Source organism: Ochotona curzoniae, unplaced genomic scaffold, assembly GCF_017591425.1.
Source record: "Ochotona curzoniae isolate NIBS_2020 unplaced genomic scaffold, NIBS_Ocur_1.0 contig_43, whole genome shotgun sequence".
In the NCBI taxonomy this organism is placed as follows: Eukaryota; Metazoa; Chordata; class Mammalia; order Lagomorpha; family Ochotonidae; genus Ochotona; species Ochotona curzoniae.
The window spans coordinates 19887952-20032130 of record NW_024466218.1 but is presented as its reverse complement, the minus strand read 5'-3'; the positions used below and the strand labels follow the sequence as shown (position 1 = coordinate 20032130).

At 41.0% G+C, this 144179-nt stretch overlaps 1 protein-coding gene across 2 annotated transcripts; it reads left to right on the top strand.

Moving 5' to 3' along the window:
• Positions 1 to 48081: 48081 nt before the first annotated feature.
• SMAD2 (SMAD family member 2) lies at positions 48082 to 126561 on the top strand. Of its 2 annotated transcripts, XM_040984980.1 has the most exons (11): positions 48082 to 48182; positions 69846 to 70134; positions 94095 to 94184; positions 95188 to 95381; positions 96431 to 96565; positions 99862 to 99936; positions 110421 to 110474; positions 115468 to 115680; positions 117950 to 118087; positions 118275 to 118419; positions 121458 to 126561. In XM_040984980.1, the coding sequence occupies exons 2-11, from the start codon at positions 69899 to 69901 to the stop codon at positions 121579 to 121581; spliced, it is 1404 nt and encodes a 467-aa protein (XP_040840914.1). In that variant the 5' UTR covers positions 48082 to 48182; positions 69846 to 69898; the 3' UTR covers positions 121582 to 126561. The 2 variants fall into 2 exon arrangements, with proteins under 2 accessions (XP_040840914.1, XP_040840915.1); XM_040984981.1 differs by lacking the exons at positions 48082 to 48182; positions 94095 to 94184 and having other exon boundaries at positions 69543 to 70134.
• Positions 126562 to 144179: the final 17618 nt, after the last annotated feature.

Here is a 144179-nt window from a genome sequence, read left to right as displayed (position 1 = left end):
ATGGAAACACTCAAATTGCTTGCTTTTTTTTTTAAGGGACAGAGAAACATGTAATATATTATCATCATTTCAGTTACCCTACTGTACAAAAGGACTTCCTTCTGTCTCACTACAACTTTAGAATCTTTTCAATCCTTTGTTACTAACTCTGTGGATGTAGACTCTGTGGCTATGGAAGGCTGAATAGACAGCAAAATTTATAATCTTCACTCCTCAATCCTTGCTCATTTTTAATCTATTTGAATTCTTATATTCTGTTTTACAAAATCTATGCATGCATATGTGCAATGTATTTATATAGTATACATTATTCAGAGCATCTTAAAATATTTAAAAATCTACACTATTATCAGAGCACGCTCTGAATCTTGCTACTTAGCACTAATTATAAACAATCCCGTCTCACAGTTGTCTGTAATGGCTTTATAAATGCTAGGCTTGTCATTCTAATTAGACGATAAACCAGTCTTGTGCGTCTTGAACATCCCTTAGAGCACCTGCCACGGAGTGGGGCAAGCATAGTAAAATTTTAATGATATGTCTGAGCCTACTTGGCTCCAATCTCCTCTTTGCTCCTATTCCTCTCCCTCCCTTGCCGGTCCAGTTCTCCCACATTAAAAACAGGCTTTCTTAACTATCCCTTTTTACCCTATCTATTCCCTGGTGGGCAAGTTCCACTCTGGAGTTAATTGGCACATTACCCAGAATTATGCTGCTTTAGCTGTTAGCGATGACCAGAGTAAACCTCCACTTGTCTCACAGTGGGGGCAGGTGCAATCTCTTGCTGTCTGCCAGAGCAATGGTTAATATACCTTAGGTTTGTTCACCGGTGTCACAGCCTATATACATTGAGTAGCATCCGTTAAAGAAATAATGCAAATGTCTTTCACCTAAATACAAAAACAATGCAAGTCTGAGCAACATAGAAAAGCACAGAGGCAAAAGAAAAAACTCTATTTTTTTTCTCCTGTAATCTTTGCATCTGTATCTTTTCAATAAGCATATAATAGTTTGTATATGTATGTGATATCTTTAAAAAGTTAATGGAAAGACATCTCATGAAAAAAGCCATGTATGCATTTCCAAATGGTTTTGCAACAAAATGACCTTATCTTTTAATTCCATACACATCTACATAAATAGAAACATGTACACATACATCCACAAAAGAAAGAGGAGGTATCATTTTGTCTTCCTTTTCTCATTAAGCAAGATAGAGGAACTCCTTTTCTGTGACCAGCCCTTTATTATCAGACATTTAGGGATGCTCAGTTTTTCTCTGTTGTGTGTAACACAGCCGTAAAGCCCCTACCCACTCCCTCCTACTCCCCTTGGCTGTGTTTCTATAGTGGAAGAGTTCTGACGTGGGAAATAACTGGTGATGCGCTTTTGTATAGCTTGACAGGTGTAGCTGACCCTTCCTCTGAAGAAGTTTTAATCGTCTGGTCACCTCTCAGGAATATTAATGAGAAAAGTGGTTGTTTAGAGATTTCTACCTGCTTTTCAGGTAAGCCCCTTATTGGAAAGGCATAATAACTTTTTTAATGGATTGAAGAGTGCTTCAGTGTTTCTAAGCTACCAAATCCCCTAGCAGCCTTTCTTCCCATGCATTCACTGGTTCATCCAGTAGAAACTTTTCAGAGTGTTTAACTCCAGGCAATGTCCTCAGTGCTGAACAAATCCAAGGCTGAGTGGCAACTTTGTTCCTAATCCAGAGAAAAGCTCTCCAGCATTTCTTAATGGAACTTTCCCTGATCATGGACTAACTGTCCAGCACCAAAATAGGAACTAGGGGAGGGGCACAGAAGGAATAGGGTGTGCTTCTGCCATCACGTTGGACAAGACAAATCCCTAGGCCAAAATGCACGTGTGCGTGCACACACACACACCCCAACTTAAAGCAGAATGCTAGATTCGCCGACCACCAGGGAAAGAATAACTCAGCCGAATACATAAAAAGAACTTAGATGGCCTTTATAAATTTCGAGGAACCACGGTCACGGGCTTCCCTTCCCCATGCAGCAGAAAGACGGACATGAAGGCAGGAACTACAGAGGAAGAAGAGCACAAAGGAAATGTGCAGAGACCTTTTAAACTCTCCTTGACAAGGAAGCTAAAATGGAGGTCGCCTTGGCCCTTATTTGGTGGTGGTGTATGAATTTGTTCCCCTCATTGGTGTAATGGTGGTTTCACAGCCTGAGGGGCCCACCAGAATTCCACCGTCCCTTCTGGGTTTGGTTGGAAGCAAACTCCGTCCTCCTCCGGTTACCGTAGTAACCATTACAGACAACCCCAAAACCCCACAACTGATCTTTTGGGAGATGATGTAATGAGGGCTAAATTATTGTTTGCGAGTGATGTCAGCACTGCAGGAGTTCAAAAGCGGAGCTGTGTTGGTCAGCAACTTTCTGGGCACATCAAGGGGCCTTTGGGCAAGCTCTAGTTCCACCCCTTTGCTGTTTGGCTATAGATGCTAAGGCCACAAGGAGATCATGGTTTGCACTCTGTGTGTGCAATATGGGCATTGTGCTATGGTTCGAATGTTTGACCTCTGAACTCATACAGAATTTAGTTCCCAAAGTGTGAACAATCCAGTGATGGTCTTTAAGGATGGAGGCCTTTTTGAAGCGATTAAACTCTCATTAGGCCATTGGGGTGGAGTCCCTGTGATTGGGTCCTGGTAGCTGGATAAGGAAACAAACATACATGCTCCCTGTCTCTTGCCAGGGGATGCCCGTTGCTGCTTTGGAACTCTGCCAACAAAGACTTTGGGGTTAAAGATAAGACAGAGAGCAAACACTGAAAACATCACAGAGATTTTTAAAGAATAATTTTGAGGTACCAGCCCCCGACTACAGTTCCCTCTAGATTATGCTCCAAATCTGGAGCCAGGAATGTAGCATTTCCCCAGGAGTCCTGCAAGTAAAGTCTTCAGCATTGCCTACAGTCAGGCCTCCAAGGTCTAACATAGATTCAGTGTATGTCCTTGGAAGAAACAAACAAAATGACAGCAAATGGTCACACCAGAGCTGATCCAGGCATTGATGGAGGACAAGGAGCAGTTATTACCAATTTGCTACATTTACAACTTTTTAAAGTTTCTATTTTTATGCATATATTTTTGTCAAACCAAATGCTTTTTTCCCCTAGTTTTATTGTTTAAAAAAATAGTCTAGGAATCTAGGAGCAGACATTTGGCATAGTGATTATGATATAATTTGGGATTCCTATATTCCATATCCGAGTGCTTGGATCCAACACCTGGCTCTGTGCCAGCCTCTAGCTCCCTGCTAATGTGTATTCTGGGAGGCAGTGACAGTGGCTCAGGCAGTTTGGATCCTTGCCACCTACGCAAGAGACCTGGATTGAGTTCTTGGCTTTGACTCCAGCCATTTTGGGTATTTAGGGAGTAAAACAGTGGACGAGATCTACTTTCTGTCTCCCAAATAAATAAAAATAAAACCAAAACAGCTATCACTGTTCACTATTCCCTCCCCCTGCCTAAAGGGCTCATTGCAGAAGCAACTACTGTTTTTTTCTTAGCCAATCACTTTGGAAGCTGCCTTTACATCCCTAGCTAATAGCCCCGTGCTGTTCTGTCTCATTTCAGTCTTTATCTTCTCACTTCCCATATGGCTGAGAGCACTCACCTCTTCCCCCACACCCCTGGCTGTCTCCACCCTACACATACTCCTTCCCCACCCCTCCTTCCCAATCCAGTAACACTTGGGTCAGATGAGTGTTTATTGTGTACATTAACTGCAGCTTTAGCTGAGCCATATGCCAGATTGTGATTGCTCTTACATTGCTGTACTTCTTGTTTTTGCTAGAAAAGCTATCTTGTTTTCTTATTGGTATGGTTGTCTCTTTCACTCACTCACCCCCAAGTTCTTCACCAGTCATCTGTCTTCTCTCAAGAGAACTCTATGAGTCAGTGTTTCCAGGAATTTGACGATCCTGTACAAACCTGGCCCTGGCCTATCGTGGCCTGTTGCAAAGCAGACTGGCTCCATTCCACCCCTAGCACCCAGCATTCCCATGGCATGTCTCTTCTACTCATCTGGCCTACCCCACTATGTCCCATCTTCTGCATTTCTCTCTCTCTGAGTTCCTGCCTCCAAGATCTGTCATTTTGGTGGAATATATCCGCTTGTGTCTCCTAGAAAATGATGCATGGGAAATAGATGCCTCAGATTTGGGCTAAATAGGAATGTTTTGATTGGTTGATTGGGAAAAAAAATCCTGCAGAATTTTGAAGACCTTGTGCCATTGTCTTCACGCTTCCAATGTTGGTGTTGGAAATTTTCCTTTTGTCTTGGTTCTTGGTTGTCTCACACCTGGCTTTCTCCCCTTCTTGGAAATGGCAGAATCCACTTGAACCCAGTATTTTGAGGTTACCTATTGTGTTACCTCTATGTGAGTCCATGTGGACACTAATAGATTCCAGAACACACTTCTGGGAACATTTGTTGAGTGATTTCTCTCCTTTAGTTTTTCCTTTTTTCTCAACTTCTGAAGTTTCTCTATTTGACTGTCAGAACTTTTGGATCAAGTCAATTATCTTCTCTTTTCTCAGGAGGGTGCCTCAATTTTAACTTTCAGGCTCCCATAGTCTCTAAATTCTGTTTGTGAGCCCACCAAAAACACCTACATTTTAGTATTTTATGTACTTCCACCTCAGCATATCTTATAAAGCTATAAATGATGGGTGTTGGGGAGCTGCTGGTTCTTGTTCTAAGTGGCAGAGTCTCTAAGCAGTTCCACCTTTGCATTTGTCTTCGTCTCTGTTGTCCCTGTTCAGGATCTCTTTAAACAGCTGGTCATCCGTGGTCTATCGTTCATCTGTTTACAACAAAACCTCATGTAACTCTGATGTGCTGGGCTCTATTCTGGGCACTTCACAGAGCTCTTGTCCATTATTTGCATTGATGTTCAGAGGACATAGAATCTGATTGGAAATTCTGGGTTACAGGTGAATTTGCCAACAGTAAACTTCACCTTGGTGTGTTTGGTTTTGTCTTGGTACGTGTGGCCAGGTTGACGTGTGGAGCATACAAACAATGACACCTGGAGCATTCAGTCAGTCACCTGTCTTCTTAGCGCATGTCTTTTTTTATGCCCGAGACCCTTAATGTCACCCTCTCCCATCTTTTTTTTAAAGATTCCATTATTTTTATTGAAAAGTCAGATATACAGAGAAGAGGAGAAACAGAGAGGAAGAGCTTATGTCTAATGATTTACTCCCCAAGTGGCCACAACTGCTGGAGCTGAGCCAATCCGAAACCAGGAGCCCGGAGACTCTTCCGGGTCTCCCACACGGGTGCTGTGTCCCAAAGTTTTGGGCCATCTTCAACTGCTTTCCCAAGCCACAAGCAGGGAGCTGGATGGGAAGCAGGGCCACCAGGATACAAACCGGTGCCTGTATGGGATCCTGATACATTCAAGGCGAGGACTTTTTAGCCACTAGGCTACCACGCCAGGCCCACCCTCTCCCATCTTTGTCCAGGATGAATGAGAGACCACCACGAGGCTTCATTACCTCTGAGGAAGAAATAGAGAAATCTGACTGTGGCACAAACCTCAACCAATTTGCATACCAGGCATACCCTTCCCCTGCACTTCCCGAGGGTCCTGGTGCTGCCAGCTCTCAAACTGTGTGGGGATTTGGCTTACAAATCAGGTTAATTGCCCACACTCTGCACTATTGGCTCAGAACTCTATTTTCTTCCCCCAATTTTCTTAAATTTGCTAAGCAAATTACCCTTTATCTGACTGCTTTTCAGTTTCTGAATTTTATTGCTGTTTTCTTCTCTTCCATTTTCCCCATTCAGATGGGTTGATGTCTTAAAAATCCCTTCACTGACATTCTAATTGGATTTCAGCAGGGAATGAAATCAGTGTTTGCATCTTTGTACAAAACTTCCTGCTGTTCAGATTCTCCCTTCCTTTTCCTAGCCACTTATTCTTCCACTTGGAGATGGCAAGAGTGAGAATGGAGCATGGAGGAGGGTGTGCCGGCAGCATTAACCTGTGAAGTACCACATTCAGTGAAGCCAGTAAGGAAAGGGGTGAGAAGGGGTAAGGGAGGACCTGAATTGTGTGGTGTGGATTCAAAAAGCGTAGTGGATATGAAGATCTGATCTTAACGTTGACACTTTCCTAATATAGACTTTAGAAAATGGAGGTGAGTGCTGCCTTGCTTTGTGAGGTTACCCTGCAAATGCATCACTCCTCCTTTGGGGATAACGCCCTACTAAGGAAGCCAGAGATTTGAGGTGTGATCTCAAGGGGCCACGGGTTAACACAAGGAGAGGGTTCGCATTAAATGTAGCACAGCAAATGAAGGCAGCCTCCGTGGCACCCTGGCTCCCTGCTCACACTGAGCTGTGGCTCTCGGGTTGGGAGAACCCTTGAACACATGCCACTGCTTCCTATGCCGATGGCTCAGGAAGTCAAGCTGGGCCTATCTTCCCTTACTACCTTCTAGGAGTTGTCCTTTATATCATCCTTTTTATTTTTGTGTATTATAGATTTAAATCATATCATTTAAAGCAGCAGTTTTCATTTTAAAAAAACCTTAACCTTTTTTTTTTAAACATTGTAATTTTTTATTGGAAAGTAAGATATATGGAGAGGAAGAGAGAAAAAAACCTTCCATTTGCTGGCTCTCACCCGAAATAACTGCAACGGAGCTGAGCCAATTCAAAGCCAGGAGCCAGGAGATTCTTTCAGGTCTCCCATGTGGGTGCAGGGACCCAAGGTTTTTGGGCCATCCTCTACTGCCTTCCCAGGCCACGAGCAGGTAGTTAGGAGGGATATGGAGCAGCCAGGATATGAACAGGTGCCCAAATGGGAGCCCAGTGAATGCAAGGCAAGGACTTTAGCCACTATACTATCACACTGGACCCAAAAGAGCAGTTCTTAATTCCACTCATGCAGCACAGTCACTACATCCATTGGAAAACATTGAGACTTGGGCCTGGTGGAGTGGCCTAGTGGCTTAAGTCCTCACCTTGAATGCACCGGGATCCCATATATGCGCTGGTTCGAATCCTGGCGGCCCCATTTCCCATCCAGCTCCCTGCCTGTGGCCTGGGAAAGCAGTCAAGGACGGCCCATAGCCTTGGGACTCTGCACCTGTGTAGGAGACCTAAAGGAAGAGCTTCTGGCTCCCGGCTTCGGATCAGCGCAGTACTGGCCGTTGTGCTCATTTGGGGAGTGAATCATCAGACAGAAGATCTTCCTCTCTGTCTCTCCTCCTCTCTGTATATCTGACTTTCCAATAAAAATAAATAAATCTTTAAAAAAAAAAAAAAGGAAAGAAAACATAGAGACTCCCAAGATTCCCACCTTTTGAAGCTGGCCTTCTCTGGGCTCAGAAATCAGCATTGTAGGTAGCTCTGCTGATGGGAGAGAATGGGAGGACCTTCTAGAAAGTGGAGATAACACTTAGCATTGACTCTGACTTTTGCTTGTTTCAAGAAAAGGACAACATGGGGTCTATGCAATGGCTCAATTGGCTAATCCTTCACCTACAAGCAGTGGCATCCCTTATGGATATTGGATTGTGTCCTGGCTGCTCTACCTCCCATCCAGTTCTCTGCTTATGGCCTGGGAAAACAGCAAAGGATGGCCCAAAACCCTGGCACCCTACACCTGTGTGGCAGACTCAGAAGAAGATCCTCTCTCCTGGCCACAGGTTGGCTCAATTCCATTGCTGCCATATGGTGAGTGAACCAGCGTGTGGAAGATCTTTCTCTGTTCCTCCTTCTCTCAGTAAATCTGCCTTTCCAATAAAAATAAATGAATCTTTATGTATTTTTTTAAAAAGGACAACAATTGGCATCTTATTATAAGAAAACTTGATAGCAATCATCACTCTCCCATGTTATATATTAAGTCAGAGTATGTAAGGGTTTGTTTTGTTTCTGTTTTACCCACCGTCATGAAGGGGAACAAGAGTCTAATGTCAGCATTCTCAAAAGTAATCCCCTTCCCAGCTTTAAGTAAAGATGAGTTAGTGGATGAAAGAGTGAATGAATAAAATGAATTCATACTCCCCCAAAGGCTGAATCTAATACAGCAGAGTGCAGTAGTGTTCTGGATGGAAATTAGACCTTTATTCCAATTCTGTGGGGGCAGCGCCGGACTGGACACTGGCAGATGAAGGCGGAGTGGGTAGAGAGGCCAGTGGCACCATCTTAACCTTAAATCACTCACCAGTTCTCAGTCTAGATGCTTCATTCGTGGGTTTTTTGTTTAGGTGTGTGTGTGTGTTTTAAACAAAGAAGTGTTCTGCCTAATGGCTTGTGTCCCTAGCTTTCTTCTGAGCTCTTCTGGTCTTATCAGAAAGCAGAGGGGACTCACTATCTTCTAAAACAAACACACGCCTGGTCCCTGGAGCTCCTGACTCCACTACTGGTGAGCAGCTCTCATCAGTAGGAGGCCCTGTGCCTCAGGAAAACTGAACTGGTGTCCTGTCCCATGTCACAGACAGGGCTTTGGAGATGCTTTGGCCAGGTCACACTTCTTTTTAACCTGCAGATTTGCAAGAATGATGTTGGGCAGATGCTACAGGGGTGGGGAGAGGGGAAGGGTGGAGTCAAAGGAATTCCAAGGGAGGGATAGTTTGAGCTTATGGGATCAGAATGCAGTCAGCGCAGAGCATCCATCCGAGGGCAGAGGATCCTGTAGGAGACGCTTGAGAGTGCCTTTGAAAGGGCAACCATGACGTAAACGGCGACATTTCCTCTTTCCTTTTTCCGTAGCCTCCTTGGGACGTTGTCCCAGCTAATGCTTCATTTATTGCTCTAAGTCAGCTCTCAGTGACACTCAAACCTTTGAGTATGCCCAGCCCTGGCAGAGCTGGGTTAAGAAGGCCACAGGACCTGGGATGAAGTCACTTACACTGGAAATGAGACAGTTTAAGGCGTGTGGATCTGTGGTGTGTAAGGGGAGGAAGACAGAGGTTTTCTAAGGTAAGAATGTCAGCGTGGAGCCTGTGTGGGCCCAGCAGTGGTGACTGGCTGGTGGTGAGGCTCACAGGCCGGTGGAGAGGGATTGCTTCTCTGTTCTCACTCGTACCCCCTCTTCCTACCAGACATTGTTTCCACGTTCTCCATATTGTATTAGTCAGCTTTGCATTACTGCCATCAAAACATTCCAGAGGAGCTGATTTACACATGAAACCACTGATTTTCACTTGTGGCTTTGGAGGTGTGCAGTGTCCAATATCTAGGAGCCCAGGGCACTTGCATCAGCTGGGGGTTGGGGCTGGCAATGGTCCAGTGTGAGCAGAGGTAGACACTTAGCACTCTGGAAAGTAGAGAGAGGCTGGGCCTCATGACACTCACTGGTTAAAATCAACCTTCTGGCAAGAACAGCCCTGCAGGGGCAGGCTCCCAGGACCCTAAAGACCTCCCACCAGGCCTATAATTGAGTCAAGCCTCCATCTTTAATCCATAAACCATTAACATTAATTCCATTAGCTATTAATGCAAGTCTCTGGGGACCAAGGCCCTCCACATAGGTCTCTAGGGGCCACCTAAACTATTTTCCAATCCACAACAGATGCTGTCCTTTGTGGTCAGCAGAATCCTAGGATGCCCTCAAGATTCCTGCCTCCAGGGGTATGTGCCGTGGGTCATTTTCTCCCTCTGTGTGGGGGTGGTTAGGTGCATAGCAAAGAGAAGGGGATTTTGTGGATGTAAGTAAGGGCCTTAATTAGTTGAATCCCAAGGGAGATCAGCCTGGTGGGCATGACTTGATCGAGGGAACCCTTTCAGGGACGATTGAAAGTCAGAAGTAGGAGACACCAGATTCATTGGCAAGCACAGTGGGTTAAGTCACTGCCTGTAGCAGCAACATTTCCACATCAGAGCAGCAGTTCAAGTCCTGGTTGCTCTGTTTCTAATCCATCTTCCTGCTAAGGTACTTGGGAAAGCAGCAGAGGATGACCCAAATCCTTGGGGCGCTGCACCCATGTGGGCGACCCAAAAGAAGCACTTGGCTCAGCTTTGGCCTGGCCAGTCCAGTGCAGCCATTTAGGGGTGAACCAATATATGGGAGATCGCTCTCTCTAATTCTTTGAAATAAATAAAACAAATTTTAAAAAGAAGAAAAAAAGAAAGAAATTGGCAGGAGACAATGCAGACAAAGTTTCTTTGAGGGCTTCTGCTTTATCACATGGAGCCAGCGTGGCAGGAAGAGACTGTCAGAGAGCCTCTTACTGGAGTTTTTATCAGGTACAGGAGGCATGGCCGTGCCCTCTTGACCTCTTGCTTGTTCCCTTTTGCTCGCAGCACTTCAATGTTTTCCTGGCCCGATATTCTGTGTCAGTGTGGGTACTTTTGCACATGACACATTCAGAATAGCAGGGTAGCTCACTTGCACCATCTTAGAAAGTCCACATATTGGTTGCCCTGGAGTCCCGAAACAGGACAGGTAGGTGGCACAGGAGGAGGGGCCCTTAAGCCCTTAGTGATCAGACACTTACTTGTGCTTAGTTTGGAGCTGGAGCTGCTATGGCTTTTGGGTCAAGGGGGGCCAGGTATAGTGGGCCCTGCTTCTGTTCTGTCTTAGAAGCAGCCAAGAGGCTCCTCAGCTGGTGTTGAACAGATAGCTACCCCTTCAGGAGGAACACATAGCAGTGTAAGGAAGGCAGTTCTTGGAGTCTCTAGGGCCTCACATCAACAGTCACAAGGAACTGAGTTCTACAAACCATAAGTGATAGAAAGCAACGCTTAAAGTCCATGTTAATGACATTTAACTGGATTTAGCATCATGAGTTTGGGCAATGTAGTTCAGTGCCTGTTTTTGAATCCTAGAGCTGCTCTGCAGTTGGGTGGACATGGAAAAGTTACCTAATCTCTCTGTACTCAGTTTCTCCAGCAGAGACAATGACCATAACAGCCCCTCAGAGGTATTCAATATCTGTAGACGCATTGAACGTTGCCTGGGACAGAGTAAGTGTTGAGTAAATATTTGTTTTGCGTACCATGTTCTCAGAAGTGGGGCAGGAACTCACAGCCATGGGGGATTGCCAGGAGCAGCCTCATATAAGACACATCATGCCAATGCCATTGATCCTGGGCTGCAGGACTTGCTGTTGCTGTCTTTTCATTACTATCTTAAACTCCTGGTCAGATATTTATCAGAAGTGGGGAGTGGAGGAGTAGAGAGTGAGGGGAAGAAAAACAGGAATCTTCAATTTGCTGGTTCATTACCAAATGGTCACAATGATTGGGCTTGGTCAGGCTGAAGCCAGGAGCCAGGAGCTTCAACCATGTCTCCCCCATGGGTAGAGGGGGCTCATGTACCTGGATCATTTCCCACTGTTTTCCTGGGCACGTTAATAGGAAGCCAAATGTGAAGTGAACCAGAGACACTCAAACCAGATCCCATATGGGATGCCAACTTTGGAGGCAGGAGCTTAAAACATGCTGGCCCCCAAATACTACCTTTAACAGATACTTTGAAGGACGGGTGTTGAAAAACAGCTGACTAAGTCACAACTTGGGACATACACATGCCATATTAGAGTGCTTGGTGTCAAGTCTTGCCTCTGCTTCCCACTAATGTACACCCTGGGGGGCACAGGTGATGGCTCAAGTGCTTGGGCCTCTGCCACCCACATGGGAGACCAGATGGAGCTCCTGTCTCTTGGCTGCAGCCTGGCCCAGTTATGGCTGTTGTGGGTTGGCATATTGAGATGAACCAGAAGGTAGGAGATTCTCTCGCTCTGTCTCTATGCCTGTCTGCTTCTTTCTCTCTTCCTCCCTCCCTCCTTTCCCCTCTAGCACCCTTCATGCCTCTCAAATAAATAAAAAATAAATAAACCTTTTTTTTTTTTTAAAAAAAAAAGTACTTTTTAAAGATTTTTTTAAATTGGAAAGTCAGATATACAGAGAGGAGGAGAGACAGAGAGGAAAATCTTCTGTCCATTGATTTACTCCCAAAGTGGCCACAACAGCTGGAGCTGAGCCTATCCAAAGCCAGCAGCCTGGAGCCTCTTCTGGATCTCCCACCTGGAATCCCAAGGATCCCAAGGCCTTGGGCCGCCCTCGAATGCTTTCCCAGGTCACAAGCAAGGAGCTGGATGGGAACCAGAGACCATATGGGATCCCAATGTGTGCAAGGCAAGGACTTTAACCATTAGTCTACTGTGCTAGACCCAAAAGTACCTTTTGAAGAGTATCAAAGCCTCACACATTCCTGAGTAGAAATTTTACTTTGTAAATCATAATGCTGTGGAACATTTGAGGGGTTCAACTAGATAAACAGTGTTGGAAACGAGTCAAGCACAATGAGTTCTAGTCATTCACAAGTGGCATCATTGCCTCGATCCTTTGCAGTCTTCTTGTTGCAGGCTGCAAATGCGATCATGCCAGACAAGTGTAAGATTTATTAAGGAGTCTTTATTATTAACCAAGCTTGGTGATACAGAGCCCACTAAAAATAGCAAATCACAAGTTCATATGGCAATCCAGTCAATCAAAACCCCAAGAGGAACAAATGCTTATTACCCTGAAGTCCATCCGTTAAACTGAAGACCTATGTCCCAGCTTCCCCAGCAATGTAAGTTATCCTGAAACACATGCAATGAATAACCTGGACATACTTACAACCTGTAGACATTTACCTTTCCCTTGGCTCTCTGCCCATATTCCACTACTGCTAGGTCTTACCTTTCCTGGAACTCCTGATAGTACACAAATTAGAGATACAAAGCATCTTAGCATTGCTATCTCCACTGTCCTGCCCAAGCAGCGAACAGAGGGTGAGGAATACAGACACACAGGGGCCATGCTCAGGGGACACCTGTCCTCAGTCTGTCCTTGGGAAGCCAGAGAGCAAGCACGCACTGGGAAGGCCAAGAGTGTCAGAGCAAAGGAGGCACAAGACCAAGAGAGCTAATCCCTCCCTATCATGGGGCCTTTACAGGGGCTTGTGAAGGGAGTGGCTACATAACAATACAATACCGCCCCCTCTGAGATTTCAGGTGATGATAAGTGAACATCACAGGAGGAAACACCTAGGTGGGTGGGGAGTGGCTTCCAAGATCATGACCCTGAACTAGCTGCCTACCCCACCACATTTCTATTCCAGTCCAGAATTAATCAATTTCTGACTCATTAACACCCTCACCCAAGACTGGCTGAGCTATGGCAGGATGTCCCAAATAAAGGAATTTCATGATTTAGTAATGAAGTCGGCAGCAAGGAAGAGTTCACTGTCACTTTTGTCAGGCAAAGTGGAAGTTACCCATTTGGCTGGCACAAGGTCTAACGCTGGGAAACCTGTGTGGTCTAGCCCCATCTTGGTCCCTCCTTGGTGGGCAGGTGACTCAGCCCTTCCGGAGAAACAGAAGGGTCACCATTTTCTCTGAAATCCACCAAAGAGAACAAGAGCCAAACAAAGAAAAAAAATATTAGCTGTGATATTGCTAGAAAATGACCACGACCTCACAGGTTAGTCAACACACACATTGTTGTAGGATGCTTTGATGCAAAATATGGCAGCGAGCTCGTATCTTTGTTTCACACAAAAGAATTTTCATTCAGACAATTCCAGTTTGCAAAGCAGAATTTATTTAGGGGAAAAAAAAGTGGTGAGGGGGAGGGCTCCTGCCATTGTGCAGGAGGGGGCTCCACGCATCTTGAGAAAAAAAAAGCCAGACCTCCTGCCATAGTAACAGGAGGAAGGAAAGAAAAACCTGAGTTAACGGTGGAGACGGTGTTTTTTTATGCCCCATCTCAGGGGAGTTAAGCAAAGGACAAAGGAAAGAATTTGTCCTTAATAGCACCTGGCTCTGAAACAAAAAACCTCAGAAGGGTGGGACTGATTAACTTTCTCCTTCTCTTCTAATGATAAGCTGACCACTAGGCACCAACTGGACGTGACCCAGGGATGAGATTAGGTGGGTCACTTCTAGATGGTGATTTGAAGCAACAGGGGGCCCTTAGAAGAAATGTACTCTGGGGGAGTTAGTACACAGGGCAGACATGCAATTTTATATTTTAGAAAATAACTTCATCAGGAACCAGAAAAACCCTAACTGCCTACTATCCCGTCTGACTCCTCACATAACATCATCATCATCATCTGTGCAGTACATATCCACTGTGTCTTAAAAGCCGGGAGCTAGATACAAAGGAAGCTGAGCCAAAAGAAATAGTCTGGATACCTTTTTCCTCTAACTCAAAGTAGGTGTGAATTTGGAAGTGTAGGGGCTCTGTTGTGGAGAATTTAACCTTGCCCAGAGAGAGGGCTGACATCTGCCCTCCCCTTCTGGGAGCTAATCTCTAAAACCCTCAGAATGTCATGCCCGCTAGGAATGTTTTGTTTGTTAGGAGATTTAGGTCTCCCCAGAGAGTTGAACACCGTGATTCCGGGCAGGCACTTTGGGTGCTCTGACATCTGCTCCACCTCTGAAGGGACTGGAGGCTGAGACAGGTCACATGAGCAGTCAACCATGTCTAGTGAGAGAACCCCAATAGAAACCTCAGACATTGAGATCTGGGGGCGCATCCCTGGCTGGCTGTACTTTGTGTACATTGCCATGCATCAGTGCCTGCAGCAGGAGCAATGTTGCTAACTCCACTGGATAAGCAGTGGTATAAGCATGGGCTCCTTTCTCTCCTTTGCAACTCTGGCTCTCTCTGGCTTTGATCTGCCTTTTGCTGCATTACATGGTTAACTGTGTGATTAAAGCAGAGAGCTCAGTGGGCTCTGTGGGTGCTCCTAGCGAATGACCTCATTTAAAGGTGGTCAGAGGGACCCAGAATTTGCAATTATTGTCAGAAATTGAGGGTGGTCTGCGGACTATGAACTCCTAAAGTTACAGAGTCCCTTCCCATGGGTGTAGAATAAGGGATGCTGAGCAGGGCACAGAAAACAATGCTTGGCAATGCTTGGCTTGGGGTTAATTTTCATGACAAAGACAGTCCACTTACACAGGGTTGTAGAATCACCAAGCTACCATTCCTCACTCTCACTCAGTTTCATAATTGGGAAAACCAGTAAGGGTGACCTACTGCCAGAGGGGGCAGAGGGCTGGAGTCCAAACCAAAATAACTCCTGTCCTGTGGAGTAGGAACTCCAGCAACCATGAGTTCAGGCTCCTTTCTCCTGCTGCTCACCCTGTTTTGGCAGGTGCAGGTTCTGTCAGATGCTGCGGTCAGAGACCTCCTTCCCAGTCACATTCCAAGTGCACCTGAACAGAGGAGGAACCATGCAGGGTAATTCACAAACTAAATCTCAAAGAGAATTCCCCTTCAAAAGCAAACCGAATGTTTCACCCTCACCTCCCCGCCCCCCCACCACACAAACCAAGGGTTCCTATGTGCTGATACTATGAAGAGGAAAGACCCAAAAAACAGAAGGAATAGATATCAAGTACACATTAGATAGTGTTTTAAAAGAATTATTCCGGGAGATCATTTGAAAAGCATTTGTGAGAGGGAGAGCTAAAGGGAGCTCTCATCTGATGGTTTACTTCTCACATGCCTCCAGGGCCTGGGTCAGAGCAAAACAAGGAGCCAAGAACTGAATGCATGTGTCCATGTGGGTGGCAGGAACCCGGCTACTTGAGCCCACCATCAGTTGACTCCTGGGGTATGCATTAACAGGAGTTAGGAGCCAGAGCCAAGTATTAAACCCAGCTGCTCCAATGCGGAATAAGAGTGTCTTAAATGCTAGGCCGAACACCTACCTTTACAATATTACTGTCATTTCCATATTGTTTTTGAAAACAGTAATTTTTCCTGAACTTCCTTGGTCAGTGGTGGAACAGTTCAAACCTCTATGGTTCAGCTCTTAACCTCTGCTACCACTTAAACATTTGGACAATTTTTACCAACTACACCCTTATGAAAACTTGCATAAATTCCAACGAGAAAGGCTGTGTTGGCAAGTATCAAACTGTAAGGAAACAGTGTAAGTCACAACTAATGGAGAATAATTTTTCACTATTTAGTCCTAATAAATGAAAATCTGATTGAAATGGATAGTTTTCTAAGGAAACATAAGTTACTCAAAATTAGATTTTAAAAAGACAAATTCATATGAAGAGCAAGAACAAAAATAATGAGATAAATTGGGAAATGAAATGGACAAAGTATCTGGCTTGGATAGTTTATGGGTGAACACTTCAAGCAATGTATTAATGCTGATGCTCTTCAAACACTCCAGAATAGGCTGAAGTGAGAAACATATTCTGTTAGGCTATTTTCCCTTCACAAACCCATTGTTGTTAGTTATTTTTAAAAGTTAGTTTTAGTTATACATTACTATTTTGTTATTATACATTATTATTACTCACAGCTATTTCCCGCAACCTGGTTCTTTTGCGTGAGCAGGAAACACCTGCAACGAGGTATCTTAGGAGGTTTATTCCAGCGGGGCAGGAACGGGATGGAGGTGGTGGAGATCAGCTAGAGTGGGGGAAGGGAAGATGGAAGAACCTGGGGCCCCTTACGTTCAGGTGAGCCCGCTAGGTGGGGGGTGGGGGGACGGAATTGGGAGGGATTGAGGGCAGACCCCAGGGAATTGGTGCCTACAGGTGAATGCCCATGATTGGTGAGTGGGTGGGGTTGGGAGATTGGGGGTGGGATTCTCAGATGAAATGCCAGATTACTTCTTATTGGTGGACGACCAGATCGATGCAAATTTCGTGAGCTGTGAGGAAGGAGGAATGGCGCCAGACAAGGTATGAGTCTCCCTGGTGACCTTCAAATCGTTCCTCACAATCATGCCAGTGCTACTAATGGCTAATAAATGTGGCAGTGCTCCTGCTTACTAATGCACATGTACAACCTAGGTGCGAGATGAGATACCCTGAGCAGCAAGTAACAGCACTTGCAGCTGTTTGTTCTTTACACAACTGTATTGTATTTGAAAACCAGAGACAGAGGCCAGGAAAAACAAGACAGAGATTAGCTGTTTGTTGTGGATTCAGTTGTATTTGTTCTTTTAAAAAGTTTTCTAAATTAATATGAACAGAGCAGATTTTATATATTCCATATGCATCTAAACCTGAAACTTTAAAGTAAATTGACTTAAATAGCAAGTCATTGATTACCAAATCTGATGAATTTTAAGAGCAGGTATTTTTCATGTCTGAATCAGGCATTTAATGAGGCACGCAGGGACTGTGGTCCCAGGGATCCTGTGTTAGGAGTGATTGGAGAGCAGGAGTAGATACATAATGGATGAGCCAGGACCAAGTCCAGAAGTCATCCTGAGCATTCTAGTTATTACCTCAGTCAGTCAGACCTTGAGCTCTGATTGAGAGCCTGGATTGTTGTCTGTCTTAAAAGAGTTTTAGTATGTCGCAGAACATGCCAAATATTTTTGAAAATATCATATCTTCTAGAATGGACCAGAAGAAAACAGGGATGAATTATCTTTGTAATTTTGCAACATACCTGTCTCAGTATGATATAAGAAGCACAAACAATAAAGAAACATTTAACAAATTTGACAACTTGTGGTGCAATGGGTTAAGCCGCCACTTGAGATGCTTGCTTCTCCTAGCAGAGCATTCATTTGATTCCCAGCTACTCCAGTTTGAATCCAGCTTCATGTTAATGGACCTTGGAGGCAGTAAATGATGGCCTGGGTGAGTGGGTTACTGCCATCCACATGTGGATCCAGTTTGAGTTCCTGGTTCCTGACTTTAACCTGGCCAGTCCCTGGCTGTTGCAGGCATGTAGGGATGAAACGGTGAGTATAGCTCTCATTGTCCCTTTAAAATAACTAAATGATGGGTCCTGCATGGTGGCCCAGTGGCTAAAGTCCTTGCCTTGCACGCGCCAGCCATGCTTTCCAACCAGCTCCCTGCTTGTGCCTGGGAAAGCAGTTGAGGAAAGCTCAAAGCCTTGGGACCCAGCAGCTGCGTGGGAGACCCAGAAGAGCTCCTGGCTCCCGGCTTATGATCGGCTGTTGCACTCACTTGGGGGGCAAATCATCAGGTGGAAGATTTTTCTGTCTCTCCTCCTCTCTATATATCTGACTTTGAAATAAAAATAAATAAATCTTTTTAAAAAACAAAATGACTCTTTCCTAAAAACCATATAAACTTTTATACAAAAATAAGAACATCCAAAAAATAAGATGTAAAATTTAAAAATCAAAACAATGAAATGTCACAAAAAATTTATTTGCAATGCAAATTTAACAGATAAGAGGCTAAATTTCCTATGTGTAAATTTATGAGTTTTCACTAAACACAGTCCAAAAATTAAGGGAAAATTCACACCATTGCTATTACTTCGTACAGACCTCTTAAAATCTCTTCCTTGTTTTATTCATTCCTTACCTACTAGATAACATCCAGAGTTGCCTAGGATATGGGAAAATGAGAGCATTCATGTTAATATAACTTACTAGGAAGAAATTTATCAAATCCATAATACTTAAAATATTTCTACCTACTGATAGAACAATTCCTGGAAACGTCATTTGAAACTTTGTAACAATTCAGATATTTATTGATAAGGGATCAATGAGACAAATTAAAGTGCATTTATTAATTCAATCAAATGTTGATTGTCTGCATCTGATAATGTTTGCTTGCATTCTCACGGGAGGAAGTACAGAACACATTACTCAACAGACAGCCATAGAAGGTCTTGAATAAATGTTTCATAGTAAATCATTGGACTGTGCTTTAGAACAAAGGTTGGCAAAATCTGGCCCCTGGAACAAATCAGGCCCTCCACTTCTCTTTGTACAGCTTGTGACCTAAGAATAATTCCTTCATGTTTAAACATTGGTGGTGGGGGAAACAAAAGAAATCTTATTTTGTAGCAAGTAAAATTTATATGAAATTTCAAATTTCTGTGCTGATAGATCTAATCTTACTGGGACGCAGCATTGTCTGTGTGTTTGCATATTGTCTGTGACTGAATTCACACTACCACAGCAAGGCTGAGTGATTTCTGTAGATATTGTCTACTCAATGGAACCTAAACATTTACCATCTGACCCTTGGCTGGGAAAGCGGAATAACCCCTGCTTTAGAAGGAATTTGTGATGGCGAGCTCGTGAGAATTGAAAACGTGTGTCTACATAGAACTTGTACAGGAATTTCCATGGCAGTGCTGTTCATAAGAGGCCTCAAGAGGCCCAAGGTGTAGTTGGAGTTGGAGACTGCTTGTGGATGGAACTTCAAGAAAGGCCTCTCTGAAAAGACAGTATTTAAACTAAGACTCCAATGAAGAGGGCAAGGGAGAGAATCTTCCATTTACTGCCCAAATGGCCACAACATCCAAGTATGTGCTAGGCTGAAGCCAGCAGCCAGGAACTCCATCTGGGTCTAGTGGTTCAAGTACTTGAAACATCATGTGCTTCCTTCCCAAGCACATTAGCAGGAAGCTGGATCTGACATGGAGCATCCAGTACTAGAACCAGAACTCAGTGATATGGGATGCCAGTATCACAAATTTCACCCAAAGTCTAACCCACTGAACCACAACACCATCCCCTAAAACTGTATTCTGTTGGTTCCATTCAAACCCTAATACAAGAACTTCTAAAAGTGAAAATGATAGATTTGAAACAAATAATCCTTAAGCACGCATAAAACAGACATGTTTTCTGATTTCACTGTTCTAGTCACTTACATATTTGCTTTAGCCATGCTTTCTGTGTCAGCAAATCCTAGTTGTTTACCCAAGATTTATTCTTCCTAGGATAAAATGCTGTCATGCGACCCAGTTTATTCTTCTCCACTTCTTTGGTACAGGATATTGCCTGGGTGTATGTTTGTGTAGATAAAGGTGACTTTTTCCAGCCTCTCTTGCAGCTAAGTTCTCTTCAGTAGAATGTGAGTGGAAGCTATATGCATAACTACCATTTCACTGACATAAGAAAAACCGCTTTTCCTCCTTGTGTGATGTTTCCACTCTCTCCTAAGCTTGAATGAGGCAGTCAATCTATTTATTGGCTAGCCAAATTCGACTGTGTAGATGAGGATATCTGTCTACATCTTGAGGTAATAAAAGGAGCCTGAGTCATTGAGGACTTTGTGGGCCTGAAGCTGCCCACCTTAACATGTCTGTGGACTGTTGGCCCAGAGAGATGGCCTATGAAAACACTCATTCACAGAGTAACCACTGTGTGCCAGTCACTTAGTAGGATTCTGGTGATAGACCATGAAGGTCTCTGTCTTCAAGGTACTTAGTCTGTATTGAGATGCAATCATTTCATTCTCCAGGTCTTCTTTTTTAAAATATTTTATTTTTATTGGAAAGTCAGCTCTACAGAGAGGAAGAGAGACAGAGAAGAACATCTTCTGTCCACTGATTCATTCTCTATGGGGCCACAACGGCTGGAGCTGACCAATCTGAAGCCAGGAGCCAGGAACTTTCTCCAGGTCTCCCAGGCAGGTACAGGGTCCCAAGACTTTGGGCCAATCTCGATTGCTTTCCCAGGCCAAAAGCAGGGACTGAATGGGAAGAGGGCAACTGAGATTAGAACTGGCAGCCATATGGTATCCCGGTTCAAGGCGAGGACTTCAGCTGCTAGGCTACTGTGCTGGGCCCCCAGGTCTTCTTTTTCCCTTCTAGTAACCACAAAGATATCTAGTTCTAGATGGAACAGCTGTTGAATATAGGGGTTTCCACCAACCCCTATGTTCACTTAGTACCTATTAGATCAGAACTCTATCTACCTACCTCAGACATATAGCATACACAGGCATAAATATTCCTGCTGTAAAAATCACTAGGTATTGGATTGATGTGCTGGCATTGTACAACCTATCCTATCCTAACATATCTTGACTGCAAGGTTTGGAATTTCCTAACTTTAATTGTCTTAAACAACAAGTAAGTTATTTCATACTAACTAGAAGTCATGACGTAAATCACATTATGAGTTTGATTGATTTCTCAGAAATAGTCAGAATCCAGGTGCTTTTCATCTCTGCACTCTGCCATCCTTGACACTGTCCTGTGGGAGAAAGACAGCAGCACTTCCTGGAATCCTGATTAAGCATCACCCCAAGGCTGAGTGAGAGTGCCCCAGGCAAGCTCTTCTCACACAGCTTTCCTTAGATCTGAGTGCTGTGTGTCTACTGCTAATCTAATCCCAGTAAAGAGAATAGGATCATCATGATTTGTCCTGACTGAAGGTCAGCAAACTCTTTCTATTAAGGCCAGATAATCTGTGTTTGGAGAGGGAACGGGTGGATAGAACATCTCTTCCTCTATTGTATTTCTGCCTCTCATATAAATAAATTTAAAAATAAGAAAAGTTTGGAAAAAATAAGAAAAGAGAGAAAATATTGGGAAAAATGTTGGGCACAGCAGTTAAGATGCTGCTTGGGATGCATAGCTCACATATCACAGTACTTGAGCTGAGTTCCAGATCCACTTCTTCTTCTTCTTTTTTAAAGATTTATTTATTTTTATTACAAAGTCCGATGATTAAGAAGTCACAGGATGTGGTTAAGAACTTGGCATTTTTTTTTAAACATTTTGGTTGCTCAATACTATGTAATTTAATTCCACAGCATTATAAATTGTTGTTGATGTTATCTTGGGGCTTTTGGTTGATCGGGATGATACTTTGCCAGTCCTACCTTCAGACCAGAGATGGTCTCCCCAAGAAGCTGTTGAACTTATCTGGACAATAAGATGCTGGACTCTATGCTTGGTATATGCTTGCAATGAAAGAATCTCAACTGAACTTGAACTGTGGTTATGCAACAAGGTGGAGGAATCCACCATGGGGGGTGGGTTTGGGGAGGGATGGGGGAATCCCAGTACCTATGGAACTGTGTCACATAATGCAATGTAATAATAATAAAAAAAAGTCCGATGATTCACTCCCCAAGTGAGCGCAATGGCTGGTGCTGTGCCGATCCGAAGCCAGGAGCCCAGAGCTTCCTTTAGGTCTCCCACACGAGTGCAGGGTCCCAAGGCTTTGGGCTGTCCTCAACTGCTTTCCCAGGCTACAAGCAGGGAGCTGGATGGGAAGTGGAACTGCCGGGATTAGAACCAGCACATATATGGGATCTCGATGCATTCAAGGTGAGAGGACTTTAGCCACTAGGCCACCACACCGGGCCCTTCCAGATCCACTTCTAATTTAGGTTCCAGCCCTGGGAGGCAGCTATTCAAGTACTTGCTTTCCTGCTAGCCAGGGAGACTCAAACCGAGTTGTGAACTCCTGAATTTGGCCTGACCCAGCACTGGCTGTTGTAAGTGTTTAGTGGATGAACCAGCAGGTGGAAGATCTCTCTCTGTTTTTCTTTCTTTCTTTCTTTCTCTCTCTCTCCTTGTTTATCAAGTTAAAGGGAAATAAATAAAAAGAAAAAATATATAGGCATCTTGATTATATATGCTAAAATGGAACCATAGGCAAATATTTTACATGAAAACAATGTAAATGGCGACACTAACAGCAGCAGCTCTTCGGGTCCAGCATGATGGCTCAACTTCCTGCTCCTCCACCTCCAGGTGCCAGGATCCAGTGTGGGCACTGATTCATGTCCCAGCTGTTTCACTTCCTATCCAGCTTCCTGCTTGTGGGCTGGGAGGGTGGTGAAGGATGACCCAAGGCCTGTGCCCACATGGGAGTCCCAGAGGAGGGTCCTGGCTCCTGGCTTTTTACAAATAATCTCTACATAGTTGATTAGGGTACAAAGGGTCAAGGGCTATAGGAAAGTGGGGAAGGCCATTGTTTCCACAATAATATCATTTTTTCCCCCTTTATGTGGGGTCAGGGGAGAAACAAAGGGAGAAGCCCCACCAAGCCTCCCTCCCATCCCAGGTCCCCAATGTGAGGCTTGCCCAGAGGGTCCTGCTCAAGCAGTTTTGATAGTTCAACAGTTCTGAATTAACCAATCTCACTGTTCCAAACACGATGAAATCTATTCAGAATCCACTGGCTGACTTAATCTCTTCATGACTGGGGTTCTGAGATCAGCAGTTCAGTCTGGTATGGCTTACCCAACTTTGGCATTCCGTAATGTGCACTGATTTGTGTCGTGACCAGACCTGGCCCAACCCACACTATTCTGGTGCTCAGATTCTCCAGAGGGTGATGCGAACTTGTTCAGCCTCGTCTGCCTCTGACCTATGCCAAATGTATGCCAGTGGGTATCTTTCTCTGGCCTGGTCTGGCTTGCTCCCTATCATGGTACTTGCACTCACCTGTAGGGACTGTGTCCCGACAGAGGAGTTTGCCAAGCTCCTCCATCAGAACCTCTCCCTATGCCAGATCTTGTGTGTACTGGTGGTTCCATGGACCAGCCTTCCTTGCTGGCCTTCAATCCATTCCAGTTCTTACTGTTGGATGTTTTAGCCCAGCCAAGGCTTGTCCATGCCCAGACACTGCTCACACATGGCTCAGTAGGGGCAGAGACCCAGTCTAGTCCATCCTACATCTACCCTGGTCCTCCAGGGCACCAGATGGTACTGGTGTCTAGCCCGGTTAGGTGCGCCCAGCCCCAGCTGACACTTGTGCCAAGGGAAATTGCAGACATATCCAGACCAGAACGCAGTTCCCACTCTGGCCTCCACACTCTCCCATGGGAATCCCAACCCAGCCAGGGTGTACTTTCATGGCTCCCCAACTGAGCCTCTTCCCAGCCCTAGATTACACTCATGCCAGTGGTTGCTCTGACCCAGTTGGCTTAGCCCCTCACCTGTCTCAGCCTTTGCCTTCAATGCTGTGGCCTAATATCCCTGGCTCATGCAGACCAGTCAGTCTAAGAACCTAGTTTGGCATAACCGCTGCTCCATCCTCATTTCTGTTCTTCCTTGTGAGCTGAGGTTTGCTCAGCCCTGCCAATCTGCCTCCTTCCAGTTGCAGCTCAGCCCACCCCACATCCTGTTTTAGGATACACTTTTGGGTGCTGCTGCCTTGACCTGCCCAGGCTCTTATCGGTTCCTTTACCTGTAAGTGATGGCAGGTTCCATTGTCACACCTAGCTCAGCCCATCGCCACTCCAGCTTGCAAGCTAACCTGTGGGACTTGTATTTCCACAGGGTTGGGCCCACACTTCCTCCAGAGAATCTACCCCTGGACCTGGTTCTCTCGCGTGTTAGTGTCTTGACCCTGCCAAGTGTGACCTGTTCACTGTTCCACCACCCAGTCAGATACTGGTACCTAGCCCTGCCAGACAGGCTCCAATCCATTGCTTCCTTGTGGACTGGTGTGTGGCAGTCAGTGATGCTCTATGCTAACAGCCCATCTCAGGATTCCCATTTGGGCTGGTGAATCAGGCTAACCCAAATAAATCTTAAGGACTCTCCCCTCCAAACCACCAAGTCTCAGTCCACACACTTGCCAGAAAGTTCTGGGACCCGATTGCTAAGGATCACCCAGACTTTATCCCTCACCTATCCACTCACACTGGCCTTATCCATGGATGTCCCTAGACAGTAATTACATCTACTAAAAACCTCAGAGCTTGCTGCTGGGTGACCAGCAGGCAGAGCTTCACACCAAATAGGTACACTGGCCACCTAAAGCCTAGGACTCGGTCACTGCCTGTCGGCAGTGACTTTGGCCTGAGTCCTCAGCATTGGGTCTGGCCTGGCTGGGACACCCCCCGACAGTCACTACACTGCAGGAAGCTGTAAGCCACCCCTAACCTCACGGCCTGAACACCTCTCAAGCTCCTCCTGCTGCAAGATGTTAGCAGCAGGGTAAGCTCCCGGGTTTAGATCAACACAGTTCCAGTTATTGTGGTACTTGAAAAATGAAAAGTGACATATACATGAATATAAACATGTAAACTTGTGTGCTCAAGGAATGAGTCTAGAAGGCATCCTCAAATCTAATGTTAGCAGTTTTGTCTGGAGGAGGGAAATGAATGGTGTTATATAAAAAGATTGCTTTCCACTGGTTATTTTGTTGGCACTTGTTGAATTGTGTGACCTGTGTTTGTATTACCTGGCAAAACAACAAAGCTTAGCTGCCTATGGCAAACCCTGTGGATGGCAGGTGCAGGGAGGGTTTGGAAAGGGCAGGCTTTGGAGGAGCCCAAAGAGAAGGATGCCCATATTTACAAATCACCTAATTCTGCCCATGTTTATAAATCATTTGTGCTGTGTTCCACTTGGAACTAAATTATTTGAAACATGTGCTGCCCTCAAAGGGGTCATGGAAATGAGAGGGGGTTTCAGGACTGTTGCTAGGTAACCAACATGATCATTTTCCTCATTGCTCCAGAGATCCTAGATGAGCATTTTGGGTGTCTGGTCCTGTCCTCACTCTGCCACCTGCTGAAGACAGTGTGACTGCGGGCAGGAGATTGTTCTCTGGGGCTGGTGGAGAAGTAATCTCCACAGGTTCATCATCGCCTTCATTCTGTCTCAACTAGGGTGTGTACGGGAGAGCCACGGCAGAGCTGGGCGAGACCTGGAGACAATGATTATATCCTGTTTGTTGCCGGAGCCTCGCCAAACCCTCCACCAGGTTCCGGAGAATCTCTGAGTCACTCTGGGTAGGGTTGGTAGCACAGATGGCACGGGGAGCCGGGGGAGCCTCACCGGGCGGTGGATCTCCTCTCCCGCGTTAATCCCAGTAAGCATATGCTTAATTAGGCAAGGATGTGTTGGACTTCCAGCAGTACCGATAATTGAAAATCAGGGCAGGGGATGGCTCATTTTCATCTAAAATTAAAAAGATGAAAATGTGCACATATGGGTAAGTGATGGAACAAAGGAGCTCCAACTTTGCCAACCTTGGAATTTTGTGCACCTAACTTTCCAGAAAATAATTTTCACTAAGACACCACTCTCTTTTAATCTTGTATAAGAAATATATTTTTAAATGTTTTATTTCAAATGTAGTAGATGCTTTTTATGCCTCAAAAACACTTAGCATAGTAAATGTATGCCTTTAATTCAAATTACCATATACATAGATCATTTTATTTTATATTCTTTTTGTAGGAAATCATGTGACACTGCAGAATTATATAATAGAAAAAAATGAAACATGAAATTAAAGAGAGAGCGGAGGAAGGTAGGTTGCTGATCATTAAGAAAATGCAGTTTCATTTTGCATTAATATTGAATTGATCCTGATCTTATATGCCTTAGGAGTACCTCCCTTACTGGACAGTGGGGAAGCCTCAAGACTCCCCAGTACACAATGTTCTCCTGGACTTAAATGTGCTACTGTCAAGGTACCCGTTCAGACTTCTCATGGGCCAACCCCCATGCCATGGCAGTGGCTGGGGGTGTGGAACTGAGTTTCTGCTCAATAGTACCCGGCTTTTTGGGAGTACCCACTGCTCCCGACTCGCCCTGCCCACCAGTATGCTGCATTCCCTATCATGGCTTTTAGTTCCCTATGGATCCTGAGCTAGCTACAGACAACCCATGGAGAACCAGGAGCCTGCCCTTATCTAACTGCCCGTCTTCTGTCAAAGCTGCCTCAGGTCCTGCACACCTGTGGTAGCCACAGGCTTTGTAGCAGAGTTCTGATTCCGTGTTCAGGAATCAAGCTGCTAGCTGCCATGTCACTGGGCTTCCCCTCAGTGACTTGGATGTTTCTGTGGCTGCCCTGCCTGTGTGGGAGAACAAGGATTCTAGCCTCGGATTTTCTTGCACTACATCACTCTGCTTTGTCTCCTTTGTTTGTCCTAGCTGAGCAGAAGGTCTGTCTTTGGATTCTCCATTGTTTCTGTAGGAGCCATCCCTGTTTCTTTTTTCTTTTTTCTTTTTTTTAAAGATTTGTCTTAATTTTTTATTAGAAAGTCAGATATACAGAGAGGAGAAACAGAGAAAGATCTGTTCAATGATCCCCAAGCGACTGCAACAGCCAGAGCTGAGCCGATCTGAAGCCAGGAGCCCAGAGCTTCTTCTGGGTCTCCCATGCGGGTGCAGGATCCCAAGGCTTTAAGCAGGGCTGCCAGGATTAGAACTGGCACTCATATGGGATCCCGGTGTATGCAAGCCGAGGACTTTAGCTGCTAGGCTACAGCATCAAACCCATCCTCCTTATTTCTAAGTCAGCTGATTTCACAGTTCTGCTCTCATAGGCAGAAGCAGAGGGAACTCCATGCTCTGAGTCTTCTGGGGGCAATTCCTAATAGGATTACAGAGCAGTTGCAGGAATTTAGATATCACATTCTTCCTGGCAAAGGCTTTCACTCAAGACTTTTCTCAGGTTTAATTTCATATTTCGCATATTGAAAGCAAATTATTAAGTTTTTGATACAGTAAAAACCCTACTTGCCTTACCTGTCCTCCTTGTCCCTCCCTACTTTCAACTCAACAATTCCTTAACTTCCCCTTACCCCAGTACAGGTGGATTTTCTAGGCTGATTTAGGGTCATATCAAAATCATAGAACCATTGAGCAAAGAGCCACATTCATATCCTTCAAAATATTGCCCCAGTTACCACAATAAACAAAATTTTATTTGAGATGCAAAGAGAAGGAGAGAGAGAGAGAGAGAGAGAGAGAGAGAGAGAGAGAGATCCTATTCAATCATTTCCTACGTGCCTGGAGTGGTCAGGACTGGGCCAGACCGAAGCCAAGAGCTGGGAACTCAATCCCTGCCTCCTGTGAGGGTAGCAGGAGCTCAGTTCCTTGAGCTGTTAACATGCTGAATCCAGGCATTTGCACGAGCAGGAAGCTGGGACTGGAAGCTGGAACCAGGAATTGAACCCAAGCACGCCTCCAGTTTGAAATGTGGGCATCCTAACTGCTAGATCAAAAACCCATCTCCAGTGAAAACATTTTTAGTAGGCATATTTGTGGGTTAGCAGGAAGATTAAACTTTTAAAAAATACTTCATGTTGCTATATATGTGAAATGTTCATGTATTGCTTTACTACAGCTGTATGTGTGTGTGTGTGTGTGTATTTTATGTGTGTCTATCCATATACCAAGGTTATTTTATGTATATCTATATACCAAGGTTATTAACCTTCCCTTATTTAGCACCATTTGTTCTATATGGTGTTTTGGTCTTGCTAAATGTTTTATTTAGATATTATTCTCATCTTTCCACTTTTTTCATAATTTTATACTTACTTATAAAAGGCATCCCAAGACCGTAAGACATTTGCTTGTATTTCTTCTTACATTTTTTTAATCACTAAAAATTTTATGACTTTATTTTCTCCTTTTGAGAATTTATCATGAAAGATGAAGATCTTCATCATTAAAGATGAAAGTCTAAGTTATTTCTGAATTCATTACTACTAAATTGCCACTTTCCCCACAACCATTTGATGAATATTCTAGAAACATAAATATTTATGTTATATCAAATATAGATGAATGTTCGTGCTTTTCACCCCTTACATTTATGTAGTTTTAGAATACCATTTTATTACTCCAAAAATAACCTTGCACTCAGCAGCAGTCACCCACAGTCCTTCATACTCTATGCCCAGTCCTAGCCAAGAGTGTGTCTGCTTTCTGTCTGTAGACTTATGTACTTCTGTGCACTTCATATAAATGAGATCTTACAGTGTATTCAGTTATGACTGGCTTCCATCACATAACTCTAGTTTTTGTTGTTTGTTCAATTGATACAGTGATTGTACAGGTTCACAGGTACAATGTGACATGTCAGTACATAGCTACATTGTAGAATCATCAGACCGGGGCAGTCAGCATATCTGTCACCTGAGCCAGATGTCACTGCTTTATACCTACTCTAACGGGTAAGCACAAGCAACCTCTGGTCTTTTATTTACATATTTTTTCAATCAAAATGAATGGTTCCCTGTTGAGTACTCTCTATAGAAGATTACCTGATTATTTAAGGATGTTCCCTTTGCTGGAAAGTTCTTTATTGATTGCTAGTGGCTTTTGAGACACTTAGAAAACTAGTCTTCAGGCTTAAGAATCCTTTATTTTTGATACCAAGGTGTTGTTTATTCACCTTATTTATCAGATTCCCAAAGGATTCCATCTGTATCCATGGAGAAAAAACATACTCATTTGAAGAAAACTAGAAGGATGGGTCTCAGTCCCTCTGTATTTGCCATAAACTAACTTCCTGGCTTTAGAGCTATATTTGATCAAATGCATGCCTGCACACTGGCAAATAAGGTCCAGTTTTCTTGCTTTACATATCTGGCTATAACCACAAATTCAAGTGTAACTTGACAGAGAAACACAAACAACAGTTCTGTGCACCAGAGAGGAAGACAGCTTTCTGAAGATATTGGCGTTTATACAAGCTCAGAGGGCAAGAGCAGTTCTTGATCTAGGATGGACAGTCCTTGTTGACTGCACCAACAGGGAGAGAATGATTATGGAACAAATGTGTTCTGAGGTCTGAGGTTATGCCCATGATTCTACTCAGCTTTCTTCCAAGGCCTTCTGTTTCTGACCGTAACACTGACTGAAGGAAAGAAATGCCAAAATTGATATCCCTCTAGATTTTATACATCTCCCAATTTTCTAATTGCTACAGCTACTGCCAACAAAACGCACTGAAAGAATGCCCCATGAGGCGAGGTCTCAGAACACACCACAGGGTAGGACTGCAAATTTCAGTGATTGCAAACAATTAAAGTGGGCGGCCAACATGTAATTTTCTTTTTAGTCATGGACATAGAAAAAGAAACGACTTACTGGGTTGGAAAAGATAGAAGCAGAGCACTTACCCTTTGTGTAAAAGTCATACTTGATCAAGTTGAGATTAATCCGAATGTACTCTTCTCCATTTGCTTTTAAAATTGTGGGATGCAGAAATTAGTGAAATTAACTTCACAGCTGTATTATTTGCAAATAATATATATATATATTTGATCTGCATAAGGAAAAAGTGTGTGTGTGTCTAGAAAAGGAAAGAATTAAGTATCCAAACAATAGCAGAGACAGGTATATCATTGAATCTACAGGAATAGCTGGAATTATATGGCCTCAAATAGGAGTTAAGCCCTCCCCGTCTGCTGCGCATCTGGTCAGTGCACACACTGAGTTCGCTCTGTTATGAAGTAGAGCAGCCTTTGCCAGGTGTCAGCATGGATGTCTATCATAAATCCATGAGTTTTATTTGCCCTATATCTTATTGAAACTATTGTCACATAGGTTTTTTTTTTTAAAGATTTATTTATTTTTGTTAGAAAGGCAGATTTACAGAGAGGAGAGACAGAGAAAGATCATTTATCTGCTGGTTCACTCCCCAAATGACTGCAACAATTGGAGCCGAGCTGAACTAAGCTGATCCAAAGGCAGGAGCCAGGAGCTTCTTCCATGTCTTCAATGTGGGTACAGTGTCCCAAGGGTTTGGGCTGTCCCCAACTGCTTTCCCAGGGCACAAGCAGCGAGCTGAATGGGAAGTAGAGAAGCTAGGGTATGAACAAGTGCCCAGATGGGATGCTGGCACATGCAAGGATAGGACTTCAGCCACTAGGCTACTGTGCTGGGCCCTGTTACATAGTTTTAAGATTAGAATTCAGTATTCCTAATGCTTGAATCGTTGTAAAAAACCAAGTGCCATAAATAATTTAGATTTTGACAATCTCCCGAATGAACACTAAGCATCTTAAAGATTTTTTTTTTTTTTTGGTGGGGACGGGATTTGCACAAATACCACATGGGCTCATGGTGGCCCTGGGCAGCTTTTTGGCACAGATTGGGCCAGGGATCCACCCATGGCCAAGTCACTTCAAGTCAGGTTAGAGGTCATTTAAGAATAGGCAATCCCCATGGGATCCTTGTAAGTGGAGGAAGGGCCATCTCTAAAGAAGGGAGTTGCAGTTCCAAAGTAAGATTTCATATGCTGCCCAGGCCAGGAGAATTACTCTTTGTTAAATGACTAAATCAGTTCATTCATCAGGTTAGTCTGAATCTATTGCATTTTTGTTGCTGTTGAACTGATTGATCTATATTCTTTGTCTTCTCTGCTGTCCATGCAAAACCTTCTGATCCATGTTGTTTCTCTTGAGAAGGACTAAGTTCAGGGAACCTAGGCAGGCAATTAGATTGCAGCCCTAGCTCTCCCACTAATTGGATAGCTATTTTTGGATGAAAAGTGCAACTGTGTATTTGTCTTCTTTTCTGAAAGATGAGAAAAATTGTGTGTAACCAGGGCTATCTCAGAAAGATACTGTGAAGCCTAGAGGGTAAAATTAATGAATGTAAAGGTGTTGGCAACAACGTGAATACAGTAATCTATATTAGAAGAGTAAGATTAATCTTCAGGCTTTGTTTGGTAAGCTGAGTCTCAGCATCAGGAAAAGACAGGTACTTCCTATTGATTTTGCAATCCAAGTAGGAGCCTTAATTATAGACTTTTATGCATTCATCAGTTGGCTGTTGTCAGAGAACTGTGATGTAGCCATTGGCTATGAGGGAATTAAAAAACATGAGTGGTTGAGTTTGATAATCCTACACCACATCAAAGATGTTAGCCTAAGGGGAGAATAATGCTTTCCTAGTACAACATAATAATTGTTCCCACTATAATTCTGGACCTGGGAACATTAAGAAACACTGGCAATCAAACCCTTGGCTTTTTTCCCCATCCTTAACTATCTTAACTGTTTGCATCATTTCCTACTATTTTAATATTACCAATATAATTAATAATAATAATAATTAATGGTCATTAAATCCCACAGATAATATCTGTAATCACTTCCTGAATATTTCTGATTTATCTAACCCTATATCAGAAATATCCTTGTTAGTATTTCTCCTAATATCTCTATTTCATAAAACACAATTATTATTTGAGCGGGGAACAAAGGCACAGAAAGTAGTGGAACTTGGGGTGAAATCACAAGAAAAAATTGTGGGGACTAGGGTTGTACTGTAGCTGATTAAGTCACAGCTTGCAATGCCAGAATCACAGATTGAAGTGCTAGTTTGAGTTCCAAGTGCTCCACTCCTGAAGCAGCGTCCTGCTAAGGCACTTTGGGAAAAAGATCAGTCTCGCCACCCAGATAGGAGACCCTGATGAAATGCCGGGGCCTGGTTTTGGTCTGGTCTAACCCTGACTCTTGTGGCTATGTGGGCAGTAAATTAGCCCAGTGGAAAACCAATCTCTCTCTCTCTCCTCCATCTCTCTCTGTATATCTCTGCTTTTAGAGAAATAAATCTTTTAAAAGAAAAAAGTGATTAATAGAAAATATATTTTCATCAGTATAAATAACATTGGCTATAACAAAGAGAAATACTTGATGCTATACCTTTACAAATGGAAGGTAACTCAATATTCAAAACCATAATAAGCTGGAAGGCATGGTACTCACAAGGTAAAGTGTATACAGATTCTCAGCATTTTTTTCTTCTGTTTTATGCCTTCATTTCTTTCTGTTTCATTCTTTTTTTTCTTTTGCCCTTCAATTCTTATTTTCTTTTTTTTTAAAAAAAAGATTTATTTTATTTTTATTGGAAAGTCAGATATACATAGAGGAGGAGAGACAGAGAGAAAGATCTTTTGTCTGATGATTCACTCCCCAAGTGACTGCAACAGCCGGTGCTGCGCCAATCCAAAGCCAAGAGCCAGGAAATTCCTGTGGGTCTCCCATGCGGGTGCAAGGACCCAAGGTTTTGGCCCGTCCGTGACTGTTTTCCCTGGCCACAGGCAGGGAGCTGGCTGGGAAACAGGGCTGCCGGGATTAGAACCGGTGCCCATATGGGATCCTGGGGGCGTTCAAGGTGAGGACTTTAGCCACTAGGCCATGATGCCAGGCCCCAATTCTTATTTTCTTACAATAAAAGTTTTAGATGTTTATTTTCATGGGAATTTGTGCTTGTCTATATTTTATTGTCTTGAATGATGGTTTAGCAATGTGTAAAATTCTAGCTTGCCAAACATACTTTCTTGCATCTTGATAATGTATTGCCTCTTAGCCCATAACGTATCTAACATTTTTAAGCGATCAACTTTTTTTTTCTCTAGTGGTTCTTAAAAGATTTTAATTTATTTGCACATTCTGAATTTTTACTGTGAAGAATATAACTGCAGATTTTGTTTTACATTTCTTAATTGGTTCTTGAACATACTTCCAAATCAAGGGCTGTGTCTTAGCTTAATTCTGACAAATATGCAATTATTACCTCTTCAATTATTACTTCTCATAATCTCTCAATTATTTTCCTTGTCTCTTAATTAGTCTTTAAAACTCAAAGTATGTTGTGCTGTGCTATGGGTGAATTTGTGGTACTAGATACATTCTTCAACAGCACCTGCTTATGGCCTGTATTTTTATTTCAAAATTAATGCTAATTTTATCACCTTTAGTTTTTATTTATGCCTGCGTGATTGTTTTGTTTCTTTTTTAAGAAAATGATTTATTTATTTTTATTTGGAAAGCGTAGTTACAGATGGACAAGATCTTTCATCCACTGGTTCACTCCCCAAATAGTCGTAACATTTTGTGCTGGGCCAGTCTGAAACCAGGAGCCAGGGGTTTCTTCTGGGTCTTTCACATTAGTATAGGGGTCCGAGGACTTGGATCTTCCCATATTTGTTGTATAGTGGAAGGTCTTGCTTTATAACGATCCGGTGATCAGGTTAGTAAGCAGCTTATGCCAGTTCCTGGTTGTGGGGTTATTTTGTGGCGTTCCCTAGCCTCTCTTCTTGCTTTTTTTTAAAAATGAAAGCTGGGAGCTCACACATAGACAGCATAGCTTTATTCCTCCATTTCCTTTCACGGTCAGGTGCATGTTTCTTACTTTGATAACCCACTGCCATCACATATTGTGTCCATTTGGCTCCCACTCTTCTATGAGAACAGAACTCTTCTTGCCTGCTGCTTGTAGCCCAGAAGCCTGGAGAGCCAAGGATACAGTTCCATATACTTTTTGGTGTTTCTATTTTGTTTCTGGTTCATGGAGATTTTTACCTAGGTTTTGCACCCAGTTATGTCATTTCAGTGGTTTTTTATTTTTAAATTTCATTTTATTTTTAAAGATTTATTTATTTTTATTGAAAGGCAGATTTACAGAGATAAGGAGGTATAGAGAAAGATCTTCCATTTACTGATTCACTCCTCTAAGTGGCCACAACAGCCAAGGCTGAGCTGATCCAAAGCCAGGATCCAGGAGCTTCTTCCAGATCTCCCATATGTGTGCAGGATACAAAGGCTTTGGGCCATCCTTCACTGCTTTCCCAGGCCACCATCAGGGAACTGAATGGGAAGTGGAGCAATTGGGACATGAACCGGTACCCATATGGAATCCTGGCAAGTGTGAGGCAAGCATTTATTCATTGAGTTGGGCTATCTTCTGCTGCTTTCCTTGTATGTTAGTCTCAATCTAACACCCATATGAGACGCCAGCATCACAGGTAGTGCTTCACCGGCTATGCCACAAGGACACTCCAGTGGGAATTTTCACTTCCATTATTTTGTAGTCAGTAATTACCCCAGCTGATAAAGGAATATTCCACAAGTACTCTGAATACTAGAGTACTGACTTACTTGTTTACACTCTGATCTACTCTAAATGACTGGAAAGGATTTTATATAATGCCTATGAAAAACCAGTGACATGTAAATTAGGTACTAGAACTGAGTTTAAGGGAAACATAAACTAGAACACAGAAGAAAGAGAATGAGGCGGACATAGAACCCCATATTCACATTTGAAGATTAAATCACTCGTGGAGAGCTATGCGTTTGCTAGCAGCTTCCAGAAGGCCTAAGTAAATCAGCACAAGTGGTTGCTTAGTTCTCTTTCCACAAAAAAAATCTTTTCTGTCTCTTTGAGAGAAATGAAGTTTTATGACAACAAACCCTAATATAAATTTCTCCTCTGTACATCATGGAGAGACACTAAATCATGTGCATCTCCTCTGTGCATCATGGAGAGATACCACTGAGAAGAAAGGCTGATCCTGCTCGCAAAGGCCCAAGGCACACCACCCACTCAGCTGGCAAATGACAGAGTGGAGGCAAACTCAGGGCTGGGTTGTGGACAGATGTTCTTAAACAGTTTCATGAGTAAAGCTTGTATTAAATCCCTTTGGCCAGCATGAGGCAAGAGAAGCATTCCATTATTACTCATATTACTGTTTTTATTGTTGTTGTAAAAGACAGCACTCAAGCTAACTTAAACGAAACAAAATTAAACCTTGCTAAAGCTTCCTTGATTCTGAAATAAAAGTGAATTATGGGAGAGCACAGGCAGATGAGACTGTAGAGATGATTGACCCCAGGGCATCTCACACCAACAGGGTCCTCTCTCCATCTCATTTCTGCAATGTAAATGGCATCGTGTAGCAAGCATTACCTTATAACCTCATTGCCAAACAGACAGGAACCTGCACCTCAAATGCATCAAGTTTTAATGTCCCTGGGAAGACGGAGAGTGTGATTTAGACCATCTGCCCAACGGGGAACCTCCACGAACTCCTGTTAAGCACTCACTGTGTGCCGACATCTGTGTTAGGGCCTTTGTGTGTATTTAATCGCATAACCCTGTGGGATAGGAGACAAGTCAAAGTAAGTTTTGCTCCTGGTCTTGGTCTCATTTCTTAGGCTCTTCATCTGCCATAATCTTACTCTCAACCTTACCAAGCTCCACATTCCTCTGGTCAGACCCTAAATGTCCTAAACATAAGCAATAACTGTGCAATCTCAGTTTCAAGAGTTCCGCTCTGCAATCATACTCAATTCTGATGTTCTTTTTGTCCTCTTATGCACTGGCTTTGTCACTTTATATTGTCAATCTTTTGCCCCATCCCTGTTGAGTCCTAAGTCTATCCTTACCTGACTTAGAAACTATGGTTCATGGGAGCCAGCTCTGTGGGTGCCAACCCAAGTCCTGGTTGCTCCACTTCTGATCCAGCTCTCTGCTTATGGCAAGGCAAAACAGTGGATGGCTCAAGTGTTTGGGACTTGAGAGGTCTGTAAGAAGTTCCTGGATCCCAGCTTCAAACCAATCCAGCTCTGACTGTGGCCATTTGGGGAGTGAAGCAGCGGATGGAAGACCTCTCTTCCTCTCTTTCTCTCTGCACTCCCTCAGTAATTCTGATTTTCAAGCAAAATAAGCTCACAAAATTAATAAGAATAAAAGGGCCCCTGAGGATCATTTCTGAGAGAATTCAGCCCCACTCCTGCACAGTTGAGCCAGGTGGTTGCTCACCTGTCCACACTTGGAGCCTATGTTCTCCTCACCTCAGTTGGAAACATCTACTGTTGCTTGTTGATCTTGGAGACGTTATTTACCTCTGTGGAGACTTCTGTTTATAAGAAATAGACTTTCCTTATGGGGTTATCAGAAGATTGAAGGAAATAAAACAGGCTGAAAAAACTTGGCCCAATGACAGGAAGCAATCATTGCGGGCTGTCTCCCTCTCTGCCACCTCCTTCCTGTTACTTCTAGATTCCCAGCTGGGCTGGAAATTCGTTTCTTCATATTCTTCATAGCCCACAGGATAGCACTTTGCTTGTAACATTTAAGAACTGCTTCTTTTATTTATTTCTATATTTGGGAGGCAGAAAGAGAGAGAGAGAAAGGAAGAAAACTGTCACCTGTTAGTTTACTCTCCTAATGCCTAAAACAGCAAGGCCTGAGTCAGACCAAAGCCAATAGCAGGGGCTCAGTGCGGGTCTCGCATGTGGATTCTGAGGATACAATTGCTTGAGCTGTCATGCTGTCTATGAGGGTTTGAATTAGCAGGAATCAGCAGTGGAGACGGGACTTGAATTTTGACTCTTCTTTGTGAGATACAGGCACCCAGGCCAAATGTCTGCCTCAATAAATACTTGGTTTTGTATTCCCAATGTTCTGCCTAGATCAAAGGATATAATAATGTGCAGGCAAAAATAATTAAGAGTTCTCTTTAAAAATGGTATTAATTTTGGACAGGCATTTGGCTCAGTTGTTAAGATGCTGTTTAGGACACCCACACCCCATGTTAGAGTGCCTGGGATCAAGTTCTGCTTCTGCTTCTGATTTGGTTTCCTGCCAGTGTGCACCCTGGATACAGCAAGTAATCACTTGACTACTTGGGTTCTTGCCACCAATGTAGGAGACCTGAATGGAATTCTAGGCTTAATGATAATCCTCTTTGATTTTTTTTGCAGGGCCTCTTCTTCTACATAAGTGAATCAATATTATAGTATACAAACTCTTTGAATCTGTAGATACAAAGAATTTTCAAAATGTTCATGTATAATGAATCTTATGCATGGATTTGAAAATTTTGCACCAAAATAAACTCATTTTAATTCCATTTTCCATCCATCCTTTGAAGTACCTCCATAACAATCCATGATTTCCTTTTAATATTGTGTATTTTCAGCTAGCTTTTGTCTTTGTCTTTAGAGGGTCAAACATTCCATGAGTGTTTAATTATGCTGCTACTTTAGTCCCACTCCTTGAAGCAATCTTTCTTTAGCCTAATACTCAGACTCCTTAACCATGTGACACTTCTTTGTTTAATTCACTCTCTTTTCAGACTCTGCATGTTGCTCCCATCTCTCTTTGCTTTCCTTTTGCCTTTCCTCCCATCCTAACATTTTCCTCTCAATCTGGTCCTTTGCTTTCATAGAGTTCTGCCTGACTGATTTCTAGCCATAGTTACCTGGTCTGACCTCCAAGATAGGGTAAGACACCTGTCCTCCAGTGGTCTCTTCTGACAGAATGGAAGATCCTGGAGGGCAAGGGCTACGTCTAAATCCATGTCTTCTAGTACAATGCACTGTTGCTAAGATACAGCAGATTCTACAGGAACACATATTGAATCAATGGGAAATTTGGCTCTTTAGCATTCTTTATTTCTTTACTTTTATGTTTAAAACTTTTAGTTAATTTAACATTTATTTATTTTATTTCTTTGAGAAAGAGTGTACATTCCCATCTGCTAATTCACTCCCCAAAATGTACCTGAAGGCTGTGACTGAGCCAAGGGCTAAAGCTGGGAACTAGAAACAGAAGTCAGGTCTCCCGCCTAGGGTCAGGGACTCGGTTATACAAGCCATTATCACTGCTTTCCAGGGTCTGCACTGGCAGGAGGCTGGAGTCAGGAGCCAGATCCAGGCATCGAAAATAGGTGCTTCGTCCAATATGGTAGGCTAAATACCAAATCTCTACTTGGCATGTTTTAACAGAACTCAAAATATCAGATAAAAACAATCATTTTTTAATCAGTTCATTGAATTATTTTGTATGTTGGTAAGCAGCCACAATAGCTGCAAGACTGTTCCTTTGCCAGGCAAACCTTAAGAGTTCAGGATTCACTAACCAGCTGTTATAAAAAGCCTGGCAAATCTTTCTGTAGAAGACTTATTTATTTTTATTGGAATGGCAGATTTTACAGAGAGAAAGAGAGACAGAAAGATCTTCTGTTCGTTGATTCAATCCCCAAGTGGCCGCAATGGCCTGAGCTGAACCCATTCAAAGCCAAGAGCCAAGAGCCAGGAACCTCTCAGGGTTTCCCAAGCAGGTGCAGGTTGCCAAAGTGTTAGGCCATCCTCCACTGCTTTCCCAGGCCACAAGCAAGGAGCTGAAAGGAGAGTAGAGCAGCTGGAACACGAACTGGTGCCCATATGGGACGCCAGTGCTTGTAGGCAGAGGATTAGTCAACTGAGCCATGATACCAGTCCCCAAACCTGGAGAATATCATGAACTGCTGGGCAGCATACTTAGAGCATCGGAAAGGTGGAGGAAATTACACAACAAAGTCATGATTTGAAAATTAGTAGAGAAACATACATGAATTATTCAATGTTCATAAGAGGAAAAAATGGTAAATGCTTGTCAGCTGATGAATAGGTAAAGAAAATGTGGGACATCCAAGTAATGGAATATTATTCCATACCAAAAAGAGTCAAGACTTACATGCTACAGCTTGGGTGTACCTTGAACATGTTGTGCTAAGTAAAAGTAGATAAAAAAAATAAATTCTATACTATATGATTCCATTTCAATGAAACATTCAGAATATGCAACTTTATAAAGACAAAAATGTAGATCAGTGATTGGCTAGGATTGAGGGGATGGGAGGGAGGAATGGAAAGTGACTTCTCAAATTTGGAATTTATTTGGGGGTGATGAATGTGTTCTGAAATTAGGTTGTGGTGATGGTTGCACAGCTTTGTGAATATTCTAAAAATAATTGAATACTCCGAAAGAAATATATTTATTTGAAAGAGAGATGAGATAAATATTTTATCCCCCGGTTCCATCCCCAGATATCTTCAACAGCTATGACTGGACCAGGCCAAAACCAGGAGTGAGAAACTCATCCTGGGTCATTCTGGGTGTCAGGAACCAAGCACTTGAGCCAACATCATTATCTCCCTTTGTGTGCCTCAGTAGGAAACTGAATTTGGGAGCTGAAACAGGACTCAAAGAAGGGCACTATGATATGGGGATGAAGGTGTCCCAAATCATGTTTCTTTTTTTTTTTTTTTTAAGATTTATTTTATTTTTATTGGAAAGGCAGATATACAGAGAGGAGAGACAGAGACGAAGATCTTCCGTCCGATGATTCACTCCCCAAGTGAGCCGCAACGGCCGATGCTATGCCGATCCGAAGCCAGGAGCCTTTTCCAGGAGGGTGCAGGGTCCCAAAGCCATCCTCGACTGCTTTCCCGGGCCACAGGCAGGGAGCTGGTTGGGAAGCGGGGCTGCTAGGATAGAACTGGTGCCCATATGGGATCCTGGGCGTGCAAGGCAAGGCCCTTAACCACTGCACCATCGTGCCGGGCCCCCAAATCATATTTCAACCGCTGCGCCAGATGCCTGCCCTGACTGTGCAGATTAAATGGTTTAATTTTACAGTTTGTGATTATGTCAGTAAAGCTTTTAACAAAAAGTCATAAAGAACATTTGCTGCAAAGCTCAACCTGGCTAGGCTGCGAAAGAAATAAATTTTCTCCATAATCTTGAGTTGTAACAGACTCTATGCTTCTTGGTAACGTAAACTGGGGCCTTTGGCACCCCATGTACATACGCAGAAAGCCCCAGGTGAGCCAGCAATGGGCGTTTTCAGGATGCTACAGATGGCTGCCAAGTTGCTGCTGAGTCATGAACTCAAGGGAGAGAGCTGTAAATGAGGTGAGTGAAAAGATTATTCGAAGGATATAGCACAATTAGGAAGGAAACAGCAAGATGATGTTTACAGTGTCAATGTAAACACGTACCTGGAAACTGACAGCTTGCAGCCGACACCACTGCTTATAGTGTGAGCTTCCCTCCCGCTCACGATTGGGTTTGAGGAATATTTGTTTCTGGTACCGACAAATATTGTGTAGCTGGAAAAGAATCTGATCTGAGGCGTAGGATACCCAGATTTCAGTATTCACCATTCAACAAACGACTCTCGTAAGCCTATTGTGTGTGAGCACTGCAGCTAACCCAGATGACTCAAGACAGAACCTACCTCAAGGATCTCACTGTTCCAAGAAAGATAGTAAAAGCCATGGTGATGGAGAACAGGGGACCTCTTCGATTCTGAGGAATGAGGACAGGCAGTAGGAGTGAGGGGAAGGTTTAGTAATAATTGCATGTTGTGGAATTTCTTTGTTAACTCTTTCCTGTTCTGCAAGTATGTCACCTCCTTGAGGAAAATGAACCCTTTACTAGAAATCATATTCCATTTTAAAAAAGCTTTATTGAGATGTCATTCACATAGCAAACATTACACTCATTTAGAGTATACAATCCAGGGGTTTTTAGTATGTTCACAGAGCTGAACATTCATCATCTAATTTTAGAATATTTTCATTGCCTCAGAAGGAAACCTTGTACCCATTAATGCTCACTCCCCATCCACCCACTTCCACTCCCAGACCTAGTCAAACACTAACCTACTTTCTGCCTTGGTAGATTTGCCTATCCTGGACTTCTCCTATCAATGGAATCATACAGTTGTGTGGCTTTTGTGACTGGCTTCTTTCATTTAGTATAATGTTTCACCCGGGTGGAAGCATGTCTCATTACTTTATTCTTTCTCACAGTTGAGTAATATTCTGTGCTTGTTTATTCATTCATCAGTTAGTGGACCCTTGGGTTGTTTCTACTTTTTGCCTCCTATGAATAATGCTGCCATGGACCTTTGTTTAAGAATCTTCTCACATAAGTTGGTTTCCATTTCTCTAGGGCATCTATCTAATAGAATTGCTGATGCAGACAGTGTGTTGCTTAATCTTTTGAGAAACTTCACGTTGGTTTTTAAAGTAAGTGCACCTTTTTATGTTCCTACCAACAATATCTGAGGGTTCCCATTTCTCCACTAGCTAGACTAGTGGGAATCATATCCCTAATGACTTAAAGATAATCAGGCCTGGGTAGATTTACCTGTTAATTTGTTAAGAATGGGGTAAGCATTTCTCATTCATGGCTTCCAAAGCATTGACTCCTTGTCATTTGTTTTAAGAACTTTGTAATGATTACCAGAGGGTGATAAATGCCATTTAGAATCCAGAAGCCAAGTAAAGCTCCTTATCTACCTTTGAATAGAATGTGGAGCCTGCGTTGATCTTGGTCCTCATGAATCTGCCCCAAGCTTCACAGAAGGAACTGTAGAAATGCGAAGTTGATTTTATGGAGAATGCATTCAGGTGTAATACCAGGTACTGTGGGGTCATTTGGTTTCCAGGAGAAACAGTGTTGGTAGTACAAGTAGTTAGTTCCACCAGTATCCAGTACCACTGAATTGGCAGGGGAAGCTTAAGTCTCCTTTGTGGCATGGTGGTAGCAGTGTTGGTGGCTTCCCCCTCTTGACATGCTGTTTTGTGTCTTGGCTGTGTTCCTGGCTGCTGCCCTGCCTTTCTTGTTCTTGTTTCACTGTCTGAGCATGTTCTTGTAGCCTTCCTAGCCACCATGCCAACCACCCGTATCCCTTTTCCCTTATGTCAGCCAACATCAGTTTCTTCTGCTGTTTGCAATTAAAAACCCTTCATAATGCTGTTTGCATTATGAAGTGCTCTCTCTCTCTCTCTCAGGGTGTGTGTATATGTGTAGGAAGCTACAGGTGAACAGGCCTATGTGGAACAGAATTTTGGAGGATGGCTGAAGTTGACCCGACACCAAAGGTGTGAGTGCATCCTTTCAGAAATGAACATAACACAGGCCCTGAGAAATGAGAGAACAAGTTATACTGGGAAAGCAGTGAGGAGTTCAGTCTAATTGAGCACTGAGATGTGAAGCGACAGACTGGTTTAGGATAGATCCCAAAGGATTTCTAAGCCTATGTTAAAGAATGTTTATTTTATCCTGAGGCAAAAAGGGCAAACTGTTAAATTAATCATGGGAATAATACCAGATTTGCATTTAAAAAATGCTAGTTTACAAAAGAGAAAATATTGGGAGGAGAACCAATTGGAAGAGAGAAAGACTAGACAGGAAGACCAGTTACAGAGCAATAGCAATAATTCCAATGAAAGAGATGATGAATGTCTACAATGAGGTAGTGACAAAATACATGCATGTGAATGTTCCAGATAGCATTGAAGAGTTTTGAGGAAAATATTTAAAAGGTGATATGATGATTATAATGGTTATGAAGCATCTGTGTATGTGTAAGTGTGAATATGTATCAGTGATCAAGGGGGCACAAACCAAACAGAGGAAGAAAACTTCTCCACAGGAAGGAGCAAGTGTTTTATTGGAAGTCTGGAAGTGTGGATCTGAAGGCAGATTAATTTGTCTTGTCATTGGGGGTTTTGAGGCAGTTAACGAATTGGTTTCCATATTCACACTGTGGAATAGTTTGTAAGGCCATATGCAGAGAGAGTCCTGAGAACTGGGGGACTGGAGAGTGCTGAAGCTTCAGGATGGTGGTTTGCCAGCATGGGGGCAGGGCTGCAGCCTGGGGATTAGAAGAAGAGTTAATGGGCAGAATCAGTGCAGAAAAGGCAAGTACAATGCACACATTCCCTGGTAATCAGCAGAGGATTCTAGAGAGGTGGACTCAGTTTCCTTACCTGAAAAATAACAGTATTGAATCAGACTGGATAATATGAAGGTAAGAAAGAAGTCTAAGAAACCTCCATATAGCTGTATATGTTAACCCTTGGAACCCACAAGCAAATTCTCTTGGGCCCAATGAGAATCAGCTCTCTCCCACCATTAATTACATTTTGGCTACCCATCAGCTAGTACCATTGTTGGACTGCTTCAGCAAAATGTCTTTTCCATAGTTAAGGACTGTTTACAGTAAGGACAAACAATTGGGGCTCATTAATTCAATCATTAGGACAATGATTATGCATCTATTGTCTGCTCTAGTCAGCTATGTTAAATAAGCTCTTCAGTCTTCATCAGAGCAATTATGCTAATACGCTTGAAAATTTCCCAGAGTATTATACCTTCATACACTTATCCTGCCCAGCAGCAGCCTGGCTCAGTCAATATTGTCACCCACAGACAATTACAGTCAAGGCACAAGGCCCTATTGTTGACATATGACTACCACATAATCTTCCCTCACAATAGAGCTTTGAACAATTTGTATATTGTTTTTCAGGGTTTAGATACTGGCCTCTATTTAATCTTCCTTTCAAATATGTAGATCTCAGATAATACATATCTTTATGATTTTCTAAGCAATATTTGAGTGGTACTGGACTAGATTACCCAGTGGCCAATTAATTCAATGATCATTTCTCTCTTTGAATACAGATAGGAAAAAAAAATATTTATAATAAATATCTGAAATAATGAAAAATATAGCTTGCTCGGTCATTTATTTCTGTCAACCAGAGCCAGAACCAAACTCTTTTTCAATCTGTTTCTGTCTTTAATTCTAAAAATGAAGAATTAGAACTTTCCATTATGATCAACCAACATTTTTTTAAAGATTTATTTATTTTTATTGGAAAGTCAGATATCTGGAGAGGAAGATCTTCCGTTTGGTGGTTCACTCCCCAAGTGGCCGCAACGGCTGGAGCTAAGCCAATCCGAAGCCAGGAGCCAGGAACTTCTTCCAGGTCTCCCATGTGGGAATAGGGTCCCAAGGCTTTGGGCTGTCCTTGACTGCTTTCCCAGGCCACAAGCAGGGAGCTGGATGGGAAGCAGGGCTGCTAGGATTAAAAGCAGCACCCATTTGGGATCCTGGCGTTCAAGTCGAAGACTTTAGCTGCTAGGCCACCGAGCCGGGCCTAATCAACATTTTTAAGGTAGACACATACCAGATACCTGAATAATACCTGTTGAATTTAATATTTTCTTCTTGTACACACGTGTCTGATTGTCTCTACCATTTCCCATTAAATGTTATGCGTATTTTTTAGCAAAACCGAATATGTAAAAGACTGTGTCATGTATGATTTATGTATACCCATTGTTGGTATGCATCCATTTAAAATACAAATTTCATTGCATCAATATAAGAAGTCAGCTAGTGTTAGGCTTCTCATTAACATTTATGATGAAAGTAAATTACACATTTACAATTTTTGTGAAGACTATCTCATTCAACGTGATGGACTTTTCAGTACCAAGTTACTGGATATCTCCTTACAATGTGATAATGCTCACTGTATCTTAGACCCAACAGGATGAGAAAATGCAGAGGCTGGCTACTGAGAAGAGATCCAACAGTTACACTGAAGGTAACTGTGAGCTCTAAGGATAGGGCAAAGTTGTAGCACACTTACCATTTTTTCTGTGGCACAGATGCTGTATTTTAGCTTTAATTACGCAACTTTTTGGTAGGGATGTGGGAGGACACCTGAGAATGAACTGTCCTTGCACCTCAGGGACTTAAAATGCCAACGGGGAGACTAAGTATGCACACATGAGATGTCAGGAAACTGGTGAAAACTATATCAACGGACCGAGACGTCCATCAAAGAGAAGTCATGGTCTGCATATCATCTGGACTGGAAGGGGGGAATGCACTGGTGAGGAACCCAGTTTTGGGCTGGAGTAGCCAGGAAGGACTTTGTGCAGATTGGTCAGAGGAGGTGGAAGATGAGTTCTGTCTTTTGGAAAAATCAACACAATGATATATTAAAAAAAAAAAAAACTGAATCACAGAAGAATGAGTGATGAAATTCAGTTTTTCCATTCATGACCCTCAGGCTCTTTGCACGAATTACCACTGTTATCATTTTTCCTATATGTCTATCACATTGGCCTGCTTTATCTTTCTCCCTGAAATGATACAATGTCTTGTGTAATGAGGAGTTAAAACTTAGTGTTATCCATATAAAAATAAGACTCACTCAATATAATTTATACTATAGGGACCTACTGATAGATCTTGAGGAACCCTAGTGGATTTCCAAGTTGATTGTTGCCATGGCAATCTCTGCTCTATCTGCCTTCAGTTTCTGTGTTGACCCACTTTGGTTTAGATGCATTTCTAACAGGGTAAATTAGACATGCTCTCATTTCTAAGTTACTTGGGGTCTGCATGGATAGTCCCTCCTTTCCTCAACCTTACAGATCCTGGATGGCTTTCCAGATAGACAAATTAGGAACCCAGAGTCTGACACTTTGGAGAGATAGTCTAAGTTAGTCCTCAGCCAAAGTACCTATTGAATAAATCTAACCCCAAAACAAAATCTCATCTCAGGGTGGGCATTTAGCTAGCAGTGTGAATATACCTGCATGCATAATGGATTTGACTCCTGACTTCAGTGTCCTTGCCACTGCAGCAGGCAGTAGCTCAAGTCAGCTGGGTTCTGTCAGCCACGTGGAAACTTTAAGTTTCTGGTTGCCAGCTTTAGCTTAGCCTAGTCTGGTTAGAAGGGCTGTTTCTGCACGGAGAGTGTAATAACTCTGAAAGAAAACTCTTTTTTTTTAAAGGTAACTACTTTTTTTTTAAGATTTATTTTTATTACTATTATTTTTTTATTGGAAAGGCGGATATACAGAGAGGAGAGACAGAGAGGAAGATCTTCCTTCCGTCCGATTATTCACTCCCCAAGTGAGCGCAACGGCCGATGCCATGCCGGTCCGAAGCCAGGAGCCTCTTCTGGTCTCCCACGCAGGTGCAGGGTCCCAAAGCTTTGGGCTGTCCTCAACTGCTTTCCCGGGCCACAGGCAGGGAGCTGGAAGGGAAGCAGGGCTGCCGGAATAGAACCGGCGCCCATATGGGATCCTGGGCGTGCAAGGCGAGGACCTTAACCACTTGCGCCACCGCGCTGGGCCCGAAAGAAAACTTTTTAAGGAAGAATTTCTGCTGAATAGGTTCTTCTTAGCCTAAATGTGTGCAAACAACTGCCTTTCCTTTTAACTTCAAAGCCGTGTGCTACTTGCTTTCATAATTAATCATTGCACAAGTGTATGCATGCAGGCATGCTTGCAGGTGAGTCCCATTTGCCAGATGATCAGATAGGGGACCCACCGCTGAACTAAAAAGTACACGTTGCCTGGCTCCAGGGTTCATGCTCTTCATTCCTGCTTCCTGAGGGTGGGGAATTCCATGTCTGAGGGGACAGATGGTGGAAAAAGGAAGGACAGTTTGCAAGGAGGGCATCTGGAGAGGCTCTAAGATTGAAGGATGGCCAGTAACCTCGCAGGGTACACATGAAAACACCTCCTCTGGGATGCTCTCATTTTTGAGAAAAAGAGAGTAAACTTCTAAAAGTCTTGTTTCAAATGCTTTCTGATGATTGCCCTATATTGCTAGAGTCACTTTCCTGCTAATTTTTCCAGGCTCCAGTTACATTTGGAAAGTAAGGAATGCTAGAGCATGAGGGCTGACCAGCCAGTCAGGAAAACTGCCTCCATTCCTGCCAGCAGTTCTGGCTGTGAACCTGGGTCTCCACTAGCCTCCTACTTATGCTCTAACAAGAAGGCTTTTTTTTTTTTTCCGAACGATTTATTTACTTGAAAGTTACAGAAAGAGGGGGGACAGATTTCTTCCATCTGCTGGTTCACTCCCCACGTGGCAAGGAAGCTTCACACAGGGGCTTCACACAGGTCTCCCACATGAGTGGCAGGGGACCAAGCACTTCAGCTGCTTTTCCCAGGCGCATTAGCAGGGAGCTGGATTGTAAATACAGCAGCAGGGATTTTCCAGCTCGTTACCCATATAGGCTATCTGTCTAGTGGCTTTATTCACTGCGTCGGGCCCACTAGTGGAGTCCAGATAAATCCTTCATGGGTTTAGTTGAGCTCTTTTTGCAGGGGCTTCGATGCCCTTAGGGTGAAACGAGGGGTAGGGCCAAGGAACATCGCTAGAAAAGTGGAGCAAAGAGCAAGGGGAAGATAAGCTAGCAACTAAAGGGCATAGTGCCAAGTACTCATCTTCTACACTCCACGAGGTCCAATCGTCACATGCATTACTAAATGCCATTTTTATCGAAGGTGAAACTAAGATCCAGGTTAAAGAGAACCCGGGATCTCCTGGCCAGACTCCACAGGCACAGAACCGGTGGATCGCGGCTCAGGGGTTCTTCCCACCTCGGACCCGCCCGGGTTCACCAGCACGGAGGTCCCGCCCACAGCCCGCTCATTTGCATATGGGCGCGGCCAGCTGCCGGCCTGGTACCCGGGCTTCTCCGCCAGCCTCTTCCTGGCCGCGGCGGGGCCCTCCCATCCTCCGGGCAGGCTGGCGGCCTCCCGGCACTCGAGCACGTGTAAACTCCCGGTTCGGGACGGAGGGTGAACTGGCCGGCGGGACTCCCACCGCCCTGCCAGCCACAGAACCCTACCCAGTGGCGCTGGCGACGGGCCACGGAAGGGCCTGGGCCAAGTGGTCGCCGGGGCTCGTCGGCCCACGCGGTGGGGTACGGGCTCTCCCCCTTTCCCTTCCCGCCCGTGAACCCTTGTAGGAGCGCGCCGACCACTAACTCGAACGAAACCCCAGGCCGTCCCACCCCTCCCGGCCGAGCCTCGCCTCGCCTCGCCTCACGCTCGACGGGGGAGGCGGGACCAATCAGCGAGCGACGTCTCCCTTCCGATTCGAGGCCCCCGACGCGCGGCTCACACCCCGAGCTCCCCGCGCGCTGATTGGCCGCGCGCGCCGCCGGTCTGGCCGGGAAGGCGGGGCGGGCCGAAGGCGAGGGGAGGTGGGAGGCGGCGGCCGGAGCGACTCCCCGAGTCCCGCGCGCGCCCCCCGGCCCTTCCCGCGGGGCGCTCGGCCTCCTTCCTTCCCTCCTCCGCTCCCTCCGTCTTCCGTGCGCGCCCTGCGCGGCGCTCGGCCGGCGTGCCTCGCGCCCTAACGAGCGGCTGGGGGCGCCAATCAGCGGGAGGCAGGGTGCCAGCCCCGGCGAATCGGCGGGGCTCGCGGCCCGGGGTAGGAGGCGGGTCTACCCGCGCGGCCGCGGCGGCGGCGGAGGAGCAGCTCGCCAGCCTGCAGCCCGCGAGCGCCGAGCGAGCCGCCCGGAGGTGGGTGCGCGGCGGCCGAGGGCGGAAGCGGAGGTGGGCCGGTGGCGGCGGGCACGGCCGTGCGGGCGCCGGAGGAGGGGAGGAGGGGCAGCGGCGGGGCGCGCGCGTCCCCACCCCCTCCTGCCCGCGGGCGGCGGTGGCGGCGGCGGTGGCGGCGGCCGGGCCCCCACCCTGCACGGGAGCCGGAGCGGCCGGCCGGGCACGGGCCTGGGGGCGGGGCGCGGGGACGGCGTCCGGAGTGTTTTCAGTTCCGCCTCCCTCGTCCCGTTTCCCCCTTCCAGCCCCCCTCCATCCCTTCGGGAAGAGGAAGGGAACAAAAGGTCCCGGGCCCCCTGGCTCGGACGGGGCGGGACCTGGTGCTTCGGCGCAGGTGAAGCCCGGGCGCCGCGGGCCTCGGGCGAGGGGTGTGCTTGTGTATGGCGGCGGCTGGCGGGGGGTCACATGGTCCCCGAGGCCGGGTGGGGGGCTGGGGTGGGGCGAGGTCGGGGTCGTGGGCGCGCCTGCCGCGGGTGGGCCGCGAGGGAAGGGGCTGCGTGTGGCGAGCCGCCCGGAGGGTGGGCAGGCGGCGGTGCTCTGCGCCCGGAGGCAGCCGCGCTGGGTAGTTTGTAGCTCTGATTGCCACAGCCCGCGGCCGGAGCTCTAGTTGCAGGAGTTGGGAGCGTGCGGGCAGCGGGTGGTACTTGGCTTCCACTTTTTGTTTTCTGGTGCTGCAACCTTTGTTAAACGTCGTAGTTCTGGGCTGTGGAGGGGGCGGTGAGTGTGAGTGTGCTCTCGTCCCGCTCGCCTGGCAGAGTTGCTCTCGGAGCTAGCCCGCTCGTCTCGGTCGCCACGCTAATCGAATCTGTGGATCGCAAACTTGGTGTTCGTAATCGTAGCGAGAATCCTTGTCTTCAGTGGAACCGTCTACTCGTGGGTTGGCACTTTTTGTCTTTTTCATAAACTTTCGTTCGCTGCAGAGGAAGAGCAAAACATTATTTAGGTTTTTTGTTTTATTTTGTTTTCTGCTGCTTTTGGACCTTACCAGTTTGTCGTTTACAAACCGCCCCCTCCCCTTTTTGTTTTGTTTTAACCTCTAGATGGAATGAATTGGGAAGCAGCATTTCCAAGTCACTTCTTGTTCGTTACTGTTGGGATACCTAAACTTGATATTTTGAAATGTCATATGTAAAGTATTAACCGAACCGGTAAACTTCCTGGGAGTAATTCTTTTTCAAGAACGGTTCCTGATACGTGAATGAATCTCCAAATGAAGTTTTCTTTGGTCATGTTCTTTTGTCTAATTCCATGTGAATTGTACCTGTACTGCTACTAAGGATGCTTTTCTTGAGCATGGTGGAATAAATATGCTGTTACCTGTGCAGGAAATACACTGGTTGTTTTACTTTCAGCCTCAGTTTTGAAAGTTTCCCTGTGAGGGAGAAGTGTAAGAAAGTTAATGAGCGGTGAACTGCTTCCTACATGAGGTAGGCAAATGTAACACAGATGGAAGGAATCATGTGAAATGTGCTTTATCAGAGTATGGTAGTGGAGGGTTTCTTCATTTGCCTTAAAACCCCTACAGGATGTTTAGAGAATTTCCTTCACTAGAAGGTCATTTGGCAAACGTTTATATTAAATTCTGAAAAGGAACAGAAGGTTTTGTTTTCCAGGTTTCTCAGTTTTTGACATAAACTTAGCTGTAGTGGTAAATACAAATAGTCAATGGCCTTGAACATTGCTCAACAGAGTGTCCACTTGCCCTGTTACTATTGAAATCTGTTGTGTTTAACCAAGTGTGTTGGTTGCGTTTAGTTAATGTAATGAGGATGGGGCATCCATTCCTAGGAGTGCTTTAGTAAGAAATCATTGTTAGTGTGGTAGGTTGATTCTTATACATTAACCTTGCAGTGTGATTTTGAATTTTAGGTGTCCAAAATTTTGGGTTTTTTTTAAGGTTGTACTGGCCAGTATTTAGCCGTAAAAGGTTAATTCTGTACACTATCTGTAATTAAATAATGGTGATACAAGAAATTGAGCAGGGTGATTTCCTGTTTGTGGTTGGTCAGGCCTAGTATGCATCTGTTTTAACTCCAAAGTGGGAATATTGGGAAAGGCAGATGGGGATTTTGTGTTTAAGCAGAAATTCTGTTTAGTAGAAAGAGATCCATTTCTACTTCAGCAGGGCAAGAGGCCCCCTTTGCGTGGTTTGCATTTTCATGTTTTAAGTACTAGAAGCATGTTAGAATCTCACTGGTTCACATTGGGGGAAATGCGGGAAAGACAATTTGAAACACTGTTTGGCTTCAGATACTGCGGGTCAGAGACCTGTTGAATTTCTGTTTTGCACGTATTGTCAGTTTTTACTTTTAGGTTTCTAAAAAATTTTTCCTGTGTTTGTTTATACTTGATTGTGTTCAGGATGCCCAAAACTTCATTTTGTGGTATTTTTTTTTTTAAAGATTTATTTTTATTATTTTTTCATTGGAAAGGCGGATATACAGAGAGGAGAGACAGAGAGGAAGATCTTCCGTCCGATGATTCACTCCCCAAGTGAGCGCCTCGGGCCGATACTATGCCGATCCGAAGCCAGGAGCCTCTTCCGGGTCTTCAGCGCGGGTGCAGGTTCCCAAAGCTTTGGGCCGTCCTCGACTGCTTTCCCAGGCCACAGGCAGGGAGCTGGAAGGGAAGCGGGGCTGCCGGGATTAGAACCGGCGCCCATATGGGATCCCAGGCGTGCAAGGTGAGGACCTTTAACCACTTGCGCCACCGCGCCGGGCCCAGGTATTTTTTTTTTTAAATAGGGCTTTCTTGTGGTGTAAATAAAAGTTGCGTTTAGTGCATTCTGGCAGATGGAGAGGCTCATTCATATTTTGGAGAGGAGGTGTTTTTAGAGCCTGAGAGGGACATGACTTTTAGATTCTTTGTCTTGTGGGAGTAGAGGAGCCAGTTTTAGACCCTCAATTTCTGTAAGAGTAAGCTTGTTTACACATTACAAGGGTTGTCAGAAAATGCAAAATATAGTGGCCATCCTATATTAAAGTGCCAGTTCGAGTCCTAGCTGCTTTGCTTCCAACCCAACTCCTTGGTCTTGCTCATGGGAAGGCAGCAGATGATGGTGGAAGTGCTCCGGTCCCTGCTGCCCTCGTGGGAGACTCAGGTGGAGGTCCAAGCTCCTGGCTTTGGCCTGGCTCAGCCATGGCCAGTTGGGGAATGAACTCTACGTGTGTGTGTGTGTGTGTGTGTGTGTGTGTGTCTTTCTGCCTTTCAAATTGATATTTTAAAATGTAAATTGTAAGGAGCTCAAAACTGGATCAGAAGAGGTTATACATTACTTAGACAATTCACATTTATCGGACAAATAGTGTGTATTAACTAGTTTTGTTGTTTTTCAGTGTCTCAGGCCCTGGTCTAGGCAGTAAAGTGTCTTGACAGCCAGTAAGCCTACTCCTGCTCCTTAGTGAAGTTAGGGAAGTGGAAACCTTTCATATCGCCTGCTCCATTTCCCGTCTTTAGAGTAAGGTATCGTTAGTTAGCATACTAAGTGTGGGAACACTTGCAGTACGTAGGTTAGTGAGCTGGCTTCTAAAGTATGCTCACCACGCTTGCTGTTTGGACAGGATGTAAAGTGTCACTGGAACAATCACTGTGTGTGCGCCGTGCGCGCGAGTGCAGGGAGGGATCCAGTTAATGTTTTTGCAGTCTGAAAAGTGAAGGATGGCTGATTTTTGACAATTAGGTTTCTTGTTGAATGGAGATAGCCATGTAGAGCAGTTTGATTGACCTTTTGTCTTATAGTTGCAGAAACTTAATCAGGGGGAAAAAAAAAGACCTGAGTCAGGGTTTGTTGAAAGAATTAGGGCTGAAGTGTAAAACTGAGAATCAAGGTTGGGTAGCAGTCTTGTAAAGGAAAGGCCTTGGGTTTTGGACTCAGAGCTCCAGGTTGACGCTTGGTTTTTCAGTTACATTATTAGGTAAATTGCTTCACTCTGGAGCCTTATTTTTTGATTGAAAATGGGTGCAGTAAGTTCTGCCTGTTAGAATTCTTGTAGGAATTAAATGATTTCCACTGGCGAGACGTGAAGGTACTTTTCTCTCTCCTGGTTGTGAGTTTAACTCTTCTGGGCTCTTTCTAATCCACAAGATTTGCCTATACTGTTATCCTGAAGAAACAGCCATTAAAGAACAAAGACCTGGGGTAGCCACATTGTTCAAGTCCCTATCTCAGAGCAAAGGAAAGCTTTTGAGAACCTTAATCAGAACCTGTTGGCATGTATTTAAAATGTTTCTAACAAGCCAAGTTATCAGGCTTCTAAACCCGTAGGAGATTAGAAACAAGCAGATTATGGGTAGTGGAGGGGGGCAGAGGAAGGTGGGAAGGAGTACCGGGACTGTTAGCCAACTGTCTGTTGTAAGGAGAAACAGATCCCAGCCTTGTGAGGATAAGAGAGGTGATCTGCAGAGCCTGACCGGAATGTCCGGGGCCCTGAGTGCAGGATCAGACTTGAAAACCTAGTCATGAATATTAATCAGTTAGCAAATTCTTAGATCCTCCCAAACATGACTTAAGCTATTCTATGTAATATACTTTAGATTGCCTTTCAAGATGATTGACAGATGTTCCTAAAGGGACTTGGTGAAAGACCCACATACCTGTCTTGACCTAGATAACTTTGATTTGTTTGCCATTTAGAGAGCCACAATTCCTGGTTGAACAGCCTTTGCATTAGCCAGAAGTGATGAAGGGCTGGGGTCTTAGTGGTATAGCGCCTTATGTTACACCTTCTCTGTAGTGTCAGTTTTTTTGCTGTTGTGCAGGAATGTCATGTAAAACTTCACTTAGGCCTTTGAGATAAGAATATGTTAGATTTTTAGGATTGAGCAAGTATAGACAGTTAGCCAATTTCATTTTTGAAGGCAGCTTGCTTTTTGCATATGATATCTATCTATTATTAGCTTTGATAATTTGTTAAGATCCTCCTTCCTAGGGACCTACACAGTGACTCAGCGGGCTGATTCTCTGCCTTCCAGTGCCAGTGTTCACTGTGGGTGCCAGTTCATGTCTTAATTAATTGCTTCACTTCCGATCCATCTCCCTGCTTGTGGCCTGGGAAAGCAGTCAAGGATGGCCCAAAGCCTTGGGACCCTTCACTGGCGTGCGAGACCCGGAAGTCTTATCTGCCTTTCCAATAAAAATGAATCTTTTTAAAAATGCAGAGGGTTACTTTTTATTAATTCACTTGGATCATTTTTCAGATTGGTGTAATTGTTTTCAGTACTGATTTTGAATTTACATCTCTAAGATAGCTCCCAGCTTTGATTCAGCAGTTTTAATTATGGAGAATATAATTTTGGTGCAGCAGGTGGATTTAGACACCGGCTCTGACTTAAACAGGTAGCTGGAACCATTTAGGTGATTCTGTGATGTGACTTCATAGAGCATGAGTGACTCGTCTTTCCTTACCTGCATTTTTAACCGCCAGACCACTTTGGTAGGATAGATGGTTGGTAATCAGGTGGCCTAAAGTGATTCATTCTCATTAACATTTGAATTTGCTTTGAAATTGTCATTAATTCTCCAGATAGTGCTGGGATTTTTTACAATCTGGGATTACCTTGACCTTAGAACTGGAGAACTGAGGGTGGAAATTGAGTGTGGACTGTGGTTTTGGTCTGTTAAGTTTACATGTGAAAACCTGCAGTTCCCTGCGTATTCCACAGTATCCTGCCTCCCTCCCTCTTGTGGGGAAATAGGGTCATTTTGGATTTAATATTTGATTAGTAGGGAAGAGTACAGCCTATCTATTCCTGACCTTATGTCTTTTGTAAGACTGAATCTGAGGAAGTATCCCAGGAAGTGTATGATCTCCTGTGTTGTGTTAAAAAGTAAACTGCATTTCCTATGTTGTCTCAGCCAGTCTGTGAAAAGATAATGTCAAAGGTCTTTTAAGTACTCACATTGTTGTTCTTAATCACATCTTTCATTTCAAAATGGTGGGCAGTGGATCCAGAGGACGCAGCATAAACTCGTTAGAAATGGTCTGGTGAAGGTGGACCAGAGCCTTCTGCCTTGATTTGAAGGAGCTATTGAAACTTTGTTGACTAGAGGTGGTTTATTTGCGTCAATGAATGCAAATTTTCTATGTTTACATCAACTTTTTAGATATAGTCAGCTGGTTAGGTTGTAGTTAATATTAGCTGGTTAATGAAGCTTTGCTTTAAAAGTGTTTGAAGTACTGGGAGGGCTGAGCACTGGCTGAGGTCTTTGTGTGGCCATTTCTGTTCTAAACTAGGAATTTTCATGCTTCAAGCATGCACACCTGTGTTCTCAGCAGCAGCCAGAGAAAAGCCTAAAGAACATTAAGCAGAATCTCAAATGTAGAGCAGATGAAAGAAGAGCCTCCTTTGTGGGAGCATTGCTGAAGCCTCTGCTGCAGTGTTCTTCTCACTGTCCCCCTGGGAACAATGGGATCTTAAAGAAATCATGTTCCTGGAGGTAGCTGCAGCCACGCCCAGCTATTTGACTCTGGAAATGTGGCCACTGTGATTGATTTTAGTCTAACTTTGGGCAGACGTGTGTAGCTGGTGGCAGTGTGGGCAGCAGAGACCGAGGGCCTTTTACTGTCGTTGGAAGTTCTCCTGGGCAGTGCTGCCCCAGAGTTTGCTGTGATGAAACTGCTCCCGCCTGAGGCCCTACCCATGTGAGTAGATGTGGGTAGTAGGTGCCGCTCTCTGGCGCTCTGAAGGAAAAGGGAGTACTTGGTATTGCTCCTGCCTTGAGTCCGGGCTGTGCAGTCCCCTGATGGGTACTTTCTTGCAATCTGAGAATAATAGATTGGTGTGTAAGCAGCACGCTTACAAGCTGTTTATGGAGCTGTGGGTTCCAGCCCTACTCATTCAGAGGGAGAGGAGTATGTGCAGCAGACCCTAGGTGATGGAACTTTCACTGACCTAATGATTGCCTTTAGGGTTAAAATCAAACTCTCACATCAGGTTTTGACAGCTCATACAATGGAACTCATGAATGTTTTCTATTTGCCTTTGTTTAAAAGGCATAGCACACTCCACGGGGCCAACTTAACGTTTCCACTTGGCAGGGTCCCTCCTTTTTAGCTTACTACTTTGGATAGAATATGGCTCAGAGAGGATTGAGAAATCTGTTTTTGAAAAATTGATTTTTATGTATTTTAATGCTTTCTATTGTCTTGGCTAAGATTTCTTTGACCCAGACAGTTGTGAAATTCCAAGATATTAGCGATGCTGCCTTTTTTCTCTTGATGTGATATTTGTATGTAGATTGTCAAAAATCTTTTCAATTTTAGTGTATGTGCTGCCGAAGTTAGAGTGCCAAAAATCTAACAAAATGATTTTATATTGTTGCAGTAGAATTTGAGGTATCCTAGATGAGATAGCATTATTGTTTTCATGTATTTTTCATTTAAATATTAATTTTTTATTAACATTTATATAGGTATATTGGAAAAATTTTGCATTTTTCTGTACTTTTAAGATACTTGAAATTTCTATAACCTCCATATATATTTATTGGGAAGTCGAATAGAGAGGTGGAAAGAGAGCAAGATCTTCTATTAATGATTCACTCCTCAAGTGGCCCCAGCAGCTGGAGCTGAGCTGATCTGACGCCAGGAGCCTGTTCCAGGTCTCCCACATGGGAGCAGGGTCCCAAGGCATTGGGCTGTACTCAGCTGCTTTCCCAGGCCACAAGCAGGGAGCTGGATGGGAAGCAGGGCTGCTGGGATTAGAATTGGCACCCATATGGGATTCCCTGTGTGTGCGAGGCAAGGACTTCAGCCACTAGGCTACTGTGCTGGACCCTATTACCTCCATACTTTTAAAAAAGAAGAGTCTGCATTTGTTTTTTAGTTTCCATTTCTCTGTCTTTGGCTTCAGCTTTCTGTTTTTTGCCTTTTCTCCTATTTTTCTTCCCACTGCCTTCCTAAACAACTGCCAGATTTAGCAGTCTTTTCTTAATATACTACCTTCTTCAGTGTTTGTCATTATTGACTACATAAAGTTTCTTAAATTGATAAAAACAGATCTATTCTTCCTATTGCAAACACAAGGAAATGTTACATGAAATGAAGGCTGAGTTTTCTTTTGTGTGTACACTTGATTTTAAGAGAAAGTTCCCAGATACTGGAAGAAAATCACCCAGTACTAAGAAAAGTTTGGTTGTGGGGGGTTTGCTAGAATCGGATCTAAAAGCTAAGGATGAAGTTGTATTGTCATTTGAGGGTTGGGGAAAGAACCTTGGAAAATGTAGGCTTAAAAATAGCCAAACTTTTCAAGCGTGAAAAGTTTGAGGAAAAGAAGTTTCCTAACTACGGGGGAACTGGGAAAACCCTGTGTAGTAGATGGACTTAAATATTGATGGGGTTAAAACATGTGCAGCACAAGGTGGAGGAATCCACCATGGGGGGAGGGTGTGGGGAGGGGTTGGGGGAATTCCAGAGCCTATGAGACAGTGTCACATAATGCAATGTAATCGATTAAAAAAAAATCTGCAGCAAGGTCTGGGAAGGTGAATTTTAAGAGACAATACATTTTTGTAATTAGAAATTAAGGAATACACAGTGAAAAATCTCTACCAGAGTGTTTCCTGCTTCCCAGTGGCCTTTCCAAAGACCTGTACTATTAAGGTTTTTGTGTATTGTTCCAAAATTTTATGTTTATGTGAACGTTTTTTGTATAAATTACCCTTTAACACAGTGGTTCTTCTATTTCACTTAATAGCATGTTTTGTAAATTATGTGAGTACATAGTGAGTGCCCCTTTTCTTTGGCTGCATAATACTTTTCTGTATGAATAACTCATTCCTTATTGAACATTAAAGTTGTTTCCAGTTTTGTGATGTTATGAGCAATATTTTAACAAATACTTCCTTTATATGTCATTTTGCACTCTGGAAAATAGATGTATAGTAGTAAGCTTGAGCTTACTTTTATAATCTGTTTTGGGGAATATATCTTTTTGAATATGTGATACTTGCACGTGGTGCAGAATTTGAAAGGAACAAAATATAGTAAGTGATGAGAAGTTTGCCGTACATCTTCTTCCTGCTGCTAGGGTCCACTTTCCAGGAGTGCAGCTGCTCTTACTAGCTTTTTGTGGAGCCTTCTTAGAACTGGTTCTGTCTAGCAGCATAGCCATTAACCACATGTACCTGTGAACTCTTGATATCCCTCAATTCAGATGGGCTGCAAGTGTAAAATACACACTAGACATCATTTAGAAAAATATTTACTACTTTATTGAAAGGCAGAGCAATGAAGAGTGAGAATAGGCTTATCTTTTATTCACTGGTTGACTCTCCCAGATGACTGCATCATCCTGGTTTAGACCATGCCTAAACCAGGAGCCAGAAATCCTATACTGGTTTCCCAAATGGGGGAAAGTACTTGGACCATCATCTGCTGTCTTCCCAGATGCATCAGTAACAAACTGAATTGGAGTTGGAGTAGTTGGAATTCAAACCTGCATTTCAGTGTGGGATGCAAGCAGCTTAATCCACTGTGCCAAAATGCCAGCCCCCACACTAGGCTTCTAATTGTAAAAAAATAGAATATGAGCTATCTCAGTTTTTAATATTGTTTGAAAAATAAAAGAATACTTTGTTTATTGGAACAGATGAATAAATTATTAAAATTATTAATTTCATCTTATGGGCTGAATTTGTTTTCCCAGAATTTATGTTGTAATTGTAACTTTATATGTTGTATTTGGGACTTTGGGGGAAGAATTAGGTCGTGAGGCTGGCACCCTCCTGAATGGGATTTTTACACTTGTGTAAGTGACTTCAGGAGGCTTTCTCAGTCTCCACCCCCAACCTGAGGATGCATCAGAAATGCCACCTGGGGGAGGACCTTCGTAAATCCTGTCTGTGCCAGCACCTGATCTTGGGCTTCCAACCTTCAGAACTATGAGAACGTTCTTATGAGTCAGCCAGTCTGTGGTACTTTGCTATAGCATTCTGAGCCAAGGTATACTTATTTTTTTTACCTTTTTAATATGGTTAATAGAAAATTTGGATTTTCATATGTGATTTGTATAACATGTCTGATAGCACTGTTCAGAAGAAATTCCATGTGTCAACAAACATGTATATATAAATACATTCCACTAATTTTTTTCCTTTGGCATTATAATCTGTGCTATTAGAAATTGCTGGCTAAGTTAGTGATAACCCTCTTAGCAGTCAGCTCTTTATGACTTTAAAATACCAGGTGGAAACTTCTGGAGGAAAGAAGTTATGTTTCAGCTTGGCGGTTTAGGGGTTCACTGTCCATCAAGTGGCCCTATTGGGTCAGGCATGTGATAAGGCTGGAGGATGGCAGAGGGTCAATTATAATGTGAACAGTAAAGCAGACACACACAAGAATCATGCTTGGCTTATATATGCTCAACTCTTATGGCTGCTACCTTCCAGGGCAAGCCCCCATTGACTTACAGATTTCCCGTAAGGCCTACTTTCCAGACACCACTATTAGATCAAGTTTCCACCTTTAATGCAGTAACTGTTTATATAAGATTTTAAGACCTTGGGGATTAGGTGTCTGTGTGTTCTGTTCCAGCCATAACAGCCTGCATCCCCTTACCATTTCCCTTCCATTTCCCATGATTATCAGGGGACTCATCAGTGAAGATGGTGTTTCGTTGACTTCATGGCTCACCTTGGAGGAAGGCTTGGCTGCACATTTTTCAGGCTGTTCTACTTTGTGCTGGTTGTCTCTGCCTGCCACACAGCAGTCATTTTGGGATTCCCTTTCACTGTCATATTATGAATTTCTTTTTTTCTCTTGCTTTACTCTTGATGAAATCAGTCTTATGGAACCTTTTATGAGAGTGTTGGTTAGGTAAATATTGGGAGATGTTAATGTGTCTGCAAATGCCTTTATTTCAACCTGGCTATATAATGGGTATCTAGGTTGGAAGCGATGCTTTAAGGCCTATGAAGATATAATGCTCTGTTCATTCTAACACTTAAGAGTAGTTGAGAAAACCAAAACCGTTAAGTTTTTCTGTATGGCCTCCCTTTTTTCCCTGGAGACTTCAGGCTCTTGCCTTGTCTGCAGTGAGGTGATGTTTCACTGTTGTGGGCCTGGACAGAAGTGCTTTTTCATGCCTTCTGCTGGGCTTGTGAGGGTCTCTTGCCATCTGAAAATTCTCCATCTTTCAGTTAAGGGGGTTTTATTTATTAATTTGGCTCCCTGTTCTCCATTACCTCTGAGGTCTTTCTAGTATTTTTTGTTTATTGATTTTTCTGTTTAGGAAATTACTTTGGCTTTGCTTTTGACCCTACTCCCGTACTGCTGCTGTCATGAGCTACCAGCCTACCTGATAGTTTCTGTATTTTTTGAATGCTCCATTTCAGAGCATGTGGCTCTTGTATCTGGTTTGCGCAATCTTATTTTTTTTGGTTGATTTTTGAAATGTTTCTTTTTCTTGGTATAGTCTCAGTATTGTTGGAACTGCCTTTTACTGTTTGTCATTTTTTCTACAGAGAAATGGTAATTTTTGGTAAGTAGAGGTCTCAAAAATGAATCAAACTGCAGGCTGAGGAGGCTTGTCTTTTTCCAGTTTCACCGTGGAGGGAGTTCAGTGGGCTGCTGAACTCTCAGTGTGTCTGCATGCTTTTTGTCCTGGGTTGGCCAGGTACCTTAGGAAAGAATTTCTTGATCTCACTTTAGGGTAGGGGTGTCTTGCTGCTAGTATTTGGGAACTAACACCTGTGGAGGAATTGACTTGGGAATCTGCATTCAGCATTTACTTTCAGTAAAGTCAGCTGTGTTCTCATTCAGGAAGACTGCCCCACTGTAGGGGACAAACATTGTGGCAGAGGGGCCGTTCCCAGTGACATGGAGTCTTTCCCAAGGAATTCTCACCTAGTCCCAACCATTTCCTTTCTTTCCCCTCCTGATTGCTCTGTTGCTGTCAGTTGCTTAGCTGTTAGGGTTCTCTGTAGCTAGCCTAGAGTTAACAGTCTTGATCTGTTCACAGCTTCTATCAGAATTTTGCTTGTTTTCTTCTTATCTCTTATTCTTGTGTTCATGAGTTCTGTTCTTGTTTTTAAGACTTATTGACTTTTTATTAGAAAGGTAGATCAAATTTACAGAGAAAGACCTTCCATCTGCTTGTTAACTCCTCAAATGACTGCAGTGGCTGGAGCTGAGCTGATCTGAAACCAGGAGCTTCCTCCGGGTCTCCAATGCAGGTGCAGGGTCCCAGTGCTTTGGGCCATCCTTGACTGCTTTCCCTAACCACAAGCAGGGAGCTGAATGGGAAGTGGAGCTGCCGGGATTAGAACCAGCATTCATATGGGATCCTGGTGCATTCAAGGCGAGGACTTTAGCTGCTAGGCCACCTTGCCGGGCAAAGAAGTGGAAAAAATTTTACTTAACCTATAAGATAAAATTGGAATTGTGTTACACATATATGTAAACATGAAATATTAATACACCTGTCAGTAATTTAAGAAAACTAAAAAGTTAACAAGGTTATAAAGGATCAAAAGACTATGGTTAGTGAACATCCGGTGGTCACACATATTTCAAGTATCTATGGGCTTAAAAAAAAATTGGTTATGTGCTGGACTTCAAAGCAAGTGTTGAATTTCAAAGAATTTATAGTTTTCAAATAAGATCCTTGGTCCCCAGTGCAATTAAATTAATAATGTAGCAGGAAAATAGCACCATAAGTTCCTAACTCCATGATAATATGGTAAAAAGCATGTTTATAAATAAAAACCTCCATGAAAATTAAAAAATAGAATGAAAGTTCCTGTCAGCTATAGCCTACAATAAAAGTACATTTACTTAAATGGGAAATGAACCATCACTGTTCATTAGTAAATAAAAGTTAATGAGCTAACTGTATAATGTAATGAGAAAAACAGTTTGGAATGTACTGAGTTTAAGAAAGGAAATAGTCAAGAGTAGAAATTAATAAAAATAGAGCAGTTACAGCTAGATAAACTAAGCCAAAGATGCTAGATTGAATAGACTTAAGTTGCCATGATTGATAGAGGAGAAAAAGATACTGCTGTATTAGACATGAAAGGTAGTAGCTGTAGACAGATTGAGATTTTAAGCTACAAATGTGCTGTCACTAGCTTTGTTATATTATTATTATTTTTTTTAAGATTTATTTATTTATTGGAAAGTCAGATATGCAGAGAGGAGAGACAGAGAGGAAGATCTTCCGTCTGATGATTCACTCCCTAAGTGAGCGCAATGGCCAATGCTATGCCAATCCGAAGCCAGGAGCCAGGAACTTCTTTCGGTATCCCACACCGGTGCAGGGTCCCAGTGCTTTGGCCCGTCTTCAATTGCTTTCCCAGACCACAAGCAAGGAGCTGGGTGGGAAGTGGAGCTGCCGGGATTAGAACTGGCGCCCATATGGGATCCCGGGGCGTTCAAGGCGAGGACTTTAGCCACTAGGCCATGCTCCGGGCCCAGCTTTGTTATATTAAATTTGAAAATAGACTAAGTGGACAATTTCCAGCAAAGTATATTACCAAAATTGGCTTAATAATTAGAAACCTATGATTTAAAAGCTTTAGTTAGTAGTTAACAATCTAAAGAAATATAGTTTAAAATTCCTCAATAAATTTTTGAGTGTTAAATGGAAATCCTAGAAGGGCAGGTATTTTAAAACAGGTTAAGAATCCGCTGATACTCAGTTTGTACAAAATGTTATTTAAGAATTAAAAAGAAAAATCATTTTGTAAACATTATAATCTTGATACTCAAGCTAGGTGTTATGAAGAGGGGGGCCCTACAGGCAGTGTCTCCCTGATGAATACAACAAAAATCCTAGATAAAATACTAGTGTTTACACAAAACAAAACAGCCATGACTAATTGGGGATTATCTCAGCCATATAAGAATAATGAACCTTAGGAAACCTGGAAATGAAGTAAATCGTGTTAACACGTTAAAGGAGAAAAGCCATATGAAAATCTTGATGGATTAGGGAAGAGAGATAAGGGAAGGCATGAAAAAAGCTCAGTAGTTGCTTATGAGAAGAAAATCCGAGAAAACTAGCAGAATAGACAACTTAAGTTTGTTAAAAGCATACACAGAGTACATAAAGTATGATTCCATCTGTACACAGTTGTAGGATACATAAAGATAATATTTGGTAATAGAAATCAAATTGTGGGTGTTTGGTGCTGCAGTGGAGATGCTGCTTGGGATGGCCACATCCCAGGTCAGAGGGCCTGCTGAGTCCTAGTTTCTCTGATTCAGCTTCCTGTTATCAGTTCAGTGTTGTTTGAGTAAAACTTGCAGCATGTGAAAGAGAATTCACGATATCAGGCAACAGGATGTACATTATATAGTTCAATGATTAAGACATGATAGGGGCTGGCACCCTTGGGCAGCATCCCATATGGGCACCCTTGAGTCCTGGTTGCTTCACTTTGATCCATCTTCCTATTGATGTATTGAGAAAAGCAGCCAAAGATGGCCCAAGTGCTTGGCACCCTGTACTTATATAGAAGACCCTGAAGAAGCTCTTGATTCCTGTCTTATGGTGGTTGTGGCCCTATTTGCTTTGTGTGTGTGTGTTGTTTTAAAGCTTTATTTTATTTGAAAGGGAGGGTTAGAAGAGACATGGAGAGAGATACTTCTAATGTCCACAATAGCCACAGCTTAGCCCATCTGAAGCCAGGAATCTGGAGCATTGTGCTGCTTCTGGATTTGCTACCTAGATACAGGGGCCCAAGGACTTAGGGTATTTTTTTTGTTTGTTTTCTGCTTTCCCAAGCTGTTAGCAGGGAGCTGGATCGGAAGTAGAGCAGCCAGGATGTGAACCAGTGCCTGTGTGGGAATCTGACTCTGTACTGAGAGGCTTAACTTACTATCCTGTGGTACCAATCCCATGGTTGTGGCCATTTGAGGTGTAAGCTAGAGGGTGAAAGATTGATCTCTAACACTGCCTTTCAAGTAAGCTAAATTTTTTTAGCCTTAGATACAGGCTAAGAGGAGAAAAAAAATCTAGAAGCACAGTAGCATCATGAATGCACAGTATGGGCATATTTGCTTATGTGTGCTGAAGAGGGGAATGATATCTCCTCTTGCCCTACAAAAAAAAGTTCCAAGCAGACTGGATAACTAAAAATGAAGCAAAGCAGTATTAGAATTAACCGTTTTTGGAAAATCATAGTGCATGGAAAGATTTTTATTAAGAAAAAAATTTTTTTGAAAGGCAGAATGATGCAGAGACAGACTGATTTCCATGTATTGATTCACTCTGAAGCAGCTTTTACAAAACAGGTAGGACTGAGCCGGACTGAAACCAGTGGATTTCATCAGGGTCTCCTGTGGTATGGCATGGGCCCAAGCACCTGGGAATTCTGCTGTTCTGTTAGCTGGAGGCTGGATCCATTGGGACTTTATTATGCTGGTTTTGGTACACATGTAGTGGGATGTATATTTTTTTTAACGTGTGACATAAGGCCATTTTCAGGAAATGCCGATGCTTTTGAAAGATGATCTCTTTCAGTGTACTGCAGTGATTGCATGCTCACTAATGGTTCATGGCCCTCACTTTGTAGGAATAGAATACAGCCTATGGTGAACTGCCCTTAAATGTATGTGTATGTTAAGTTACAGTGTAGAGAGAGAGGGAAATTGGAAACCTAAGTAGTCAAGAGGAAAATGGGCTACAAACTGTACGTTGAATGGTAGCTAAGATAAACTAGGGTTTAGCATTATATACATACTGGCTTGGATGGTAATGGTGAAAATAAATGTGAATGATATTGAACTTGCATATACATTTATGCAAAATTATGGATATAATGTCAATCAGGAAAGTAATTTTCTATAATAAGGAAATGGGATCAGATAGATATACACAGCTGTATCTAACATGTCTATGTCTAATGAAATATGGCAAAATTGAGTCAGGTGTTTAACTTAGTCAGGCCACCAGTTAGGATGCCCGAGTTTGAGTTCCTGCTTGGCTTGTGATTCTGCTTCATGCCTGATCCAGCCCTGGGAGGTTGTGCTGATGGCTCTAGTAGTGGGATCCCTGCCACTCGTGTGGAAGAGAGACCTGGATTGAGTTCTGTGTAGGCATTAGGGAGCAAACCAGCAGGTGGTAGCTGTCCTATTCTTTCTCAGTTTTTTAAAAAATCCTAAGATTTGACAGCTGGAAGGAAGGTACTGGAATTTACTATATTGTTTTTTTTGACAGTTCATTGTTCTGTTGAAGTCCTTAGGGATTTTGTGGATCTTAACATTCTAAACTTGAAATAACCAACAATAACTTAACATAAGTTTGAAAAATGAAGGGAGGTTCATCCTGGCAAGTTTCAGGACTACAGTAGAAAGCAGTGGTACTTAAAATCCTGCCATGGTGTTGTTAAGTGAATAAGTATATCAATGAACAAAATACCCCCATCAAATTTTTACTGCATAGGGATTTAATATTTACAGGAATGGCATTATTAAAACATAGTTTATTATAGAAGGCTGATTAAGGAGGCCATTCTGGAGGAAGATGATTTCAGATTTCTGACATTAGAAACCTAAATATGAAAAGTAAAGCTAAAATGCTTGTGTGACTATCTAATGGGTATTATCTCTGTAACTTCAGGAACTTGTGCCCTAGACTTCTCATTTGCGCTCACAGTATCTGCCCACTTCACAAGGGGTCTTGCTAGGTTAGTTCATGCTTGCTGATGTGGACTTAAATACTCAACAAATACCTCCTCTATGGGGGGCGGGCAGAATTAGATTTCTGTTGTAAAGAAGCAAAGTTATCATAAAAGATTTTAGACTAAGATATGAATTTGTATATTCCGTAAGATGAAATCATTCTAAGAATTTTGGAGGCTTTTTCCTAGTGCAAAATCAGTGAAATCAATGATAAGACTTACATTAGAATAAGAACTTTAATAATAGTAGAACAACTGAAGGTCTGCAGAGAATGTGGTCTGTAGTTGAATAAACATGCAGATAGTGTTAATTACAAAGCTGTTGCAGAGTTGTAAGTAACTTTAAAGCTTTACTTAGTAGATCTTCAGGATAATCAGATCTTTTACTTACTTGAAACTTTCCAATGAGTAAGCTTAGAGTCCTAATTTTACTAAGCTATCATTTTATAAGCTTTCTTATTTAGCTGTAAAATCATCAGTTCTCTTAAACCATACATGATGTAAATATCATTTACAATGGGAATTACAAAGTTATCATCTGAAGTTTTCAGTTCTTACAGAGGCTGAAAAGTTTTGAGCAGAGAGCTTGGTGACATGGAAGAAAATCTGATTATAGTCTGCAAATTATTTGCATTTTGATATTTTTCATTGGCCTGGTTTTCTTTTTTATTTCAGCTGTTCAACTTGGAGGTCATTATTTCTTGTTAGCCTGAGTTCAGTTTTTAGATTTCAGAAATACTGACTAAATACATACTTTAGTTATTTGAAATAAGAAACTCAACTAGTTAAAATATGTTAATGATATTCCTAACAAACAGTATTTTGTTAACAATTTTCCAGAGTAATGGCCGTATTAGCCTCTAGGGTTACTGAGACATGGAAAGTTAAAACTGGCAACTGTAAGTGTTTGCTTAGTTCCAGGGTGTTTTTAACTGCTTGATCTGGGGGACTGAAATCAGGAGGGTAGTCTCAAATCATGTTCATTTGGATGACCCCAGAGTAGACTTAAATACAAGATATTTTGATTGCCGTGAAGAACAGAAATTTAAAAGATTTCATAGGAAACTTTGAAGAATACATCTCACCTAATAAACATTCCTATGGCAGGCATTTGGCTGAGCAGTTAGGTTGCTGCTTGGGATGTGTATGTCATGTATTGGAAATCCCAGCTCCACTTCCAATCCAGTTTCTTGCCGATGCACATTTTGAGAGGCAGCAGGTTCCATGCAACCACATGGGAGATCTGCATTGAATTCTGGGCCTCTGATTTCAGCCAGGTCCAGCCCTTTAAAAAAAAAAAAAAAGAGCAATCTTCCATCTACTGATTCGTTTCATGATGACTGACAGCCAAGACTGGCTCTCCAACATGGGAACCCAAGTACTTGGGCTATCTTCTGTCACCTTCCCAGGCACATTAGCAGATCAGAAATGGGACAAAAAGAACTTGAACCAGAGGGCAGCTTAAACCATTGCTGCTGGTGATATTTGAGCCAAAAGTATGGGCACTTTTACTAAGATTCTGTGTTTTGCTTTTCTAGCAGTGTTTCATAAGGAGCACACTTAAGCTCTGAGACTAATTTTAAGAATATGGTTGGTGTGGAGCTGCAGCAAGTGTGGACTTGTCCTCAGGAACCAAGCCTTCTTGAAGTTTTTGAAAGATAGGCTCCTCTCTGTCTAGCGGGGCATACTGATTATTGTACTAACTTGCCTCTGTCCTGAGTCTAGTGGTTCCTGACTTAACTATAGGCCTAGATGAAACTGACCATGTAACGTTAGCCATCAGATTTGTTCCTCTCTCCAAACTTCCAGTAGTGATGAATATACCATGGCTTGGTGCTCAGTTACAGTTGAGTTTATACTCTTGACATTAGCACCGAGTTCTGTTTTAGTTCTTAAATCTGGGCTGGCCTTGTTTTCCCTTCATCTCCTACCACAGCGCTTCCTGTACTCACATTCTAGTGATAACCTAATTTTTTTTTGTAGCTCCTAAAGTATTTCCTGTCTTCAGAAAACATGCTGAGCGCTTTCTGCCTGGTGTCCTTTCCAGATTTCTGCTCTAGTGTCACTCTGTGATAGCCTGTCAGAGACTGAATTAATGGTGTTCTCTGTGTTAAGCTGACTATTGTATAAGATTAAGGTTTATATAGTTGGTTCCCCTACAATGCACTCTGAGGCATAGTGTAGGAATTCAGCAGGGGCCACAGTTAGCCAGGTGCAGCTTTTGCTGCATTGTGGTCCCAGGCTTATCCCATGTGTTAGATGGAACTTTGCTTTATTTTGGTGAGTTGTAATTTTATATCCTGTATCCTTCAGTGCATTATTGATGTGTATTATTGTAGAATCCACTCCTGTAGACTCCTGTGTTTAATGCGGTGCTTGTCAAGTTTTTGTTGATGATCTTTTACTTATAATTTCCTCACTCTGAGCAAACCTCATATCCACCATTTCTATTGTATTGTGAAGGAAAAACATACAATTACTGGCAGGCATGTGATACAGCAGGTTAAGTTGCTGCATGAAACCCTGGCATCCCTCACCAGCACAAACTGAGTCCTGGCTACTCCGCTTCTAATCCAACTATCCCCTCATACACCCACAAAGTGTTAGAAGATGTTCTGAGTACTTTGTCCTGCCACGCATATGGGGACAGATGGAATTCTTGGATCCTGGTTTTGCTCAGCCCAGCCCTACTGTTATGACCACTAGGGAAGATCTCTTAATCTGTTTCTCTCCCTCCCTCCCTCTGCCTTTCAAATAAATTAATTAATAATGACAATAAAGACAGACAAAATCATACTATTGACTGCCTCCAGGTTTTTAACGTCTAATCCACAGCTCATTTCAGTATTGCTAGTGTAGCAATGTGTCAAGTCTCTGTGTCCCTACCATAGGATGCTTGGCTAAATTGATGAGACTGGATGTACCATGTTGCCTCTCTTGGGAGGCCTACGAGGATAGTCTCCTGATTTGAGCTTGAGGACCCGTTAATTATTTTTCCCTTTTGAGGTGAGTGAATCTGGTTACTAATTAGGTTGTGACCATTATTTGCTAATGAACTATGTCAAGGTCTGAGTATCTTAAGCTAGAAGAATGTATTTTAGAATCATGTTAAGTTTCAGCTCTTTTTTTGAGATTGTATATAACTTTTTTTTTAAGTTAATATATATCTTATAGCAATCTTACTGTCAGTGCTTAAGCATTGTGATTTGATGGGGTCTCTCAGGTTTTTGTCCCCCCCTGAAAAACTTAACAACCAGTTTCCCATCCTCCCAGACCAGTCCCATTTCCCAGCATGTCCTAGATGTAGTCCCAGGGCTATGTTCAAGTTACTGGCTGAAGCCTTTGGGCTCACATATTCTGATCAGTTGCAGCCTTCTTCCTTCTGAAGTTTGCAGTTTATCCTGGCATTTTGAAGTTTTTGAGAAGTTTTGTTAAAGTGAAAATATTTAGGAGCTTTTTTTTCTTTGAGAATTATTTTTAATTCAAAGGTAGATTTTTTACATAGAGGGGAAAGCAGAGATTTTCCACCCAATTATTTACTACCCAAATGGTTGCAGTGTCTGGAGCTGAGCTGATCTGAAGCCGGAAACCAGGAACTAGGAGCTTCCTCTAGGGTTCCCACTTGGCTGCAGGGAACCAAGGACTTGAGCCATCCTGTTTCTTTCCTAGAGCCTAAACGGAGTTGGATTGGAAGTGAAGCAGCTAGGACATGAACTGGTGCTGATATGGATGTTGGTGCAGCAGGAGAATTCATGTGTTGTGCTGCGGCACCGTCCCCTAGCAGCTTCTTAATATATTTTTTCAGACATATTTAAAAAACATTTTTTTAAAAAACTGAGCTCCTCTATGTGGGCTCAGCAGGCTAATCCTCTATGTGCAAGTGCATAGGGGATCTATAGGGTTTCCATGTGTCCCAGCTGCTCTACTTCCCATCCAGCTCCCTGCTTGTGGCCTAGGAAAGCAGTAGAGGATGGCCCAAAGCCTTGGGACCTTGCACCTGTGTGGGAGACCTGGAAGAAGCTCCTGGCTCTTGGCTTTGGATGGCTCAGCTCTGGCCATTGCAGCCATCAAGTGAAAATAGTTTTAAAATGTTTTTTTAAAGATTTATTTACATCCTTAAACTGATGGGATGGAATGTGTGAAGAATTTATTGTAGGTTCATAGAAAGCAAATGAATTTTAAAATTCTGGAAAAGCAAAAATATGTAAGAAACATGTTTATATAGTTTACCGAATCTTATTAACAGTGTTACGCATAGTTACAGTTGGGAGATAGGGGATATAAGGAAGTCAGTCTTAATTTTTACATATGAAATCGAAGATAATACAAGAGGTTGATTGTTGCAGGAGTTATTATATGCCTGTAACTTTGGTATAAATATAAAAAAAAAACTAGTGTGTAAGTTCTGCTTTGGTGTTGGAAGAAAGACTGTAATTGACTTGTGTTGTTAGATAAAAATTAATGTTGGGGAGAAAGGAGTAAATTAAAGGTCCTCTCTAAGGGCGGGTGACAGTGAACCTGACTTTTTCCTCTATTGGCTTTCCTTGCCTTGGAATATGGCTTTGGACAACCCTGGACCCTGTCAAGGCCTGGATGTAGCTCCTGGCTTTGGCCTGGCCAACCTGTTGCCATTATGGCCATTTAGGGAGTAAACCATTGAATGGGAAGATGGATGATCTCTGCCTCCTTCTTTCTCTCCCCTCACCATGACTCTGCCCTTGAAATAAACAAAATCATTATAAAAATGAAGAGATTTTACTTGCATAATTACCATGTATTTGTAAGACTTTGGTACTTATAGTAACTTTTTTTTTTAGATGAGTTTGTTTCTGCAATCCATTTAAATTGGTAACGATAACATATTCAGTTTTAGGATGTAACTTCAGAAAGTTGTGGAATTAATACTTTGAGATATTTATCCTATATTTTAGTTTTCATTTGATAGTCTGTTGATATTATTTGAATTTAAAATTAGTCTTGTGTCCTTTTCATGTCTTTCTTAGGATAGCTACAACCATCTCTTCTCGCAGTGTGGACTGTGGCCTTTGGTAAGAGCATGTCGTCCATCTTGCCATTCACTCCACCAGTGGTGAAGAGACTGCTTGGATGGAAGAAGTCTGCTGGTGGCTCTGGAGGAGCTGGAGGAGGAGAGCAGAACGGACAGGAAGAGAAGTGGTGCGAGAAGGCCGTGAAAAGTCTGGTGAAGAAGCTGAAGAAAACAGGACGATTAGATGAGCTTGAGAAAGCCATCACCACTCAGAATTGTAATACTAAATGTGTTACCATACCAAGGTGAGTGTTGTTAGAGCTGGAGGTGGGATGACCTTACAGGAATTGAAGGGAAGTTACTGAATATGACTTTTAACCTGTCTTTAGTTTTGTTTTACCAGTTAAGATTTGTGCCTTTTTCAAATGATTTTCTTGAACCGTGAGGAGATATAATCAAACAAAGTAAGGAGGTTAGACCTATGGAGTTGCAGCATCACTTCCGACAAAGCACAATGGTGGGACAGCTGCTTAGACGTTGCAGGCCATAGTCAGAACCTAGTCCTGAGGAGGCTCTTGGTCTGTGTTGATGAACCATGTATACATAAGTACCACTCTTAGAAGTGTTGCTGTTGAAACAGTGGTGGGTGGTTTTTAAATATGCTTCATTACTTCTTGTATATGTCATGGGTCTTTTTGAAAGTGTCAGAAATACGAAATTCTCTACAGTGTTTGAAATATACATTTGGGCTAGTGTCTTTATAGTGCATGAAGCTGTTCTGCTTGATATGGTTGTAGTGAACTTTGAGAAACACACTGCTGATGGTTGTGGACTGAAGATCCTGGTGGCATGAGCCTCTGGGAATAGCAACAGTGTGGGGTATTTCCTGTCTCAGTATGTAGGCTGTAAGCTATTTCTCACCATGGGTTCATATGTCTTGTCACTTTAATCTTGTGTTGTCCAAATGCTTAAGTGCTGCCTGTATGTAAGACGCTGTTTTTAGACACAGGAAGAAAACACCAAGTGGCTGCCCTCCTAATGGGGTTGATGCACAATCAACAAGGAAACCATCTGATTGGCCATGGTGTGAGTGCAGAGGAGACAGGTGTGGTGATGCGCTGGGGAATGACTGCAGCCTAAGAAACAGCTTTGCTTGGGATGTGATGCTTGAGCTGGGCTGCGTAGGAGCAGCGAGTGAGCTGAGGATAGAGGCCACCAGGCAGGAAGAGAGCAGGTGGGAGAAGGAGCCCATTGGTGGTAGCATCTCACATGTGGAAAAAACTTGGTGTATGAATGTTGTAGAGCACCATGTGTGTTTGGATACTGTGCCTGAATGTAATGGGAAACAAAAAGCAGACTTTTTTGAAAATTCATTTTTTAAAGGATTTAAAAATTTTACAAGCTGTGCTGATTGCTGAGAGAAAAGCTGGGGGAATAGAGAGAGAGTGAGTGTGTGTGTGTGTGTGTGAGAGAGAGAGAGAGAGAGAGATATGGGGGAGCAGAGTTAAGTAGGCAAAAGCAGGGTAGTTAGGAGACTGTAAGAGTAGTCTTAATTTTGAGATAATGAAAGCTGGGTGGGTGTGGCTGTGGACTGGTCTGGGAAGCAAATGGATTGGACATATGTTGTGGAAGCTCCTAGCTGACAGGGCTTGCTTGCTAGGAGCAGATCACATATATTTGTTAATTTTTCCTAAGGTAGTGGGTGACATTTTAATTCAGGAAATATTAAATGTACCTGGCATACTCAATAAGCTCTTTCTCACTCATATTCAGATAGTCTTTGCTTTTGAGTTATTTCTGGTGAAGGAAATCAAGTGAGAAGATAATTTCCTACGGTGTGGTATGTGTTAGGGAAGAGGTATGCTAAGGGGGTTGTGTCCACAAGACTTCTTCTAGAGGAATAGTAGTGAAGGTAGTCTTGACATTGCAAGACACGGAGATAGCGGTGATGCGAAGCTTGGTGAAGGGTCCTAAACAGGCTGATGTCCTTCCAGGGTATAGTGAGTCGTGGCAGTTGGTGGGAGTGAATCTATATAGGCAACATAGAGGCAGAGGTGTGTGCTACTGGGTTCACAGCCTAAGGGAGATCCCTGAGGGTACAATCTTGAAGGCAGTGTATCGCACCTGGCAGTAGTGAGGAAACTGGTTGTGAGGCTGTCAGGCATAGAGGCTGGGAGACTAGACAGTAGGTTTTCACCTCATCACAGCTGCTCTGTGCTGCAGAGATGGAGGGAGTTGTGTTTTTGCAGAGCTGCATTGAGGGCATGGCTTGCGACTGCAGGGTGATTTTCCAGAGCAGAATCTGGGGGTAGTCTTTGAAAAGTCAGCCTTTACAGGCATTCAAATCACAGAACTCACCATTGCCTTTCTTCTTTTCCTCATTTTCCATTAATTTGGCAATCTCAGGTAGAGCTTCTCTTCATATTCTAAAGCTCCTTCAATTGGAGGATTTTTTTTTTTTAAATTTTACAAACTTAGGTAATTTATTTGAACTTTTTCTGTTGTAAAATGTACATTTCTGGGGCTGGCTTTAGATTGAGGCTGGTTAAGCTGTTACTTTGTAATACTAGCATCCCATTTTGGAGTGCTGATTGGAGTATGGCTGTTCAGCTTTGGCCCCAGTTCCCAGCCAATGTACCTGAGCAATTAACAGGTGATGGCCAAGCCAGTTGGGCCCTTGTCAACCCTGTGGAAGACCTAGAAGGAATTCCTGGTCTCTAGACTTAGGCCTGGCCAAGTCCTGACTGTTGGAACCATTTGAAGAGTAAACAAGTGGATCTCTTTGTCACTGCCATTCAGTGAATTAAGTAAGCCGGTCTTTATAAATGTGAATGCATAAACTGTAGATCTTAGTAAGTATTGATTATCAGAACATTTAATTCCTTATATTTTAGTTTGGTGCCATGTATTTTATGGTTTGCTTTGTCTTTAGTAGTATTAGAATTACATTATGTTAGCTTGTTAGTCATTTCTTAACTTGCAAATAACTTTATGAAACCTTAGTTGGCTTTCAGTTAACTTTTTTATGTGGAGTGTAAAAGGTGTTAAGTGAAGCTGGAAATCAGTTATTTAAACTGTGATAGAAGATTGTTTATTTGCTTAAAATTGCAATTAAAATGTTAAAATATGTTATCATTTTGTTAGCCTAAAATACATGTAAGTTTCGATGATTTAAAAAAAACCCCAAATAAATTTCCTAATTTTATTTATTATTTTTAAAAATATTTATTTATTGGAAAGGCAGATGTATAGAGAGGAGGAGAGACAGAGAGGAAGATCTTCCATCTGATGGTTCACTCCCCAAGTGACTGCAATGGCTAGACCTGAGCCAATCTGAAGCCAGGAACTTGTATCTTCTTCCGGGTGCAGGGTCTCAAAGCTTTGGTCCGTCCTCGACTGCTTTCCCCGGCCACAAGCAGGGAGCTGGATTGGAAATGGGGCCTCTGGGATTAGAACTGGTGCCCATATGGGATCTCGGTGGGTGCAATGCGAGAACTTTAGCTGCTAGTCTATCGCACCAGCGCAAAAAATGACTTGGGTCAGCAGTGGGTTGAAGTGCCACCTGTGATGATGCATCTTTTATGAGCACTAGTTTGAGTCCCAGCTGCTGCACTTCTGATTCAACTTCCTGCTAATGCACCTGGGAAGATAGGGAAAGTCACCCAAGTCCTTGGGCATCTGCACTCATGTGGAACCCCAAGGTGGATTTCTGGGCTCCTGGGCTTTGGAATCCTAGCCCTGAGCCCTGGCTGGAGAGTGAAGCAGTGGGTGAAAGATGTCCTCCTTCCCTTCAGCTTCCATCTTTCCCTCCACTTTTCCTCCCTCTTTCTTCTGTATCCCTTCCCCCACCTCCTTCCTTCTTCTTCTTTCATTCTGCCTTTCATATATTTAAAAAGTTTATTTTACTTGAAAATCAGAGTTCGAGATCTTCCATCTGCTGGTTCACTTCCCACATGATAACAAGGGCCAGAGCTGGCCAACCTGAAGCTGAGAGGAAGGAGCTTCCTCTGGAGCTCCCACATAGGTGCAGGGGCCCAAGGACTCAGACCATTTTCCATTGCCCTCCCAGCCATCAGCAGGGAGCTGAATCAGAAGAGGAGCAGCTGGGACATGTAACAGGTGCCCATATGGGGTGCTGATGTCACGGGTAGAGGATTAACCTGTTAAGCCATTGTGCCAGTCCCATTAAATATTTTTTTTAAATGGCTAATATATCTCTTAAAATGCCTATATTTTTGATTCTTAATCAATGTCCTCCTATACTCTGCACTCCCCTGTTTTAGAGCAGAAGTGAAATTAGGGCAGAAGCATATTCCTGGCTTGATGAAGGCTTAAAAAGCTGTAGTCAGATGCTTGACATTGTTGATTCCTTTTACCATTGTATGTAGTAAGACAAAATAGTATGAAATTCATGAAGTTTTTCCATCTTGAACATTTTTTTAAAAGATTTATTTATTTTTTATTACAAAGTCAGATATTCAGAGAGGAGGAGAGACAGAGAGGAAGATCTTCCGTCTGATGATTCACTCCCCAAGTGAGCGTAATGGCCGGTGCTGTGCCGGCCGAAGCCAGGAGCCAGGAACTTCCTCCAGGTTTCCAACATGGGTGCAGGATCCCAAAGCATTGGGCTGTCTTGGACTGCTTTCCCAGGCCACAAGCAGGGAGCTGGATGGGAAGTGGAGCTGCCGGGATTAGAACCAATGCCCATATGGGATCTGGATGCGTTCAAGGCGAGGACTTAAGCCTCTTGGCCACGCTGCCGGGCCCTATTTTTTTTCTTAAGATTTATTTATTTTTTTATTACAAAGATATACAGAGAAGAGAGACAGAGAGGAAGATGATTTCGAACATTTTTGAGGCTGAGGAATGTTTGAAAATTTAGTTGAAAGATCAGAATCACAGTTGCTTGTTTAGGAGAGTCAGATTGAGCATAAGGGGGAAAATTGACTCTGACCATGTAGTCTGTAGTAAAACAGAATTGAAACTCAGTGGGGATGGAATTGTGTAAAGTTAAAAGCAAGGCAGTGTGTGTCCCCAGATGGCGATGTTATATATGTTACACAGTAATGTAGAAATGAAGAATTATTTTTATATTCATAAATTATGAAAGTTTTCCAAAAGTGGTGCTTTGATCATGTAATAAAATTTTTCATCTTCCATCCTTAACAGACAATCAGGAGTATGGTAATCTCAGATGTTTACTTTAGTATTACGGTTTAAAAAACTAGAAACAGGCAATTCTAAACCTTTACCTCCCTAATTCTAATGATAATTAGAAAATTTACCCAGTGCGTTTTTGTATCTCAAATAAGGCTGCTAAAATAAAGGTTTATGGCAATCTCATGGATTGGAAAGTTATAAATACTAGGACAAGCATTTGGCACAGTGGCTACGATGCCTCTTGAGACACTTACAGCGCTACAGAGAGCACAGGTTCAAGTTCCAGCTGCTCCTGATTCTGGCTTTCTGCTCACCCTGGGTGGCAGGAGATGATGGCTGTTGAACTTGTGTCTCAAGAGTTCTCTGGGGAGTCTAGGGTGGAGTCCCCAGTTCCTGGTTCTTGATTTTGGCCTGTCCCTGCCCTAGTTGTTGGGTATATTTGGAGATTGAAAAAGCATATGGGAGATCTCTGTCAAGCCCTTTCACATAAGTTTGTTTTGAAGTTATGAGTATCATAAATAAAAACAAGGGCTTATTAAACAAAATCACAAAAATGTAACTAGGTAAAATTCATGTCAGGCATTCATGGTTGAATAAACTATAAGAAGGCTTATTAATGTAAGATACCACATATATTTAAGAACTTTATAGTAATTTTGATGGCTCCTAAAAGTTTTCAGGTTCAGTTTGTGATTTGTCTGTTTCACTTTTTATCTGGTGCTCTACTCATAGCCTGGGAAAAGCAATGGAAGATGGTACAAATGTTTAGACCCCTGCTACCTATATGGCAGACACCGAAGAAGCTCCTGGCTTCAACCCGGCCTGGTGCTAACTATTGAGGCCATTTGGGGATTGAACCAGCAGATATAATACCTGTTTCTTTGTGTAACCTTGACTTGCAAAAGAAATAAACTTTTAAAAAAAGAAAGTTTCTTGGGCCTGGGATAGTAGCTTAGTGGCTGAAGTCCTCCGTTACACGTGCTAGAATCTCATATCATATGGGCATTGGTTTGTGTCCCAGCTGCTCCACTTCCCATTCAGCTTCCTGCTTGTGGCCTGGGAAAGCAGTTGAGGATGGTCCAAAGTGTTGCAACCCTGCACACGTGTGTGGGAGACCTGGAAGAGGCTCCTGGGTCCGGATTGACTAATCTCTGGCTGTTGGGGCCACTTGGGGAGTGAATCAGTGGATGGAAGATCGATCTCTCCTCAGCTTTCTGTGATAATAACCGTTCTTGGAAACAAAAATAGGTATTTTCTTAATTTTTAAAGTGTACATCTGAAAACATACTGAAGTATGTCCTTCAACATTAGGAATCGGATCATTACTCTGGATACTTATTGATGACCTGAAAAAGCACTGTCATATATAGTTTTTTCCTAATACTTGCATTCATGCATGCAAATATGTTATGTATTTAAGCAGAATTTGCATACAGGTTAATTTTCATCTTATTACAGACATTAATATTTTTGTTTCTCTGAAGTTCATATTTCTGTTAAAGGAATTTCTATTTTCATTTTTTTTTTTTTTTTAGCATTCTTTTTTATGACTTGAAAAAGTATGTTACTTAGAAGTAAAAGTTAGGTACACCCTGCTCAGCTGGTAGAGCGGAGGGCTGTAGAATGGACAAGTAGTAAAAATTTGTATGTGTGCATGTATCCTTAGACAAACAACTTTTTAAATTAAAGTTATATTTTTGTTTTACTGCTAATGGTTTACTTTGGTGTTTGCCTTTCCCATCATGTTTGAGAGGGCCTAGCTAATCAGAGGCTTTGTGTACAGGTGATACATTCTTTTGTGGGGCTTATCTGTTATATACTTCATTGGGGAAAATACCTGCTTGTCCTAGGACCTTTGTATCTTAACGAAACTGATAATTATACCCAGATTAAACAGTGTCTGGCACTTTAGCACCTGATGCCATAGATAGCACTCCCACTTTTCTTGTCCCATTGATATGTTGGTTTCAGAGACAGGAGCTAACCCTGCTAAAATAATAGGCATTAAAGTGATTCCTTGTGTTTTTCCAATCTTCTTGCTCTGTTTACAACTTCATGTAGATCTGTTCTGTCATACTTTACCCTTTCATATGTGGGCTCATTCTGGAAAGATTTTAATTATTTGAGAAGTCATTGAAGTGTACTGTTTACTTCTTCCTGTCTTGTGGAGTATTTCCTGTGGGATCCTCACTGGCAATACAAGTAAATATATTACATTGCCTATTCTTTCTCCAAAGAATATTCAACCCTACCTAAGTCACCTAATTGTCACCTAATTGTGGGGAGCTTTTTATTTTTTTGCCAAGGGCCATTTGGACATTTATAACATTATTCATAGACTATGTAGCACTGTCAACTTAAAAGATGTGCTGTGTTTTGAGTCCTAGCTGTAGTTGCCTTGGCAGGGCTAGACCAAATGATTTTGCAGGCCATATATGACCTTTGGATGTTTCCCACCACTGGATCCCTCAAGCACAAACAGATTCCTGTTTGCCATTTTATAATTTGAGTCTTTAGCCCTCAAATTTCTTTAAAAAGGATTTATTTATTTTTTTATTGCAAAGTCAGATATACAGAGAAGAGAGACAGAGAGGAAGATCGTCCATTCGGTGGTTCACTCTTCAAGTGAGCGCATGAACCGGAGCTGATCCTATCTGAAGCCAAGAGCCAGGAGCTTCTTTTAGGTCTCCCATGTGGGTGTAGGGTCCCAAGACTTTTGGGCCATCATTGACTGCTTTCCCAGGCCACAAGCTTGATGGGAAGCTGAGCTGCCAGGACATGAACCGATGCCCATATGGGAACCCAGTGCATGTAAGACTTTAGCCCCTAGGCTACTGTGCCAGGCCCTGTAGCCCTCAACTTTTAAGTGCAATATATATCTTAAGGGGAGAGGCTCTGATGATTGCCTAAAGTTCTGTGTACTCAGTAAAGTTTCTTTTCCCAGATTGAACACAGTTGCCAGCCGTACCTGAAATCTGTGAGTGACCTTTGGAGAGGAAATGAAAAGACAGTTGTCATTTCACCTGACAAGTGTTCTTTGTTTTGCATTTTAGTTACTCTGAATGTTGCTGCTTTGTTATCATGTTATCTCTGTTGTCTCGGAGCAAGTGTTCTGTCTCATCCTCTCCGCCCAGTAGCTGCAACAGGAGTGTTGCCTTACTATGGCCTGCTGGTATCTTACCTGGAAAGAAAATGGTTTGAAAGTTGCATTGGAAACGTATTTATTCACAGATCCCAAATGAGTAGATTGAAAGTTTAGGAGCTGTTATTCTTGCAGGAATTGCAGAAAGAATTTCTTCCCATAGAGAGGTGTAACTTCCTGTAAGAGGGTACCAATGTTTTCTCTTTCATGCAATTGAAACTGCTCAGTTTAACATGTGAGCACTGAAGTTTGAGCAATAAATAACAGATTTCTTTCCAGAAAAGCCTGGAAAGGGAAAGACCAGCTGGAGCTGCCTCTATATTAGTAAGAATGAAAAAAGATAGGAATGGCCTGCAGTTTCAACTTGGTAGGTCAAAAATGCATGCATTATTCCATGGATTGTATTGCACTGACCTGAGTAAGATAGTGGAGTTTGTTTTTGTTGAAAGGATCAAGAGGCTAAACTTTGGAGGTTCACAGCAATCTTAAAAGGACCAGGCTGAGAAGTTCCTGCTTGAGGAGGTAGCTGCTGTAAGGGGTCTGTGCTTGGGGCCTTTGATTTCTAGGGAACTCACCCCCAAAGTTCTGACAACCAATTGTTGTCCTGTCAGCCCTCAAGATTGCGCTCTCTTTTCTAAAATTCCTCTGCCTGCTGTTCAGAACCTGCAGGGACAATAAAGTAAGCAGCTGGAATGTCATGGAGGAAGTGAAGGAAGTAGAATTTTTTTTCTTAAAATTTGTATTTGGGCCTGATAACTTGTATGTGGAAAACTTTAAGATTTTGTTGATTCAAAGCAGAAAGCAAGCAAGCAGGTTGAGAAGAGCAGTGATCTGAAATGTAGGGAAGGAAGCCTAACAAGTCCAGCTTGTTTCATAAACTTGTCTGCTTCCTTCTTGTGAAAGGTTCCAAATTTAGTGGTTGCTGGGGACAGGAAGAACATATGGGGAGAGTGACTGATGTTACCTGCCTCTGCATGAAGTGTGTGCATTCCAACAAAACAAAACTTCTTTTCTAAACAGAATATTTGACCATGAAACCTTGTAAGTTATCCAACAATGCTTTATATGGAGGTTGTTTTATTTTAAAACTTACATGAGGATTTTCTTCTATTGACATAATTATTTTTTCCTTCAAGTATTTAGTCTTTTGTTTAAGATTTATTTATTTTTAATGCAAAGTCAGATATACAGAGAGGAGGAGAGACAGAACAGAGAGGAAGATCTGTCCGATGATTCACTCCCCAACCGGTCACAATGGCTGGAGTTGAGCCAGTCTGAAGCCAGGAGCCAGGAACTCCTTCTAGGTCTCCCACACATGTGTGCAGGGTCCCAAGGCTTTGAGCCATCCTTGACTGCTTTCCCAGGCCACAAGCAGGGAGCTGGATGGGAAGCGGGGCTGCTGGAATTAGAACTGGCACCCATATGGGATCTTGGCATGTTTAAGGCAAGAACTGCTAGGCCATGGTGCAAGGCCCTTAAGTTAGTCTTTACACTCAAATTCCAGCATTACTTTCAGTTGCACCTTTGGATTATTATGGGAAGCAGTATGAAATTGTCATCCTGAGTCTTTTGTAAAACTATAAATGGTTCAATTAGCGAAGTATGTAGGAAGAGTTATGATTGGCTGTCTCATCCCAGGGTTTTCTTTTTTAAAACATTATACATTTGAATATATATAAGGAGATATAATTTTTTCCAAATTGCCGAGCCAGTTGTGGGTTGGGAGCAATGAAGGAAGATTATTTTTGTGTTGGAAATGATATGAAAGTGCATAGTTGATTCTGAACAAAAATTCATGCAAATTAATTTCTATAACTCAGATGGGCTTTCCTCGTAGTTATTGTATGATGGTTTGTGTACTTTGCATTAACAGCTATAAATAATGCAGAAACACTTACATATTACCTACATGTTTTAACCTTTGTATGTGACAGCACTTGGTGAATTTCCAAGTACTATACAGGCTGACTTCTGTTTTTGTAAATTACTGGTTTCTCAGAACCAGTTTAAAATGCTTTTAAAATGCAATAAAGTATTACAAAAATATATTAAAACTTGAGATCCACAGTCTGATTTTGTATTGTAACTTTTTATTAGAATATTTCATTTTTCATGCATTTCATTTGAAAGAATGGGATGATGTGCTTTTTGTTCCATCACTTAGGAAATCTTATTTAAAAAGTAAAAATAATGTATGTGAAAATGAAACCTGGAAATCTCATCGACTGTATTATTAAAGGAACTGTCTTTGATCCTTGTAATTAGCTATTTTTGTTTTCGTTAAGTTCTTGAAATTTTCCAAGCAACCAATTTTAGGATTGATATTTAAACCCTTTCAGTGGTAAGGAATGTTTGTGGAGGGGGGATAGTCACTTTTTCAGGCTGGTAGTAACCTAGTAGGATCTCATCTTTAAAGGTAGAGGTAAAAAATATTTTTAGTTGCCTGGTTTTTATTTCTGGGTTAAGACGGACTATATTGAAATAGAAAAATATGAGTATCAATTTTATATTTACAGTGAAAATCTGTTTCCTCTATTTTAATTTTGAAGGGCGCTGTCAGTTGATGTACTTGTCCAGAGGGATTGTCTGTCCTATCTATTGTTGTGAAATGTATAGCTTTTCTAATTTTGTACATGGTGTGTGTTTACATATTTTGAGAATTTTGACATGCTATTTTTATAACTTGCCTTTTCAGTACCCTTGTAAGAAGCAGATGCTAGTCTGTAAATGCAGACTTGGTCCCTGCCACTACTTTCTGTGTGTGACTTCAGGCATGTCACTTACCTCGTTGGTCTGATGGGGGTTAGCAGTGCCTAATTTATGACAGTATTGGAGAAGTAAGAGTTAGTTCATGTGTGAGAGCTTAGTACTGTGCCTGGTACATAATATTACTAGATGTGAGTCTGTTGGTGGGTGCGTTGAAAAGTAACGTTGAAGTCTATTATGGAAAAAAACTATGCATAAGTTATAAGATCTTTTGGTACAAAAAGAGACATCTTAAACTGTGTATCTGATGTTTTTGGTTATCTTTGTGTGCAGGATGGACTCTCTACCTTGTGCTTGGTGTTACTTCCACATACACCAGGAGGACAGGGAAATGTTTATTACTCATGATGAGATTTTCTGGGGAGAGCAGTGTAGGCTCTCAAGTTAGTCCACAAATGGTTGAGTTAGTGATGGTGGACTGGCTTGCATTTTGTGGTGCGTAGGGATAGAGGTTGGGGTAACAGCTCATGTATTGGTGCTTGTTACTGATGTGTACCAGGTTTGGAATCCTCCTAGCAGCAGAGCAGGCAGGTCTGGGCATTCTCTTCTGCTTGTGCAGATTTGAGACAGGACAGAGAATAAATGTGAAACTTGAAATCTACCAGCAGTTAAATTAGTTACTCTTCAGCTATTAAACTCAAATGGAATATATAAAATTATACTTATGTGCATCAAATTGATGAAATAGAAATTATCATGATTAAGATGTATCCCGACTAGGTAATATTGGTTTATATGTTTCAAAAATCAGTCATTGTAAGTCATTGAATTAACAAGAGGAAAGCCAGAAGACCATTTCACTTCATCAGAAGCATTGGGAAAAATCCTTCATGTGTTCATGTTAAACACTTTTAGCAAAGAAGAAAGATAGTAAAAATGTAGGAGAATTCCTTGGGCTGATCAAGGACTGTTTAAGAAAAGCTGACAACTAAGTATAGTTTTGATCTTGAGATGTTGTATTTTAATAGTAGGAGCATGTGTGTGGCATTCTAGGCCACTGAATTTGTAGATGAAGATCAGATCAATGATCACCCATGGGAAAGCAGCGGGGTGGACTGAGAAAGGTTCATGAGTGATGATCTCATTAGTGTTGAAAATTACTCAAATTAACATATCTGATGACACTCAAGATGATAGATACCTTTAAGATTTGTGTTTCACTCTGTAAATTTTACCTTTTAAAAAATGAACCCCATGACCTGGAGCAGTGTGGCCCAACAGCTAAAGTTCTCACCTTAAACGTGCCAGGATCTCATTTAGGTGCCAGTTCTAATTCCAGCAGCCCCGCTTCCCATCCAGCTCCCTGCTTGTGGCCTGGGAAAGCAGTCAAGGATGGCTCAAAGCCTTGGGACCCTGCACACATGTGTGGGAGACCTAGAAGGAGTTCCTGGCTCCTGGCTTCAGACTGGCTCAACTCCAGCCATTGTGACCGGTTGGGGAGTGAATCATTGGACAGATCTTCCTCTCTGTTCTGTCTCTCCTCCTCTCTGTATAACTGACTTTGCAATAAGAATAAATAAATCTTAAACATGCATGCTAGTGTTTTTTTTTTTTAAGTGTCTAGATTTAATATGTCTGCAACTTAATTTTTAAAAATTTGTTTATTGGAAAGGCGGGCTTACAGAGAGGAGGGGGGAGATGGGAAGTTCTTTCATTTGCTGGTTCACTCCCCAAATGCCGCAACAGGTAAAACTGCTCCTGTGCATAGCCAGGAGCTTGGAGCCTCTTCCAATTCTTCCACATGGGTGCTGGATCCCAAGTCTTTGGGTTAACCTCAGGTTGTAAGCACTGAGCTGGATGGGAAAAGAAGCAGCCTGGACACAAACTGGCACGCGTTTGGGTTGCTAGTCCTTGTGGGTGAAGGATTAGTTAGTTGAGCCATAGCACCCACTTCCTGCAACTTTATTTATTTTTAATTCTTTTTTTTTTGAAAGGTAGATATACAGTGAGATGGAGATACAGCCAGAAAGATCTTCCATCTGCTGGTTAACTCCCCAGGTAGCCACAACACAATGATCAGAATGAGCCAGTTCAAAGGCAGGAGCTTCTTCTGGATCACTCTCACAGGTGCAGGGTCCCAAGGCCTTGGAGCATCCTCTACTGCTTTTTTCAGGCCACTAGAAGTGGAGTACCCAGGATGCCAAACTGGTGCCCATTTGGAGAGCTGGTAGACTCAAGGCAAGGATTTAGGCATGATGCTATTGTATGGGGCCTGCAACTTTATTTTAAAGTAACTCAAAACAGATAGTTTAATACTGGAAGCTTAGATGGATAAATACAGACTATAGAGGAAACATGTTAATTATAGAATCTATCTTAATATATGTGGGTGCTTGTTCTATCATTTTTTTAGTTCAATGGATGGCTTAAATGTTTCATAATACAAAATAGAGTATGGAATACATATTTATTAAGGTGTCAAAGAAGTTGGAATACATACTGCCGCAGTCCAGCTCCTGCTGAGTTCGGAACTCGTGAAGGGTGTGTGGATGAGGTGCAAAGAGGAAAGAAAGACCACTAGGATTTCATGATCATAAGGACAATGCTTGAAAGCTGTCCGCTTTATTTATACAAAATCAGTCAAACTCTGGCTCAAACTTTTTACGTCATGGTCAAGTGGGTATTTCTAAGGATAATTCTGCCATTTGTTTTACCTAAAAACAATAGAAGTTCCTGCTACAATTCTTATTCTACAACTCAGTCTTGTATCAGAAAAGGGGAACCTAAAGACTGAGGAAAGAATGAAACCCTAAATACAGGTCCTTTGATTAGTATAAGGGGAGAAATGTATCACAAACAAAAGGAGAACCTAAAGATCAAGGAACGAATGAAACCCTAAATATAGGTCCCTTGATTAGCATAATGTCAATGGGGACAGCCAAGACAGTAGGAATAATAGAAGGCCCTTTTGCAAGACGTTATTATTGACATTAACCTTCAAGCTCACATTGAGTAAAAAAGCCAACTCCACAGTAGCAAACAGTGTCTTAATGGATTAGAGTTCTTCCGCAGGGTAGTCCAGTGTCCATGCAAAGGAAGGTGGAGCTGCAGGTGGCTGGGCCCTGCCATACAGCGGGAAATTCCTTGCGGCCTTGCCTGCAGTGGAACAATACTCTTCACACCTTTGCGTCCCCCCATATCCACTGCATGGACCCTAACAACATACTTGAAAGTGATTAGATGCTTCTGAGGTTGTTCCTCAAAATGTTTAGTTCCTGTAAAAGAATAAGCATCAGCTGTATTAAGTGTTCCTCAAACTTTCATAATATGTTGTTAAGAGTTCTTTCATAGGAATATTTAATATTCATTGAAAAAAGTTACTCCTGCATCTCTGGATATATTTGAATATATTTTCATTGTGTGGTTGATTAGGAGAAATCAGTGTTAAAATATGAGGGCACCTCAAAATGTTCATGGAGAATCTTTTTGTGGAAAAAAAATTTGAAAAAAATGAAAACCAATCTTAAAAAACTGTACAGAAGATGCACACTATTAAAAAACTGTGAATTTCCAGTCGTTTTTGCACTAAATAGTTACCTTTTAATTCCAGTTTTTTGTGTGTACTTTTTGAAACACTTTCATATTTTTAAGAATCCTTTTTATGTCTTATATAAAATTAGGTAAACTAAGAAGCGTACCAGCAGTGAGTTCCAGTGATTGGGGTCCAGGGATGCTCTGTTCACTTTTGTATCTTGGAATGAAAGCTGACATCTAAGATGCATATTTGATGACTAAGTTTGCTTTTGAATGACTTTGGTTAATATTTCATTGCAACAGAGTGAAGACTTTAGTAAGTGAAAGACTCTATTCTTTAGATTTAATTATGCAGAAACCCATACTTGGAATTTTAAAATTTTCTATGAACTTAATTTTTTTAAAATTATTTTTTAAATTGTTTGAAATGTGGAGACATAGAGACACAGATTTTCTTTCTGCTTGTTTATTCCTTGAATGGTTTGCAGTAGCCTGGAGTGGCTGGACATTACCAAAGGGATATATGATTATCTTATGTGGTTTCAGGGATGCAAGCACTTGAGCCATCATCTATTTCATCCCACAATTCATTGAAACAGGAAGCTGAAATCAGAAGCAGAACCCAAGCTTGAACCCAGGGCCAGGCGCCATGGTTCACTGGCTAAATCCTCAACTTGCACTTGCTGGGATCCCATATGGGCACTGGCTTGTGTCTCTGTTGTTTCCTGCTTGTGTCCTGTGAAAGCAGCAGAGGATGGCCCAAAGTCTTGGGACCCTGAACCCACATGGGAGACCCATAAGAAACTCCTGGCTCCTGGCTTTGCTCTGGCCATTGAGGCCACTGGGGAGTGAGCTGGGACAGAAAATCCTTCTGTATCTTTCTCTGTAAATCTGCTTTTTCAATAAAACTAAATGAGTCTTTTGTTAAAAAAGAAAAAAATTTATTAAAAAAGACCTATAATCAATCATCTAGTAAATATTTGTAATTAATAGATACAGTTGATACAAGTGAGTCACAAAGTACCTTGATTGTTGGTCACAGTATATCAGGTTAGTGGAAGCAGACTGGTGGCAGAGCCTCCATTAATTAGAAAATTTTATCAGAAGAATGAACAGGCCTCAGGCTTGCCACTTACTGATTTTCTTCCATAGCAACGCCCAACATGAACCTCAAGGAATGTAGAGTGGGAAGCACAAAACTGTGCTTGTAAGGCAAGATTGACCTGCATTTAATTCTGTGGCACTATTTTTTGTGTGTGTGTTTTTAATTTAGGTAAACAATACATTAAGAAATTGTGATTTTGTGTCTTGCATGTTCATACATTCTTGGAAAAGCTGTCTTCCCAGTCCCCCTCCCTATCTGAGGTCACTGCATGCGGATGGAAGCAGATGTTTGTGCTTGTCCTTTTCGAGTGGAGTACAGTATCTGTGTACTGCTGTGCACTTGCCTTTTCACTTATGTGATACTTTAGGATCTTTGCATATCAGTTCACATACAGGGCAGCTGCTGCTTCATGTTTAAATTACCATATGAATATTATTTCCAAGGACTACTTAAAAGGCAGAGTTGCAGAGAGAGCTCACTCCCTAAAAGACCACAGTGGCCACTTCTGAGCCCTGCCAAAGCCAGAAGCCTTGAACTCCATCCACGTTTCCCACATGGGTTACAGGAGCCTGGGACAACTGTCCATCTTCTGTTGCTTTCCCTGGAGTATCAGCCGAAAGCTGTGTGTTGTAAGTGGGGCAGTGAGGACTCCTTTAACCTTTTTGACACCAATCCTGTGAATTTTTGTTAGTATTCTTACTCTGGTTTTCCTTCTTTGTTTGGATGTTCCTCTATTTTTTATTCCCTCTTTGTTTAAAATTTTCATGTGTATAAACTGTGTACAATCTGATCTCAATTGGACAAATGTATATAAGGGTACTTTAAAAGCTTGCGAAAAATGGATTAAAAGCTAAGTTTATTTTGATGCAAAATTTTTGAAATCCATACTTTTAAGTGAACTGTTCAGGTTCATAGAAAATGCATATTATGAAAAACGTGTGAATTTCAGATTTTTACAGAAAGATAAACTTGCTTTTAATTTTTTACTTTTAAAAGTTGCCCTTATCTAAGTTGGTCAAGCTATACAACTTTGCAATTTTCATAATCTGTCCCAGGAGTAACTACTCTGAAATTATTTTTTCTGTCTTGCCTGTTATAGAAATCCTTGTATAATAGATTCATTCAGTATCTAGTCTGTTGTGTTCAGTTGCATTTGATCAACAAAATATTTCTGAGATTTGTCCAAATATCTGTCAATGATTTTAGCTGAAATCTTTCGCATTTCCACACACATTGGAGCAGTTTGTTAAATGCTACAAAAAATACTTCATTGAAATCCTAAGTATAGTAAACGTGGCGACAAAAAGACCATATTTATTAAGGATTTACAGAAAATATTTTGATGTTAGTGATCTAGTCTTTGAATGTCACGTATCCTTATATACTTAAATTTTAAAAATATTTCAGCGAGGTTTTTGGTAGTTAATGTATGTTTCTTACACATTGAATTTTTTTCTTGTCTGATGTTTTATCACAAATAATATTTGAACTTTCAATTTTCATAATGTTTGCCAGTTACAGTTTCTGCAGTAACAACTCCCATTGTTTCTGATAATTGTTATTCATTTGTTTATACTAACATCTGTAACAGAAATAACTGGATTTTTACAAATCCTTATAGTCTATAACATTGTGAAACTTACTAATGAGTTCCAGGATTTGCTTCATAGATTTCATGGAAACTGTTTTGACTTTTTTGTTTGTTTGTTTCATTTAACTAGAATCACTATTTCATTTTAAGAGTCAGGTCGGATCCGTATATTATTTTGTCGGTATATTTTTGTTACAATACTTTGTGATTTTCTTCTTAAACATTTATTTTTATTACAAAGTCAGATACACAGAGAGGAGGAGAGACAGAGAGGAAGATCTTCTGTCTGATGATTCACTTCCCAAGTGAGTGCAACGGCTGGTGCTATGCCAATCCAAAGCCAGGAGCCAAGAACCACCTCCAGGTCTCCCATACAGGTGCAGGGTCCCAAAGCATTGGGTAGTGCTCAACTGTCCTCCCAGGCCACAAGCAGGGAGCTGGATGGGAAGTGGAACTGCCAGGATTAGAACTGATGCCCATATGGGATCCCAGCGCATTCAAAGCGAGGACTTTAGCCGCTAGGCCATGCCGCTGGGCCCAGCTGTTTTGACTTTGACCCATAAGGAGCAGTTGGACTTTTCTGCCTGCCTCAACATTTTATCTATTTTTCTTGCTGTGTTTTATTGGCAGTCACCTTCAATATAATGTTGATTAGAATTTTTGTGGTTGTTTATTCACATTAAATTATTAGGCATTTCCTTTTTTTTGTGGAAACATTTCACTTGAAAAATTGATTTGTTTCATTCTGTTACTTGGTGATTATTATTTTAAATATCTTATGATTCTTTTTTTTTTAAGATTTATTTATTTATTGGAAAGTCAGGTACACAGAGAGGAAGAGAGAGGAAGATCTTCCTTCCGATGATTCACTCCCCAAGTGAGCGCAACAGCCAATGCTATGCCAATCCAAAGCCAGGATCCAGGAACTTCTTCCGGGTATCCCACAAGGGTGCAGGGTCCCAAGGCTTTGGGACATCCTGGACTGCTTTCCCAGGCCACAAGCAGGGAGCTGGATGGGAAGTGGAGCTGCTGGGATTAGAACCGGCGCCCATATGGGATCCCGGGGCTTGTTCAAGGCGAGGACTTTAGCTGCAAGGCCACGCCGCCGGGCCCATATTTTATGATTTATTACGTGATTTCTTCTTTGACACAAAGGTTTAGAATTGTGTTGTTTATTCTCGTCTTGAGACTTCTGGCTTCATTCCTTTTTGACTGGAAAATATAATTACAGGAACGTTTTTACAAACCATTGACTATTTGTCCCAAGCATGTGGTTTAATTTTTAATGTTCTGTTTCTACTTTTGAGAAGAATCTGGTGTGTTAGGTCATGGTGATTGATATACTGTCCACCTCTTCTGTGATAACAGTGTAGATTTGTGGGTGTGTTTGTGGCCTGGCCCAAGAACTACTGAGGTTATGATGTGCATTGGAGATTGTTCATTTCTTACTTTAAATCTCTTATGTTTTGCATCGTCTATTTTGAAGATGTATTGCTAGATGGTGACAGGATTTATAATACCTTTTGAGGAGTCAGTCTTGTGAAGGTAGTCTTGAAGTGTTACTTCTGTATCAGCTGATTTATTTAATGCTTGCATGGACTCTTTCCATTCTCAACGTTTTTATCTTATTTTTATTTATTTGAAAAATATGTATTTTGCGTTTATTCTGACAAATCTTTTCATTGTACTAGATGGAGTATGTGTTGTGTTGTGCTGTATTTAAAACTAGTATTTTAATAATTGTATTTAGGTCTATCATTTCATTTTTTCTATCACCATCTGATTTTTTTTCTTGGCATTAACTATTTTAATTAATTCTAAATATTCATTTTAAAATTATAATCTTGTATGCATTTTATTCACCATCCTTAACTTTGTATGGTTGTTTGTTAAATGCCTTTTTGTTTATACTATTGTACTACTGTTTTAATACTACTATTTTATGTTTTTCCTATATTCTGTCATTTTCCTTTTACAGAAATTGAGAGAGGAAAATAATATTGTATTTTACACTTAACTGTATTTTAGAAGTTTTATCTGTTTTATTCTGAAAAACTTGCTTTTTTTCTGTGCAGAGTCTACTAGGAACATAGTCTTTTAGTTTGGCTTACTTGAATGTGGTCAGCTGTTCCATTCAGCTTCTTTTAAGAAGGTTATTTTTGTTGGTGTAGACATCTGGGTTGAGAGATTTCTCTTGCAGCACTTTGATTTCTTTAAAGATGCTGTTCCATTGTTCCTTGAATTCCACTGTTTTTGATGAGAAATTGTTGTTTACATATGGTGGGTTGTCCTGTTGTGGCTGCTGGTCAAGATTATCTGCACAGGCAGAGGTTCAAGTCAGTAAAAACAGTTTTTTTCAGTGACTACTGCTTTGGGACAAAGGGCTGGGATCAGTTCTGACTCAAGCAGAGGCACAAAGTTGAAAATGGTGGATCACTGAGTGGGAATAGCAGTTACTCAGATAGTCAAACCTGGGGAGTGGGACTCGGCACGGTCACTGAAGTTTGCTGAAGTAAGACTTCTGTTCCCACAGACTGGGAGATGGAGCCCCTTTTTTTCCTGTGGTGGTTGAATTGCAGAGGAATGACTTTCAGGTTTCTGTGATAAAGATTCCTTTGGTTTTAGGAGATGCATATGAGAGAATACATCAAGAAGCTTGTGGAATTTTGTAGACCCCTTTTAATCTCAGAAGATAACATTGTAAGCTTTTTAAATAACTGGAAAGAGAGGTCAGTGTCCTCTTCAGATGTTGGATGGAACAGATGGTATGTTGTGTTTTGGCAGCCGTAAGCTTTTTGAGATAGGAACTGCTAGGGAACCAAGACATCCCTGAGATGCTGCTGTTGGCTGCCAGAAGTCATGCTGAAGTTTGTCAGGTCTCTGAGTGGAGGTGTTTGGAAGGAGTTCAATCCAGGAGGTTTGGCATTTCTCAATATTTAAACAGTTTTCTTGTATTTATTAGTTTGATGGTGATATCTAAATGAGAGTTTCTGTAATTGTGGTATTTAAACTCGACTTATTGCATCTGTAGGTTTAGTTTGTTGCTGAAGTTGAAAGTGTTTCAGCTATTATTTCTTTTTTTTTTTTTTCTTTTTTGCTTTCTGCCTTCTGCTTCTGTTTCTGAAGCTGCACATGTTGGTGTGACTGTTCATTTGGCTGCTCGCTCTTTAATTTCAGTTCTTCTGATGAGATAATTTCTTTTAACCCATCTTCAAATCTGTCCTCTCTATCGTCAGGTTGTGTGTATGTGTGTATGTGTGTTTAATTGAATTTTGTAATTTTAGTTCTAGGATTTGTTTAATTTGCTTTTATAGTTTCTGTTACTGAGCTAAAATTTTCCATCTGTTCATTAAGTCCATGAGCATATTCATAATAGTTACTTTGAAATCCCTGTCTCTGTTTTCTTTGGGATCTGTTTTATTTTGTTTGTTTCATTTTGGCTAGGGGTAATGTTCTGCCCCCCTTTTTAAAAACATTTTTAGTAAGTGGATTGTATACTAAATATTTGAAATTAGACATAGCAGAGACTCTAAGTGCTGTTGTCTTTCTTACCAGACTGTTGATTTTTTTCTAGTAGATAGTTTTGAGTGGCCTCAGTCCAGACTTTCCCTTCATAGGCGATAGCAAAATTGCAATTCTTTCAACTTTTGAAATGCTTTCAACTTTTAGCATGCCCGCAACGGTCTGCACATGTGTAATTTAGGTCTTAGGAAGGTGGGTTGGCCATGTGGGAGAACAGGAAGAAGTTCTTGGCTCCTGGTTTCACCCTGACCCATCCCTGGCTGTTGTGGCCATCTGGGGAATAAGCTAGTCCATACAGGCTCAGTCTCGTGCTCTCTGGCTTTGTGTATGTGTATGAGTAAATAAATCTTTAAAAATAAAAAAGGTGGCAGATGGTATTCAGATTTGTATTTTGATACCCCCCACCTCTTGTGGATTCCTTCTTTAAAGAATGTCTCTTCCATTTCCAACCTCTCAGCAGCCCCAACTCTGTCCTGTTGTCACCTGTTGCCTAGCTCACTAGAACTGTAGTCTTGGTCCTGAGACAAAACACACAGACTCCTCTGGTGCAGTTCTCTCTTCCACACAGATCCGTGTCCCTTCAGCTATTTTAATCCACTTTTGATCTGTTTACAGATAGGTAATGAATATGCCTTGTTAAGGGGTCATTGTTATCTGAAAGAAAATAAGCTTTGATTGATACTACTTTTTGAGGTTACTGGAAGCAGGAGCTCATTTTGTATGTGCATTCTTTTGCTGACTGCATACTATTTTTTTAAAAATTTGTTTAGTTTGTTAACTTGTTTTCCACAATACATTTTTGTAGGTATAGGAATTCATCCCTCCCCATTTGTCCCTCCTGTTAGTTTCTTCTGTGTTATCACAATAGTATATAGTTCCTTAGTAAAAGTTGGAAGTTGAATTTTCTGACATTTAAATGTATCGTGGCATGATACGTACAGGCAAAAGTAGTAAGCCTAGTATCATATTTTAGAGCTATAGTTAAAAGTTTCATTGGGAGTCTTTCTCTTACTTGGCAATAGATATACATACTACATAGTACCTTTACTTCCCAGTATGCTAATTTCTGTTGTGCGGTGTATGTATGTTAATATGTGTAAGTTTTTTGTTTGCATATATATGTTTACTTTGTGTATTGGTTGGTGGTTATATCAGAGAGAACACTTGATGTTTGCTCTTTTGGGACTAGCTTACTTTACTGAGTGTAATGGTTTCCAGCTGGGACCATTTTGTTGTAGATGGCAAGATTTTATTCCTCTTTGTGGCTTAGTAGTAGTCCATTGAGTAGATGTAGTACTGTTCTTTATTCATTCCTCAGTTGGCAGGCATCTAGGTTGACTCTGTTTTCACTATTGTGAATTGTGCTGCTGCAAAAATGGGATTTCAGGTCATTCTCTACAATGCAGATTGTATTTCCTTTGGATATATTCCCAAGAATGGGATGGCTGGGTCATATGGTAGGCCAATATGTAATTTTCTGAGTACTCACCATACTAACTTCCAAAATGGTCATACTAGTTTACATTCTCATCAACAATGGAACTGGATGCTTTCCCCCCCCATATTGTCGCTGCAATTACTGTTGCTGGTTTCCATATGTAGACCATTTTCATCTCTGGAGTTAAGTGGAAGTGCATTGTAATTTTAATATGCATTTCTCTATCAGCTCCAGAACATTTTTTTGTACTGCTTTAATTATTGAAAATGTATAATTGTTTCAGTATCTGGTATGGCTGGCTAGTCTCTCTTGGTCAGGCTTTCCCTGATCATACTATTTTGGTTGTTATATGTTGAATAGTCTTCTCTGGATCTTCTAACAATTTTGTTATTTTTTATTGTGACTGCATGAAATGTATAAATTTGGTGGAACAAATATCTGATATTGCCGTGGAGTTTTTTTCTTTGATCATTGTATTTACTTTATAATTTAAAAATGTGTTTTTTGTTTTGACTCATTTTAAATTCTGTTGTAGATACTTTGTGTTCTCAAGAATATTTTTAGCATAAACAAAGATTTTTCTAGCTAGAAGCAACTTTGTATTTCTAAATAAACCTTCCAGTGTTGGGAGGAGGTATTTATAACATATGGAGAACCTGTATCGGAATTTGGCTCAGTCAGGAAGGAGTCCAGGCCGGCCTGCCACTGCATTGATCCCATGTTCCTGACAACAACTGTTCTGAGTTCTGGCAAAGCTCATACAGCAAAGCACTGAAACTCTAAATGTCTGTTTTTGTTTCTGGATTTTGTGTAACTTGAAGGAAAAGTTCTTTCTAATATTTTAAAACAGTGTATTGATTTATACTTCTGTCAAATGTCCCTTCATAAGATTAGAATTTAGTTAATTCTGTTATACCTTAAAATTTACCATGCAATATCCAGTGTTTTTATTTAAATAGAAAAAACTATTTATGTCAGGGATTTTTAATCAGCTTTTTTATTTTTTAAAGAAAGTTGAAAATATATTTTGGGCCTTTCTCGGACTCTTGTAGACTGCTAACAAGGCAAGAGAGTTGTAAAATGTTTTGAGATCTGAGGAAATGTATGGACATGCTGTTTGCTTTTTCTCTTTAATTCCCAGTTACTGTGGCTCCAGCGCAGGCCTAGCATTTCCGTGCAGCTCAGTGGCTGCGTGAGAAGCCTCGCCAGCGGACTCCAAGATTGTGCTGGCTCTTCGGGTTAGCCATCAGCCCACCAGCCTTGTATATATTTGGAATTGGATCAGTTTATTTTCAGAAGGTGTTTTTTGAAATATACTTTCCTCCATGCATGAAATTTTGATGGTTTATAGTATGAAAAGTGGAATGAAGTTTTGGGAATTTTCTTTGGACTGATTTAAAAAGCACAACTTTAAGAGAGATACTAGTCAGAAGTTTCATTCGCTGACAGCACTATAATCCCTTTCATATCCCACAATTGAGAAGTGACTTTAAAATTAAGCAGTGGCAGGGAAGAAGGGAGAATAACATCTAGGTTGTTCATGTTTTGGAAAGAGTGTGGGAGAAAAACTTCTAAGTTTTAGTAGAATGACTTAAAAATCTTTATGGTTATTGTTTTTTTCAGTGAGACTGAATATGTAAGTGTCAGCCAAATGGAGAATCCTCATTGTGGAGGTGTGTCCATTTCAGTTAGAATTTTCCTGTATTAAAGATACCAGTAGACAAAAATCTGGATTAAAAAATGAGGAGTTATTAATGAAGCTAATGCCATCTGTGTCGAAAAGTAGAAGATATTGGGAAGGGCTTAATAGTTATGATTTCATTAAGCTAGAGAGCATTGATGTTCACATTTTAAAAACATAATCATAACTTATCTGGAGTCATGTTCATTTTATTGGCTTCCTTCATATAGAAAATATAATGAACACTGAATGTGAAAAGTGAAGCAGTGTATATTTTCTGGGTGAAGGAAGTATTCTGTACATTCTCCATGTTTTACATCATGGTATTTTGAATAACCATGCTTCCATGTTCACATCAATTTTTTGTTTTTTCAATTTATGCACAGCACTTGCTCTGAAATTTGGGGACTGAGTACACCAAATACGATAGATCAGTGGGATACAACAGGCCTTTACAGCTTCTCTGAACAAACCAGGTGAATATTCTGCCCTCTGTGGAATCTAGACCTTTTGTGGGAGGGGGGTGTTTTGGAAGACCTATACTGGGTGGCTTAGTGTAATTTTGCATAGGATGTTTCCTTAATGTAAAATAAGGCATAGCATTTAAAATATCTGCTTGCCAGTATTACAAATATAATGTTTCAGCTGATGTTTTGATCAATGCAGTTCTGGTTTTTAATCTTCTTTAACTTAGTTAATCCCATAAATAATAAGAATTTTGATAACTATATACTCATTTTAGGTTGAGATTAGATTATAATCTGTTGGCACAATTTTAAAGCAGATGACAGATTTTTGCTAAATACCTTGTTATCGTCTAAATCTCATCTTTATACTACTAATACATAGTTATTTACTGAACCCCTTATGTCACAGTTAACAGGCTTACTCATTTCATGTTCTTTTAAAGTCGCTTCATTCTCTTTTGAGTATATTGGTATATGTTCATTTCATCTCATTCATCACCATCTGCATTTATTTGTGAACTATGAATATATATGCCTGAGTTATCTGAATAATCCCAAGTGGGTACTTTAGTCTGAGTGAATTATTAGCACATCATTGTTGATATTTATCATTCTTCACACCTGTTTTTTTGACTGTTCAGTCACTTAAAGAATGAATGCCCTTAGAAATATCTCTAAATTCAATTCTGAATTACTAGATACAGAGGTTGACAAAGTTTTTCAAGTACAACCATATGATACTTTTTCAATACTCAGTTTTCCCCAAGTAGTTAGCCTTTCATTGGCATTTGAGTCATTTATGTAGCTTATTTGTAAGAAACATCTTGTTAGTGCTGCTGTTTACTTTTTTTTTATAAGAGATTAAAGAGTAAATTTTTTCCTCCCGATTGTCACTAAAACTAAATGGCTGTCATATCTTTCTTTATGCTCTCATTGTACTAATTGAGCTCATTTGACTATATCCATTTCTTCTGTTAAAGTTCCCTGGTTTTTTCCCTTTGCTTTCCATTAGGTCTCTTGATGGTCGTCTTCAGGTGTCTCATCGAAAAGGATTGCCACATGTTATATATTGCCGGTTGTGGCGCTGGCCTGACCTTCACAGTCATCATGAACTCAAGGCAATTGAAAACTGCGAATATGCTTTTAATCTTAAAAAGGATGAAGTATGTGTAAACCCTTACCACTATCAGAGAGTTGAGACACCAGGTAGGACAATGGCAGGGATTTTTCTTGCTTTGAAATTAAGTACCTAAGTTTAAGATATTCAGGTACTCTTATGACCCAAGGAAATTTAGTGTAAGATTCCAATGAATTACTTTATTCAGCATATTTTTTGGCAGTAGTTAAGGATGCTTTTTTTTTTTTTTTAAGATCTGTTTTTTAAATCAGAAAGGCAGATTTATAGAACAAGGTCTTCCATCCACTGTCTCACTCCCTAAATGTCTCACTCCACATTGGCTGGAGGTGAGCCAATTTGAAGCTATGAGCCAAAACTGCTTCTCCCACATGGGTACAGGGTCCAAGGCTTTGGGCCATTCCCTGCTGCTCTCCCAGACCATAAGCGTGCAGCTGGATGGGAAATGGAGCAGCTGGGACACAAACTGGTGCCCACATGGTATGTTGGTGCATGCAGACAAAGGGTTAGCTAACTGAGCCATTGGCATGGGCCCAGGATGCTTTTTTTTCCCCAAAAGTTTTTACATGTAAAAACATACTGTGTAGGGAATGGTCCATCAGTTTCACAGGATAATGTGGAATATGACATCAGAGTCATGTCCAGGAGCAGGTACCAGCTCTCTTGGAAAGTGATCTGATGCAGCTCTATTGTGCTCTAAGCAGTTTACTGTTCTCTCTGCTTTCAGAAGTATTCAGTGACATTGTAGTAAAACTCATAGCATTACTGTTTAGTTAGCTTTTTGCTTGCAACTTTGAAACATGGCTGCCTTTTTAGAAAATTTCCTGATTTCATAAATAAGGACACATCTCTCCTTAGTTTTCCCAGTGGGGATTTATGAACTTCTGTTGTATTTTTACACTACCAGTCATTTTGACTATAAACCCATGAGTTAAATTTAAAGTTGGAAAGTTATATGGTGAACTACAAGCTAATACAGAAAAACCTTCATCAGATTTGTCAGTTTCTTGGTTGCTGGTATAATGTCAGATAGATGGATGCTAACTTTGAAAACTAGGTTGAATAAAGTTCCCTATGCCTTTGCTCTTTGCATTGACTTAGATTTGTTTAACCCTTTCAGTTCTGCCTCCCGTATTAGTTCCACGGCACACGGAGATCCTGACAGAACTTCCTCCTCTGGATGACTATACCCACTCCATTCCAGAAAATACTAACTTCCCTGCAGGAATTGAGCCACAGAGTAATTACATCCCAGGTATTGTTGCCATCTTACTTTTCTGAAACTTGGATTAACACACATTTTACTTGTACATGTTCAAGTATTAGTAAATTGTGAGTTTGTTTTCTAAAAATTGTCAAGATTTTACATAGAAAATTTGATTTTTTTGGGTAATCATATATATATGGGTATATATGTGTATATATATTCACACACACGTTTAATCAGTTTATTGGGAGAAAATATTTATATTTTATTTTCTTTTGCAGTGACTTTAATCAAAATAGTGTAAGGCACAGAGAAGAAAAGCTGTTAGTAAGCTTTTGGTTGTTGGAGCTGGGAGATGCAGAGTGTGAGGAAAATCAGTGGAAAAGGAAAAAATCTGGCATGCTTTACCTTAAGTCATTTGGTAATGTTTGAGAAAAATGTAGTATGTTTTGTAGGAGATATGGTGTTTGATTCTGTAGATGCAGCAACACTCAGAAGAAAAACAGAAAAGCACTCTGTTTCAGTTAGGTTCATCTGGACCTCTGACTCAGTGACAAATGGAATTTCAAAGACATGGTTTTCCAGTTGCACCAGTGATATTCCACCATGTGGTACATGTTTAGATTTTAATATTGTTTAGGAGAGCAGTGAATATTTTGTTACTTTCTGTGAGTGTTTCTCTTTTTTTCTTTATCACCGTTAAAATCAGGATACCTGGATGAGGGGGAAGCTATTATGATGAAACTTCAGGGTTTTCTGTCTGTTCTGTTCCATTCTTTTTTTATTATTATTATTTCTTGCAAGTAAAAACTTAAGAATTTAAATTTAAAAACTTTTAAATTTAAAGAGTTTCATATATACAGAAAATTTACTTCAATGTATCCTTAACTGAAAACCCTGATTGTGCATTAGAAAAATGTTAAATGCAAGGGAAAGCTGTATGTTTTGTTAGTTTCAAATAGCTAGTTTTACAGATGGGAAATGGCTTCTTCTATGTTTCTTTGATTACTGTTTTAAGAGAATTTAAAGGCTGCTTCTTTTGATTGCTAGCAGATAGAGACTTTAGGAGGACTTGGAAGGAAAGAGGCAAGAATGAGGGATGCAGTTAGATGGGCTGGAATGAGGGGGAAGCTGGGCTGTGAAGTAGGACATTGAGTGGCAGCATCTAGCCTTTGCTTAATAAACTTGCTTTGAAATGTACTTGGAGGATGGGGGATCAGTGCGGGAGGTATTCGTAGGTCTTTGCTGTGAAATTTTTACTAAACAAACCTGGGGTCTGCGCCATGGCATAGCGGGCAAAGCCTCTGTCTGAGGCACCAGCATGCCATGTGGGCACCAGATCCTGTTCTGGCTGCTCTGCTACACAGATCCAGCATTCTGCTGATGGCCTCGAAATCAGTGGAGCAAGGCTTAGTTCGTTGGGACTCTGTACCCACTTGAAGACATGGAAGAAGCTCCTGGGTCCTGGCTTTGGATTGGCGCACTAGTCACTAGTGGCCATTTGAGAAGTAAACCAGAGATGGAAGATCTCTGTCTCTGTCTTCTCTCTGTAACTCTGCCTTTCAAATAGAAAAATAAATATTTTAAAAATATTTAACTTAGGTCTTAAACTTAGGTGTTACAAATACCCAGTGATTATTTGGAAGGATGTTAGTAAGAATATTGAGTGACTTTCACTTGTAAAGATATTTTAATTCATGTTCTCTTTTTAGTTTCTATATTTAATTTGGGTATTTTGTAAAGTAGAAAGTTCGAAGTAGCTTACACTAGTTTGCTTTTCTTGATAATAGTGCTTTATCTAGCTCCAAGTGACAGAAAAACCAGAAGATTCTTGTTTAGTCTACCTGAAAAAGAATTTAGTATTTTTTCTAATGTGCTAAATCATCTTAATAATAATGCAAATAAACATAGAAATTCAATGAAAAAGATATTTTAAAGTTCAGTATTTTCCTATTTAGACCTTCTGAAACATTGGTGGTTAAACTGGTGAAACTTAGGTATGCTTAGTTTATCTAGTTTTCCCTTTAAGGTGTAATAAGTATTATTCTTACTTTTATGTTCAGTATTGTTAGGGTATATGAAAATATTTTATTCTTAGAATTTTAGTGTTAAAAATTTGATCATACCAACAATTAGATGAAAAAAGTTTGACAGTTGGCCCAGCGCCATGGTTTAGTAGGCTGAGCCTCGGGCTGCAGAGCTAATAGCTCATGTGGACCGTGAGTTTGGATTCCAGCAGCTCCGTCTGATCCTGTGGCCAAGTGTGTGGAGACTTCTTTCCCTTTGTATATCCTTCTCATTAATTCTGCTTTTCAAATAAAATAAACAAAAAACAAAGTTGATAATTAAAAGTATTTATATGATATTTGAGACACTGTAAAGAATTAATGAAGGAGAGCCTTAGCCCATATTTTCCTTTTCCCGTTACAGAATATTATAAAGTTTACGTTAGGAATGTGTTTCCATCATCTTCTAATGCTTAAAATAGCTTAGCAATGTCAATGTGAAACTGCTCAAAATTTTGAATTTACTTTTCCTCATTGAAAATAACAGTGAAATTGTGTAAATGTTATTATTTTCTATGAATCATGATACCTCTTTAGATATAAACATTTTATTCAAAAATATGTTGGTTATGGGTTATTTGAATTTTACTTTTTATTTTCAGAGGCTGTTAACCTCTGTTTCATGATGGCTCTTGTCTATTTGGGTTCAATTTTTCTGCCTTAGCCTCTTAGAATCTACTTGTTAAAAATTCCTGGAGAAATGCAATTTGTGATTAGGGTTAAGGCTGGATCAGTCCTAAACCATATATTGTATGTTGCCCTACTGAGCATAGTACATATTGTAAGTGTTGCTACTTTTGTAATCCTGAGTCATATGTGTATTTGTCCTTTATCTTCTCAGATATGGTTCATGATGTTGATTAGTTTAAACAAATACGCAAAATGACATTATCTGGTCTTTGAGGCCTACTGATTCAGAACTGAAACATCTTTGCAATTATTTTTATGGCTCTTTGCAAGCATGACAGACATAGAGAGGGAGAGCTGTGTGTGTGTTCATGATACACATATATGTGTATATATTTATAGATATGTATATGAGCCAGCTATGTAAATAGTTCTAAGGAAATAAGCTGAGAAGTTTGCGCAATTGTATTTCAGTAGGTTTTAAGGACTCACCTACAGGATTTAGATCAGAACCTGCACTATAAGCTCTCAGTACATAGCACTGATTTTCTTTTTAAAATTTACTTGGAGTGATTCATTGGTTGCCTTTGGTATCTGGGAGAAAGAACAGAATACGTTGTAACTAAACCTAACTTATTCTAAACTTTGTAGAAACACCACCCCCTGGATATATCAGTGAAGATGGAGAAACAAGTGATCAACAGTTGAACCAAAGTATGGACACAGGTAAAAAATGTCTTTGAAAAGGCCTCAGATGTTAGATGAATAGCCAGGCATCTCTGTCCACAGGTTACATGTCCTCAGAGCCCACCAACTGCAATTAGAGATCGGGGGGACAAAAAAGCAAACCAAACCAAACAGAAAGTTATATCTGTTGAATATATAGACTTTTCTCATCCTTATTTCTTGAACAGTACAGGGTAGCAGCTGTTAACATAGCATTTACGTTGTACTAGGTATTGTTATGTACAAGTGATTTAAAGTTTATAGGATATGAATAAATTGTTTGCAAATAGTGCAAAATTTTATATAGGGAGCTTAAGTATAGCAGATTTTGCTGTCTTCTACGAGTCCTGGAACCAATCCCCTGTGAAGTCTATACATTGCTTTTATTGCCTGAGATGCTCAAGAAATGTTTCTCTTAAGTTTAGTGAAGCTGAGAAATTACAGAAAAATCTTAAGTCTTGCTGTCACATTTTTAAACTGACAAATGGAGCTGCTTTGCTGAATAATTACTAGAATAAGTGAAAATCTGAAAATACATGCTCTATTTGTTTTTAAAAGTATTCCCACGCTTATGTTTATCAAGTTTTGGTTCCTCTGTGGATATTCTTTCTGATCCATGACCAGAATCAGCCTGACTCGAGTTTGTTGAGAGACTTGAGTAGGGAGAGATGGTGTTTAGCTTTCAGTGCTCCTCTCATTGAATGCTGAGTTATGAATTCTAGCATGTTGTTCATTCACAGCGTAGCTTGGATCTAACCTATTTTGAATAGTTTTTGATAGTTAACTATCTGCTCCAGATAATTGTGGAAAAAAGCTTTATGAACAGTACATGTCACACACATCAAAGCTTTAAGTTAGTTGTTATGTAATAAAATGTTTAACCTAGCTGAACTAATAGATTACTAGTGAAATTGCTTTGATCCTGTAATTGTCCAGTCTGATTCAATGCCATCTGTCTTAAGGGTCACATACTTAAATATTTCATAACCTGATATATTAGATCATCAGTTTTTCTGTACATTTTATATTAAGCCGTTCCACAGTTAGCATCATCAAAATTATTTTAAATAGTTACCATTAGAAGGAAAGCTTGCACAGTATTTTTTTTTTTTTTTTAGTTTTTACTTTTTTAGATTTCAGGTTAAAGAAACCCTACTTAAAACAGCTGTTAGGAGTAGCAAATAACTAAGAAATTAGATAATCTCATGATCATGGGAACTACGTGGTATACAGTCTGAATACAAAATGGTTGAATTTCCAGATGTAGCTTAACATGCCTGGATGATAAAGAACTTTGTTCTCAGATGGACAGAAATGTTCTTTTTTTTTTTTTTTTTTTTTTAAGATTTATTTTATTTTTATTGGAAAGGCAGATATACAGAGAGGAAGAGACAGAGAGGAAGATCTTCTGTCCGATGATTCACTTCCCAAGTGAGCGCAACGGCCGATGCTCTGCCGGTCCGAAGCCAGGAGCCTCTTCCAGGTCTCCCACGCGGGTGCAGGGTCCCAAAGCTTTGGGCCGTCCTCGACTGCTTTCCCGGGCCACAGGCAGGGAGCTGGATTAGAACCAGCGCCCACATGGGATCCTGGGTGGACATTCAAGGCAAAGACTTTAGCTGCAAGGCCACGCCGCCGCCTGGCCGGAAAGTGGAAGTCTTCTTATGTTGCCAGTAGGATGTAACATGATTTCCTTGCTGTGGAAAGCATTGAGTTAACATAAGGTTCAACAGCCTTACTCTTAGGTATATTATATATACCATAGAAAATGAAAAGTAGGTCTATAAAAACTTGTACAAAATTGCTTGTGCAGGTGTTATAATATTCCCAAACCATAAAATAATGAATGAATGAATAAAATGAAGTGTAGCCCCCCTCTCCAGCAGATATACTAAGCTCCATAAAAGAATATGAAGAGCTATGACATGAGTGAAGCTTGAAACTAAAAAAGCATTTATGTTAATTGAAAAAAACCAGACACAAAAGATCACAGCACTTCTAGTTGGTTTGCAGACACCTGTTCAGTAATGGTTCTAGTTCTATTTTAGAAAGGTGATAATTGATAACTTCTAGAATGACACATTTCAAAATAGTACTTGTAGTAATTCTGAATTCTGCTTTATGTGATGCTAAAGGTTGATTTGATACCAGTTTCTTCATTGTCATTAATTTTTCTCTTAGTGCAATGGCAAGAACTGACGTTGTTTCTAATTGCTTCATACCTTCCATGGGGCAGGACAGTTAAGTTCATCTTTATTTCCTGCTGGGGCTGAATGAATTAAGATTTTTTAAAAGAAAAACAAATTAAGGAGTTTGCATTCTAAGAGATGTTGAGAAATAGAAATAATTTCTTCTATTCGTTTTTCTTCATCTACTCTATTGTAAGCAAATAGTGGGAAGTAACAGAATAGAAAACCATGTGTTTACCATTAAATATTTTTATTTAGACAAACAAAAAAAAACCTGGAAAAATTGGAGTAAGGACTTAGGTGAACTACCAATTGTTACTATATATTTTTTTTTAATTATTTAAAAAAGCTTCTGTTAAGTCTTTAAAACGGTATGGACGTTAATGATCAGGCTGAATAGCACATGGAATTTAGAAGTTGGCCTATTTTTTTAAAAAGTAGTATAAAGAGTGGGAAGGATTAAGGGTTAAGAAAAAGTCGGTGCATTCGTTGTTCCCAGGTTTCTATATATTTTTTCCCTATATCTGGGAGAAGGTGGGAATCAAGGGGAGGAGTTAGACTCAGCTTCTCATTTGCCCCACCACCTGGGGGATGGGGAACGGCCACCTAGTATCAACCCAGAGTGCTGATGTGGCGCATGCTCTGAGGGTTCTGCCCAAGTGGTTTCGATAGTTCTGAAATGTTGCCCATCTTGTTGATCCAAGGATGACAGTCCACCTTGGAGTCTTCTTTCCCCCAGATATTTGCCATCATCTTTGGGCTGGGATAGGTATCTAATTTGTTCAGTTGTTCTTTCCTCTGCTATGGTAACAGATGTCTTGTGTAGGGCCCAGTGGACTGCCATATCGTCTACATGGATCTGGGCTTAACTGTTGTGTTTTGTAATCAGTCCGTTTTCAAATCATGAGTTTTATGAACGTACATGTCCATATAGTTGAATTAAAAAATAGAATCAGGGCCCGGCGCGGTGGCGCAAGTGGTTAAGTCCTCGCCTTGCACGCCCGGGATCCCATATGGGTGCCGGTTCTAATCCCGGCAGCCCCGCTTCCCTTCCACCTCCCTGCCTGTGGCCTGGGAAAGCAGTCAAGGACAGCCCAAAGCTTTGGGACCCTGCACCCGCGTGGGAGACCTGGAAGAGGCTCCTGGCTTCGGATCGGCATAGTATCGGCCGTTGCGGCTCACTTGGGGAGTGAATCATCGGACGGAAGATCTTCCTCTCTGTATCTCCTCTCTGTATATCCGCCTTTCCAATAAAAAATAATAAAAATAAATCTTTAAAAAAAAATAGAATCAAGAGTATGGATATGGATTCCATACCCCCATTTCAGTCGTTCATCTTCTAAATGTAGTCTTGTCTAAGACTGTATTTGAGTAGATTGGGCCCCTGACCTTAGGTGATTAGGAACAGTATCCTTGGGAGAAGAGATGACAGCTGTTGGAATTAGCAGGTAGTAGCAAGCAACATCAGAGATTCTTGGAGAAACTACAAATTATAGAGGAAGACTTGAAATAAGTTCTTCACTAGAGCTTTTGTGAGACCGTTGTCCAGCTGATTGATTGGGGATTCTGTCCTGCAGAATTTCAAAAGAACAAATTTTTATGGTTTGAGGCAGTGAATGTGTGGTACTTGGTGACAGCAGCTCTAGGCAGCTAGCGTAGTAAGGTGATTTTGAGAGAGTACTGATATTAAATACGCATTTAGTAATTTGAAAATTGCATACAAATGCTTATTGGACATTTCAAAGTATGTGCAAAAGTTAGAAATTAATAGGAAATTACTTATTGGCAAGTGTTCACATGTTCCCTTGGAAGACTGTTTCTGTGGCCAGAGGCATATACTTGGATAGCGTCATAAAACTCTGAGCTGGACCTCTGAGTTTGAGTTGTCTTGTTATTAGCTTATTTGTAAAATAAGAGTTGTACCTAATTCACAAGAATCAACAGTTACTTTTTATAAAGCAATTGAAAGTTTTCCAAGCTCAAATTAAGTATGATACGAATATATGTGAAAAAAAATATTGACTATCAAATAAAATGAAGAAAGTGCATTGCACAGAGGTTTGAAGGAAAACAACAAACAAATCCAGACAGGTGTAGTTCACCTTCATGGTCCTTGTCTCTATACGATAGGAATATGGGTTGTCAATAATATGGGGTCAGATTTGAGAACATCAGGATAGGGCTCATCTCACTGCCTTGTTACCTGGTTTTGGTGAAAAGGTGCAGTATATATTTACTATGAGATATTTGTATAGCGTTATCTGTCATTAGATAGGTTCCCCAGCATTTTATGCTTTTTAGTGCTATTACAAATGTTGCCATTTTTAAATTTTATTTTCTAGCTATTTTCAAGGATATAGAAAAAAATTTTCACGTGGTTCTTCTTTCCTGCATTTCTACTAAATTCATTTTTTGGTTTTAGTATTCTATAGGCTTTCAAGATTTTCTGCGTACACAGCTGTGTCATCTGTTGCATAAGAACATTTCCAGTCTTATTTCTAGTCTATATACCTTTTTCTTTTCCTGTCCCAGCTAAGATCACCATAAAAAATTGAAGTGGTAATAATCAATATTTTTGCATTGCTCTCTGTTCTAATGGAATTCTGTAGTACTAAATAAAATAAGATGTTAATTGGGAATTGTTTCTTTTCTGATCCTGATATTCTGGATTTTTTTTTAAATAAATGGTTGTTGAATTTTGCCCAGTTTTTTTTTTTTTTTTTTTTTTTTTTGGTATCTGAGGAAAATCATTTCTGTGTATACAAAGATTTCAAAAAATGTTTTATACCAAAATAAGCTTAATCTTTTAATTCCATTTCCTGTGAGCATTAATCTTTATGTGGTAAACTTCACTAAGTGATGTTGTAATAACACCAACTTAGGGTCTATTGGATTATGGTGAAATCAACCTGTTGATATCATTCTCTCAATTTTTTTTCGGAAAGAGTATGTGTATGTTTGTTGTTATCTTTACTTAAAGTTTATGCCAGAGAAACTGTCTCTTGCAGGAAATTTTTTAAATTGAGGATTAAGATTTTCAGGCTTTTTTTGTGATTTATTTTAACATTTATTTATTTGAAAAGAAGAGTTTTGTATAGAGATAGAAAGAGATAGTAATAGAGATCTTCCATCCCTTTGTTTATTCACCAAATGGCCTTAATGGACAGGAATGGGCCAGGTGTAAGCCAGAAATCTGGAACTCCATCCAAGTCTTCTGGATGCGTAGCAAGGGCCCAAGCACTGGAGTCATTTGCTGCTGCTTTCTTGGGCATGTTGACAGGGAACTGAAAAGGAAGTGGAACACTTGGGGCTTGAACTTGCCCGATTATTAGATTCTTGGCACTGGAGGCTGTGGCTTAACCTGCTCCACTATACTGTTGGCCTCAATTTTCAGTGTATGTATGGTGCTTGTATTTTGTAAGACATTTATTCATTTTTTCTAAACAATACAATTTGTTGCAATAAAATTATTTCTAATGTCATTCCTTTCAGATTTGTAATGTCTTATATTTAAATTTATCACATTGATAATCTGTTCTCTTTTATCCTTGATAAATGTCATAGGGAAATCGTTACCTCTTGGGGGATCAAGTTTTGTCCTTTTTTTCTGTTCTTTGTCTATTTTCTATTTTATTTCTATTCTTTGTTATCTTCCAGCTGCTAGGTTTGTTAATCTGCTTTTCTTTTGTTGCATGCATTTAGATTAGTTAATTCTTTTTTCGTTTTTAAGTTTTATTTATTTGAATGACAGAGTGGTAGAGAACTAGAGGCAGAGAGAAACAGACCTCGTTTTCTCAATGACTCCCCAAATGGCCACAGCAATGAAGACCAAGTCCCACCTAAGCTGAGAGCCTGGAACTCCATCTAGGGTATTCCACATGGCTGTGAATGGTCCATATACTTGAGCTATCATTAGCTGCTTTTCTGAGTGTATTAGTAGGGAGCTGTAAGGGAAGCAAAGCAGCCAGGGCTGGAACCAGCACACCCAGAAGGCACAAGACATCACAACAGTGGCTTAACTGCTGCATTGCAGTGCTGGCCCTTGGTTCTATTTTAAAGATTCATTAATTTAGTTGAAAGCAGAGTGATGGAGGAGGACAGGAAGATACCATTTTTCCCCCTAATATAGCCATTTAGAACAATACATTAGATAATTCCATTATCTGGTTAATAGATCTGTTTGTATTGGCTGTTTTTATCTGCTGGTTACATTTCTGGTTTTACTATGATTCTCGTATGCCTCATGCTTTATTTTGAGTTCTGTGTACAAAATGATAATGGGGTCAGGTAGCCTCGTGGCTAAAGTCCTCACCTTTCATGCACCAGGATCTCATATGGGCTCAGATTCATGTCTCGGTGGACCTGCTTCCCATCCAGCTTCCTGTTTGTGGCCTGGGAAAGCAAAAGTGGAATCCCTAAGCCTTGGGACCCTGTACCCACCTGGGAGACCCAGAATAAGCTCCTAGTTCCTGGCTTCAGATTGGCTGAGCTCCAGTTGTCGTGGCCATTTTGGGAGTGAATAAGCAGACAGATTTTTCTTTCTGTTGCTCCTTCTCTCTGTATAGCTGACTTTCCAATAAAAATAAGTAAATCTTTACAAAACAAATACTAGAGAATGCACCATGTATTTTTTCTTAGAAATACAATCACTGTTGTTGATATAAAAAGGAGCTTGTCTGTTTCCTATAATTTATAGGAGTTGTGGATGGGTGATGATTGGGTGGTTAGGTGAATTATCAGATCATCTAAGATCAGTCCCTTGTTTTATTGTGGCATCCAAGTATGGTAAGACTACAGTATACCTCATTGCTTTCCAGCCTGACCCAAGGCTTTCTGTGCTGCCATGTATACTAAACTAAAGGTGTGCATTAGAATTGACTGATGAAGAGGACAAGCTCAGGGCTTTGAAGATCCTCACATTCCCCTTCCTAGTTCATGACCAATAAAATCTGAGTTGGCTTTTGCATTAGTCTGTTTCCTGTTTCAGTAGTAAAGTACCCAAAGACTAGGTAACTTAGTAAGGAAAAGAGGTTTGTGGTCCCTACAGTTCTGGGAGCTGAAATGGTGCTGGGTCTGGTGTGGACACCATGGCTGCATTGTCCCATGGCATAAGCCATCATAGCAGGAGTGAGAGCACTTCATGAAAGTCAGACAGTAGGAAGAACTTGTGACATCCTCCCATTTTCATCCCCCTTGCCCCCCTTTGGATTTTTTTATTGGGAAGGCAAGTTAAATTTACAGAAAGATCTTTCTGGTTCACTCCTTCAATGGTTGCAATGGCTAGAGCTGAGCTAATCTGAAGCAAGGAGCCAGGAACTTCTGGGTCTCCCATATGGGTTCAGGGTCCCAAGGCTTTGGACAATCCTCTTCTGGTTTTCCAGGCCACAAGCAGGGAGCTGAATGGGAAGTAGAGCAGTCAGGACATGGACTGTTAACCATATGGGATCTTGGCATGTGCAAGGAAAGGATTGAGCCATTGAGCCATTGCACTGGGCTTGCATTTTCATATCTTAAAAGCCCTGCTACCCCTTAACATTGCTGCACTTGGAGCCCGGCTAACACATAAGGTCTTTAGAGGAAAAACCGTAAGTATTTCTGCTTTAGCAGTTTCTCCTAGCTGTGAAAGTGTTACCATACATCACTTTACCTAAGATGAGTTCATGTTTCTATTAATTTAGATATATTTCTACTTATAGCTCTATTGAGCCAGCATTGTGTTGTAGTAGGGTAAGCCACCAATTGTGATGCTGACATTCTTTATGGGCCCTGGAGTCTAGCTCCCTCCTAATGTGCGTAGGAAAGCAGCGGAAAGTGGCCCGTGTGGCAGGGCCCCTGGCTTTCACTTGCCTTGATCCTGGTCGTTTTGGCTATTTAGGGAGCAGATCAGCTGATGGGAGAGATCTCTCTGTATCTCCCTCTCTTCAACTCTGCCATCCAAATGAATACATTTTAAAGAGAGAAAATAGGGTGGTGTTCAGGCATATGGGAACTATTTTATTTTGCCTTGAACCTAAAACAAAAGTCCATTTAAAAAAAATGTTTTAATGAGATCAGTGTCACTCTGAAAGCTGTGTCAGAACAGATTTAAAATCTGGTGGAAATATTTACAAATGGCTGACCAATAGAAGAACTTATTTCTAAAGTTAAAATTTTATAATATATGTAATAAAAACACACACACAAAAAGCCAAATGATTTCTTCATTTAAGCCTATGAGATTGGGATATGTTAGCAAATTCTGGCCAAGACTGAACGTTTTGGTAGGACCTTTTGGTATTTGGTAAAATATCCTTTTTTAAAATTAAGTACTTCATTTTTGAAACATATATCCTATAAATAGAAATGAACTCATATGTAAAAATATGTGTGCATGGCAGTAACAGACACTGCTAACTGGAACAAACCAGGATGTTTATTACTGATGTTTATTACATCATTCAGTAGCTCATAGGTTAGTCATAACTATTTGTTTTCTCGAAGTTGATATTAACAAGCTTAATTCAGATTTTTAGTTTTTAATGAGCCTTTCTTTTTGTGATATGTAAATAATTTTGGACGCTCTTGGCTGGACTTCTAGTCTAAATTAGAGATTCTGCTGTTCACTTTGGTAACTAGAAGCCCTAGAGAAGTAAACTTTTAGTAGGTGTGAATAATTAGGAATTTTTCTTTCTAGTATTTGCTTTGTTTAGTTTACAGCTGCTTTGGGAAGTAGTACATTTTGCTTCATTGTTCTAAACATATTTTGACCTTTCATAGCTGTACCTGTTGAGATTTGCCAGAAAATTTTTCTAAGTGAGGGACCCCCAAAAAAGAAAAAAGCCTGCCTCAGTTGTGTTAAGGAAGACTTCTTCTGTCTTACAAAAATAAAAATTGTCTGTTCTCTTTCTTGAATATATCTGCTTATACAGCATCTGCCATATCACCTTTTTGCCTACTAATTTTATCCCCTGGTTGTCATGGTGTATGGTGAGGAAGGAAGCACAACTTGGCCTGACTTTTTTTAAACTTAGTGTTTATGTATATTTCAAGCTTTTGAGCCCTGGGTCATCATCTTTCAGATAATTTTGTCTGAACAGCAAATGAAAACCACATAACTTTTTATAAGGAAAAATTTAGCAAACAAATTTCAGATAACAGGACTTTTCTCAGAACTCACTTGTGTAGATGAAACTGTCTCGGAGTAAACTCAGAATTCTACCAACTGTGCAAAGTTTGTGCTGTTACAGTACTCTTCATACTGTTACAAAGCACAGATAGACAGAAACTGCAAGATTGTTATGACCTTGACTCTCAAGTGTTATAAACAGTACTCCTGTTAATCTACAGACTTAATGTTGCTTGAGACTATCTATACACAGAAATCTTAAATAAGTAATTGTTTTCTCTCTTAGCCTCAAAGCCGATATCAAGTTTATTGAGAAAATACTTGAAATGTTATGTTTAAGCCCAAAATACCCAGTCATCACTTTCAACATGTGACACAAACCCCAAAATGATTCACAAATTTAATCATGTAGCACTGAGTTTTAATGAATTGAGTTGCAAAAGCAATGAGCAAATGCAAACATTGGTCTCTGAAAGGACTAATATTCATAATCCATAAAGAGCCTTTCATAAGTAATTAAGGAAGTGGTCCGTGGCACAATACAAAACTAAGTGAAAGAAATAAAATTGATCATAAGAGAAATGCAGATTCCGTGGTGTTGCTTGGACTGCAAATTGAGTAATAACTTCTCCAAATATCTAACAAAATGACGAGATGGAGAAACCTTCTGATTTGACAGTTTCTCTGGTCTATCCTTCAGATGTGATTTGGAGGTTTGCAAAAAAAGTACGGGGTGAGTTGCTCCCATCCTGTTTTTTTTTAACCACAACAGATTGAAATATCCTGTGTGTCTATCAGTGTGGGGTCATAAGATAATGCTAAACAGCTGATTGATAGATGTGGATGGTAAGGTACATACAGGTGAAAAATTAAACACATATTTCCGTTATCTCTAACAGAGGTACAGAAGAGAAATAAGTTTGCTTATGGCATTTCTGGAACATATGGTCAGAACTCTCACCATTAGATGCCTTTGGGAAGAGGAGCGGAGTAGCTAGAAGTCAGGTCTATACTATAATCTTCTGTAGTATATATATATACACTCCTCTAAAGCAGCAGTGTATTTTGAAATCTTGGAGTTTAAAGTTTAAATTATCTGTGTCTTACTGGTGATAATTATCACCAGCATAACCGTTTTTATTATGTGATCTAGAAACACTTTAACATTTTAAAATTGGATCCTTTTGTTTCAGGATCTCCAGCAGAACTGTCTCCTACTACTCTTTCCCCAGTTAATCACAGCTTGGGTAAGTGGCAAATTGCTTTTTACTCTATCATTCTTATACCATATCACACACAAAATTATTTCCTATCTAAATAAGAAAAGAGTACCAGGGAATAGTCAAGTAATTATGCAAATGATGTAAATTAGTGCTTTTAATTAGAAACGCAGTTTATTTGAGAGACAGAGAAAGAGAGCTCCAGTCCTCTGGTTCATTCCCTTGGTGCCTGTAATGGCTGTGGCTGGGCCAAACCAAAACAGGGAGCTGGAAACTTTTTTTTTTTAAAGATTTATTTATTTTTATTGGAAAGGCAGATATATAGAGAGGAGGTGCAGAGAGAAAGATCTTCCATCCGCTGGTTCACTCCACAAGTGACTGCCAACAGCCAGAGCCAAGCTGATCCAAAGTCAGGAGCTTATTCCAGGTCTCCCACGCAGGTGCAGGGTCCCAAGGTGCCACCACTGCTGCCTCCCAGAGTTCAAGTAAGTAGGAATCCAGAATCAGGAGCCCCAGGTGTGTTATTCCCAGACACTGATATGAGATATAGATATCTAAACATGTGGCTTAACTGCTAGGTCCAGCACCCACCCCTAAATTAGTGCTCTTTTAAAACAGATATTCTCATTCTTTCGTTTCTCTCTCTCTCTCTCTCCTCTCTCTCTCTCTCTCTCTCTCTCTCTCAGGTTGTTGTTTACATAGTCTATCAGGGTGTGAAGGATCTAAGGTTAGGGTGGTTATGATTGTTTTCAACTTTCTATTTCTTCTTCCCATTTTTGGGGGGAAGTGGGGGGGGCAGGGGAGAGGCCACACCCAGCCTCCCAACCATTCCAGTACCCAAGGATGGGAAAGGGCCACCTGATATCAACCCAGAGTCACAGTGGCACATATTCTGAAGGTTCTGCCCAGGTGGATGCGATAGTTTCGCAATGCTGTTGATCTTGCCAGTCTATGGATGAGGAATCCTTTCCAGTGTCCATTGTCTGACACCATCGACCTTATGGTCTTCAATTGCCCTGATATTTGCTGTCATTGTTTGGGGTAGTAGCCCATATGTTCTGTTCTCCATTTTCTGCTATGGTAACAGATGTCCTCTGCAGGCCCAAATGAGTTACCATGTTCTCCATGTGCACCATGGTCTGTCATCTAGTACTCCATCCTCTACACTAAGAAAGACCAGTTCTCCTAGGTTGGCTCATGGATCTGAGCTATGCAACCCAGGACCTGCCAGATCCCCCACCATTCAGGCAAGCTTGGTGACCTGGACCTGGAGACCCAGGCCCCTGCAGGCTCCCTACTCCTGGGGCTCATGGATCTTAACACCTACCACACAGGTGGATCCAAGGACCTGGGCCAGGAAACCCAGACTCTGTTGAACCCCTCAGCCTCGGGACTCATGGACCCAAAACCCATATGTAGGTAGGCCCTGGGACCTGGGCCAGGAGACCCAGGACCAAGCCAGACCTTCTACCCACAGGGCTCATGGATCCGACACCAACCATGTGGGTGGGCCCTAGAACCTGGACCAGGTCCTCTTGGTCCCCCACCCCTGGGGCTCACCAACTTGCCACCCACCACCTCAGACTGACATGGCTTGTCTTTCCTTGGCATTTACCAGTGGGTACTTCAGCTTCAGAGTCAGCCCCCAGACCTGGCTTGAGTATGAACTGGCTGGTGCTATGGCCCTACTCGGCCCCTCCTATATTGCATCCTAGTTCTCGGATTTGCCAGTGGATGTTATGAACTGGCCCAGCCTGGCCCACCCCCTGGCCTAACCCACATGTATGGCGGAGTATGATGTAACCTGGTCTGGGTTGGGCTGCTCCTTGCCTTGGTTCTTGCAAGGGACAAAGAGGTTCATCAAACTCCTCTATCTGGTCTCCTCCCAGGGGCACATCTTACACATACTGGTGGGTCTCTGGCCCAGGATGACTTTGTCCACATGTTGTCCTGGCAGTGACAGTGTCCTTGCCCAATTGGCCCATACCCTTTCAGATTCCTTTAATATGGTTCAGTGGGATCTGAGAGCTAGCCAAGCCCATTCTACACCAACCCTGACTCTCACTAGTACCAGTGGTCCTGGAGTTTAGCCCAGCCTGGCCTTCCCTAGACCCAGGCGGCAGCCATGCTAAGGGAGATTGAAGCCATATTCAGCCCAGGACAATGCACCAATTCTGACACTCGCATTCACTGATGCGAATTCCAGCCCAGCTGGGGCATCCCCTTAGCTCCTCAGCCAGGCCTGTTCCCAGCCACAGTACTGCTGTGTGCCAGTGGATATTGCTGTTCTGTTGTGCTGGATTTTGAAATCCCCAGAAAATCATCAAGTCTGAAGTCGGTGCTAAGGTATAAAGGTGGTTCATTCAGGTTAACCTAGCAGCCTCAGCAGGGAGAGCAAAAGAGGAGAGAGAGCGAGCCCGAGCCCCTGGTTGAACAGCCCAACGGTTCTTATACATTTTAGGCTATTAATTATACAGTCATGATTTAGCAGGCTTCTATTGGTGGGTTTGAAGCAAGCAACTTTCAAAAAGTACAGATTGATGAGCTATAGGGCGGTGAATCTTATCAAACACCAGGTACCTCCTTCCTGAGGAGTGGTCTGCCTACATGACCTGCCAGGTGTCCTGCTGGGTGTCATGTAGACTATCAGGTCTGGAGTTCACACAGCCTCCAGCCAAGCCATAAAGGCAGGAATTACAAAAGGCAGAAAACATCTAGGTTCATCAGTTCCACATGGGTGAGCTCACATATTGCCCTGCAGTTTCTACCCCCAGAATGATTCACTCACATATTTGCCGACTTTATGGCCCAGCCTCATAGAACCTGTTCTGTTTTCTGGCACTGTTTGGTAGGTTCCGTGTTGTAGCCCTTCAGGTAGAGTGGCCTTGTCCATGGAAGTTCCAGAGAAGTCATTCCTCACCTGGACCTGAACCCTAAGTTCCTTCCTGATTCTTACCTGTGCCACATCTCAGACTCGTGTTAGCCCCACATCCCCCGGATCGTAGAGTACATTGCCAGGCAGACCGTGGGCTTCACCTGGGCACTGTTGGTGCGCAGGATGCACAGCTCAGGTCCTCCCAGCAGCCGCCAGCTTCAGACTCATGTGGGCTGCTACCTAAAGCAGATCTTCTTAAGGGCTGCTGGTGAGTCATGATGGGTAAAGTTACAGTCTGTCATGCCAGTATCTAGTATGCGATCAGATTCATGCCGTGGCTGTTCCACTTCCAATATAGCTCCCTGCTGATAGCCTAGGGAAAGGAGCAAAAGGTGACCCAAGTGTTTGGGCCCTTGCCAAACAAAGAGAGAAACAGCTGAAGTGCCTGGCTATTACGGCCACTTGGGAAATGAACTGGCTGATGGTGGATCCCTATCTAATACTTCCTTTAAAAAAAAAAAAATAAGGCAGTCTTTTGCCAGAGTCCAACTCCAGCCGAGTTCGGAACTTGAGAAGGGTGTGAGGAGTAGGCATAGAGAGAAAACAATTGGATTACTATGGTTTTGTGGTCATAATGGACAATGCAAGAAAGCTGTCCCCTTCATTTATACAGAACCAGTCACACACTCTGGCACAGACTTTGACATCATGGTCAAGTGGGTGTTTCCAAGGATAATTCTGTCATTTGTTTCACCTTAAAGCTCTCAATAGAAGTTCTCAATAGACAGTGCATATCAATCAGTAACACGTTCCTACTACTATTCTCATTCTGCAATTTTACCTTGAATCAGTTAAGGGAAGAAATGCATAACAAAAAAAGGTGGGAGCCTAAAGATCAAGGAAAAAGTGAAAGAAACCCTAAACATAGATCCCTTGTTAGCATAAGGTCGATGGGGGCAGCAGAGACAGACAGCAGGAATTGTAGAAGGTCCTTTTGCAAAATCAATTTCCAAGCTCACATTGATAGTAAACACCAACTTTGCAACAGCAAACAATGCCTGAGTGATCTGGTGTCAATGCAAAGGGAGGTGGAACTGCCTTCGGGTGGTTGCAGATACATCCACTGGGCCCTCCCATGCAGCGCAAATCCTTGTGGCCCTTCGTGTCCTCCCCATCGACTGCCCGGACCCCAGCAGTCTTTAAAAAAGTGAATGAATAAATAGATGCTATTTTGAGTCTGTATTAACAAACTCTTTATTGGTACTATGACTGCAAAAAATAATCCTTTTAGTTGTTGAAATTATATTTTCTTCATGAAAAAATGTATGACTTTTATATATGGGTTTGCATTATACTACACATTTATCAGTTACTACTGTAAGGTTTGTGTAAAAATCTCCACACATGTATAATGTGTATGTGGTTTAGAGCTATGGATAAACACACATATATGAGAGAATGTGTGTATGCATTCCTGTGGTTTATGTTTGGCTTCATGTAACCTGCTATTTTACAGTTTTTCTTCAGTTTATAGCAGTTTACTTTCAGTTATAAGGTTCTTTTTTTGTCATAATATTTGTGATAAATTTAAACTTGTGTGATCTTACTTTCTGAGAAAATAGTCTCATGATTGCTGTTCTGTTTAACCTATACACTTTTTGTGTTTTATTACTTTTTGGTTACTCTGTATAAATGGGTTTTCTAGTGTTGCACTTCACTGGGAATCTCATGAAAATACTCAAATATCAAAAATACTTTGTTTTTTTATTCCTTATTAACAGTTTATTTCTTGTGTAGTTTCAACTCAGTAATCTTCACTCCAGTTTTATTTTACTGTATTCTGTAAAAATTACCTTTACTGTGCTTTTTTAGAAATACACCAAGTAAAGTGAGTTCATGACTTGACCTATGTTAGTTTTCTGTTTAAACAAGAACTAAACTGAGGTTACTGGTGAAACAAATAATTCAACACAAAGTGACCTTATCAGATAAGAGAGATTGGGAAATTTGGAAATCTGGTATGGTCTGTCAAAATTGGTAAAATTTTACCTCTGTGCCAATGTGGACTGGCATAGTGAGTTGATGATATTTGTATCTTTTGGCTGGAATTGTTCACATCTGTTTCTTTTGTCTCCTTTTCCCTAGATTTACAGCCAGTTACTTATTCAGAACCTGCCTTTTGGTGTTCAATAGCATATTATGAATTAAACCAGAGGGTTGGAGAGACCTTCCATGCATCACAGCCTTCTCTTACGGTAGATGGCTTTACAGATCCATCCAACTCGGAGAGGTTCTGCTTAGGATTACTCTCTAATGTGAACCGAAATGCCACAGTAGAAATGACAAGAAGGCATATAGGTATGCTTATTTTCCTCCTGCAAAGAACTGACGTATAAAATCCCAGTCTTGTCTACCATTCCAGGTGCTGTCATGTCTAAGCTCCTAGGGTTTTTCTAGATCCTGGTGGTTCTTCAGTCTGCACTCTCTAACTTATATATGATCATTATTTGCCTCCCTTGATATTGAGGTCTTTAATGTGTAACAATAACCTTAGTTTTCTCTGTTTTTGCCTTTTAAAGTGGGTATGTTAAGATATTAGGGTCAGTCTTTACAGATCAAGGATTTCATGCCTCCAGCTTTCCTCTCTTTGTGAGTTCATAAATGTGCTGACATTTGATATTTAAAACTGAATAGCTAGAGCAAAAACTAGCATTTAATATTCCTGAAAGTATGATTCAAAGGGGTCTGAAAATGGAGTCTGGGAACATCTGGTAGTCCGAGAAACTCCTGCAAGCTTCTGAGGTCAAAACTGTCTTAATAAGGGTTCTAAAAGGATGTTTGTAATTTTGACTCTCATGCTTTAATAAGTACTGTAGATTATTTCAAAGGCAACATGGTGTATGGTTTTACAAGAGATGAAATGTAAATTTTATAGGAGATTCCAGCTCTCTCATGCTCCAACAGACACTAAAGAGATGAGCAAAAATGTGAAGCTTTATGACTTGCCTCCCTTTTTTTTACTTTGGAAATATGGTTGTTTTTCATAAACATTTGGGAATATATGTAATTATGTTATTACTTTTAAATGGATTGATACTTTAAAAAATACAGTTTTAATATGTAATGTGGGTTGTGTGAATTTCTGTAAATGTAACCCATATAAACAAGTGTTTTGGAGTCTCCATTTTTTTTTTAACAGTGAAGTAAGTTTGAGAGCCTCTAATGATGGAACCATCATTCTTATCCTTAAAATAACATGACAAAAGTTTATTTTCTTTGAGTTAATTATTTTACTCTTATTAAAGAATCAGTGAAAATGGAAAACATCTTTTTAGAACCCTTATTAGTTCTAATCTGATGCTAAAAAATAAGTGGTTGATACTCAAAGTGATAGAGATTAGGAGGTGTGTCACTGTTCCCCCTGTGTTGTATAAATGTGAATTATTTTGTCAAGGTACCTGAATGTCATTGTAGCTGAGAAAGTCCTCTGGGTACCTGTCTGCTCCTACGTTTACTGAACTGTGTTTTGAACACTTTCTGTACCCTATTCACTTCTTTCTATAAAATTTTGGATTGCTATTATTATCAGATCATTGTTTCAGTTTGTATTTTTAGTGTATTACGTAGTGTTGATCAGGGCATACAGCCTAAAAGAAAAATCTTGTTAGCCTTAATGTTTTTCTGATGGACAAGAACCTGATTGTTTACAAATGTTGCCAGTTTATGCATTTATTAAATTTGGATTGTTGGTTGTGTTACTGGTTTTCTTTTGCTACATAGAAAAGATTGTCCCACCTCCTCCACTTGCAGATTTGCTTCCTTAATGCCATCTGGACACTCCCTTACCAGCTGCACCTGGTGTCTGAGTAACAGGATGTGCAATGTGTGCTGGGCTGACTCTTAGAGGGCACTTTAGAGCCTGCGTCCTACAGAACTCCTTTTGCAAATTCTTACTTCTGATTTGTGTGTGTATATCTTTGAAATCTCAAATGCTGAACAAGGCAATCTCCTAGGATAATTTTTCCTACCTAATTCTGCTTATATGAGAGATTTGATTGCTGCCATAATGCAGAGTTCAAATAGGGTAAATGATACAGAAACTCTTCAAATCTTTTATTATCTTTTCTTCTTAATAGGGTCCTTAAGGAAAAACCATTTTAATGATATATGTGTCAAAGCATCAGCTAACCCCCTCAATTTCTTTGACTTACTTAAAAATAACATATAGTTAGTGTATGAAACTATTTTCCTATCCCTGTCCTTTTCTTGTTTAAATGGTTTCAGTGAGCATATAGCCAGGATTTTCAAGAAGTTCGTGGAAAATGTGTATTATAAAAGGTACATATGGATTTTAAGGTTTTATTTCACCAAAGGCAAATTTATCTTTTAATGAGTTTCCAGGAACTTTTTGAAGTACCTTCATATTGCTTTTACAAGTCAGTAAAATTGTTAGAAAATACCAGCGCAAATATACAGTGGTATGTTTCAAGATTAGTTGTCAGAACAACATAGCTGTGAAAAAAGATCATAGAAACAACTCATACTATTTTAAAATGTTGCCACAAAGACTTGCAAAGTCACAACGAAATGGTGTTATAAAACTAACCCTGTATGTATTTTGTTTTAGGAAGAGGAGTGCGCTTATATTACATAGGTGGGGAGGTTTTTGCTGAGTGCCTAAGTGATAGTGCAATCTTTGTGCAGAGCCCCAATTGTAATCAGAGATACGGCTGGCACCCTGCAACAGTGTGTAAAATTCCACCAGGTATGATTCAACCCCGTCAATAAACCTGTCACGTCAACTTGCCTTGTTTTTCTAGTTGTTAATGTTAGGAATCAGGAGATGATTTGCATGCTGATATTCTAAAATGTGTAGTTGTTTTAAAATTATTTTCTAGTAGAGATACTCTGTTTTCTTACTCAAAGTTTCTTATGTTTTTTCCCAATCATAGGCTGTAATCTGAAGATCTTCAATAACCAGGAGTTTGCTGCTCTTCTGGCACAGTCTGTTAATCAGGGTTTTGAAGCCGTGTATCAGCTAACTAGGATGTGCACCATAAGAATGAGTTTTGTGAAAGGGTGGGGAGCAGAATACAGGTATGAAACATATATTCAGATTTTAAGTTTCCATTCTTTGAATTTTTGGAGTTCTCATCTGTTTTCACCTAGGTAATGGAGTCAGCAGATTTTTGTAAAATAATGAAAGTAAATTAGCAGTCTTCAGAATCACAAGTATTGTAAATTACTCTTCTGACATTGTAGAAAATTTGGTTAACACAAATACACATGTTAACATCGTATGGATTATTGAGTGCCATGAAGGGAATGTATTAGATGTCAGTTCATGGGGAAAGAGGCATTGGTAGTTCCACTTCAGAGATGGCTTGCTGGTAGAGATAGCGCATTATCTCAGTCCAGATTCTGCAAGAAAAGTGAAAGATTTCTAGTAGTCACAGATCGGGTAGGAGGGACAGGAAATTATAACTCTGGCAATTCCAAAGCAGTTAGGTTTGGAGGATAGAAAGGAGAAAAATACAAGACTGGATAAATAAGCTGAGAACAGTTAAGTATTATAATTTGTCTTATCTAGAGTTTTAGTTCCCTATGCTAACGCAAGTTCTGAAAACAATAGATGAATTCCTGAAATTAAAATTATTAATGTGTTAATTGTTCTGTTTTACTATATTTTGAATTTTACTGCACCTAATTCATAAATTATATAGCCTAGGTGTGTTTGCACAAGAAGATCCTGGTGTGTATATTGTGTTCCATGTTATCCATGCCTTTGGGCATCTTTTAGATAAAGCATAATGGAATTGCTGTTTAAAGTTGAGCAGAGGAATGATTCAGGCGTAGAAGTGTACCTGGTACTGGGCCAAACACTGTGTTGAATATCGAGCTAAGAATGTCTCTGCTGTTAATCTTTGTTGAAAAGTTTAAAATAGATGCAGTTGCAGTTTTTGTGATTCACAAATTGTTTGGCTTATACGTATTTCGAAATTTGTCTAGAAATTTTTGATAATTTTGCCAAGGACAAATTGTAGGTTGTTGAGATGGCACTGGAAGGCAGTTTGATTCTTCATTTCTTCTCTAAGTATAGGATTAACAGTTACATTATTGGATTTTATAGAACTTAGTTTCATTTGTCATCAGCATATAAGATATTGCTGAATTAGATAATAAATTCCACGTCAGAGAGTGGGAAGAGTTCTTAGCATATTACAGGATAGAATTTAGGCCAGACACAAGTCTTTCTGTAGCTCATGCAAGTATTACTCTGTATGTCAGCTTAAGAAATACTCATATAATCGAGTCATTGCTTCCTGTTTTGTTACTTCAAAATTTGTTTGATTTGATTTGGACTTGGTTGCTTATTTTGAGTAAGTGTGAGGCATCTGATTTTCCCAAAGATTTATTTATTTATTTGAAAGTCAGTTAGTGGCTATTTTCTGATTCACTCCCTAAGTGGCCACAAGTGCCAGGTCTGAGCCAAACCTAGGAATTGGCATTTCATCCTAGTTTTCCATGTGGGTGGCAGAGACCCAAGTGCTTGAGCCATCCTCTGCTGCTCTTCCCAGACCTTAGCTTGGAACTGGATCAGGAGTGGAGCAGCTGGGAGTTGAACCAGTGCTCATATGGAATGCCAACAGCATAGGCAGCAGCTTTACTCGCCATGCCACGAAGATTGTCTCTAAGGCATTTGACTTTTGATGGTAAAATTTGAATTCTGCTGGTTGGATGTTTCTATAAATACAATGTATGTTACATATTTATATCCAAAAGTGAAGGCTTGTCACTTTTGCCTAAGTTATATTGGAGACTAATTAATTTTGTTGCTTTGCTGTAGTTTTTTTTTTTAATTATCATTTTGAGATGGATGTCTGAATGCCTTTTTAATTTGAACTTGAATTGACTTAAATCGACAAAAACTAGATCAGATGGTATTATCTGATAATTGTTTTAAGTCAGACTTCTTGAAAACATCAGCACCATGCAGAGTATAGTTGGAATTTAGTGGAATTGGGAAGAATTCCATGTATATCTATAGGTGGTCTGCAAGGAAAAGTTTTAATTGATGGAGAGAAAAGCTGTTATCCTTCCTTCAGTTTCTTCAATTCAGATAAATTGAAATCTCTTATAGAAGCAGCAATATATAGCATGTTATGGATATTTGGAGTCAGATACATGTGATTGTGATACTCAGCTTTCTGTTACATTTACAAATCAAACCCATGTGTCTGAGTTGTCAGGTAGGTACCAGGAACTTTTCTCTTTATAATGATGATAGAACAGAGTTGCACACAGACCTACAATGATTTTTTTGGTTTCTTTAATGCCAACTTATTTATTAGTGTATTTAAGAAATTTAGTGAATCGGGGATTTAGATGCCTTGAACAATTCATATCTCTCTCTCTCTTTTTTTTTTTTAAATTTGAAAGGCATACGGAAAGGCTTTCTATCTGCTGATTAACTCTCCAAACGTGCACAGCAACTACGACTGGGCCAGGCAAACACCAGGAGTAAGGTCTCCATCCTGATCTCCTATGTAGATCACAGGAACCCAAGTATTTAGACCAGCATTTGTTGCCTCTCAGGTGTATTGGGAAGAAGGTGAATGGAAAGCATGGAGCCAGAATCTTGTGGTGCAGGCATCCCAAGAGGCTGTTAAGCCACTGTACCACAAAGCTCGCCCCAAAATTCATTAAAAGTAGTTTGTTTGACTTTGAGGATCACCAGTTTATTTAAAATGAGATCTCCAAAGTTATTTATTAATTACTCCCATATTGATGTTCCTTAATTTAATCTTTCACACTTGCTTCTAACTTCAGCTCCTGCTGTTGCATGCTCCTGGGAGGCAGTAGTGATGAAGGCTCAGGTAACTGGGTTCCCACCTGGGAAACCTGATTTTTATTCCCAGCTCATGATGTCAGCCCTGGCATTAGCCCAGCTCCAGCTGTTGTGCACAGATGGAAGTATTCACTCTTTTTCTTTGTCTTGAGTAAAAATGAAAGAGAAAGAAACTAAATTTTAGTATATACAACCTTTTAATTTCTGTGACTTCTTACAGTAATACCAAAACCTAGTCAGGTCATTTTTTAAATTTGTAATTATTTTCTTCTACTCATTTAAACAGAAGACAGACAGTCACAAGTACTCCTTGCTGGATTGAGCTTCATCTGAATGGACCCCTGCAGTGGTTGGACAAAGTATTAACTCAGATGGGATCCCCATCGGTGCGCTGCTCCAGCATGTCCTAAAGCTTCCTCATCAATCAAGTCCCATGGAAAGAAGGACTCAGTGTAACACCTCTTCTATCATAGTATTTGTATATGGTCCCCGTGGACTGTTTTACTATCCAAAAGTTCAAGAGAGAAAACAGCACTTGAGGTCTCATCAGTTAAAAGCACCTTGTGGAATCTGTTTCCTATATTTGAATATTAGATGGGAAAATTAGTGTCTAGAAATACCTTCCCATAAAGGAGGAAGAGAAGATTTTAAAGACTTAATGCTGTCTTGTTGGGCATAAAACTGTGTGTCCCAAAGGTTTTATCAATAACAGTAGTTGTAATGTGTACAGGTAATGTATCATGACCCAGTATCACAGTATTGTGCTGTTTATACACATTTTTAATTTGCATAAATGAGGTGTGTGTGTGCTGCTTCTTGATCTAGGCAAGCCTTTATAAAGTTATAGTACCTGGTCTGTTATTCTCACTTATCCGTTATTTTTGTGTGTCTTTTTTAATATATAATATATATCAAGATTTTCAAATTATCATTTAGAAGCAGATTTTCCTTGTAGAAAAACTAATTTTTCTGCCTTTTACCAAAAATAAACTCTTGGGGGAAGAAAAGTGGATTAATTTTTGGAATCCTTGACCATAATGTGTTCAGTGGGGCTTAAATACTGACTCACTGTGTGTTTATTTACTGCTAAGGTTCATTAATAAGGAAACCATACTGAAAACATTTCCACACCTCTTATCTCTGTCCCCACTTTTGTTCTGATACCAAAACAGTGTAGCATGACGTCATTGCCAGTAATACTGCACTGGCAGAACAAGGTAATTCTGGAGTGCAGTGTGAAGTTTCTGTGGATTAACTCCCTTTGCCTTAAAGCCAAATTGCACCAGATAGCAATTGACTTGTATAATCTAGTAATTTCGGGAATTATCTTTTCACCTCATTGAAAAATGTACAATTAGCTGTAAAATTATTTTCAGGGATATAGAATTGCTTCATTATATTTATCCTTGTTTAAAAATCTGATCTATAAACATAAGTACTCCTTTTGCAAAGATATTATGAAGTAGTTCAACAGCAGACCTTGTGGTCTGAGTAGTTTCATTGGATTTAGTTACCAGATTGTATTCTAAATCTTTGTAAATGTGACTGCGTCTGTGAAATACCTAGAGAAGCAGTGCTAAGCAGATGAGGACCAGCAAGTAGGTGGGATTCAGTTTATAAATTAAATGTCATTTTACATCATTGTGAATTCAGGGTTTTAGAAATTGGAGAACTTGTTTGGCAACTTTTTTAGCTTAAAATTGTGTGTAGTGTGAGCTGTTCTTGGACATGTGGTTGGCCACCATGATGCTGCCTGGAGGAGAGAGACCAGCTGTGGCGGTGGCCCCTTCTGCAGCGAACTGTGCCCCTCTCTCCTGTTGACTCATCGCAATGTAAACATTTCTTTCTCATCTCAATGAAAATGGAAAATAACCACTCCTGGTCCCCTTTTCATAAATTTTCATATTTTTAAACGTATTTTTGGTACTTGTTCTTTAAAACCATATTCATTATCTGTGTAGATAATGTCATTTTTTATACCTTCCGCATTTGGTGGTTTTCTATTGGATACTCTCCATTTTTCTATATTTGTGTATATATGTAAGTGTTCTTGTAAATTTGGTATGGTAATTTTAGTTCATTCCACAAATATTTATTGTTTGCCTATTATATGTCAGAGGCTTTCTTAGATCTTTTATATATTGGGTAAGTAAGTGTGAGCAAGGCGGTTAAGGTCTCTGCCTTTACTGAGATAGCAGTTATTCTAACCCTTGTGAAGCAGATAAACAGGGTGCTGTGCTGGAGAATAACAGATGGTTTGCTTTGGGTCAAACATCTGGGGAAACCTTTGGATGGAAGTGATACTTGAATAACACTAAGAAGCGAGCAAGCCTGGTGAAGAGCCAGGGGGAATAGGCATTCCTGGTGAAGAGTACAGCATCTCATCCAAAGACTCACTCTGAGTAAAACTCACTATTAGATGTTAATGCTCTGCATTAACCCACATTTGAAGATCAGAATAGTTTTGCAGTTTCTATATTCTATTGATGGTTGCCTTACTTTGTGATTGACTGCTTTGTGTCGTTTCTATGAATATATCTTCCTCAAACCTTTGGTGTTAAATTTTTTTCTTTATGCTAGGTCAGCACCACTTAATTTAGCAGCCCTTTCTTGTGCACATTTCCCACTGTTGTACTGTTTGCTTGCCTCTATTGGCCCATCTTGTGTTTGGAGTCGGTGTCAGTTACTACTGTCAGGCCTGCTGGGGATAATCAGTGGTGTTTCCCCTCTTTGAAAGTTTTTATTAGGAACTTTGAGTGATGTTGGTAATCATGGCTGGATAGAAAACAGTTTTGAAAGTGGCAGAAGGTTCTGGCAGTTACTCTGACATTGACATATTAAGGAAAGCAGTGCCAGCAGTGGCACTGGGTAATGTAACACCTCCATAACTCCGGTAGGTTTTTTCTGTACAATAGGAAACAGACTTAACTCTGAAAATTGAACAGATATACCTGTTAAGCACCTGACTTCATCATATGGATTATATTTATGTGAATCTGTTTCGTGATCATATTTGCTTTTTAATGAGGTACTTTCTTTCCGGTTATGGTTTTTGCCTACTGTGATCTAATTCGGTATTTTTCCTTTCTAGGGGTGCTGTTTAAATTTGAATGGATAGATTCCTCTGTTGAATTTTGTCATTGTTTTAAATTAGCAGCATTAAGCATTTATCTTATTAATATGGCTCTCAGTTTTATGACTTGAGAATAGAGCAGCCAGACTTCCCACCACGGTTCTAAAATGAATATTTATCTTTCCAATAGGTTTCTTGGAGAAAGTGTGGGGCTGGCTTAGGGGCTTGGAGCATGAGGAAGTTCCCCACTGACTTTGGTTTGACTGGTAACAGCCTGAGTTTTATACTACATTGGGATTCTACACAAGACTTCTTTTGGAAGGGGAATGCTTCATACCTTTTTATGAATACTAGTTGAGATAAGAATAAATGAATTTGGGACACGCTTTGGAATACCACTGGCTGTGACATGTTCCTGACTGTTGGAATTGCTTCATCATCCTGATTACACATGGTGCTCTCATTTAGCCAGTGGACATGCATCAATGCCTGTTTGCCTAGCCACTGTGATAAATGTTGAATAATAGAAGATGACCACAGCTGTGGTCCTCAGGCTGTACCTGATTTTATGGGGCTTATTTCTCTCAGGAGCTGTGCCTGTTCCAGGAAGACTTCAGTTTGGTTTTTCTTGAAGACCAAGTATTCTGAATCGGCACTCTTCTACATTCTTAGGTATACATTTGTAAGTTGTTCAACATCTCAGTTTGTATTTTCTACATTAAATTGCATCCAGATGTGCTAGATACATTTGTCTTAATACATTGTCATATTCTCCTGTTTTGTTAAAATTGTTTCAATTTTACTTTGCTTTTGTGCATTTTTGTTAGTTTCCCCGAGACTGACTTTGATGGTAAAAACAGTTTGGTTTCTTCTGGCTGATCAAGTGTCAGAGTACATGCCCAGTTAGTTTCTCTGCCTCCTCCAGAAGCTGCTTATGTGTACCTCTGAGAAATCTTTGTTTTCATTACTAATACTTTGAACATTGATTCAAATTCAGGCATCCTCTTGGTTTCAAGATTGAGGAAGTTGATGTTGGGATATAAAGTAACACACGACAGTGTTGAAATCTGTCTTATGTGTGCTCTTTGTTTTGAAAGCTGAACATTAAGTAATCTGTGTACATGACCAGTGAATGATTTTTTTTTTTCTTCCCCTGGTCTAAAGCAGTGATGTTTTGACACCAAATTATTGTTAGGTTTTTTCTTCTCAGTGTGTTTTATTAAATCTTGAATATTCATCAGCTGCATTTTGTTCTTCCTGTTTTCTAGTTACTGATAGCCAAGTGGTCCTTACTGTTGCTCCTGTGTACGTCAGCCATGTTTTATGTGCATATGTCAGAGTGTTTTCTGGCCTTGGAATTTTAGTGTGAACCAAAAGGGGAGGTGCTCTTCATAGCCATTGTTCTGGGATCTTCACTATGAAGGTTGATAGTATTCAAGTTGGTCAGTCTCTTACACGTGGCTTAGTTTTGTCTAGTTGGATGTCTTTATGACTGGTTGATTGCATAAACGAATAGATTCTATTTTAAGATTATCAAAAATCTCTGGTAGTTATTGCCAGTGTTCTCACTGTAATACCAGCCCAAACTTAGTGTTTATTGTGTTTTGAACAGTCAGTAGAAATAATGTCAGTGTGGTCTCCAGAGACAAAAGATTTCTGCTCTTTTATGTCTTCATTTTTAAGTTTTTGTGACTATTTTGTCTCTTCAGACTGTATGTTAGGATTGAGGGGCAAATTATCTCCTGGAGTAGAATCCCTGTGTTGAGCCTTACCACTAAAAAGCAGGAGCTGCAGTCTCCTGATAGCCTTTATGGTAAGAACTTGTGTCATGGGTTCTTGTAATCAGTTTAGTTTGGGATATTATAGCTGATTGTAAATATAACAGAAATGCTCCTACTTTTACAATATATAGTATACTGTGTGTGTGTGTAAATATTTATATGCACATACATACATAAAGTGTTAGATACGTCTGTTGTTTAAATCTCGGATGTCTGTAAAAAGCCCTTAATTTGCTTGCAGACATTGTCCTGTCATTGAAAGACCATCAGAGTGATTTTCTTTATTCTGTCAGAGTCCTGATTTGGCAGTTGAGTTAGCACTGCATTTTTAGGCAGTGTGACAACTAAGAATCATAATTGAAATTTATAACATCAAGCAGAGCTCTGCCATAGACTCCTTCCTGAATTATCATACATGCATGGTTGTCTGGACTGTGCTTAGGGTTCATACTTTTTCCTTTTTATTTATTTTATAATATTAGGTGGTTTTCTTTGTACCCCTCTTCCCTGCCAGTGTAGTACTGCTGCTTAATACTGGGAAGTACCTCTTTAAGTTGTTGTATCTAAAGATAGCCTTACAGTGGTCCAGACCTGATTTTCATAACTGTGCTCAATGGAAATGGGTTTTCCAAGACCCATGGGCTGCCTGTGACCCACAGAGTATCTGGCCAGAGTTGAATGACCTGAGCTAACCTCATTGTCAGTTGATTTGTTGCCATGAAGGCTGTAATGAACCACCTTCACCCCCAATCTCTCTTTTTTTTCTTAAAGATTTATTTTTATTATTTTTCATTGGAAAGGCGGATATACAGAGAGGAGAGACAGAGAGGAAGGTCTTCCGTCTGATGATTCACTCCCCAAGTGAGCGCAACGGCCGATGCTATGCGATCCGAAGCTAGGAGACTCTTCCGGGTCTCCCATGCGGGTGCAGGGTCCCAAAGCTTTGGGCTGTCCTCGACTGCTCTCCCAGGCCACAGGCAGGAAGCTGGAAGGGAAGCAGGGCTGCCGGGATAGAACCGGCGCTCATATGGGTTCCCGGGCGTGCAAGGTGAGGACCTTAACCACTTGCACCACCGCGCTGGGCCCCCCAATCTCTCTTAAGATGCAAGGACCCCTTAGAAGTACATCAGTAGTTGCTGGTTTTGGAGAAGAGAAGGAATCATTGCTTCTACTAAGAAAACTTTTTTGATCAGAACATTTTAAGAAAAATGAACAAAGAGCTTTTTAGTTTCTTCAGAATTTACCGTTTGCTCCTTTGGACAAGGGGATAGGGACTTAACTGCAATTTATAGTTAAAAGATAAGTTATTGAACAATGAAATTGATTACATAGAGATTTAAGAACAAAGGTGAACTTTTAAAAATCACATGTGTTTTCTCTCAATTGAGTGTTTTTTCTTCCTTTTTAAAGTTTTTGGCTATTTTACAATGTTAGTCACTAGGTAATTTGCCATATTTTTAGTTCTATATTAAGTTCTGCCCTTTACAATACTGGAGCATAAAGTTAGTTTTCAACATTTGTCTATAGAAAAGAAGTGTCGTTAAAGTGTCCATTTTCCCAGTGAGATTTTACTTTTTCTCTAATAAAATTTTTTTTATTAGAGGAAAAATTATTTCCGTAAGAAAATGTCTGTACCACTCATTGTTTACGTTCTTGGATAGTTCAAACAGAATTAACATTCTTAGATTGCTCAAACAAAAAAAAATTGGTGAGAAATAATTAAAATCCTTTTCTGGTGAACATATATCCCTGCTTTGAGACTATAATCTTTTGCCTGTTTATATAACCAATACACAGCATATGTGTTTAATTTTAGTCGGGGAGAAATGATTGCCATGTGCAACAGTTGGTAGCCTATATAAATTACATCTTCTGGTTTTTTTAAAAAAAATTATTTGGTGCCACAATGCAAAGCCCAAGTTGATCATTTCTTTTTTTTTTTTCCTTCCTAACACTTAAAATAACACTTTATTTAAACACATTTGAAATTAAATAGAAAATTCCAGTATAAAATGCTGAGATCTAAAGATATGATATGATTTGGTAAATGTGGTACTAAATTAAATATACTGTGATCCTTAAGATTGAATTCTCTATGATCTTTTTAAAAACTGTTTAAATATATTTTTTCTTTAATTTTAATAATCTTTACATGTTGATTAGGGCACCAAGGGTGAAGGGTTACAGGAAAGTGGGTAAAACCATTGTTTCCACATATTTTTTTGTGTGTATCTGGAGTAAGGAGGGAAATAAAGAGAAAAGCCTCACCCAACCTCCCACCCCATCCCCAGGGTCCCTGACTTGGGGCTTGCTCCAAGGGCACTGCTCACGTGGTTTCAATAGTTCAGCAGTTCTGAATTGCTGCCAATCTCAGCATTCCAAGCATGATGAAATCTCCAGAATCCACTGGCCAAATTGGTCATTTCTTAGACCACCTTGAACTCCTGCTTCGTGTTTACTTTGGTGATGCTTTTAATGTATAAACATTTTTGTTTTTATGAGTGACAGTGTGAACTTGATACGGTAACCATTTTATGTAAGAGGGTATGTCAAGAAAAGCTAGAGATGAAAATGAAAGAAAGCAGTTCTGTATTTGAACTGGACCACAACATTGCAGGCAAAATTAAAATGTTCCTATCTGAGAATTACTTTTTTTCCCCAAGGGCAGATCTTCTAGTTGAACACAGTGAAAAATGATGTAATTCTGGGCCTTTGTAATCTGAGGGAACTGTCTCCAGCTGGCAGTCTCTTCAATATATGAAGCAAGAATGTGGGAAATGGCTGGCATGGAATACTTTCAACCTAAAAAAAGAATATGAAAAAGGATCCAGAACTGGATTGTTCCTTCAACTCTTAAAAAATCTCAAGAAGATAGGATAAAATGCTCTTTTATAAATGGATAAAGCCAGAAGAACCTGTAGAACACTTGTCTTATAAAAGCAGGTTTCAGGAATAGATTCTGCACACTGCTCAATAAATGTTACCACCAACTATCTGTAAAATTAATTTCTTTAAATAAAAAGATTTCTGCCCTTCTAATCTCTGAGCAAGCTCAGGCAACCCTCAAGGCATTAATAAATAGCATATTTTAGGGGCCAGTGCCTTCAAAACTTGCTCTTGGAAATCCTTGTTCTTTCCTGGTATCCTTAGGGTGACCAACTGCCCTGGGCAGGTTTCCAGGTGCAGAACTTTGCTAAACTCAGGCCTGTTGCATGCACTCCAGGAAGTTTATCTTCTTAGATGGACTTCTGGTTGCTTTTCAGCTGCCCTGTGGCTAACTATTCTAGCTGTTACTGAGTCTGCTATGAATTTGTAGTAAATACTAGCTAAAGGCACCACATAGGAGTAACTGGTCAGCAGAAGTGATGTGCTTTAAAAGGAAGAAAAGAGGTAATTAGGTAAGTTTTTCAGAACCTGTGTGTAAATGGGGTCCTTATGGGGTTGAATTTTAATGTTTTTCACAATTAAGGAAAACTCAATATGATTGTAGATTTCTTGTCTTGTACGTTTTCCAGTCTGTTCTGCTCAAGCCAGAGTGTGGTACACTTTATTTTTGGTGAGTGTTGATTGAAATTAGTGCATCAGCCAATGACAAGCAGAAGAGGACTTCCAATTCCTCATACAGAGTGAATGGTGACTGTCAGTTCTGACAGGCACCTTAATCCTATGTCAGGCAAGCTCTTGGGTCACGCAGCAATGATGGGATAGGCACTGTGACGGCTGCGGTCTCTATTCTTGTTTTCTCTCAGGCTGTACCTTTAGCATGGTGTTGAGATGTTAGCTGTGTTCCTGGGAAGCCTTCAACCGATGCTTGTCAACAGCAAGATGTGGCTCCTCTGTATTGTTAAACAGTGAGCTGACAAGCTCTATGACAGCTGGTTCTTGACTTAAAATTGTGAAATACTGATTTCCTCCCACCCACACCAAATAAATTTAGTCTATTTAAAGTACAAACAAAACAAAGCAAAAAAGCCAAGAAAACATTGCTTAAGTGTGCTGTGCTTCCTGCTCAGATTTGGTACATTTTGTGCACATCTGTGTATAATTTCCCTCTTACGTTGTGTGCTTTCTACGTCTGCTAATAGTACCATCACTAGTGACAGGTGGATGGTCTTCCTAGCATTAAAAGAGGAGCCATTGGAATTGATTAATTCATGTTATTTTGGAACTAATTTTTAACAATTTTACTTAAACTGATTTTAATTCCTTACCAACAGAAAACAAATATGTTGTGTGTACTCCACATAGAGAAATATGTTCATAAGAATGCATTGTCCTTTTCAAACTCTGTGTTAAAATAGATTACTCCCACTCCTCTGGAGTAGACACAATTTAATATACAACCTTCTAGCCCTCACCAAGACAGTGTTAAGACACATTAAAGTTATTCGTTGCTTGTCTAATGGACAAGATCTATTTTATAAAAGCAAAACAAATTAGAAGGTAAAATTCAAGTTTACACTAGAAGTATACTTTTATCATGAAATAAAAGGTTTTTTTTAAAAGGCTAATGAAAAATACCAGAAAAAACATAATCATAGTTCTGTCTTCCTAAAATAATTTTAAAATTTGAGAAACCTTAGATCAGACAGGCTTTCTTGTTGCCTTAGAAGAGCTTAATTCTTTGAATGGATTGGTCATTTTCTGATGAGCCGACTGCTTTCTTCAAATCATTTTAAACAAACATGCTATAGGGCACCACGAAAGTAGACCTTGAAAACTCAAATGCACTACTTGGCTCATGGTCTAGCAACCTTATCAGTCTTTTTTTAATGAGGAGGTAACCAAAGTGGGTTTACTACTTACATTTGATAACCTACAACTATATAAACAGTTTGAAAGGAATCTTCCAGCATTAAAGTCCAACATCCTTGGAGATGACAGATGCCTGGAGCTCCTTGATGTTTCCTAGCAGTACTTGCTGCTGATTTGCTTGTTATATAGCAATGCTTACTTTCATGAAATAGTTTTGTAGTAGCTTACCATATAGCGGCTCTGTTATCTTCATTGAAGCTTTCATAGTGGCCCCAGTGTCTCATTCCACATGCTCAGACGTGACTGAAGGCGCAAGTATATGGGATAATTTGGGCTGTGTAACCAATTGACAAATCTTTTTGTTTCCATTTGCTTTAAACTATTTTCAGAGCCCCTATTGGAAAAGGCAGGCATTTTTGTATAAAACTGCTGTAATCCAGTGCTGTTTTAAACACTAGGTTCCTTTGGTACTCAAGATATTTGCGCTGCGAAGTTTTTCAGCTTCCTTCTTGATGTATCATCAGAACATGAAATGAGCCTAACCTAAAAGTTCGCAAATCTGATGAGAAACACAATTAGCCAATGCAAATACATAGAACTACCTTTTGTTGTAAAATCTGATATTGAAAATGTGAACCTCCTTTAACTCTTGTGTGTCATGCTAGTTGGTAAATGTTTGGCTTAGATTCATAAAATCAGCCCTGTTGATAGAAGACAGGAGTATTGAGCTAGATAAGAGTATTAAATTAGGTTACAAGGTATGATATAAGAAGTATACTTTTCAGGAACTATAGGAAAGTGGATTTGAGTTTGCCTTAGTTCAGGCTAAATGACCTTATTCTGTCCTAGGATAATTGGAGTTCACAGTAGGGATTTGCTAGTTTTTTTTTTTTAAGTGTATTTTCAATAGTTTTGCTAGTTCTTGCTATGTGGTCATATTTTAACAGTTTTAAAACAGGAAAGACTTGATTACAGAAGGAAAAAATGCTCCTGGAAAATGTGATCTAGGTAGATGGGCAGAATCCACTTTTCACTGCGGTGTTCTAGGACACGTTGAACTTGGAGATGTAAGAAGGACTCTTGAAGCAGGTGAGTTCTTGGAACAAAACTGTTGTTGGTGGGTGTGAATGTTTCTGAAAGCTACGTGAGTGCTGAGCTACTGCCTTACATGATGAGCAGAAAATTGATAACCACAGGATAAGTTGATGCTATTGTGAAGTCTGTAACAATAAACTGAATAGCTCAGATGGAAAGCCATAAAGAGGTGGACACTGGGTCTCATAATGTGCAGTAGAACTCAGCTGCCAACCAGTCTTTGTCAGTAGTTGTCGGATTCCAGCTGAGGATTGCATGTTAAAGAGGGAGGGAAGGTGCCAGGATGTTGCTACATCCAGGAGTGCAATAATAGCCTGTCTTTATTTGGTGAAAGGACTGTTTTGCTCACTTTCAGCTGGAGGTTGTCATTCTGAAAAACTTGCTGCAATTGAAGTAGAAGTTCATTTATTCTGACTTTATTGTGCAAAGGTGTGTTTTTCCATGTACACTTACTTCTACACTGATTTGTTACCAGCATTATTTGAGGTCACTAAATATAAGAGCCATATAAGCAAGATTTTAATCCAAACTGATGACCTATTTTTAAGTGATTCTTTGCAGTTCACAGATGAGTTCAGGTTGCGGTGGAAAAGAAACTTAAGCCTAACTCATCTGGCATAACAATATTTTACAGTAATGCCTAAGTTATTCTTTTGTATTGAAAAGCATTAGTATCTATTTTAACCCCAGACCACGAGCTACTTCATTGTGACTTTTAAGTCAAAACCTTGAATGATAGCATGTGGGTATCGTGACAGGTCAAAACCCTATTGAGCCAATCATAAGTACATTTTCTAGGGAATTAAATTTTAAAGCAATGATTGAATGTTTGCATCCTAGCAATGTGCAGCCTACACTGCGGTTTCTTGCTCTGAAGTTTTTAAGGGGGAGATTTTCTACTACCAGTTACATATAGGAAGTGAGAAGCAAAAGGAAATTCAACTTTCTGATTCTAGAAAGAAAAGTACTGGCACAATGTTATATTCTAGAAGTTTAATTTTGTGATCAGTGTTCTTTTTCTGTTCTTTATGATATTCAAGTACTTAACCATAGTGTAAAATCAAAGTTACCAAAAGCCTGATTTGATAAGCCAAATTTCGGGATCCAGTGTTCCTAACAATTCCTAGATAGCATGCCATGTGCAGTCTTAAGTGGCAAAATGTTAACCTCATTCTCTATTCCCCATGGCCCTTTTTCCCCGGTCTGCACCTGTTGTCTTTTGGTTTTAAAGCTTTTAGAAAACAGCTTCATCTTATGATACTTAATTGATTTATTTCTGTATTTTTTTATGAGCCAAAGATTAAAAAGGGAGACTTTTCTAAATACTTTTGTCAATAAGGAATAATTAATGTTCAAATTTGTGATATGCCTGATCAGTGACTGGAGAGCAGTGTTGCACATAAGATCATTTGAGATGAAATTGAGAAATAGGGTAATATCTATATGATTTAGTCTTTGGTTTTTGAGTATTTCCTAACTGGAACTAGCAAAAAGAAAAAAAAATTGTATTTACTCTTATCTGCTTGAAATAGAGAAACACAGAGATCTTTAGCTGGTTTACTTCCTAAAATGTCTAACAACTGGAACTGGGCCAAGTTGAGGGCAGAATCCCAGAAGTCTTGAGTCCTGTATGGCCTTGAGCCCAAGAACTTGGACCATCATCTGTTGCCTCCCAGGATGCACTAGTAGGAAGCTGGACCAGGGCTTCTTGAGGTCCACTTACTGACAAGAACATTAAAGGCAGTGCTTACAGAAAACTCTCCCATATTGGATAGAATGGCTTGATTATCTTGGATGATGTAATAGAAGCTCAGTTTCCTTTTTTGAACAAAATAACATTCTGCTAATCTTAACCCTTGGTTATTTCTGATGTAAGGAAAAAGTTAATTGGGCTTAGAGTCAACAGATCTGTACCCTGATTGTGTACCCTGATTGTGCCAGTTTATGGCTTTAGGGAAATGACTTCATCGACCTGCCTCAAAGTTTATCATTTCTTTGAATTCTCCAAAAAGGGGAAGTTAATTTGAGGATAGTTAATGGGGATCAAATGTGAATACTTGAGAGCGTAGAGCTCAAAGTTAAGTTTTAGGTGGCTGAATCTGCAATCTGTAGAATTTCAAGAGATGGTTCTGAAGATCTTTCAAAAATGTCTAATACAGCTTGTTGGAGTAATTACCAGTTGCCACAAAAGTAATGAATAACACTACAAAAAATACAACCATACAACAAACATGAGTTAGGTCTGTGTTTCCACACGGTGTCTCTGAAGCGGTTCTGATCTGTCTCCTGGAGGGACTTGGCATTTTTCTATGTGCCTGCAATCAGACTAGCCCAGCCATGTTTCTGTGGAGGTGACAGAGGGCAGCAACAACTAAGTGCACTCTCCACAGCCCCTTCAGGTCTGTGCTTCATGCTGGAGACATTGAACAAGGAAGTGATGGACACTGCACAGTTACCAGGCAGAGGAGGGCTAACTGCCACTCCTGCTGAGTAAATGGAGGTTATTGTACAGGGCTGCCAGTAGGGAAAATGTGCAGAAGCTAAAGGTCTCCAACTAGGACTTCACAGAATGGTCCATTTTATTAAAAGTATTATAATTCAGAGTATTAATTAAAAGCTACTGTAACATACACCATGAAGACAAATCAAAACCAAGGAGGATGTTTGCAGTTTACGAGGTTTATCAGGGTGGTTAGTCCTGGTAATTGTCACATGACGGAGAGTTACCCTGACCCATATGGAGTCATTTAATGGAGAGAAAGCTTTTCCCTTCGTGATAAATGTTTACATTCATTAATATCCCTTTCAGAAATGTTCCCAAGATTTCTCACATGTTGGATGCTATCTACCACTGTATTTCCTGCTGGCTATGTTATAGAATCATGGAATGCTTTGGGAAGCCTTACCAGTAATGTTTGAGCAGTGGTTTAGTAGGTTAACGAAGGTTTACTTTAATTTTGAAACTGAGTCTGTGGTTTTTTTTTAAATTTTTGTTTGTTTTTTTGTTGTTTTGGTAAGACTGATTATCTGTGCCATCTTTATGTATTACTAGTATCTAAAGTTACAGTCTGAAGTTTGTGTCTTGGGGAGGTCTGAGAAGGGGGCTGCTCTCATGATTCCTGTACTTGGTCACCCAAGAACATCTTCATCTTCTGTGTGTTCTCTGTTGTCCTACTAGACTTTTCCTAGAATGTTGTCTTTGTCTCCTCGAGTGTCCAGATAGGCTAACCATCCTAAGCAGGTGTTTAGCTTAGGGATGAAGACTCCCCCTGTTTCCTGATTGTGAACCCTGTGTGGCAACAGTGAGGACTCAAGTGATTGGGCTTCTGATGTCCAGGTAAGAGACTTGATTGCATTCCTAGCTCCTGGCTATGGCCCCAGCTGTTGGGAGCATCTGGAAACTCAACAGTATGTAGGAGCAAATAACATTTTTAAAAAAAACAGACTCCTGGGCCCAGCGCCAGGAGTAGCCTAGAGGCTAAAGTCCTCACCTTGCACACACTGGGATCCCATATGGGCACCAGTGCTAATCCCGGCAGCCCCACTTCCCATCCAGCTCCCTGCTTGTGGCCTGGGAAAGCAATTGAGGACAGCCCAAAGTCTTGGGTTCCTGCACCTGCATGGGAGACCCGGATGAAGCTCCTGGCTTTGGATTGGCATAGCTCCGGCTGTTGTGGTCACTTGGAGAGAGAATCATCGAACAGAAGTTCTTCCTCTTTGTCTCTCCTCTCTGTATGTCTGACTTTCCAATAAAAAATAAAGTAAATCTTTTGAAAAAAAGATTCCCGTTTCCATGTTGACCTCAGCATTCCCACAACTTTGGATTATCAAATTTCTATAAATACACAGAAAAATTTTTGATAGTTGAATCTTTGCTGATTTTAAATTTCATAATGTTTCCATTATTTTTGTAAAACATAAAGACACTAACAAAAATTCACCCAGATTTCAACTGCCAGAAAACACCACTGTTGGCTTATTTTTTTCCCAGGTTATGCATGTATGAAACTCCTTCAAGGGGTTTGTAGAAAATGGAATTTCAAGACATCAGTGCAAAAAAATCCGTGAAGTTTTTTTTAATGGCATGCATTTTTAAAGATCTGTTGTATGTGTGTATTTTTAAAAATTTAAGGATTTACTTATTTGGAAGAGTTAAACACACAGAAGTCTTCTCAGCAGCTTCATCCAGTCCTCCCAGATTATTAGCAGGGATGGAAGTTCTGGACCAGCTGCTGTTGCTTTTCCCAGGCTGTTAACAGGGAGCTGATCAGAGGTGGACTAGCTGGGACTTGGCCAGTACCCCTGTGGGATGCTGACCCCACAGGCAATGGGCTTACCTACCCCATCACAAAGCTAGACCTGGGTTTCAAAATTTTGGCACCAAAATATACTCTTTAATTCCATTTTCCACAGACTTTTTGAAATAACTCCATATATTCATCAGGAATGTGTGAAACTTCCCCAACAGCTAATTGAATAGAGAAACCTACTAGAACTCAGTAAACCAGTTAGAAAGCTATAATGGACATGTAAAAATATCAGTGTTAAAACTTGCTTTAAGGACCACAAGAGATCCATGTTGGTCTAGTTAAATTTGGTGTTAAATATAAAAAACGTAGATATAGTTTTTACTGTGTGATTTTAAAAAATGTGTCCCAAATTGAAAATACATTAATCAGTGTATTTGGAGCTGAACATGTCCTTGTGTGTTGCAAGCATCCACAAATAAAGTGTACAGTGAAACCAAAGAATTTTATTGATCACCTGGTGTTACAATGTTGAGATATAATGATCAGGAAGTATATTGAACATGTGAAGTTAATTAGTAATATATTAAAGTATTTGTAAATAACTCCTTGTTACTGTTTGGTCAGTTGTCTCAGTAGTCATTAGGCCAGAATCTGCCTTATTTTCCAATTTATAAATGGGAAAAGGGTATTTGGTATTCTTTACTGGAAGCAAACGTTTCAGGAGAATCTGACCTTTCCTCCAGGCTGGCTAGTGGGTTGTGCTTCTGCAGTCCCGTGGGTGACTCCGCTGGCATCCTTGCTGTAATTCCAGAGGTTTCGTTCTCAAGCCACTGCCACCTCTCCCCATTGGCCCAGGGGAAATTTGATGTCAGAGCTAAGCCTTGCACACTAAACTCTGGCTAGTTCTGCAACTCTAAACCTATTCAGTAATTGCTTGCCTTTAATTTCCTTGCAGTCCCTATATCTACTACCTGCCATTCCCAGCCTAGTACATGGCTTTTCTGTTCCACTCCTCCACCTGTCCATGGGTGGTACAGTTGTCCTTTTGCTTCAGGCTGAGATGAAGTGATATCCTATCCATGGCTAATTCTTGCCCCAGTGCTGAATGGTTTCCAAGTGGCATCTCAAGGGGAACTTTTTAACACAAGTTCCCTGGCCTCACTTGTGGAGGTACTGAGATGTAAGTGATTATTGGCCAGGATTTAAACCACACTCTCTAAGGACATTCTGACCTTGCCCCCTACAGCATTTTTCCCTCTTCTTACCTTCTGCACATGAAAACTCAGACCATGAGCCCAGCGTGGTAGCCTAGCAGCTGAAATCCTCGCCTTGACTGTGCCGGGATTCCATGTGTGTGCTCTTTCTAATTCCTGCTGTCCTGTTTCCCACATAGCTTCCTGCCTGTGGCCTGGGAAAGCAGTCAAGGATGGCCCAAAGCCTTGGGACCTTGCACTCGTGTGGGAGACCCAGCAGAAGCTCCTGGCTCCTGGCTTTAGATTGGCTCAGCTCCAACCGTTGGAGCCACTTGGGGAGTGAATCATCAGACAAGAGATTTCTCTCCTCTCTGTATATCTGACTTTCCATTAAAAAAATAATCTTAAAAAAAGACCATGCACACAAGAATATGTGTTTGTTTTTATGACATTAATATAAAATTCGTTCTGAGTCCCCATCTGGCTTTGGGAATACAATAGGAAGACATGAGTGACCTTAAACTTGCCAGTTGAAGATAACATTATTCTCATTAAGACAGTCTCAAGCTAAAACTATCTTTCTGGAATAAATGCTCAGCTGTTGAAAGCCTATTTGTCTTTTCCTCCCCAAGGTGGCAGCTGGTGGATGATGGGAGAGGGAAAGATTGCAGGTGAGCAGGTTCTCTAATGTGTATATTTAGATCCTTTGCAGTGCTGCCGCTGGGGCTTCTCCTCCTATCTCTGGTAAAACTTGAATTTGTACTGAACCGTGATATGATAGAGGTTGGTTCCCAGCTTTGGTTCACTTGTTGGCACATCCTACTGCTGATATAACTTGACCATTATGTTTGGTTTCAAGGTCTCTGCCATTATTCGCATCTACTTTCCAATTTAGGACTGCTAGACTGGTTTAATTTGAGATGGATAGAAAAGAGGGATGCTGGAAATCTGGGATGCTGTGAACGTCTTGCTCAAGCCTTGGGTAGCTGTCTGTACTGGGCTAGTGCTCCCATGCTACTCCATACTCCATCTGTGTATCTTACATCCTTCCCCAAAGACCTGGGGTGTGGCTAGGAAAGTAGTCCGCCAACCCTCCTAGCTCTTGCAGTGTGATGCACTCATTCTGTGACTTTTTTTTGCCTATTCCTACCTGGGTAGTTTCTGTAGCTGCCTTCCCTACCCCCACCATCCCAACATACAACACAATCCTGTTCTTTACAACTGGTACTGCTTTTCTAAATCTGTTCTCTAAGAGTTGATCAGTACGGAATCAGAAATCTTAAAAGTTTAAAGGAACTTGGGAATCTTAACTCAGAAAAGCATAGGTTCAAATAGCCCCCAGCACCTATAAAACTGTACTACATAATACAATGTAAGGAACAATAAAAAAAAAAAATAATAAAATAAAATAAAATTAAAAAAAAAAAAAAAAGCTGAAAAATGGAAACTTATGTGGGCTATTGAGTGTTGAGAAGGGATGGGACCAGGTGACCAAATGAATGTAAACAATATGGAATTAGCTGAAAATGTCCATAAAATCAGGGTCATTTCACCTCCTGATGCATATGTTGTACCGCTGAGCACATGATGATCCGTCCAGATGCCTGTGTTCCAAGAGCAGGGATGACCTAAGCTCGTAGTTAAGACAGCGGCTGGATTTTACAACTCCATTGTGGAAAATTGTTTTCAGTGTTCCTTGTATCGTAATTTCCTTTTAATTTTCACCAAGGCTTGTTGCATCCTATCTTGAGTCTGTCTGTGGCTTAGGGTAAAACCCACATTCATCCTTCAGTTTGTATGTGACAGAACCTCTGCATTCTCAACAGTCTGACTTTCAAAAACCACTACTAGAGACACCAAAAACAGACCACCTCCCACCCCCAAAAAAAGACTGGTGTCAGTCTTCTTTTATTATCCCATCACATTCAGCTTCATGGCATAATTTTATTGAAAAGGCAGCAACAGGATCTTTAAGGAAACTGGATATTGTTGAAGTACTGACCCAATAGACATTTTAAAAAATTGTGCCCAACATGATAGTCTAGTGGCTAAAGTCCTTGCCTTGGATGCCCCAGGATCCCATGTGGGCACCAGTTTGTGTCCTGGTTGCTCCATTTCCCTTCCATCTCCCTGCTTGTGGCCTGGGAAAGCATTCCAGGACATCCCAAAGCCTTGGGACCCTGCACCCACATGGGAGACCCGGAAGAAATTCCTTGCTCCAGATCGGCTCCATTCTGGCAGTTGTGGTCACTTGTGGAGTTAACCAGCAGGTGGAAGATCTGTCTCCTCTGTAAAGTCTGACTTTCCAATAATATATGTATTGTGTGTTTATTTTCTTGAAGAGTGACAGAAAAGGAGAGATAGGGCGAGAGATTTTTCTATCCATTCATTTTTTTCCTCGTAACAGTTGCAGCATCCAGGAGCTAGGATCCTGCAACTCCAGCCAGTTTTCCATGTGAATATCAGGAACTGATATGGTTGCATCATCTACTACCTTCCAAGTACATTAGCAAGAAGCTGGATCAAAAGTGGATAGTCTGGGATTCAGACCAGTATTCCTGTATTGGATGTCACTTTTTCAGCAGGTGTCATGATACCATCCCCATAAGGTCGATGTTCTTGTCCCAGACTTGCTATCTCAGCTCAATGCCTTTGCTTATTCTGGTCTTATGTACCCTTAATGTCTTTCCTCTCTTGGCGACCTGATACAGCATTGTTCATTCCTCAGAGCTCATTCCAGTTATCACCTCCAACACCATCTTTCCATTATCCCCACATTTGTTGCCCCTTGTAAAGCACTTCCTTTTAATTTGCTTAGGCTGGTAAGAGAGTTTTCCTTCATTGTGTTTTATTATGCCTTTGTATGTCTAACTTCCTAGCTACACTGCAAGTAGCTTCTCTGCTTTAGAATGTGCTCTGGACTTTACTTGACACTTCGAAAATTTTTTCCGTTCCTCAAGACCCAGTTTAGATTCTCTCTGAAGTCTTCTGTAACCATCCCCACTGTAAATTAACAGCCCCCTCCCAAAGCAGTAACTGACATCAGCACTAGATGTTCAGAAAGTCCTGTGGGAGTATTGGGGAACAGTGTTGGGCCCCTAATGAAGGAATCCTGGCCTTAGTGAGTTTGTGTGCTACAGAAATTTTCCTAGGCACAAAAACCCTCGGGAGGATTGCCTTAGATTCAGGTAGTACCCCTTAGTTTTTAAGTCCCTTGAGGTCAGAGGATAAAATTTTTATCCCCTAAGGCTTCTTTTTTGATATGTCATATCTCTGCTTCAGCATTGCCCATAGTGTCTTATACTTATTAGACATGTAAGAAATACCTTTTGATCCACTGACAGTTGCTGAGAAGACCTGACATGATTGATCTTTGTGTCATGTCATTTCGTGACAGCTCATTATTTTTCCAGTTGTGTTCCTTGAAATGCTTGATATGCCTCTCCCAACAACACCTTCCTCCTTCTTTTCATATTATGCTTTATAAGGCTCCCAACTGATCAGCTCTTCTCAGGTTCTCTTTTGTGATTAAAGGTTTTGGAACTTTGACGTGATGTTTGGAACAGAGGTTGGGTTGGGAGATAGGCATTGAAGCATCTGAAGCCTTCCAATATGGGAAGGCCTGCACCCTGGGGTCTGATCCCGCCCCAAAAGCTAGGTGAGCATTAGCTAGTTCTGGTCTTTGTACATTCTGGCCTGTTGCTAAAGGTTCCTGTGACCTCACTGAAACTGGCTGCTGTAGTGATCCCAATGAACCCACCATGGTACTCCACTCCTGTGTGATGGGAGAGCTCTTCCAACAGAAAATCCTCTAGGGGAAGAATTTACTATCTGCAGAATGAAGCAAGCCCAGGCGCTGTTTGAGCATGAGGAAATTGTGCCTTGCATTGCATCCCTCAGTATAAAGATGATGAAATTGAATCCAGAGGATAGCACAGGAGTGTGACGCTTCAACTGTGGCAGTGATGTGTGGGGTGGTTTAGCTCCCATTTTTAAGTCACATGTTTTAGTCTATAAGCCCAATTTTGTGTCTTATACTGTGAACTCTGTAGGAGAAAGATACTCCCTGTTGGGAGTCCCTTGCTTATCAGGGGTGTAACCACTGCAGACTGAGAGCATGTGGAATCGGGATAGAAAGCCAGTGTGTTTGGGGGCCTGGCGCAGTAGACTAGCAGCTAAAGTCCTTGCCTTGCATGCATTGGGATCCCATATGGGTGCCAGTTCTTATCCTAGTGGCCCTGCTTCCTATCCAGCTTCCTGCTTGTGGCCTGGGAAAGCAGTTGAAGGCCCAAAAGCTTGGGATCCCGCACCCTCATGGGAGACCCAGAAGAGGCTCTGGGCTCCTGGCTTTGGATCAGCATGGGTGCAGGCATTATAGGAGTAAAGTATTGGACGGAAGATCTTCCTCTCTGTCTCTCCTCTCTGTGTATTTGACTCTCCAATAAAACTAAAATAAATCTTAAAAAGAAAAACCAGAATGTGGCTTTGTGCTGCAGTGCTAGAGAGCAATGAGTGGGCCACGACAGGCAAGCAGCACCTGACTTGAAAGTGTAGCCCGAGTGCAGAGGTGCAGCTGGGAAAATGAAAGCTGGGATAGGGGAGTAAGGAAAAAGCCCAGTGAGCTGTGGAATAGGAAAATGATTGGGGTAGTGACCACTTAGTTTACCGGAATACAATTTGTAGTTTTGCTCTGTTCTCAGTGTTCTGGGCAGATGACTTTTCTCCAGAATTTGGAGCCATGTTGAAGACTGTTGACCTGGGCGGCTGTGTTTCCCAACGGCTCCCCCACATTTGTGCTCAGATCAGCAGATCCTGGCAGCCCGGGTGGCAGGAGGCCTCTGACTTCATGTCTGCAAGGGTGCGTGCTTCAGCTTGGTAATTACCAGCATTTAACAGCCCGTAGCAGCCCTCTCTGGGGTAGCTTTTGGCAGACGGATAGAAATCTATTATGCATTAAAATTATACCCAGTCTTCGTTTAAAAGGTTTCTCCAGCAAGTCCACCCCCCATGTCCACATGTGTTTCAGACCATGAGTCAAAAGGAATTGGGTAGTTTGTTCTTTTGGGTTAGAAAAGAAGAAATCTCCACCCAAATAACAGGTATGTGGTGGGAAAAAATGACATCTCTCTCAAAGCTTAATCATCAGCAAGAAAAGGGGGCAGGGAGTACTCAGTAATGGGGAAACCTCAGAAGATTTAAAGTGAATTACAGACAGACGAGGCTGAACCCTGGCAGACATCCAACAAAGCTCTTAAAAGATTGGAGTCACTGCCCAGTTCTCAAGCCCTGACCAGGAGGGAAGACGAGTCTGGGAGACCTGGCAGAGACTCCACTGAGTGCTTAATTGTCTTTCTGGTTCTGGATGCTCTTTAGCCTGCAGGGAAGGGGCTTGTGGGGTGGGGAAAGCAGGTTGGCTATTCTTCCTGACTACACATGTCTAGACAGGCTTGTCTACTTTCCAGTCCTGTGAGTTACCTTAACCTCAACTTGGCTCAGCTGACAGATGGAGAGATATAGAATGCCATCCACCTCCACACTCACCTGGCTCACCTCTGACCTGGAGGGCTGTGACATTCCTTTACCACCAATTGTCATTGCCATGTGCTGTAAGGAACTGAATGAAGAGGAGGGGGAGGAAGTAGAGAAACTAAAATACTTAAGGTTTGACTTTGAAATGTAGAGACTACTTCCTTACTTAACCATGCAGAGCTCATCCATTCTTTCAGCGTTCCTCCCCTATAAAGAGCTGTGATACTCTGGGCGAGAAAGTTTTAAGGAATTCCTCCTAGAGCACTGCTTTAGGTGCTTTTAGTTCTTGGCCAGGCTATTGGGAAGACTGCTGGCAACAGTCAAGATAGGTGCTATTTGGTGTTGGCCATAGGGTAGAAATGAAGCAGTTGTGGTTCTTGAAATTTAACTCCAGCACCAGCTTTTTTTTTTTTTAATAATGAGAAACCTAGAAACATTTTGAGTAAAGTAAGGTTGTGGAGATGTGTAGGTGGTGGTCTTGGGGTAGAGCCAGCCTGCCAGGCACTTTGCTAAGGACTGTGCATGCAACTTACAAAGAGCCTTTTTTTCTTGGATTGAGCTCTGATTCTTGACCCCAATAGACAAAACTGAAACAGAGTCACTCATGCTAAGGATCCGCGTGGCTAAACCAAAACAAAGTTCTTCATCTGACCTTCGAGAAAACTGGAAGAAAAATGATAGATTCCCAAGCTGGCCTCTGTGGGCTCCTGTGATTTCTTACAACGAGGAGTGAGTCCGAGAACAGCAAAAAGTGAGCAGCAGGTATTTGAGCGAGTGAAGAGATCTGCTTCATAGAAAGGGCCTGCTGTAAGGGGAGTGGCCCTGTCTTTGAACTGTGTTTAATGTTGCGAAGCTCATCTAATGAAAGGGGAGGCACATTGTAATAAAAAGGAAGAATATTCCTGGTTTCATTGGAGAATAGGTAAAGATTTACCTGAATCTAGCTGTCACCCCTTTTCACTCTGTGTATATATATATATTGTGATGTTTCTTGTCATGGTGGCTGGTAGGTGTGTCACTTAGCATGCAAGTTATGCAGTAAACATGTATGATGCTGTAGGTCAATCTAGATCAGCATTGGCTCCATTAACTGGTCTGAGCCTGGTCTGGGCAGGAATTTGTTTATCTTCAGATCAAGGGGAACCAAACCCTATTATCTTAAGATGATATGAACTGTCAGGTCCCTGTTTCCCAAGGAAAGGAAGCTGAAGTAGCCTGATGCTAACCGCTCCACTCTTTGTAGTACATGGTCTCCTTGTTCCCGCTCAAATTACTTTGTAAAAACCAGATGATCTGTTGTGACCGTGGAGCACCTCAATCTTTCGATGATAC

Bases quoted from the DNA above. Each gene is read 5' to 3' on its own strand.
- SMAD2 (XM_040984980.1), top strand. From the start codon at position 69,899: ATGTCGTCCATCTTGCCATTCACTCCACCAGTGGTGAAGAGACTGCTT. The intron at 70,135-94,094 runs GTGAGTGTTGTT...ATTTATGCACAG, and splicing joins AAATGTGTTACCATACCAAG to CACTTGCTCTGAAATTTGGG. The intron at 115,681-117,949 runs GTATGCTTATTT...ATTTTGTTTTAG, and splicing joins AATGACAAGAAGGCATATAG to GAAGAGGAGTGCGCTTATAT.